General features: G+C 46.2%; 1 protein-coding gene across 7 annotated transcripts; it reads right to left on the bottom strand.

The window, feature by feature from the left end:
• Positions 1-4,722: 4,722 nt before the first annotated feature.
• Positions 4,723-93,102, bottom strand: MARK3 (microtubule affinity regulating kinase 3). Of its 7 annotated transcripts, XM_044272209.1 has the most exons (19): positions 92,633-93,102; positions 83,231-83,422; positions 77,698-77,751; positions 57,744-57,792; positions 54,661-54,726; positions 43,767-43,837; positions 42,019-42,075; positions 41,066-41,302; positions 40,002-40,121; positions 38,569-38,668; positions 36,958-37,070; positions 36,318-36,471; positions 35,291-35,502; positions 34,758-34,861; positions 33,286-33,447; positions 31,030-31,287; positions 15,942-15,968; positions 12,606-12,650; positions 10,380-11,394 (listed from the first exon to the last, which is right to left on the bottom strand). In XM_044272209.1, the coding sequence occupies exons 1-19, from the start codon at positions 92,681-92,683 to the stop codon at positions 11,049-11,051; spliced, it is 2,418 nt and encodes an 805-aa protein (XP_044128144.1). In that variant the 5' UTR covers positions 92,684-93,102; the 3' UTR covers positions 10,380-11,048. The 7 variants fall into 7 exon arrangements, with proteins under 7 accessions (XP_044128142.1, XP_044128144.1, XP_044128145.1 ...); XM_044272210.1 differs by lacking the exon at positions 15,942-15,968; XM_044272203.1 differs by lacking the exon at positions 33,286-33,447 and having other exon boundaries at positions 92,633-93,100.
• Positions 93,103-107,707: the final 14,605 nt, after the last annotated feature.

Genomic DNA, 107,707 nt, shown 5'->3' with positions numbered 1-107,707 from the left:
CCCCACAGCTAGGGTACTGGAGGTCGCTGACTCCCTGGTGTAGAGGGGTAAGTGCACAATGGAAGGCGCTGTGGAGTTCTGGCTTCAGAGCTACTTTGAAACAGCCGGTTGGTGAGGGTGTTGGACCCCTGCCGATCAGATAGTAACAGCCTGAAGATAGACCATCTAGATTACCCCTTTAAGGATAGATCATCAATATGAAAGTCCCAGACAACCCCTTTAAATCGTAGTCCTTATATGAATACACGCTGCTGTGCTTCATAGGATAACCCAGGGCAGCAGCTTTAGAGGGTGCAGAGGACATGCTGCTGTAGTAGGTCCCCTTTTACAGAGAAAGAGGAGTGGATTATGTCTTAATCTTTTTGTATGTATGCAAAAGGGGCAAGCACCCCAAAACAGTCGTCTACGGATAGATATCTGACTTGGTTATTTTCCCTGGTCAAATCCCAAGGCTTGTTGGAAAGTCGGATATTGACTCCTAGGGAGCCATTTCCAGGAGGTGGCACTGGTATCTCCTTGGGAGATACCTCTTTGCATGGATCCTCCACATGGGGCTATGCAGGGGGTCTCAACCATATATTGGGCCACGTCTCCGGCACAGTACATCATCCTGTCACCGGCTGACGTCCAATGTACATTCCTCATAGACAACGCTCACGGGGCGAGCGTCACTCCCGTCCAGTACACGTCTCCCCGCTGGTGCGGAACAGTTTTTAGATACGCTGCTAGGAGACCAGGAGCAATTAGAAATCAAACAGAGACCGCTTGAGCAAACACTCACAGGTTGATTTAACATGAAATATTGAGCACCGCCTGTCAAGGACATTGTCAAGGTTGCGAGTGACAACCAGCAATCTCGGCTGCTTAAAGGAGACCCGTCCTGTATCCCGACATGTCCGTTTTAGCAACTACGAGTATTTCTCATGAAATAACAATTCTGGAGCATCCACTTCTTGGGCAGTTCCTCTGTTATTCCTTCGGGAAATGCATGAATAAATTGACAGTTTTTTACCATGCCCCTTGTCCATAGGGTGAGCAAACCCTACCAACCAGGGGAAGGGTAACACCTGCTTGTGAACATATTCATGCATTTCCAGAAGGATTAACAGAGCAACCACATTTTTGTAACGGGACTTTGCTGCTATTGGTGCCGTGGTCTATTTTGTGCTGCCAAATTGGGAGACTGCATGAGTGGACATCCTAATGTGTGCAACCTGTCCATCTGCACAAGGGCGAGGAGATAAGGGGGCCCACTACTCCCTTAAGGGGTTGTCTGGGTTCAGAGCTGAAACCTAACATATCCCCTTTTTCACCCAGGCAGCCCCTCTGAGATGAGCATCGGAGTATTTCATGCTCCAAAGCTCTCCCCTGCCCTGCGTTAAATCGCGCAGGGAAAGGGCTTTTTCATTAGATTCGGTGACATATGAGGCTCTCCATGGGGACACCTAGTAGTGTTCTCGGTGATGTCCGCCCATTAGTGCCGGTGACGTCACCATCAACACTGCTAGGCGGGAGCCTCCGCCTAGCAGAGTCATAAATAGGAACAAACAGCCCTTGCCCTGCGCAATGCAGAGCATTGGAGCATGAAATGTCAGAGGGGCCAGAGGGGTAAAGATGGGGGATATGTCCAGGTTCAGCTTTTAGCTACCCACTACCAACTGCATTGCAACTAGGGGACTAGGCTTATGATTTCTACAGGTCACAATTACAGATGGATCGTTAATGGGGCACTGAGTGGAATGAGAAAAAGGGGTCCATCCTACATGGGGGCCCTCTGCTATCTAGGTCTACCTGCATCTCTGTTCATTTTCTACATTTCTTATCTTCAATTTGTCTTCTCGTGTAATGTGACCAATGCAAATAAGCATATTATAAAATGTAGAGCCTATACAGAGCAGAATTGCCATACAAGGTCTTAGTATTCAGGGTGTGAAGGGCTTAGCGGCAGAATATATTGACCTGTCTTTCTTCTTGGGTGTTATTCTCAATCATACTGTATAATTCTATGCACTTTGTTCTAGTGCCCTCTGGTGGACATTGTATGCAATTGCTATAAATGTGAATTGTGCATAAAGGAATATAGCTGATAGGCAGAAAGACAAAAAAAAAAAAATTAAAAATAAATAAAAGACAACAACTCAGCTCTGCTACATCTGGATATTGTGCTACTCCAGGTATTAGAATTGCTTTTGGTCACATTGGAGATTATTTTCAGGATTAACAATTAAAGGGGTTCTACATAATTTACACATCATATTTGGCCCATAACATTTTAGGCTACTTTCACACTGGGGTTTTGGCTTTCCGTTTGTGAGATCCGTTCAGGGCTCTGACAAGCGGTCCAAAACGGATCAGTTTTGCCCTAATGCAGGATCCGCTCAGAATGCATCAGTTTGCCTCCGTTCCGCTTTGGAGGCGGACACCAAAACGTTGCTTGCAGCGGTTTGGTGTCCGTCTGACGAAAGTGAGCCAAACGGATCCGTTCTGACACACAATGCAAGTCAATGGGGACGGATCCGTTTTCTATGACACAATAGAAAACGGATCCGTCCTCCATTGACTTTCAATGGTGTTCAAGACGGATCCGTCTTGGCTATGTTAAAGATAATACAAACGGATCCGTTCTGAACGGATGCAGACAGTTGTATTATCTAAACTGATCCGTCTGTGCAGATCCATGATGGATCCGCACCAAACGCGAGTGTGAAAGTAGCCTTACCTGCAATGATACATTGTAGCAAACCCTCAGGTCATGAGAGAGATTTCTGCTGCTGATGCATTTAGGTGACAGAGCATCCTAACTAATCCTCCATGTGTACCCATTTATTCACAGTCAGCAGAGATTTTGAAAACAGCTATGAATACTATATCTATATAATTTCTGTGTATGCCTTTGCAGTCTATGACCAATGTAGTGCACAATAACGCCACTAGATGTCGCCCAAGCTCTACTTAGGAGTGGGTAAAACCAAGTCTGATCAGATCACCAGACCCTCCATTCAGTAAAACTGGCCCTTACAGATTATTCCTTTGGAGATTACGATGCCATCAGTGTCACAGTAGTAGTCTTGTCTGTGGATTATTATGCAATGTTCTGATATATGCTTCGGAGTCCAAATTTCTCCTTATTTTAATATCTCTACTTGCAGCCAGTGAATGGAATGCTTGTGTACATTTTGTACAGACTTCTTTTTACAAGCTGAAGGCTCCTTTCAAAGTTCATGTGATTCACCTGTTATTGCTGGGCAATGCACATTTTAGTAGAAACGGCGCCCCTTGCACACATGGGCTGGGTCTGGTACTGCAACACAGTCCTGTTCAACGCCAGACATAACCCATCCCTGCTTTTATTCTAACCTTGTATAGCTCCTTTAAGACTGTTCACAACTATTAAGGCTACTTTCACACTAGCGTTATTATTTTACGGTATTGAGATCCATCTTAGGGTCTCAATACCGGAAAAAAAAAAAGATTCCGTTTTGTCCCCATTCAGTGTCAATGGGGACAAAACAACAGAACCGAACTGAGTGCAATTCCGTTCCATTTGGTTGCATTCTCATACCGGAGAGCAAACCGCAACATGCTGCAGTTTGCCTTCCGTCCTGGGAAGCGGAGCAAGACGGATCCGTCATGACCCACAATGCAAGTCAATGGGGAGGGATCCGTTTTCTCTGACACAATCGAAAACCGATTCGTCCCCTATTGACTTTCAATGGAGTTCATGACGGATCCGTCTTGGCAATGTTACAGATAATACAACCGGATCCGTTCATACCGGATGCAGATGGTTGCATTATCAGTAACAGAAGCGTTTTTGCTGAACCCTGCCCGATCCAGCAAAAGCGCTAGTGTGAAAGTAGCCTAAAAACAGATACATTTCATATTTTTTTATCCCAACCCCTGCAGTGCTACCCAGTATAGATAATAGCCCCCCATTCACAATAGAGAACACACACACAAAAAAAAAATATATATATTACACTTCATCCACTTGAATCATGCAGACACTCGCTCCTTAATGGATGCTGCAGGACCTGATGTCATCATGCCACAGGTCCTGCTGCATTCAGTGAGGAACGAGGGGGTCAAGGTGCGAGTGTGGTGTCCTCCCATGCGTTGAAGTGGATGAGATTTTAGATGAAATATCCGAAGTCAATTCGCTCATCCTTAGTCCTATAGTTTAACGGCCTCTATTTACCACCAGTAAAAAAAAAAAAAAAAACAGCCATGTGATCGGCCCCCTAGAGTTTAATTGGTTCTAAAACATGCAGCAAAAAAAAAGAACTAGGGGGAAGCCATAGAAGGTAGCAGCTCCTCCTGCCATATAATACGCTGTCCGCAGCTCAGACACAGCCGTCAATGTGACAGGTACAGTCAGGTCCATAAATATTAGGACATCGACACAATTCTAACATTTTGGCTCTATACACCACCACAATGGATTTGAAATGAAACAAACCAGATTCGCTTTACCTGCAGACTGTCAGCTTTAATTTGAGGGCATTTACCTCCAAATCAGGTGAACGGTACAGGAATTACAACAGTTTGTATATGTGCCTCCCACTTGTTAAGGGACCAAAAGTAATGGGACAATTGGCTTCTCAGCTGTTCCATGGCCAGGTGTGTGTTATTCCCGCATTATCCCAATTACAATGAGCAGATAAAAGGTCCAGAGGTCATTTCCAGTCTGCTATTTGCTATTTGCATTTGGAATCTCTTGCTGTCAACTCTCACGATGAGATCCAAAGAGCTGTCACCATCAGTGAAACCATCATTAGGCTGAAAAACACAACAAACCCATCAGAGAGATAGCAAAAACATTAGGCGCGGCCAAAACAACTGTTTGGAACATTCTTAAAAAGAAGGAACGCACCGGTGAGCTCAGCAACACCAAAAGACCCGGAAGACCACGGAAAACAACTGTGGTGGATGAGCGAAGAATTCTTTCCCTGGTGAAGAAAACACCCTTCACAACAGGTGGCCAGATCAAGAACTCTCTCCAGGAGGTAGGTGTATGTGTGTCAAAGTCAACAATCAGGAGAAGACTTCACCAGAGTGAATACAGAGGGGTCACCACAAGATGTAAACCATTGGTGAGCCTCAAAAACAGGAAGGCCAGATTAGAGTTTGCCAAACGACATCTAAAAAAGCCTTCACAGTTCTGGAACAACATCCTATGGACTAGGGCTGCAGTAAACGATTATTTTAGAAATAGAGTATTCTATCGATTATTTTTTACGATTAATCGAGTATTCTAATAAGAAAAAATGAATTAATAGACTGTTTTCCTTTATAAAAACTCACCAGACCCCCTGCCATCAGTCCCCAACGCCCTTCGTTCTCCCCTTGTGCCATCAGCTCAGCAGGGATAGTGCGCACAGTGATGTCACAGTGCAGGGATAGTGCGCACAGTGATGTCACAGTGCAGGGATAGTGCGCACAGTGATGTCACAGTGCAGGGATAGTGCGCACAGTGATGTCACAGTGCAGGGATAGTGCGCACAGTGATGTCACAGTGCAGGGATAGTGCGCACGGTGATGTCACAGTGCAGGGATAGTGCGCACGGTGATGTCACAGTGCAGGGATAGTGCGCACGGTGATGTCACAGTGCAGGGATAGTGCGCACGGTGATGTCACAGTGCAGGGATAGTGCGCACGGTGATGTCACAGTGCAGGGATAGTGCGCACGGTGATGTCACAGTGCAGGGATAGTGCGCACGGTGATGTCACAGTGCAGGGATAGTGCGCACGGTGATGTCACAGTGCAGGGATAGTGCGCACGGTGATGTCACAGTGCAGGGATAGTGCGCACGGTGATGTCACAGTGCAGGGATAGTGCGCACGGTGATGTCACAGTGCAGGGATAGTGCGCTCGGTGATGTCACAGTGCAGGGATAGTGCGCACAGTGATGTCACAGTGCAGGGATAGTGCGCACGGTGATGTCACAGTGCAGGGATAGTGCGCTCGGTGATGTCACAGTGCAGGGATAGTGCGCTCGGTGATGTCACAGTGCAGGGATAGTGCGCTCGGTGATGTCACAGTGCAGGGATAGTGCGCTCGGTGATGTAACAGTGCAGGGATAGTGCGCTCAGTGATGTCACAGTGCAGGGATAGTGCGCACAGTGATGTCACAGTGCAGGGATAGTGCGCTCAGTGATGTCACAGTGCAGGGATAGTGCGCACAGTGATGTCACAGTGCAGGGATAGTGCGCACAGTGATGTCACAGTGCAGGGATAGTGCGCACAGTGATGTCACAGTGCAGGGATAGTGTGCACAGTGATGTCATGGTGAAGGGATATACCCACATCAGAGACTAAAAGGAAACAAAACCCAAACCACCCTGAACCAGCCACTAACGACAGGGGGTGCTCTAACACCCTATGCTGCCAATCATCAGCCCCTCTAAACAAGGCCAGTGAGCACTACTACCCCTATCATCCTCTGGCCATTCCGGCACAGGTGACACAGCTCTAACTAGAAGTCCATGCTCCACCACTGGGTGGTAAACGTGTTATCATAGGGGTTCTCCCTGCTGGGACACACATGGCGAGCACTAATCACACAGTGCCCCTCCACACATGCAGCCACTTACCAGCCTTCCGCTGATAACCAGCAGCCAGCAGTTCTGATCTGTACCGCCACTCGCGCCCCGTCTCCTCCGCTGCCAGCCACTCAGCACCGGGTCATAGTGCGCGCTTACGTGCACTATGACCTGACGATGTGTCAGGATACAGTGCGGCGGGTGACCACGGAGCGGTGAGTAATAGCAAGCGCTTCACTCCCGCTCCATGGTCACATGACACAAACGAATCCTCGATGCAAAAAATTTGCGTTGAGGATTATTTTGTGTCGAATTACTCGATTAAATCGAGTAATCGTTTCAGCCCTACTATGGACAGATGAGACCGAGATCAACTTGTACCAGAGTGATGGGGAGAGAAGAGTATGGAGAAGGAAAGGAACTGCTCATGGTCCTAAGCATACCACCTCATCAGTGAAGCATGGTGGTGGTAGTGTCATGGCGTGGGCATGTATGGCTGCCAACGGAACTGCTTCTCTTGTATTTATTGATGATAATTTAGTGACTGCTGACAAAAGCAGCAGGATGAATTCTGAAGTGTTTCGGGCAATATTATCTGCTCATCTTCAGCCAAATGCTTCAGAACTCACTGGACGGCGCTTCACAGTGCAGATGGACAATGACCCAAAGCATACTGCAAAAGCAACCAAAGAGTTTTTTAAGGGAAAGAAGTGGAATGTTATGCAATGGCCGAGTCAATCCCCTGACCCGAATCCGATTGAGCATTTCACTTGCTGAAGACAAAACTGAAGGGAAAATGCCCCAAGAACGAGCAGGAACTGAAGACAGCTGCAGTAGAGGCCGGGCAGAGCATCACCAGGGATGAAACCCAGCGTCTGGTGATATCTATGCGTTCCAGACTTCAGGCTGTAATTGACTGCAAAGGATTTGCAACCAAGTATTAAAAAGTGAACGTTTGAATTATGATTATTATGTCCCCAAAAATTTTTGAATTGTGTAGATGTCCCAATATTTATGGACCTGACTGTATATCTGTTTGTAAATCTTATATAAACATCTTCATAAAGTATAACTGTAAATTTTTATTTTATTTGCTAGTTTATTAGAGCTAGACATGAATACCTGAGTTAGTCTGTCAATAATTGTCAAAAGATCTGTAATTACCTTATAATAACAGCTTTCATTAATGTCCCCTGTCCCTTTCCACTGCTCCCCTAAAAGACAGTTGCTATGACTTGTCTGTCTCTGGCTAAGAAGAGAGGAAGACAGAGGGGCGGTCCTTCACACTGCATGCCTGCATTAGGCTTCAGAGTGAGGAGGCGTGTCTCAGTAATCCAATCTGATTGGCTGGCAGAGAGCTGCTGGCTACAGCAAGTGTGTATGGGAAGGAAGGGATGGTAGTTTTGGCCTCAGAGAACTGGCAGAGGAGCCATCTTGAGAAGATCCTCATATTGTAGGATTCAAGACAGCTGTAACTAAGGGGAAAACAGTGGTATGTGAAGAAACTAAAGATTGCTTTATGCATAATCCTGCTGCAGCAGTAACATATGCTAAATTTTATTTATTTTTTTATGAAAACATGACAGTTATCCTTTAGAGGCATTTTCTGGTAGTTCGATATTGATAGGCTGTCCTTAGGATAGGTTATCCATATCAGATTGGTTTGGGTCTGACAGCCGGAACCTTCACCGATGGTCAGAGTACTTCAGCTCCGTTCCTATTCACTTGAATGGGAGCTGCAGTACCCGGCGCGACCACTACACAATGGACAGAACCTTCTGCTGTATGTGTACAGCTTCCAGTGCTGGTGGCTGCCTGAAATAGCCGATTAGTGGATGATGCCAGACCCCAAACAACCCGATATGGATGCTTTATTCCGAGAACATCCCATCAACATCTAAAGGCTGTATTACACTGGCCGATAATAGCTAATGAGCGTTGCAGACAAGAATAGACACTCTATATAGAGCCGGCCATGTGCGGTCCGCAAAATGAGGAAAGCACACGGCCGGTATCTGTGTTTTGCAGATACGCAATTTGCAATGTGTGTATTCAGACATCAGTCTCTTAGCACGGTCCGTGGTTTTAGCCCGGAAGCACGCTCTATTTTGTCCGTGTTCACAGATCCATCACGCCCATTATAGTCCATGGGTCCGTGAAAACCACGGATGCTATCCGTGTTTCACTGATCATTAGAAAGAAATGCTTTAAAAATAAAATAAAAATTCAGCTGTGCAGTGTCCGTGAAACGCAGATGACACACGGAACCAACACTGACGTCTTAATGGAGGCATCACTAACCACCTTTTTACGGATTTAAGCACGGACGTGTGAATGAGGCTTAAGGCATAACCTATCTGGTTTTTCTTCCCTGACCTCATTGCCTTAAAATGTGGAAGCTGCAACATAGAGTCTAAACAAGACGTCATTTTAGAAGATTACAAATGACCTCCACCAATCCAAAATTACGGTAGCAGCAGGTTACCTGCTACCAAGTCACGTGGATCTAACCAGTGTATATTGTGGTGTCCACCACAGGGTCTTCTGGGCATCTACCGCCTTTGACAAGTGTATTGCAGGATCTCACAGTATGTATAAAACATCAGGCAATGGTATCAGGACCGCTTTCCTTCTTGTGATCAAGATACCATCACTCCCAGTACCCAAATCCCCTTCCGCCACCTTGGGTGCTGGGCTGCCCAACCAGAGAACAGTTTCCACTCTTTACTTTTCATCTGCTGATATTAGAATTTTTACCTGACCACACGCCATTTTCTCGGCAAGTGACCAATATAATGGATTATGACGATACGGCTCCTCTTCCAAAAACTGCTCCAAACCTGACCACTAGTTTATATTGCACCTCAGTCCCGTTCACTTCAATGGTGCTGAGCGGCAATACCAGGCAACCCTTTGGACAGGTGTGGTGCTGTTTGTCACATTTATATAAAAAATTAAAAAATAAATGTTCACACTAGCATCAAGGCTTCTGCTCATATCAGAGACCACTTTTGGAACTGATGGCAACAAATCCTGACCACACCATTGACTTTATAAAAGGAGTCTGCGTTCACATCTGCGAAGGCTCTCAAAACCGCAGCACTTTCATTCATTGTCAATGAGGACAAGACTGCACAAACCAGAAAGGAGTGCGCCAGAATGCATTCTGTTCTGGTTTGTTGCGTTCCCATGCCGGACACAAAAAAAAAAATGCTGCAAGCAGCATAGGAAACTGAAGCCATCGGATCTGGCACCAAAAGACCATGTAAGTAAATGGTGCCAGATCCGTTTTTTTTTTTTTTCAGACATGGTTTCTTCATTTTCAATATAATACAACTGGATACGTTCTGAACGGATGCTGCCAGTTGTGTAATTAGAACGGAACCTCAAAACCAGACAGCAATGGTGTTCAAGACGGACCCATATCCCTATGTTAAAGATAATACAAACGGATCCGTTATGAACGGATGCATGCGGTTGTATTATCGGTGCAGATCCGTCTGTACAGATGCGTGACAGATCCGCACCAAACGCGAATGTGAAAGTAGCCTTAGTCATGCAGAAGACCATAGAAGTCAGTCGCTGAGTGGCACTGCCCACAAAACTCCTGAACATAAACTGTATAAAACACACGTTTTACTGAACCTTCACCCATAAAACTATCCATCAGTCTTCTCTGCTCCTCCTGCTCCAAAACATGCCGCCTGCAGATTGCACTGCAAGTTTTCCCTCTAAAAAAATAAACCAAAAAATAACAATAATATAAAAGAATTAGAATAAGAGCCGTTATTTTCTATGGAAAGACTCGAGTGTCTAGAAAGGAACACAGACTTCATTTTCGGTTTCTTTAGCAGGAACACTGTTTAATCGCTGCCCATATCATCACGCTCATAAATTACAATTCTCACACTTTATCACTGAATTTTTTGTATTCTTTTTTTAACCTTCCCGAACAGGACAATGAAAATACTGTCAAGAGAAAATGTGCCGTTAACACTCATGCAATCTAAGGAGTGTTAAAAAAATTAAATAAAAAAAGTAAAACAAAACCATCGCTGTTACAGGAGGTCTGGGTTTAGCAACTGCCATTTTTTTTGTGTGTGCTCTCTCTACGCAAACGCAACATCCATACTTGCACAGGCATACATGATGGATATCAATAAGGAAATATAATAGTTGATAGGAATCCCCAGGAACAGAAAAAAAGCCAAAAAATAAATTACATGGTAGGCAACTTTAATGCTGTAGTGCACTTATATATATATTTATATATATAAAAAAAAAATAAAAAAAATTAAAACAAAAAAGTCCAACTCTCCCCCTCGTTCCAGCAGCTTGTTCCGTTTGTGATATCATAATTCAGGAGATGCAGGAATTATTGCCTAAATAATTCTATACATTAAACCAGTGTTCTCAGGGGGGAAAAAAAACACTTTGAATTGCTACGTAATTTACAACATGATTGTTCGCCCTCCCCACCCACCCCCCCCCCCACCTCCTCATTTTACAGTTTTAACTCATTGGCAATTTTGGAAGCAATGTTTTTGAAAGCTATGGATGTCCCAGATATCCGCTTGAAGCGCACCCCGTTCAGAGAGAGCCTTGGCAGTTTGCACACTTCCATTTCCCATTGGACGAGATTCTCGGCGTGGCCGTCCCCGTGGACGCAGAAGAGTAAGAAGCGCTCTCTCTGCTCATAGTCACAATTGTTGGCGTCTAGGACCTTGCGAATCTCGCGCATCATGTCGCTGGGGTCCATGGAACTGGTTGTTTTCATGCTCCAGGTGAAACGCAGCGACCTTGGCTTTGACTCTTTGTTCTCGTCTTTCTGGTCCCCTGACACATTACGACTAGAAGAGAAGAGAAGTTACTCTTTTGTAGGAATTCAAGTCCAGGGGTGCGGTGGGAAGGGGGGGGGGGGGTGGTGGAGGGTCAAGATTGGAAAACATACAATTTCTAACTGGGGCTAGCCTTACGTTACAGACCAAAGGCCATAAGTACATGGACAGTCAGTCTGCACTAAGGGGCATTTACTATCCTCTCCTCAAAATAATGTGACCACTAAACCAAGCCCTTCAATCGGCCTCTTCTGCCAAGGTCAATGGGAAAATTGTGAAAATATGGCCGCCATCATGGCCTGTCACATAGCCCTCCGAGACTTCTTAAACAGTAAGGACAGTGATATATCCCACCACAAAGACGGGTCACTTGTCTACTCAAAAATATCTATATTTAAAAAAATTTAAACTAGACAAATTTTATTGGTGATTTTTTTTTTAAAGGGGGAGGGGGGTGCGCTTTCACTGTATAGATATGGGGTATGATAACTGGCATAAGCCTCAAGGAGCACATTCCATTACAAGGGTATGTACACTTGTGCAACCAACTGTTACAGCTCCAATGTATCTAAAAGGAGGTGAAAATGGTCATTAAAAAAAAAAATATAAACCTGACCATGTTGTGCATAAAGCTTTTTACACATTCTTGCGTCTCCATGGCTACAGACTACAAATAAAGCCTGTGTGTAGTCTGATCCAGTAGACGCGTTTCTTCCTTCCCTCAGTCTGTGAGAAGGATAAGGGACGGAGTGATGAGTACAGGACTTTAAAGTCTGCAACCATGGTGATACATAGGTTTGCATAAGAGCTGTATACACAAAACGGTTACATTTGAAAAGTTATTAAATTTTTTAAAGCTTTGGAGAAAGAAAATAGGGCTGCAAAAGCATACATCCCCTTTAAGGAGAGAATATTACAAATCTACTATGGGCTTCAGAGATGGCTACAAACCACAGACCTTCCCAAAAATGTTCTAAGCCGATGGAGAATGTGGCCTTTGAATAGTGAAAAGATATGGGATGTAGTTCCCCCCCCCCCCCCGAGAACCATGGTCTATATTCTGCCCCCTCCGAGAGACGACTACCCCCAGCATACAATGAGACAGACCCACATGCAGACATTCACAAACTCAATGTAACGGATGCAGGAACGACATGCACATTCTCATGGAAGGGTTAAAGGAATGCTTATGGGTGATGTTAAAATAAGAATATTCCCCTCACCTGGAGCCCTCATATCTCCCGTTTCGCTCAGGTTCGGTCGGGAGCCTCAATGAAAACAATACAAGAAAAAAAAAAAAAAAAAGCAAAGACAAGCAAAAGAGAAGAGAAATCTTACACTGGTGTTCAAAAGCTGATCAGATTTACAAGAGGAAAATTCACAGCGTCCCTGTCATCGGTACATAATAGAGGCACAGAGGCAGGTGCGGCTATATTATATATATCCTCTGGTATAATCAGCCCATCCTATATCAGAAAAGAAGGTGCACCTTTAAGGGGACCTCCTGACACGTCCGTTTTAGAAAATAATTGCATTCCACGTGTAACGATTAGTGATCAGCGAAGATGACAAAACTTTGATTTGGCTGCTTCACCGAATTTCACAAAAATTCACTTTGTGACGATTTACTTCGTCAGGAACTGCGTTTGTTTGTAAGCAGCGGGTGCAATGATGGGGAACAGCAATTGTGCCGCTCTCCGTCACTGAACCGCTCAGATTCGCGTTCATCTTAAAAGATAAAAAAATAATAATGTTATAGAGCAGGAGCTGAGCAGATTGATATATAGCTTGTATTTTATTCATTTATATCTCTGCTCATACTGGTCTTTGACGTCCAGGAGCCGGTCCTATCAGTGATTGACAAAAAGAGAAAAAAGGTCCAGTTCTGTTAAAATGTTACCTTTATTTTTCAGTGCAGATAAAAGCCAGTTACAGTCCAGTCTACATGTCTCATGAGTAAGGATCGCTATCGTCTCTGATCCGAAATATGTAGACTGGACTGTAACTGGCTTTTATCTGCACTGAAAAATAAATGTAACATTTTAACCGAGCTGGACCTTATTCACTTTTTACTCAAGCAACGCTGTGGTTCTTGGCGTGGTCCGACAGGGTTTGAGCACGCCTATACTGTCTCTTTGCCCTATCAGTGATTGACAGCCTTCCCTCTATGACTGAGAATACAGAGAGAGCTGTCAATCACTGATAGGACCGCCTCCTGGACTTCAAAGACCAGAAAGAGCAGGAATTTAAATGAATGAAATTCAAATTCTACTGAATCTTTTCCTATAAAACTATACATCAATCTGCTCAGCTCCTCCTGCTCTATAACATACTGTCTGCAGATCAGACACCATGTTCAACGTAACAGGTTCCCTTTAAGTTTGACAAGTTTTTCAAAAAAAGACCCCTATAGAAACTGTGCACCTCATCTGTACAATCTTATGGTTCTGGGAGGATATGGATGATTCAGCATACGATTCCTTGGTCCTAGTGTCATGGTAAGCTGAGCCTACAGGATATTATAAGCTGTGCACCACAGGCTCTTTTCCGACGGTGTGCGATTACAGCATCTATCACGGGAAAGTTCCTGGCACATCCTTTAAATGGACGCATAGGCTCCCATTACACTAATGGGCACATAAAGAGCGTCTTCTGTCTCCGTTCAACGGCACCGGCAGGGTTTCATTTTTTTTACTGCATGGAACAGGGCTGAAGACCGCACTACTCCATGCAGGGGTATCGGGTAAAATATACCGCATTGTTTTATGGGCCCATTTAGAGGATGAGCCGGGTGTTTTTCTGGCATGACATATGGACACTCAAGACAGTCTGAAAACAGCCCGAGTGTTCACAAGTGACTGAAAATCCAGCAGAAAGATCTATAGCGGATTTTGCTGCAATTCCATGTAAAAAAAAAAATCACAATATAATTGCATGTATTACATGTGTTTTTTAATAGCAGAAAAGCCATTGTATCCCACCCTCTCCATTGAAAAGGGTGAAATCCGCAGAAGAAATCTGATGTATAAATGGACATGTACACTGACTTTTTTTTTGTACAAAGCATGTGGATGAGAATTCAGAAATTCTCATCCACTTTGCCGGTACTGTACAACACTGCAGATTTGCCGATTTGCCGAAACAAAATTCCACGATAGCAGATCTGCAGGTAGTCAGTCACGTGTGACCCAAGCCTTAAAGGGGTTGTCTCATCTCAGACAATGGGGTAATATCGCTGGGATATGTCCCCATTGTCTGATGGGTGCGGGTCCCACTGCTGAGACCCGCATCTACATCAAGAACTGAGCGGGCCAACGTGGTGGTTGAAGGATTTCGGCCCGGCCACCAAGTGCTCTCCCCATAGAAGTGAATGGGAGTGCACCGCGCATGACCGGCCATTTTTGGCAGCCCCATAGAAATGAATGGAGGGCGGCTGCGCATGCGCAGTGCATCCTCCACCACTTTTGGGGCTCCGTCCCTGCTGGAACCCGCACCTATCAGACAAAGGGGGCATATCCTAACAATATGCCCCCATGGTCTCAGATTAGACAACCCCTTTAAGGCAGCCATACAAATTCAATAGCTGTTGGCCGATAACACACTAGTTTGTATGGGGGCTTTAAGATTCTTGTGCGCATGAACCCCAACAGTGTAATGCATTTTAGTCATGTCACCTCTACTCAAGATCCGTATCAGATCAGTAGGGGTTTCGACACCCTGCACCTCTCCATCGGCTGTTCTGAAGCATCTCTGGAACTACACAGCATTGTCCATTGGGCAATGAGAGCAGCGCTGCAGTAACCAGCTCCATCTACTGCACAACGGAGGAAGCTGTGGAGTTCCGACACGCATCAGCTGGGGTGCAGGGCGTCAGACCACCTCCCATCAGATATTGACTGCCTTGTCCTGAGGATAGGCCACCAGTATAAAAATCCTAGACAATCCTTTTAATGCTACTACGGCAACCCAAGAGCAAGCAGAGTGCAGCAGCAGCAGGCAAGACACCAGGATAGGAGAAGATAAGGCATAGTAGTCGGCATCATGATATTCAACAGGAAACCCACTGAACTGCAAAGTATGGAACCCCAGTTTCTATGTAAAGGGCATATTGTAGTACTTGTGCTAACGCTACACTCCCTGTAATAGTGTAGTGTGTAGATGCGGACGTGTATGCTGAGCTAGGCTAGAAAGAAGGGAAACAATTTGTAGTCTTATATAAGCCCCCCCCCCCCCTTCTGCCCCACAAACTTACCGTACAATACATAACTTTGATTTTAACTTTAACACCACAAACCTTCTGCTGCTCGCATGCCAAGTGTGTATTAGTAAAAATGAAACATGAAATTTTATGACACTCATGACTATGGTTGCAAAGTGTGCAGGACATGCTCAGCGGATTAAAAGTCATATCAACCAGTGAAAAGTAGATAAAGACGCCGTCTCGATCAAATTTAGTTTTCAGCAGAAAGTTTAGTATTCAGGAAAAAAATCAGATCCAGGAAGGCAAGTTATACAGGGAAAATAAACTAAATAAAAGTACATAGCAACTTAAATCCTACCTTTTTATAAATCTGAATGACATGTTTCTAAAAATACAAAAAAAAAAAAAAGAAAAGTCAAAGTAAAAAAAATTAAAGATAAGCAAAAAAAAAAAAAGCAAACCAGTTCTTGTGCATTATGTCACAATCAACATCATTGGCCCTGATGGGAACATACACTGGAGGAAAGGTAAGTTAGGCTACTTTCACACTGGCGTTTCTGGGTCCGCTTGTGAGATCCGTTTCAGGGCTCTCACAAGCGGCCCAAAACTGATCAGTTCAGCCCCAATGCATTCTGAATGGATCCGTTCAGAATGCATCAGTTTGGCTGCGTTGTGCCTAAATTCCACTCTGGAGGCGGACACCAAAACGCTGCTTGCAGCGTTTTGGTGACCGCCTTACGATACGAAGCCAAACGGATCTGTCCTGACTTAGGCCTCCTGCACACGACAGTTTTTTTTCACGGTCCGCAAAAACGGGGTCCGTGATCCGTTACCGTTTTTTCGTCCGTGGGTCTTCCTTGATTTTTGGAGGATCCACGGACATGAAAAAAAAGTCGTTTTGGTGTCCGCCTGGCCGTGCGGAGCCAAACGGATCCGTCCTGAATTACAATGCAAGTCAATGGGGACGGATCCGTTTGATGTTGACACAATATGGTGCCATTTCAAACAGATCCGTCCCCATTGACTTTCAATGTAAAGTCTGGAGTTCTTTTATACCATCGGATTGGAGTTTTCTCCAATCCGATGGTATATTTTAACTTGAAGCGTCCCCATCACCATGGGAACGCCTCTATGTTAGAATATACTGTCGGATATGAGCTACTTCGTGAACCTCAGATCCGACAGTATATTCTAACACAGAGGCGTTCCCATGGTGATGGGGACGCTTCAGGTTAGAATACACTACAAACTTTGTACAAGACTGCCCCCTGCTGCCTGGCAGCACCCGATCTCTTACAGGGGGATATGATAGCACAATTAACCCCTTCAGGTGCGGCACCTAAAGGGGTTAATTGTACTATCATATTCCCCTGTAAGAGATCAGGGCTGCCAGGCAGCAGGGGGCAGACCCCCCCCCCCCCCCTCCCCAGTTTGAATATCGTTGGTGGCACAGTGTGCGCCCACCATCGCCCCCCCCCCTCCCTCCCTCTATTGTATTAAATCGTTGGTGGCACAGTGTGCCAACCACCATCGCCCCCCCCCTCCCTCTATAGCAGTTACAACATTGGTGGCAGTGTGCGGCCTCCCATTCCACCCCCCCCCCATCATTGGTGGCAGCGGAGTTCCGATCGGAGTCCCAGTTTAATCGCTGGGGCTCCGATCGGTAACCATGGCAACCAGGACGCTACTGCAGTCCTGGTTGCCATGGTTACTTAGCAATAGTACAATTGTAGAAGATTCATACTTACCTGCATGCTGCTGCGATGTCTGTGTCCGGCCGGGAGCTCCTCCTACTGGTAAGTGACAGGTCTGTGCGGCGCATTGCTAAAGAACTGTCACTTACCAGTAGGAGGAGCTCCCGGCCGTTCACAGACATCGCAGCAGCAAGCAGGCAAGTATGAATCTTCTACTGTTGTACTATTGCTAAGTAACCATGGCAACCAGGGCTGCAGTAGCTTCCTGGTTGCCATGGTTACCGATCGGAGCCCCAGCGATTAAACTGGGACTCCGATCGGGACTCCGCTGCCACCAATGATGGGGGGGGGGGGGGGGGGGGGGGGGAATGGGAGGCCGCACACTGCCACCAATGTTGTTACTGCTATAGAGGGAGGGGGGGCCGATGGTGGTTGGCACACTGTGCCACCAACGATTTATTACAATAGAGGGAGGGAGGGGGGGACGATGGTGGTTGTCACACTGTGCCACCAACGATTTATTACAATAGAGGGAGGGAGGGGGGGGGGGCGATGGTGGGCGCACACTGTGCCACCAACAATATTCAAACTTGGGAGGGGGGGGTCTGCCCCCTGCTGCCTGGCAGCCCTGATCTCTTACAGGGGAATATGATAGTACAATTAACCCCTTTAGGTGCCGCACCTGAAGGGGTTAATTGTGCTATCATATCCCCCTGTAAGAGATCGGGTGCTGCCAGGCAGCAGGGGGCAGTCTTGTACAAAGTTTGCAGTGTATTCTAACTAGAAGCTTCCCCATCACCATGGGAACGCTTCTGTGTTAGAATATACTGTCGGAAATAAGTTTTCACGAAGTGAAAACTTAGATCAGAAAAAGCTTTTATGCAGACGGATCTTCGGATCCGTCTGTATGAAAGCAACCTACGGCCACGGATCACGGACACGGATGCCAATCTTGTGTGCATCTGTGTTCTTTCACGGACCCATTGACTTGAATGGGTCCGTGAACCGTTGTCCGTCAAAAAAATAGGACAGGTCATATTTTTTTGACGGACAGGATACACGGATCACGGCCTCGGCTGCAAAACTGTGCATTTTCCGATTTTTCCACGGACCAATTGAAAGTCAATGGGTCCGCGAAAAAAAAAGGAAAACGGCACAACGGCCACGGGTGCACACAACGGTCGTGTGCAGGAGGCCTTACAATGTAAGTCAATGGGGACAGATCAGTTTTCACTGACACAATATGGTGCAATTGAAAACGGATCCGACCCCCATTGACTTTCAATGTAAGTCAGGACAGATCAGTTTTGACTTTTTTTTGTTTATGTTTTTTTTTAAGAATAATGCAAACGGATCCGTTCTAAATGGATACAAGCGTTTGCATTATCGGTGCGGATCCGTCTGTGCAGATAAAAGACTGATCCACACCGAACGCAGGTGTGAAAGTAGCCTTACATAAGGCATGCATATTTAACAAAAAAATTGGGAAAATTAGACATAATACGTGTCCATAAAATTATTTTCTCCAAATCATACTTTCAAGTACCAGGACTAGAATTTCTGAGATTCTCCACCAAAATGTACACAAATCTGATTAATAAGGCAGGAGGAGAGGGGAAATCACCACATGTCTATGCTTTACTCAATGACTGTGTGCATCCGTAGTCACTCTCATGAATTAGCTGTTCAGATCATACAAGACACATTGGCACGACAAAGTCGAGAAAAAAGGAATCCGGTAGCAGTCACAGCCTGCTTCTTTCAACTGGGACCTTCTTTATTAATCAGATTTTTCCAAAAGCAAGATTAGGTGAGCTCTAAGGCTACCTGCACACGTTGATGATTATGCACATTTTTTCCACATGGATTCTCATGCAGAAAAACCTCATGCACACGAACGTTGTTTTGGTCCTCATCCGAGCCGCATTTTTTACGGCTCGGATGCGGAACCATTCACTTTAATAGGGCCGCAAAAGATGCGGACACCACTCTGTGGCCCAGCAAAAAATAAAAAATATAGAAAATGTCCTATTTTTGTCCATTTTGCAGACAAGAACAGGCATTTCTATTATGGGCATGCGCTCCGCAAATTGCAGAACGTACATGGGCGGCCATCCGTGTTTTGCAGATCGCAAAATACAGCACGGTCGTGTGCATGAGGCCTAATACAGTACCAGCAAAGTATGAATTTAGACAAGTCTCATGTAAACTTTTTCTTTAATGCAGAAATTTACCTGTCATGTGGATTTTGAACTCTGCAGCACGTCAATTGTTTGTGCGATTTCACGCTTTTCAATGGAAGAGTGAGATCTGTGGCAAAATTGCATCAAATCCACGACTAAGGCTACTTTCACACTGGCGTTTTGGCTTTGTTTGCGAGATCCAAAACGGATCAGTTTTGTCCTAATGCGTTCTGAATGGAAAAGGATCCGCTCAGAATGCATTAGTTTGCCTCTGTTCCGTCTCCATTCCGCTCTGGAGGCGGACACCAATTCGCTGCTTGCAGCGTTTTGGTGTCCGTCTGACGAAACAGAGCCAAACTGATCCGTCCTGACACACAATGTAAGTCAATGGGACGGAACAATTTTCTATGACACAATCTGGCACAATAGAAAACTGATCCGTCCTCTATTGACTTTCAATAGTGTTCAAGACAGATCCGTCCTGGCTATGTTACAGATAATACAATCTGATTTGTTCTGAACGGATGCAGACGTTTGTATTATCTGAACGGATCCATCTATGCAGGTCTATGACCGATCCGCAAACACGAGTGCAAAAGTAGCCTTAGATGTGGATTTGGTGTGTAAATGTACAGAAATTAACTTAGTCCTCCCACAACCATGCAAATGAGGATTGGGCACGGATTTCTGTGCGTTTCTGCCCTAAAATCTACATGTTGCTTGTGGTTTTTGTTGCGGATTTGACTCCACACATACTGCGGGTTTCTAAACGTGCTTTGAAGGTCATTTTCTGCACGGACCGAAAAAGCAGAGCGTACAAGAGATTTGTCAAATTTCATTACTTTGCTGGTTCTGTATTACACAGCGGTTTTTAAGCATGAAAATCCACAATGTGGGCAGGGCAGGCTAATAGATCATGGAATACAACTCCACACACCTGTAAAACAGAAGACAACTTTATGGAATGAATACAAATATACAGACATCTAGATACAGATAAGATATATTCACAACAATAATGGGTGTTGTAGTAGAAGGTAAGTACCTCCCAGTTTAGAAGGCAAGGGGTGAGGAAAGTTGTAGAAATGACCCGTACAATTTTTTTCTGGGATCATTTAAATGAATTGGCTAATTTTTTTTAATTTTTTTTATAAAAGGTGCCCTCCCAGAAACAGCACCCCTCTCGTGTATGGGCCGTGCCCGTTACTGCAGCCCTGCCTCATTCACTTGTGTAGCTTCTAACTTCTGTAATTCAGCAGTAATGGAGAGGATTACAGATTTCATATAAATTGTATGGTTGTACGTTTGTTTTTTGTTACATTATCCAATATTTTTTATTTTATTGATCAAGGCCTCATGCTTTGAGGATATAAATTCCTCCACTAAATTGAATGCGATAACATTTGGAATTGGAGATTAGAGGATTTAAATGTGGCAGAATGACCTGAAAATATTGTAGCAGATTCAACAATATAGAAGGGCTGTAACTTCCACAAAAACAGATTTTTTTTTTTTGCCCCATAGTCCTATAAATGACAAATAATTGATGAACAAAACTGAAGTTCAATTAAAGATGATCGATCAGCTGCAGTGCTTCCGGTGAGCGCCACATCACATTCATCGGTCACATGGCCTAGCTGCCGCTCAGTCCCATTCAAGCACGGCCACTATACGTCCCTTTTCAAACGGATGAACGAACAGAACATACCAAGCACAGCGCCATGCAATGTATAGTGGCTGGACTTGGTACTGCAGCCTACCTACATTCACTTAAATTGGACTGAGCTGCACCTAGGCCATGTGACATCACTGGCCTAGGAAGAGACTGCAGCATTTACTGGAGCAGCCCCTTCAAACTGCTTATCATGGGGGAAGGGTGTTGGACCCCCACCAATAAGATATTGATTACCTATCCTGAGGATAAGCTATCAATATTAAACTCCCTTTAAAAGGGACTTTTCCTCCACTTCCAACTCTGGAAAGAGCATTGCCCACCTTTTCTCCTGCACAACTACAACCTTTTGTAAATCTATAGGAACCCCCTGACCAAAACATATACTCCATTATACAATATGTCCAGTGCATGGACTGAAGGGGAAGAGAGCATGCATGACAAAGGCACTCTCTCATTGGTCCTTTCTGAATCTCTTTGTCATGCTCCACCCCCCTCAGGGGCTGTATTAGGCATAACATAGTATGCAATCTGCATTGAGGGCTATACAATATCCAGTGCTCTAGCCTAATATAGCCATGATGTAAGGATCACAGGGCCATTGCTTTCTATCAGGGATGCCCAACCTGCGGCCCTCCAGCTGTTGTAAAACAACTCCCACCATGCCCTTCTGTAGGCTGTCCGAGCATGCTGGAGGACCACAGGTTGGGCACCCCCATTATATATGCCACGACTTCAAGAATTAAGGGGGTTTCCACTTATTGATGACCTATCCTCCAGAAAGGACATCAATATCACAGCGGCGGGGGGACTGACGACCCGCATTCAGTGGCAGCTGAGCTGCTGCACCCCGGGCACGCTCACTACACAGTGGAAGGAGCCTTCTGCCTCTTGCATAGTTTCTGCCTGAAACAACTGATGGGTGTAGACGCCCGGTTATGGACCCCCACCAATCTGACATTGATGACCTATCCGGAGCATAGGAAGTCAATACTGAAATGGTGAAAACTCTTTAAAGTCTAATATTTTTCCTTTTACTCACTTTTATAGCGCCAACGTTATCATACCAACTAGTACGCTTTTAGAGCAAGTCCTAATAGGCGGGGCATGATCGATTCTAGTGTCACGCCCTGCCCCCTCAGGCACTGCACCAAGCATAACCGTACCCATTTAGCCATTGTATTCACTAGCGACAGGTTACACTTGGTGTAGGGCACATAAATTTGCATGGCAGACACTTTCCTGTGTTTCCAGACTTAACAGGGCGCCATACAAAAAAACATTTTGACATAAGAAGCCGCTAATAACATTCACAGAACTTTATGTAATGTTGGTCACAGACAGATCTTACAGTTTGGGGAATAATTCCAGTACATGAGCTGACTGAATGCTCCCAACGCGGTCTCGTTCGGCAGTCAGCCCACCATCATTATTGATCTGTCGCCATCTTGCAGGTACATTTTGTTTTTTTCAAGATACGATCTTTCAATTTTTTGAGAGGATGAGATGTCGGGGGTTGATAGCCTTCTGTCTTGTCCATGGCGAGTCCGCCATGATGGTATACAGTCGTGTTCAGCATAAATCAGACATTCCAGGAGGGGCACAAGATATGCCCTTGGCAAGCAGTATGCCAACGGATGAAGAAAAATATTCTTCCACGTGTGTATTAAATATCTGCAGCTCCGATAACCCATTACACATACGTGAATGTTATTAGAAGCTTTTACATAGACTTCACATATAAAGGTTGGGGGAGTGAGGATAAGAGACAGCAAAAGGAAAATTTCCTTCTGAAATACACTAAGTGCGGCTGAAGAACATGCAAATATGTGCTGTAAAAAAATTCTTCTAAGGCTACTTTCACACTCGCGTCTAGTGTGGATCCGTCATGGACGGATCCGTTCAGATAATACAACCGTCTGCATCCGTTTAGAACGGATCCATTTGTATTATCTTTAACATAGCCAAGACGGATCAGTCTTGAACACCATTGAAAGTCAATGGAGGACGAATCAGTTTTCTATTGCTGCCAGATCGTGTCATATAAAACGGATCCATCCCCATTGACTTACATTGTGTGTCAGGACGGATCCATTTGGCTCAGTTTCGTCAGACGGACACAAGCAAGCAGCGTTTTGGTGTCCGCCTCCAAAGTGGAATGGAGACTGTAACTGGAGGCAAACTGATGCCTTCTGAGCGGATCCTTTTCCATTCAGAATGCATTAAGGGCAAAACTGATCCGTTTTGGACCGCGTGTGAGAGCCCTGAACAGATCTCACGAAACGGAAAGCCAAAACGCCAGTAGTGAAAGTAGCCTTATCCGGCAGGATTGAAGGACAATAATACAGTATCCTGGACTATCAGGTGTACATGGGGGTGCATGGGTGTGGGTGAACGCGCAGAAGATCCGCACCAATTGCACCGCAGCCTTGTGCTTTTTATTTATAAAATGTGAAATCTGGACCTAAAACCGGAAACATAATTGTAATGCTATGGATTTCTAAATCCGCACAGCAGTTCAGTTTCTGCACAGAAAAAAAAGCTGTGTAAATGAGATTTGCTTAAAAGGGTTATTCCACGATTAATGTAAAAAACTGACATCATATAGTACATGACAATCTTTTTAAAAGGGGTTGTCCGAGTTCAGAGCTGAACCGGACATACCTTTGTTTTCGTACAGGCAGCCCCCCTGACATGAGCATCAGAGCAGTTCAGTCATTTTCAAGAGTTGCGGTGACGAAATCAGTCCCTCCATGGGGCTGCCAGGAAGCCCGGTGACGTCACCGGCACTGATGGGCAGGCCTTTAGCGTTGCCCTAGCCAGTAAAACGGCTAGGGCAGCACTAAAGCACACCCATCCGAGTCGGTGACGTCACAGAACACACTGCCGGGCAGAAGCTTCTGCCCGGCAGTGGGTTATTGTAAACAAGAGCATCGGAGCATGAACTGCTCCGATGCTCAAGTCAGGGGGGATGCCTGGGTGAAAATGGAGGGATGTCCGGGTTAAGCTCTGAACCCGGACAACCCCTTTAACTAAGCCAGAACCAGCCCTGTCCCTCACATGGATCCAGAGACCCCACCACCCCCAGTCATTGCTCTGCTTGACTTATTTCAAGGATGGAACGGAGCACGTGTCCACCTCAGTAAGGTGGACAGAAAAATGAATAAGGGAACAAACAGCAGGTGGTGCTATAGATACATTTTATTGAATAACTCAGGCAATTACAAAAGTATTCAGATCCAGGTGCTGGTTTGAAAGCTGTAGAATATTTATCGTGGGACAACCCCTTTAAATCTCATACACTTTGCTGGTACTGTATTACGCATGCAGTTTTCTGCACGTAACCCACAACATGTGCAGTTGGCCTTAAAAGGGGTATTCCTATCTCAGTCAATGGGGGCATATCGCTAGAATGTGCCCCCATTGACCGATAGGTGCGGGTCCCAGCCTCTGACACCCACACCGAGAATGGAGCCCTGAAACTTTGTGGAGGGTGTACTGCGCATGCGCAGCTGCACACCATTCATTTCTATGGGGCAGCGGAAATAGCCGATTGCTGGCTCAGCCATTTCCGTTGGCCCCATAGAAATGAATGGGACCGGTGACCGTGCAAGCACGGTGCGCTCCCATTCACTACTATAGGATAGAGCGCTTGGTGGTGGCCGGACCTGGATCCTCTGGCCACCGCTTTCCCAGCTCTGTTCTTGGTGCAGGTCCCAGAAGTGGGACCCGCACCTATCAGACAATGGGAACATATCCTAGCGATATGCCCCCATTGTCTCAGATGGGAATACCCCTTTAAATAAATTATTCCTACTTTATAAAGGTGATTGCTTATCACTAGGAGGTCCCAGGGGTCAGACCCCACACCAATCCGGAGAATGATGCATTGCTGCATCCCCTCCTTAGTTTTCACTGCACAGGCTGTGCATGGGACTGCAGCTCGCCTCATTCTCTACACCTAAATGGGGCTGGTTGCTGCTTGGCTGGTGGTCGGGGACACTTCTGTGCAGTGGAAAACAAAAAGTACATTAGTACTAAAGATTCCTTATTTTCAGGACCAGAGGTCAGCATACCCTAGAGAGGTCATCACTTTATGACATGGCAATACCCCCTTTAAATGTGTTCTCCAAGATAAGAAAAACTAAGAAATGGTTGTGAGGGCTGCGTCTAGTATTCACTTGAATCAGGCTGAGCTGCAATACCAGACACGGCCCATATACATGAATGGTGCCTTTCCCTCCCCCAATTTCAGACAACCCCTTTAAACGGACCATCCCATCAGGTCTCTGGTCTTTGATCTGCCAGAATACAGGGACTTTCCGATTATTCTAATGTATAGGTGTGGATCAATATAACATGCATCTTAATTCACTATGAAACTAAGTGTCACACAGACAGGGTATTTCTGAAAGTTTTATTAAACTTTGTTACAAGCAAGTTCGGTTGGAAACTATGTAAAAAAAATATTTTACAGACATTTTAATTTGAGATAGTTAACGCCGCAGCAGCAGGAGGATTAGATTCTTCAATGTTAGAGCCTCTGGATCTGCCAGATGTCGGGCTGCTCTTTGACGAAAGGGTCTTAAAGTTGGATTTGGAAGGTATCTTAGACTTGATTATTTTGGCCCTGAGAATTTTTTTTTTTTTTTTTTTTAGAGTTCATGTAAATCGCTGAGAACACGCATACCATAAACATTAATGTATTGCTGTTAACAGATAGGTGTAAACTACTGCTGATCGAGATATACAGCACAGGCAAATGAACAGCCCCTCAAACGGTCTCAGACCAGGGTAAATGCTTAGACTTATGTTTTTGTTTTTCCCCCAAACGACTGCAGAGAACATAATTAAAGCACAAAAAGAACATTAAGGAAACAATAATACTTTCATAATGAAAGGTACAGAAAGAAAAAATACAATACAGCTTAGGCTTTGTTCAAGGACTGGACATTGAAAAATAAAACTTTTCGGAATAAATACTCTGATAGTTTTTTTCCCACTAAATCACACAAAGGCCATGTTACGGTAAACTGGACAGAACCCGGAGGAGTTAAAGAGGAACATTCGTGAAACTTACTGGATGGCAATATGCAGAGGAGACGGCCAATTTCATGCCTCTGTAGTGTCGCTGCATGACCGAGCGGAGGCGGAAGCAGAATTTCAGATTCCACTGGCAAGGTTGTGACTATACCCAACAACCAACCTGAGCAGTGCTGAAGTGTAAAGCAGAAGGAAGGGACAAAGCGAGCGACAGCCTGAGCTTCTGGGTTGGGATAACGGTGTAGTCAAATGTGGCAGATTAGTTGCCGAAGTTTCTGCAGCTGTCCCAGTCATCTGAATGGCTTGCTTTCAGATGAATGGAACGGATTTTCGGTTGCACGACCGTACCTGTTATGTGGTCTGCAAATTGAGACTCAACATACGGATGCGGTCTGTGTGCCTTTCGCTTTTTTTTCTTTTTTGCAGACCCAATGACTGAGTCTACGGTTTGCATTTTGCTAACATATTCTATCTTTTCGCGTAATGGACAGACGGATGCGGAAAGCGCTAGGATGATCCGTGAGCTTTACGCATCTGTATGTCCGTTCCGCAAAAAGATAGAGCATGTGCTATACTTGGCCACAAAATGTGGCTAAAAAAATGCAACATGGATAGCATAGGTATCCTAAAAGGAGAGAGAGTATTGAAGACAGATACGGCTTCCTTTTTTAATTTAAAGGGAACCTGTCACCTGGATTTTGCATATGTATCAAATCGTTTTTTTACACAATAAAAGCACACAGAGCTACGGGGACTGGACATTGCGGATGTGCTAGCAGCCATCTAGCAACCTATGTCCTCAGCTCTGTACACAAAATCACGTTGACAGGTTCCCTTTAACTCTGAGTTTTGATGAGACGTGTGGCCGCACCATTTACTTTGAATCTCTTCATCTTGTATTAAACTTGAGCCACGTCATGTCTTATGACGCTTGGAATCTGCCTGCATCGTACTGACAAACCACTATGCAACTTGGCTGAGCTAGTACATTTGGAGAGGATTTCAACATCAGGCTGTTACGCTGCCCGATGTCAACACTACATCTCCCAGAATGTATCTGCACAGACACTGAACAAGAAGAGAGCGCTGCTGGGAGAAATGCCATATTGGATAGCCATCAACCCTGAAGGAGCTCTAGGAATAGGGCTGTAACCCAAGTTGGGTAGAAGAAACTTAGAACATATTAATTCCATGTATAGTATGTGGGTGCACTGAAGACAATGACAAATTTAAAAAGCAAAAAAAAAAAAGAAAAGAAAAGACCTCCTGACCCTTAAAAGGTTTTCTAAAATATTTTTACTGATGACCTATCTTCTGGATAGGTCCTCCGTATCTGATCATTGGGGGTGTGAGACACCCAGGACCCTCGCCGTACAGCTGTTTGAGAAAGCACCGGCACTCGCAGCAATGCCGTGGCCTTCTTGCAGCTTTACCAAGACCACATGACGTCACATTCACCGGTCACATGACCTAAGCGCCATCAAAGTGAATGGGGCCGAGCATAGCTAATAAAAAAAGGACAGTGCTGGTGAGCAGAAAGAAAGCTGCAGCGCTACTGCAAGTGCCAGTGCCTCTTCTAAAACAGCTGACCAGCAGGGGTCTCCGATGTCAAACACGACCAGTGTAAGAAATGAGCCACATATGTGTAAGTAGGGCTGCAACGAGTACTCGATTAAATTGAGAAATTCGACCCAAAAATGCTTGATGCAAATTTTTTGCATCAAGGATTTGTTTGTGTCACGTGAGACCAAGCGCTTCACTCCCGCTCCGTGGTCTCCCGCTGGCCCGCAATGCGCTTGTAATACTCACCTTTCTAGCAAGGGGGGCTCCGGACACTCCACAGCATGTCCATGGTCCTGCGCTGCACTGACCTCCTGACATACGCACGTCATAACCTGATGAGCTGTGTGACGTCAGGCCCAGAGCAGCACGGAACGATGGAGTGTCGGCAGCGCCCCTGCTTGAAACGTAAATTGGTGACACCGAAGGGGTGGGAGCGCGACTAAGGCCGGGCGCCCGGAGTGAACAGAGTCATAGCAACCAATGACGCTGTGCATTCCGGATGTCAGGAGGCGGGCAGGCTGGGCTTTCACGGACTGTGTGTCCGTGGTTTAAATGAAGTGTGGCCCGGCACAAGGGGAGCAAAGACGATGGCGCGGGGGAGTGGTGCTGAAGGCACCGGGGCGGGGGAGTGGTGCTGAAGGCACCGGGGGGAACAAAGGGTGTTGGGGACTGATGGCAGGGAGTGTGATGAGTTTTTATAAAGGAAAACAGTCTATTAATGAAGTCATTTTTTCTTATTAGAGTACTCAATCATAAAAATAATCGGTAGAATACTCGATTGCTAAAATAATCGTTAGCTGCAGCCCTACGTGTAAGCTTCAAAAATGTTCCTCTTCAAACTCGAAATTTTCCCCAATCCCCTCCCCTTTTTACAAATCAGAACTTTATATGAACAAATTTCTGTGCAATACCAGATTACACCAGCAGGTAAAACTTGGAGGTAGATTTAGTGTTAAGGTTACAATGTACATTAATGTCACATCACCCAAGTTCTAGACGTTGCATATTCAAGAGACTACTACAAAATGTCGGCACACACAAGTGAGGGGTTCACTGGGACTGAACGAGACCATACTGTAGTATTAAAAGCTCGGGCAGCATTCACCGCCCGAGATATTGCAAGTGTTTAATGCATTGATATAGGTTCTAAAAAATAATACTTTACGCTAGCAAAAAGCTCTACTCTACGAAACAGAAAGCAACCATACAGCGATACTTTACAGTGTCTCACTAGGCTCAGCAGGCTGCGCTTTCATCCCTGGTCCAGATTGAAAGGAAATAGAAGGCATCTGGTTTATTATTGCACTGCGATACACACCTAGGGCACAATACTGAACAAGCAGTAAATAAGTGATATGTATCATTCGTAAGAAGGGAGGAATTTTCACTCGCGCTGCTGTCAAACGTTCTGGGAAGATGCTTCTACTCAACTTCTGATGAACAGAGATGAGTCACGATGGAGTTGACTCAGCACTGTGCTAGCCGCAGGAACGAAAGAATTCAGGGGGTAGGATCATCGTCCTCTGCCAGATCGCTGAAATACACTGCACAAATGTATTCAAGATGGCAGATGTGGAGACAGCTATAAGTACGAGAATTAAAGGGATGCAGTCACAGCATTTTAGTCTGGGGCCCTACACTGAAATGGTGTGACTGCATCCCTTTAATTCATAGCACATAGGTTACAACTACACTGCAACATGTGTCGCACAACAATTTTTATAATTATAGACTATGGTGTCGCACAAAAATCCATCTTGGATGTATTTTTTAAGACTTTCATTTCGCAGTATGTTGCATTTCGCAGTGCGACACCATAGACTAGCCTTATAAAATTTGTCACACAACACAGCGTGGAGCCCTAGCCTTACAGATGATGTAAGGCCTTATGCACACGACTATGCAAACCACGGATCCACGAAATACAGATCCCTTCCGTGTGTTACCCTCACTAGAAATGACTAGTCTCCCCCGCAATAAGGACAATAATAACAGGTCGTATAATTTGTGTACGGATGCGGACAGAACACAGATGACACTTTTTTTTGCGGACCTCTAAAAACGAATAGGTTTGTGTGCTATGCCAAAAAAACGCAGATGGGAGACAAGATACGGCTGTGTGCATGAGCCCTCAGAACGTTGAACTAGAGGGCACAATTGCACCCACTAAAATGCCTTGTAAATTACCCACTGGGGTGCCAGAAAAAATATAAAAATAAAAAAAGTCAATGGCCTTCAGTTTTGAACTTTGTGGGTGCAATTATTTTCTGGATTTCAACTTTGAGAGGGCCTGATACATATCAGAAAAGCCAAAGGGAGTGTGTCCCTATGTGCCTCTACTTAAATGGGCTGGCGTGTGAAAAATGTAAGCAATGTGAACAGCAGTGTAGATCATTTTTATTCCTGGTGCCTTTATTTTTGAGTTACCTGTTCAAAAATGTACTAAAGATACAGCTGTGTGCCTGGGGACCGGAAGTCACTTTCTCTATTCATCCCTAGGGAGGCGCTCAATGCAAGTCTCCCAGAAATGTATAGAGACAGTGACTATATATACATATACATACATATATACATACACACACACACAATGCTGGCAGTTTCAGCAGACGGAGTGCCGGTCAAGCGGTGAGGCCAGGGATTAGATAATTAAAAAATAAAAGCGCCAGCGGTAAAATTATCTTTATCTACATTACCAAGGTGACAGATGATAATTTTTGTGGGGGTGCCTCTGAGAAAAATCTAAATTCAGACATATTTACTGCTTGTTAAGCATAGGCCTTACATCTAACTGCCCAACAGACAATGACCTGAATAGAAGACTGCACATCCTACTCAATGTAAACCTTTGATGCCCCACGAACACTACCATAATGATCACAACTGGAGTAAACGGATGCCATCCTCCGTTCACAATTACATGTATATAAAAAAAAAAAAAAAAAAAAAGCTGCTGGTTGGGAGCACCATGCATGGAATGGATCACAGGCTGGCGACATGTTACACTCCAATTGTTCTGCCAGTTAGCAATGCTCCGTGGCACAAATATGTGTGAGGGGCCGGCGCTTACACAATGACTGTAAACTGGTCCAATGAAGCTAACATATCAAAATAGGTCTAAGGTTTACAGTACGCAAAGGGGGGGGGGGGGAACATAAAAGGACAAAAACGCTATAAATATGGCACAAAATATACAGATACAATACATACACCAGAAAGTCAAATTCTGTGACATAGGGATCTTTTGGGAGTGACGGGTGAAAGAATTGCCACACCACCAAAAAGACAACTTACCTTCTAGTTAATTTTGAAGTTAATTTACTAAAAAGATTGGTGGAGCCTCTACTTCGAGTCTGTGACAGAGGTGTGGCTTCATGAGATAAACTGGGCGAGGCGGGTGGTCCGTTGTAGGTTGCAGTGCGTCGCTCGCGGAGCTGGCCATGGAAAGTGCTTCGGCTGGCGGTTCCTCGGGGGAAGCGCATGCGATCTGGAGTAGTGGTGCTTGTTATGCTGTGCGTGGAGGCCACTGATGTTCTCTGATCAGGGATTGTGCTGCGATAAGAAGAGACAGATGAACATAAGGTCGTTAATGAGACAGAGGAATCGAAACAAAAAAAAACATTGCTCACCTCACAGATACTGTCTTGTCGCTGCTCTCCACTTCTGATCCTTGCTTGACACACACAAGAAACGGCAGCTCAGCCAATCACTGGGTGAGGTGGGCCACCTCTACGTCCAGGGATTGGCTGAGTGGGAATTTCAAGTGATTTCCTGTGTCAGGCAGGAATCAGAACAGAGAGGACCAAAGTAGCCCCAGAACAGCAAAAATTTGTGAGCTGAGCATTGCAAATTTTATTTTTAACCCTTTAAAAAAAAAAAATCAAACCTACTAAACCTTAAAGGGGTTGTCCAGGATTTTAATATTGATGACCAATCCTCAGGATAGGGCATCAATATCAGATCTGTGGGGGTCCAACACTGGGCACCCCCGCCGATCAGCTGTATGAGGAGACAGTGCACGTTGTGCAGGTGTAACTACAAACCATTCCATTCACTTCACTGGGACGGCTTATTCCTATTCATGTGTATAGGAAGGAGCCGTCCCATAGAAGGTAATGTGACGGCTTGTAGTTGCACCTGTTCACCACTGCGTTGTCGATGGCGAGTAAGTAAACAAAGCGGGGCACTGAGCGGGGCCCTCCCTTCAACCAGCTGATCGGCTGGGGGTGCCGAGTGCAGGACCCTGCTGATCTGATATTGATTACGTATCCTGAGGATTGGTCATCAATATTAAAATCCCGGAAAACCCCTTTAAAGGCTTTTAAAGGGGTTGTCCAATATTCAGATTTTTTTTTTTTAAAGCCACAAAGTCTAAAATAACACACAGTTTCCTTGCATCATATGCCATACCTGGGCTCCAGTTACAGGGCATTCAGGCGATACGTTACAGTGACATATACCAGTGTAGCGCCATGTGGTGACATATGATGGCCGTTGACCACAAAGTAAACACATCATATGCTGCACGGTATATCACGTCAAAGCCCGCAGCCTGTAAACAAACCCCAATGGAGGTCCGCTGTGACATCTGCGCAGGATCGGTGGCGGATTGAGGTAGTGAGTAGTGGTGTTTTTTCTTGCTGTATTGGAACATTACTTTTAGACTTTTCCCCCCCCCAAATTATTTAACAACCGCTTTAAAATAATGGATCAATGCAAACAAATTCATAACTGGAACCAGTCTTAAAGCACACCTTGACCAAGAACATAAATCTGCCCGGCGGAAGACGCAGTATCCCAAATCACCACATCCTAAATCGGGATCCAGGAGGTAGATATAGGCTACCGTAGGCAGGGTCTTTGCACTGTAATTTTTTGACGACTACCTTCCCCCAAGGCACAAGGATAGCTAAAGTAGCTCTCCGATGTGCAGAGGCTCCATACAGGATTAAAAACCTCTGCTCCCTGGAACGCCATAATGATGGGGAGTGGTGGAAAATGGGACCGCGCGATCCGTCCACAGGAATTTTCCCCCCGGAGGTGCGCTTTAAGTAAATACATTGTAATGAAGATAAACGGCTGACGCTTTGGAATTAAAACAAGGGGGGGGGGGGGGGGGGGATAATGGAAAACATCTGAATGTAGTCCGAAAGCACGCGGACGTTATGAACAAATGTTATACACATCACTAGTCATGTGTCACGGATTTACAGGCATTCTTAGTATTCGACATGACCACGTTGCGCTTTATCGTCAATGTTAAAAGTGCAACATGAAAAACAAAAAACGATCAGGGATCTTAGCAAGAAATATATTTTAGATGGGTTTCCACAGACGACATTATTACCATGAGGGACATATATTTCAACAGCTTTAGCTACGAGAAAGGGAAAAAATGATAATGGACCCAAATGGGAAATGTAACACAGGCCTTATAGCACAACTGGGGGAGGGGATGGGACAGTATGACACTTAAGGGCAACAGGTAATATGTTAGTTTGACAGATACTTTTTGAAAGATTTTTGTGTGTTCTTTTTAAATATTCTTACGCAGGCCCGAAGTTATCGGCTTCACTGGCATTTGGTGGTAACATCTCGGAGTGCCTGGAGGCTGACATGGACATCGATTTCGGATGCCGCAGCCGAGCAAAGATGGAAGATAGGGCACCTACTGAGGCAGGACTAGTTGCATAAGCGAAAATTCCTGTCAGGCTGTGATGGGAAGGGGGGTAGAATAGGTTTGGGCAGACAGAAAAGTATAATGGACCAGGAACACAGGTGCAAATTATTGCAAAAAGCACAAAACAAAAAATAGAAAACATTGTATATTTCCGTGCATACAGTCCTACATGTGAAAATGCCTTTGCACTACAAATTCCCCATACATTTGAAGCAAGCCCAGGGCATCACCTCCAAAGTTCATTCTCATGCACGTGCTACAAATCCAGGGCTTCTAGGCATAATTGAAAATAAATGCTAGATTTTAAGGATGGAAATTTCACTGGTAAAATGTTCAATTTTTTAAGCTGGAAACTAGTGTTTGTTCGCAGATTGGCATGCGGCACACCACGGGCAGCCGGTCTGAATTCACCGAAATCGCTGACATGTTAAGCGCCATTATGTAAATTTCTACACATCTTATGTGACAATTCTATGGAAAGGACTCCTTCACGAACAGCTGATCAGCAGGGTCCTGGGTGTCTGGTCCCCACCGATCAGATAGTCATTAGTATAAAAGTCCTGGAAAGCTCTTTTAAGAAGTTGTCCCACCATGAGAACTTATCGCCTATCCACACAATAGGGAATAAGTGATCGTTTGGGGTCCGACTACTGGTACCCTCACAAATAAACAAGAATGAGGGGCCTGGGCTCCCTGGAGCGGCGTTCACACTTGCCTACTGCTACTCCATTCAACACTATGGGGCTGCTGGAGGTAGCTGAGCACTGTACTCCACTTCTCTTGACAGAGTTGAATGGCATGGCAGCTCAAATGCGTGACAGCCTCTCCATCCATTCTGGGGACTCTAGGCGCCTCATTCTTGTAATCCGAGGGGGTCCCAGCATTCTGCTCCCAACAATCGGATGGTGGGAAAACACCATTGAAGGGGTTTGCCCAGATACAAGTTATCTTCTATCCATAGGATAGCGGAAGAGTGTCTGACTGGTGAAGAGAGCCAACCGCTGGTACCCCCGCTGATCCCAACAACTCGACTGTACACTGATATCTTAGGCAGTCCTATAGAATTGCATGGTGTGGCAGCACACATGAGTGACCAACACTTAATTCAAACACATTACCCCCATTCTTCTGATCGGTGGAGGTCCCAGTGGTTGGACCCCGACCAATCTGACACTTATTCCCTATGCACAAAATAGGGGTTAAGTGTTGTCACTGGAACTACAACTTATGGCACATTATAAAAGGTTTGCATACATCATACCTTACACACAACCTGGGATGATCAGCATTATTAATGTAGGACTTCTTAAAGGCCCCCTTCCCCCACAAAAAGAAAACTTACCTGTTTTCTTTGCCATTTTGAATGACCGAATGTCGATCGGTGGAGGCGCGCTCGCTGCACACGTACGTATTTCGACGTGTCATTCCACTGGACGTCGAATTACTCTGCAGGGGAGATAACACCGTGGGTTACTGTGGTGGTCGTACTAAAAGGCACAACATAAGGGAACTCCGCTCCCACTGACCTCGACTTCAACCCTTCACATTTACAACTTGCCAGGAGGGTTTGGGGCATTTTGTGGCAGCAAAAACAATCTGATCCTGTTTCATCCCCAACCCAACAAGTTATTTTCCCACAGCAAGAAGGGTGAAGCTTGAGTCCAGGCTTTTTTTTTGGGGCAGGCTAAATACAATGTAAGTGAAGGAAGGGGGGGGGAGAACATCCACCGGGAAAGGTTAGAATACACAAACAGTCAAAATCAGTATGGCATTTAAACACAAAAAAAACAAAATTTTTTGCAACTGCAATTTTAGGAGATGTAAAGTGCATATAGAAGAGGAGTGTTTGTTTCACAGTTACTTTAACACACTTACACTGGGGACGACAGAACTCTTCTTCCTCTCGGGGATATCTGCTTTATTGGGGTTGTTTGCATTACCAAGCATCGGGCTAGGAGGAGTGACTCCTCGCCCACTAACCGCGCTACTGGATTTCCGAGACTGCACCTCTTCCTTCAGATCGTTATCTGTGGTGCTTGTCTGGCTTCTTTTTGGGTAAACTGTAACAGAAGGGATGGCAGGGCCAGCTGGGAAACAGGAAGAGAAAGGCTTGTTAATAACAGAGAAAATAAGACACAAGCCCATCATGGGTTCTATTGCCTAAACCAGAGTGGCTCATTCTGGAGACATTGTGAGGTCCTACAAATCCATATGAGTGGGGAAGACGTCAGATTTCTGATTATGCAAGAATTCTGTATACAGTGGGTGCAATTTATCACAAGGAGAACTTTTACAGTTGGTTTTGCATGAGTCTCTGCTGCTGCGATTTATGCCATATTTATCACATGTTTGATAAAGTTAGTGCATCTTTTAGGCTGGGTTCACATCCCATTTTTACCATCTGTATACAAAAATAATAAAATAAAAAAATTACACACTATACATTAAAATGTATTGGCTCCGCAGAGCCAAACTGCGCATCACCCGGAGTCGCGTGAGACTTCGGTGAATTAATTTGGTATTCATTTCTGCATCTTTAAAAACGTTTAAAGTTCGGAATCCGAAGTTGTGTTTCGTCGCGGCTGGTACCTCACTACTAAACCAGACTTCGGATTCCTAATTTTGAATGTTTTTAAAGATGCATAAATGAATACTGATATCATTTGCCGAAGTCTCAAGCGACATTAGGTGAAATGCAGTCTGGCTCCGCGGAGCCAATACATTTTAATGCTGTGTGGAGACAGGTCTCCGACTGCATTAAAACGAAGTGTTTGAACGAACCGACTCATTTGATAAATTCCCACCACATATTTAGTTTCACATCTCCTACAGAACGTATATGAACAAACGCACACACATTACGCATATACTATGTATACGGACATACAAGAGGCCTGCTCACCGTGATCACTGTACCGTCTCTGTTTCTGGCTGGAGGAGATGCTTCGCTGCACCTTATGGAGCGGGGACTGTCCAGTGCTATTGTTCAGATCACTGCTTGGCCTGACTTTAGCAAGTGACAAATTGCTGCTAGAGCTGGAGTCACTGGCATCCAACTGCAGATAAAACACATGTTCTGGTGATGAAACGTAAAGCAAGGAAACGTCGAGACAGTGAGATATATACAAGTTCCTTTTTTAGTACATACAAAACAGCATTTACCACAGCGCTGTGATGAGCACATGCTATGTAGTCCTCTGCATACGTGAGCGCTGGGCTTGGGCTCCTACCACCAGTGACTGGCAGCTTTCCGCTTAGTACAGGGTTAAGCCATCAGTCAGCAGCAGGGGGACAGCATGGCGCTCATATACACAGAACTACGCAACCAGCTCTCATCACTGAACAGTCCGCAGCACGGCAGTAGTTTTGTGAAAACTAGAGCAAGAAGCACAAGTCATACATCCAGGGAATTAGGATCTCGGTTTCTTTGCCCTCAGATCTGGCGGCAGATTCTTCAGACAATTAAAAAAAATATATATAATTGAAGACAATTAAAAAGAATAAAGTAAAATCACTAAGCTGTATAAGAGTAAAATTAATACCTCTGATGATTTTCTTCCAAGTAACAGATAGGTAGCAGTGATTTCATCATATTTCATTTTGCTAAGAGATTCCTGAATCTCTTCCCTTGAATAACCCATTCCAACCATTATATCTGAAAAAGAACAGAAAAAAGGGGGTCATTAGCTAGACTTTTCAAGCACCTTACTAGGAATCCAATATTCACATATTCCATCCTGGTGGTCCCCGGCGGCCTTAATTTGCCTGTCCTGCAGTGATGACTTGCCATACATCCACATGACCACTGTAGCCAATCTCTGGCCCCAGCAGTCCTGTGCCATACATGCTAGCATCACCAAGGAGGCCAGAGATTTGCTGTGGAGATCATGTCATCACTGCAGGGAGGTAAACACACTGACTGGGACCACCAGAGCAGTTATGCTGGAGCAGCGGGGTCTGAACAGGCGAGTGGTTATTTTTATAATCTTTCCTGCTATTCGATCAACTTCAGCCCTTTTAAAAGGGTCGTCTCATCTCAGACATTGGCGGCATATTTCTAGGATATGCCACCAAAGTCAGACAGACAGAGGCAGGTCCCAGACGTGGGACCCATGGCACTCCTCTCTGAAACTGGCCCCCAAAGAGAAGGAGAATGCATGGCAGAAGAAAATGGGTTCTGGTCCGCGCTTCTCCCCGCAAACACGTAGCCACTTGTGCAAACAGGAAAAAATTTGTTTATCACAGGCAGACGCCCTGTTCCTCGCTCCACGCTGCCCAGCGAAATCTCATACACTCCAGCACCTTCAAAGAAACGCCAACATAGTGCAGCATCCACGGTACTTTTAAATGAAAACCTATTTATTGTACTCACAAACAAGCACTTGATATCAGCATAAAATATTAGTCAGTCCGCTGTCCGCCCCTCCGAGAATGCATGGCGCAAGAGCGGCCACCCCTCCATTTACTTTGACGGGAGACTGTGCTGAAAATAGCCGTGCGCTGGCAGGAGTATTTTCGGCAGTCTCATAGAAGTGAATGGAGAGGCAGCAGTGCAGACGAAGTGCACTTTTCAAACGTTGCTATGGGACTTCCAAAACTTCGGAACTCCCATACAATTTATTGGAGAACGTGGTGCAATCTTCTTCACTTTGGTGGCCCCGTTCTGGAGATAGGAGTGGGACCTGCAGCTACCTGACATTGGTGGCATATCCTAGCAATATGCCACCAAGGTCTGAGATGAGACAACCCCTTTAAGTAAGTTCTTCTGAGCAGTAAATCAAAAAATTATATATCTGACTTTTAAGGATGAGTGTTGTGGGCATGCTCTGTGACCCCTGGAGGTCATTATGCAGGAAGGGCGAGGTGAGCTATGACAATCATTTATTGCGAATTGTGGCTCCTACATAAGTGTAATCCTGCCTGGGATGATAATAAGATGACTGCTGAGAAGTGATCCCTACAGAACAGAACCCTTTTATAAGGCTTAGCGTTAAGAAGCAAAACTGCAAAAGTGAAGGGCATTTTTTAAGATCATGACTTAAAAAAATAATAATTAAAATTTTCTTTTTTTAAACAGGTCATTTTCTGACACACTCCCTCTAAGCTGCCAGTGGTCAAGAGATTCTGCCCTCATGTAATTAACCATTGATTACCTATTCGTTTCTGGTCTGCTATATCAAGCTCTGGCTCGACAAATGGCTTGAGCTCGTCCTCTTCATGTCCCGCATTGATCCATCTGTCCTTCATTATTTGCTTAATAGGAAAAGTTAAATGAGGATGTTATATAACAAGAGGTTCTCATTGGACAGGCAAGGGTTAAAATAAAAAAAATAAAACCATTAGAACACCTTTGCTCTCTTCAAGACTGCACCCAAAGGAAATAATTTAGCCGTATGATCTTCAAAGTGGGCTTTCAGGGACTTCCATGTTACGGTTTGCATTAGTTTTTTTTTTTATGTGTGGTGCTCATTAAGCACTTTTTGGGGGGATAAATTTGCTCATTCCAAGAAACACCCTGCCGAGTGCCGTCCTCAGCCCTCGCCGGCTTCCGGGGAAGCCACTGACCGGCTTAACAAGGAGAACCCCACTGTTCTTATTTACCAAACAGACTCTTTAGATCCATCTAGCCAAATTTTGTAAATCCACACCGACCTTTAATAGTACGATGGATAAGTGAGCAAAGGACCACCTCTGACACCTGTGAGCAAGTCTACGGCAAGAAATCCGCATTAACCCTTTAGAAGGGTTGTCCACACAGTAAATGGCAAAATGATTTTAAGGAAGCACTCAACAAAAGATTGTACTCTCTGAACGGTTAGAAAGGTACATTATGTAAACTGTAGTGAAGGTGATCTTCTTACCAGTGACTGAGTTATAACCTCCCTTCTGATCCTCAGCTGTGTCATGTGAACAGTACTCTGACTCTCCAAATAACAGTATCTTATGTGTGGACAGGAAGCCAGTTTCTCCATGTATTCCTATGGGGGCCTCAATGTCAGTCTCATAGGAATGAACAGAGAAGTAACTGACTTCCTGTTTTGTCTCAGTTAGAGATCAGAGTGTTGGTCACATGACACAGCTGAGGATCAGAAGGGAGGTTATAACTCACGTATACATTCACTGGTAAGAAGATTATCTTCACTACAGTTCACATCATGTACCTAACAGGTCAGAGAAAAATAAAAAAGAAAGTGAAAATGGAGAGGTGGTGCTCATACATGCCCACTGCTCTATTTACTTCTAAGGAACTAACAAGAACAGCGCTTCCATCAGTCCCATATAAGTAAATGGAGCAGTGGGCATGCATGAGCACCACCTCTCCATTTTCACTGTTTCTTTTTTATTTTTCTCTGACCACCACCAGGCAGTTCAGCGGCACTTGCAGACCCCCGTTCTCCTGATCGGTGGGAGTCCCAGCAATAAGACCACTAGCGGTCCAACACTTATTCCCTGTCCTGTCGTTAAGGGATAAGTGCCATTAGTGGCATAACCCCTTTAAAGATCTAGAATACAACAAAGTAATCACAAAAATGACAACCTAGATTTAAAAAAAAAACAAAGGGCTGCAAAGTTTTGGAACCCTTACCTCTAGAGTGCCTCTTTTGGTAGGGTTTAGCACCAGGAAACGCTTGAGAAGGTTTTCACAGTCTGTTGACATGTAGAAGGGAATTCTGTATTTCCCCCTCAGCACTCTTTCCCTTAATTCCTAAGAAAAGAATAAAATTAAAAAATAAAAAACAAAAAAAAAACCTTCTATGAAAAAAAGATCCAATGTACATCAATAGAGTCCGAGACTACAAAGATGAACAAAATCAGCTCATGTGCGATGCTATTTCAGGGGCTAGAATCAGACATGCAATTTGAGCCATTCTTCTTCTGCTACATTTTCTTCAGACTGTCAGGGTGTGTGTCCTTTCTGCTGCAGGTCTCTACCCATCTAAGTTCCGGGATCAGTTCTCTGCATGTCACAGCGCAGAGGAGAGTGCCCTTCCTACTGAAGCTCTCCCTGTCAAAGCTCCGAGGGAATGTCCTGCCTGCTGCAGCTTTCCCCCTGTCACAGCTCCAGTGCGTGTCCCTTCTGCTGAAGTTCTCTCCCTGTCACAGCACCAGTGGTGTGCCCTTTCTGCTGCAGCTCTCCCCCTGTCCAAGCTCCAGTGGTGTGCCCTTTCGGCTGCAGCGCTCTCCCTGTCACCGCTCCAGTGGGGTGCCCTTTCTTCTGAAGCTCTTTCCCTGTCACCGCTCCAGTGGTCAGTGGTGTGCCATTTCTGCTGCAGCTCTCTCCCTGTCACAGCTCCAGTGGTGTGCCCTTTCTGCTGCAGCTCTTTCCCTGTCACAGCTCCAGTGGTGTGCCCTTTCTGCTGGAGCTCTCTCTCCCTAACACAGTTTGGGGTTATACTCATCAGGGGTAAACATTTCAACCAAAAGCATGCTTGGAAAAATCCAAAGGATTCATCTTTAGACTCCCGTTTTACATGCTTTTCATGTATTTCCCTCTTTTTTTTACCTGGACAGAACACAGTGGTAGACCATGCTATTCTGTCCAGCAAAAGAAAATATTAAAGGGAATAATAAATTATATACTGGAAAGAAGCATCATCTGTCTAAGACATTGAACACCGGTCTACCGTATGTAGACCACCAGTAACACACCTTTAAATTCTGTCCATCGAAGGGTAAGGATCCGCTGACGAGAGTGTACAGAATGACCCCCAGGCTCCAGACGTCTACCTCAGGTCCATCGTACTTTTTGCCCTGAAAGAGCTCTGGGGCAGCGTATGGCGGGCTCCCACAAAACGTGTCCAGTTTGTTGCCAACCGTAAACTCGTTGCTAAATCCAAAGTCCGCTATTTTAATGTTCATGTCCGCATCTAGTAACAGGTTTTCTGCCTGGAGGAGCGACAAAAAACAAGACTGCTCAGCAGCAGTACAATCAGGTGATACAAACGTACCGACTAAATAAAAGTCATTGCGCACTTGGCGTATTTAAAGTGGTTCTCCGCTTTGGACAATATAGCGAGCGCCCCAACCCCTGGTTAAACAGACATAGCTTCGTACTGGTGTCCGTACCTGGTATTAGAGTTTACTACATCTTCGTCTCAAACAAGTAAAGTGAATTGGACTGAGCGACAATACCAAATACAACCGCTACTCTAAGTACAGCAGCTGTGCCTGGTAAACAATCAGGGGGCGCCACACAGCTACAGGGCGGGGGTTGTCAAAAGTCAGACCCCCAATAACATAATATCCATGTCCTCACCCCATCTCAATTGTGTATAACTGAGGAGTAAAGCAAGGCCACATTTTGTGGTCCCCAAAACAACTGCAAAAAAATACATGAAGTTCGTGTCGCATCATCTTTTTTTTGCGAACCTACTGACTTCAATGGATCCGTGGTCTGCATTTTGCAGAATGGACATTGGGATGAGGAAAACACATATGGTCCGTGTGCTTTCCGCATCCGTATGTCCGTTCCGCAAAAGACAAAACAAGTCCTGTTCTTGGCTGCAAAACGCGGACCATGGACCCATTGAAGTCAACAGGTCCGCGATAGTCGTGTGCATGAGGCCTTAGGCGCAGACGTTCTGAGAAGTCGGTACACTTACCTTCAGGTCTCTGTGAACAATGTGTTTTTGATGACAGTACTGCACCGCAGAAACGATCTAAAAGATACAAAATCACGATTTACATCACCATTCCATATATTTCAAAGGCTTGTTGTAATCTTCCAAATGATACACCGTGTTCGACCTCTGGACATGGTTAATTTCCTCTGTGTAGGCTGCTGTACGGCAGCTGCTACAGTCACAGATCATTGGAGAGCTCTGATTTCCAACTTTAATACGGACTTATAGGTTTCCGTGGTAACAGACTACAAACTCTGTAGTCTGATCCTGCACTTCCATATCTCTGAGAATTTATACCAACTTACACTCGCTGGGTTACCAAGAAGTAGGGGACAGACTGATGGCGCTCACTGCAGTACCCGGCTACTACAGCATGTGCTTGTTATCTGTTACCATGGAAACATAGGAGTCATTATAGGACCAGCAAATACAAAACAACAGAATTGTTCATTAAGATCTACACAATTTGCTTCATTTTCCAGCTTCGATGCAATCTGAAAACAAAATTGGTAGAGAAGGACCTTCCCTCCCCAAAAAAATGTCAGTGATTCGGTATGAAACATATTTGTGACGCATATTCAATAAACACTTCACAGAAGCATAGCCAAGGTCATAGTCAGCCGGGTTTTAATTTATTAACAGGAACCCACCCTCCAGATGTTTCTTCACAAAATCCATCATGTAGGAGAAAAGTCCAGGCCCAAATTAGACTTGGGCAGACAGCAAGGCAAGATAACGAAGCCTATTATTAACAAGGGCAAATTATATCTCAGGAATAGGGCATAAGTTTGAGACCATCCACAGACCTGTACATACCACCTCTGGGTATCTTTCCTGCAGACCCCCAGGCGTGGCAGGGCCCACGGTGGGAATCATACTTACCTGATCGCCGGGTTCTGGCTCAGTCGCTCCCAGGCACCACGGGTCTCAGGTCTCCCCACGTCAAAATCCGGTTTGACGCTGGTCAAATTGCTGCAGTGGTGAAGTGTTACACGACCCAGTGACCATGCATGGGTGACCCGTCATCGCTTCTGGTGAGTCATCAACAGGAGGGTGACGTGGGGATACCCGTGGCCACACTGTGGGGGTCTGCAGAAAAGGTCCCCAGGGGTGAATAATCCCTTGAAAGGTGTTGTACAAGATTAGAATAGCATGGCTGCATTTGTAAAAAAAAATTATAAAAAAATGGCATGAAATTAAAGCATTATTTGTGGCTTTTTTTAAATAAAATTTCTAACATGCATTTTTTTCACGTATATAAAATATATATATATATATATATATATATATATATATATAAATATATACACACACACACAGAGCATACATTATATATATATATATATATATATATATATATATATATATATATATATATATATATATATATATATATATATATATATATGAAAATGAAGATGCAGCACACTTTCTTGATCAGGTGCAAAGCCAGGCCAGTGTGGACCAGCACCGCGGTCCAATTAAATACTAACTATATATATATATATATAATTTTGTGACCAAATATATAAATTTGGTGACAAAAATTGCCATTGCTCTAAGCCGAACCAATGTGTAAGCCGTCATAAGAAGAAAAAAAAACATTTTGGAAATTGAAATGTCTGCCCCCAAACCAGACACTTTGAGGGGAAAAAAAAGAAAAAAAAAAGAAAAAAAAAAAAAAAAAAAAAAAAAAAAGAAGAGGAAATGTATAACTTCACACACACCTGCCGGAATTTGGCCCTGGCTTCCTTTTCCTTCATTCTTCCATGTGCAACCAGATAGTCAAACACTTCCCCTACAGAGGAAACGATGAGGAAAGAGATGAGGCGGAGATCATATACCATTAGTGTATCACATTGGAGGCTCGGGGAGGGATTCCACTTCTCACCCTAAACCCTAGTGGTTCGTTAGACATGTAACAAAGAGGATGCTGGATAAAAATACAATATTCGCTCAATTACATATTTTTGGTGACAAATGTGATTAAAAAAAAAAAAGCCCCCAATCTCATTATAGATACGTCTCCCAAATCTGGAACCTACACCTTTTAGACACTTATGGCATATCATATGGAAATGGGGATACAAGATTAGAAAAACGTGCACGTTCCACCTGTAGACAGGCAAGTAGCCATATTTTTGTAGTCCTGCCTAACCAGAGTCAGACTGATCCACTAAAGGAGTCTGTCATCTGTGCTGACCCCAAGCCGTCAACAGCAATAGGCAGGGGCTGGGAAGATCAGTACAACATATCTATTCTATATACAATTCTTATCAGGAGTAGAGTTAATATGAAGTTTTATTTTGTTTCTGCAAGTGTTCTGGAAACAGCTTTATTATGAAGCGCTCCCTGCATTGAGCTGCTTCCCAGCCCTTATGCTCTTAGGTAGAATAAAACTTCCTATTCAAGCTACACAAAATGTATGCTATTAGTGCTCTCCCAGGCCACTACCTAGTGCCGTCAGCAGTTGAGCATGGTCAAACCTGCTGACAGACTCCATTTAGTGCAGTATGTCAGCTGTGACTTACAGTTGACTTCCATGGGTGATTATGTGGGAACAGCTCTTGGGCCTGAGCCATTACCGTGCCATGAAAGTAATGTAAAATGTACCTGCTAAATAAATAAGAAATTACCACATTTTGTCAAATTTCAAAAATGTACAGTCTTCTGGCAACTTAAAGGGCTTTTCTGTGAGTAAAATATTAAAGACCTATCCTCAAGATAGGTCAATATCAGATCGGTGGAGGTCCAAGTCATGTCACCCCTGCCGATCAGCGGTTTGAAGGGAACACGGTGCTCTTTTTAGCACTATGGCCTTTTCCTAGGCCAGCGATGTCACGTTCACCAGTCACGTGGCCTGTGTGCAGCTCAGTCCCATTCAAGTGAACAGGCGCAGCCATTCTACTTTTATGCTTTGAGAAGGCCAAAGTGCTCCAAGAGTCTGTTCAAACAGCTCATCGGTGGAGGTGCCGGCTGTCTGACCCCCCACTGATCGGATACTGAGGAGCTGTCCTGAGGATAGATCATTATTTTACTCCCAGACACCCCTTGAAGTGTGTGTAGTTTGCACTAGGGCCTAAACGTGAAAATGACCATAGGCGAAGCTGCGTGCAATGTAAAGAACACGATGCCACAGACCGTGTTCAGATCACAGGAAGATGAGATTGCTAAAGAGTCTAAACCAGAAAGTTGTTAAATGCACATGTGAAAACAAGTCTGCCACATAACATCCCCCAGAAATGTTCCCAGCCCCAAGACGTCTTTGCAGAAAGAATAATTGGGTTTGCACAGCTGAGATCAATCCACGGCAAACTCAACTTAATAAACAAGTCCTTAATAAGAACATCTGAGGTTACGCCTAAAAAGCTCGCCTTTCAGAACGTGAACTCTTGGTCTGGCGCTCTCCTCTGTAGAGTAAACTTCCCTTCCCTGTACTCCATTAACACCGCTGACCACACTCGTACAGAGCAGCTGCCAAGAGGGCGGCAGCAAACCTCAGGTGCTACAAAGACGGGCTGTCTGTTCAAGGGCAAATACGCCACGGATAGAGGCAGGACGAGCCCTGCTCAAATGCCTCATCTGGGAATCTATCAAGAGGGGGGGAGATCCCTCTCCAGTAGCCGGTGCAGAGTGTTGCAGCAAAAAGCCGCTCTTGATCTGGCGACCACATAATGCTGCAGGGGAAACATATGGCGAGTCAGAGCTCCCCTCACCAGTGAGGTCTGACTGCATGGTCATAGAAAGGGGGTGGATATGCTGAGACAATCCCCTTTACAGTTGGGATTGAAGCAAAATGTGCTGGGAAGATCTAGTGGGCAAAAAAATAGTGGCTGCTAGATTACAAAAAAAATTATAACCTCGATTCAACTCAAATTAAAAGGATTGTCCCATTTAGACAACGTATCACCAGTGTTTGATTGCTGGATGGGAGGGGGGGGGGGGGCAGAATCCGACGGCTCCTCACACCTGCCTGCTACCATTCCATACAGCTGAATAGCACTGCCAAACATGGCAGAGCGATTGTACTCCGGCATCTGTATAATGACCCCTTGTATACATTATACTTACTTGCTCCTCAGATACCCACATTGCTCCAGATCCCTGCAGGGCCGCCGCCGCATCTCCCCATTGTCCGGATCAAAATGTCTGGCGACAGGGGGAGCAGCCAATAGCAGGCTGCGACAGGGATGAGCCTCCCCATCATCGCGGGTAATGCAGCGTGGGCCGTGCAGCCATCTGGAGCGACGCGAATGCCAGGGAGCAGGTAAGTACAATATATATGAGAAGAGCCCTGGCATTGGGGGAGGGAGGGTATCATTATAGGGGTTGGACAACCCCTTTAAAAGGCCTCATGCACACGGCTGAGTCGGTCCACAAAATGCAGATACTTTCCATGTGCATTTTTCACACTCTCAAAAAAATATAAAGGACTATTCTATTCTGCAATATGTACAATAGGACATGCTCTATAATTTGCGGCCCCGCAAAAAAAAAAAAAAGAGATATGTGAAAGGCCCCATAAAAATGAATTGGTCAGTGGGCTATCCGCAAAAAATGCTAAGAGCACACAGATGAAAGATACGGTCATGTGCAAGAGGCTTAAACTGAGCAGTGTGCAATTAATAACCAGCAGAATTTACCAGGCCTTGACAGGTTAGAGACCTGACAACCTACAGACACAATGCATGTATTGATCACTCTGCCTAGTACAAGGAGGATGTTGAGAGTTGTTCACCCTCACGAGAACAGGAAATGGCTTATTAATCACTATCAGATCCGCTATCACCCAAACACATCTGCTCGGTGTACTGCTGCACATGCATTTTCCAGTGCTGAATTAAAGTACAATCATGATAATGGTTGATAAAGAGTGGGACCAAGTTCAGGCAAAGCAACCTTTAAGGCCCCTTTCACACGGGCATTGCGGGTGACGTGCAGGAAAAAACGAGATTTTTGTGAACTCACCTGTAAAATCTCTTTCTCGCGTAGTTCATTGGGGGACACAGACCGTGGGTATAGCTGCCCACTAGGAGGCGACACTAGGCTAAGAAGTGATAACTCCTCCCCCGCAGGCTATACCCCCTCCAGCCTGGAGAGAGCATATCAGTTTGTGCCCAAGCAATAGGAGTAGGAGAAAAAAATCAATAATGAAAATACAGTACACAACCCACAACTGACAAACATCAGTCGGAATGCACCAGAACTGAGGACCATACTGGCCCACAAACCGCCAATATGTGCGGCAAACCGAAACTGGGTGGGAGCTGTGTCCCCCAATGAACTACGCGAGAAAGAGATTTTACAGGTGAGTTCACAAAAATCTCGTTTTCTCGCTAGTATCATTGGGGGACACAGACCGTGGGACGTCCTAAAGCAGTCCACGGGGAGGGAAAAAAATCACACGCCCCTGGAGAAAAAACGCCCTCGAGGATGCGGCATCCGCTGCCGCCTGCAAGATCTTGCTGCCTGGAGCAGCAACAGATGATGGCTAGGAAAGACCCCCGAAAAACTCGGTGAACTTGCCGGAAGACCAAGACGCTGCCCTCTAGAAGCGATGTCTGGAGTAGATGAACCCGAGAAATGACGACCGCTGGACGGCCAGGCCATCACTCCGCTAGGAAGCAACCGACAGGCAGACATCCCAGGAAAAAAAGCATCCCGTTGGAAGACGCCAGCTATGACAAGGACCTCCAAGAAAATCAGGCAGAAAACCCATACAGCGGAACGCGCCAACGCGCCAGATATGGACCAGCAAATCTCCGAGGCCAAAATAGATGGCTGATGGAGAGCCCGCCCTTAAAATACGAGGGAGAAAGAAGAGAAAAACCATGTCCGAGAAGACCCGAAAAGCGGTGACCTTCCGCCAGAAAGAAAATTCTGGCGGAGCACTGCCTGATGCCAATGACAAAGGACAAATGGACGTACAAAAAGAAGAAGAAGAAGTCCCAGAGGGGGGGCTTGTTTGTTCCTGAAACGCCCCCAGCGATATACCGATCGCCGGGGCGAAGTCGGTTGTAGACCACAACTGTGGGAGCGGAACCAAAATCCAGGTTCGCAGGATCCTCCTCTGGTTAAAAGAAACCGGTAATGGAAAAAAAACCCATAATTGACATATATTGACTTCCGGGCAGAGACCAAGATAAGAGAATACTCTCCGTGGAAAAAAATAGATCCCGGATTCCATAGCTATACAACCCATTGCCACCGGTCGAGGAGACCGAAGGGAAAAGGTGGTCAGCAGTCCAGCTAGAGGAAGGACAGGAAGAAAAATAGGGGTGTTCCGTTCAAGGAACGAAATCCCTACCAGTGGTGACAAGGTGAGACAGTCACCCGCCCAGCCTGGCTTGGGGGGACCGTAGTCCACCCCCGGAAGGAGCAGTGAAAGGAATGACCACCATCGCTTGATGTGACACAGAAGTAACCATAACTGAAGGAAGGAATCACTGTAGTGGTAGACGAGTGCCACAGGGACCAAGTAAACATATCTGACGGACAGTATCACCGTAGAGGTAGACGAGTGCCACAGGGACTAAGCTACCCAGTCGAGCGCGCCCAAGTAAGGTGCTGATAGCTATGGCACTGACGCCAATGCAAAACCCGAGTTGACGACACAAGAACAATAGTCGTCAGAGCAACGGACAGTTAACAGTAATGAAGACCAATGAGAGGTCAGGGCAAGCCCATTGCCATCAGGGACTGACACTGTACAGATCTCTTGGTAATGAAATACACCCTTGAGGAGGAGCCCATACAAAGGAAGCTGCCAGAGTAACGCAAAGGCCACACTCCAGTTGAGGAGGATGCCACACCGTACAGGATACCAATCCCAGAGTCGGAAGAAACCGCCGTCTGACGAAGGAACTGTGCAATAGGAATGTTCAGTAGGAACCCTAGCATGTAGTGGAGATGCAAATACCCTTTGTACAGTAATAGCTACCGCCTGCTCCTCCCAGCGTAAAACTGAGGGAGAGGCCTAAGGACACCCAGAAGTAGCATGGAACCAAGCTAACTCAGTCAACCAGAGCCATTCTGAGGCATTCCATCTAAAAAGGGGGCAAAACCAGAGCAACCGCCGAAGCAGTGTCAGGGTAGAACCCCTATCTGAGGGGGATGACCCTCTGCCATGAGTTCGATCTCCGGCCCTTGTGAGAACTACCCTTGCTTTTTTTTTTTTTTTTTTTTTTTTTTTTTTGTTTTTGTTAGAAGTGGGATCTGAACCCACACCTCCATTTGGAGACCCGAACACCCATACACGGAAGAGATTAACTCTTGAGTCTGGCACATTAGACCACTCGGCCATCCTGACTTAGAGAACACGCTGTAGTAGTCAATGCAGAATGCCAGCAAAACACCCTCACCTAATGAGGAAGAGTGGTGGCCCAGAATACAGAGTCAGTGCAACCTTGGGCTCGCTGGGTCGTAATCCCAACATTTGTATAATGGCGTGCACCCACACGCTGTAGAGGACCAAGTTCTGACCGACCTGAACGGTGGAGGCCCATAGGGATGGGAATCTAGGGCACCTGAAGAGCTGCTGAGCGACTCCCTTAAGAGAACAAGGAACGACCTATCTGCGCCAACCACCAGTACCAGAAGAGACGGGAGGATACAGTATGGGAGCAGCCCCAGTATCCATATACCTCTAGATGAAGAGTACCAGGCACCAATGGCAACGACTGCTGCTGCGGCCCACCCGTGAAGGAAGCCACGGCATCTAGTGCGGAGGCTTAGTTGAATTAAAGCATGCATAGATGCTCAGAGATTTCCCGTAAGATGTAGAAGGGGGTAATGCCACGACTGTTGACTAGTATTCAGTGGTAGCGCAACCCTCCGTCAAGGAAGGAAGGTAGGGAGATAAACAGAACCGCATCCAACGGTAGTGTAACAACCCCCTCCCTGGAGGGGGTAACGCGTACTGTAAGCACTACCCTCAATGGAAGTGCAACCACTCCACCTATGAAGGGGAGAAAAATATATAGGGAGTACTGTATCCTGAGGTTAGCGCCAGTACCTAACCTATGGCAGGGGGTAATGCACCCAGTAGGAATTGACCCCTATGGCAGAGAATTACACCCCTATCGAAGAGGATAATGCATACGAATAGTCCCATTCCCGGTGGGTAAAGAATTCCTCCACCTAAGCAAGGTGGTAATACTTACAGCAAACATTGCCACCCGCGATAAAGCCATAACGCCTCCTATAAGAGAGGCTAATGCATAACGCCAGTACTGTACCCAGTGGAACAGCAATCCGTCAACAACCGAAAGGGGAGACGCAAATGGCTGGCACTGACCAGTGCAAGTGCCGTCAGTCCACCTGTGGAAGGAGGGAATACAAAGGGTAAGTACTGTATCCAGTAGCAAAGCAAATGCCGCCTAAGGAAGGGGCAATGCAGACAATCAGTACTGCCGGTAGCATGGATGCAGTCTAGAAGGTTCATATCAGAGTCCGCAGAACTGTTCCCTGTTCCCTCAGAACCAACCCCTGTCAGAAGGGAGGGTTCTGAATATCACCCTAATGAGGAAGGATGGAGGTGCGGAGGAGACCGAGGAGGAATGTCCTGCTCGTGCGCAGCTCTACCTCTTAGCATCCAGCCATGGCAGTTGCAGGCTGTGACAGCGGTGATTATAACCATCAAAACACCCAGGAGGTGGAATCGGCATCCCTACCTGACCGCTCACAGGATTGTGTGGGCGGTACTCAATCGACCCACAATCCAGGAGGGTGGATTGGGAACTGCCAGAGGTCCTCCATTGGATTGCGCATGTGGATTAACAACCAAATGACCCAAGAGGGTGGATTGGGAATCCAGCAGCTGTGTTCCCCTGGCTTGTGCAGGTGGAGCATTATCAACCAAACGGCCCCGTAGGGCGGATTGGGAATCCTGCATCTGTGTTCCCCCCGGATCCGTGCAGGTGGAGCATTATCAACCAAACGGCCCCGTAGGGCGGATTGGGAATCCTTCAGATGTGCTCCCCCGGATCCGTGCATGTGGAGTATTATCAACCAACGGCCTCAGCGGGCGGATTGGGAATCCTCAGATGTGCTCCCCTGGATTTGTGCAGGTGGAGCATTAATCAACCAAACGACCCCGTAGGGCGGATTGGGAATCCTTCAGATGCGCTCCCCTGTATTTTTGTAGGTGGAGTATTATCAACCAAACGGCCCCAGCGGGCGGTTTGGGAATCCTCCAGATGTGCTCCCCTGTATGTGTGCAGGTGGAGTAATATCAACCAAACAGCCCACGGGCGGATTGGGAATCCTGCAGATGTGCTCCCCTGCATTTGTGCAGGTGGAGCATTATCAACCAAACGGCCTCAGCGGGCGGATTGGGAATCCTTCAGATGTGCTCCCCTGTATTTGTGCAGGTGGAGCATTATCAACCAAACGGCCCGTATGGCGGATTGGGAATCCCTCAGATGTGCTCCCCTGGATTTCACCTGTGGTGGCCTATACACCAGACGACCCAGAAGGTGGTCTGGGAATTCTTCATGTGTGCATTCTCAACTAAACAGCCCCGGAGGGCGGAATGGGAAACTGTGAGCAATCCTGCCCTGTCCAGATAGGACATGGGCCCAGCCCCATACCCCACCACCAGGGTGGACATGCCGGCAGGAAGGGGTTAGGGTTAACTTCCTAATCTAAGGTAATTGGCATGCAGAAAGGGGACACTCAGATAATGCAGTGCCGGCTGCAAACAAACGACTTGCCACAAAGGGTTAACCCAGCTCAGAGGACCAGATGCGGAGCTCAGCGGGGCACCTGGGGGAGGAGCGACAGCTAGTCGGGGAGAATCCGCGCCAAAAGGACGAACCCGCCCCCTCCATAACTGGAATGAAAGTTGCGGCCTAGTAGGCCGCAAAAGCCGGGACATAAAGTTCGGCGCACAGCCGACCGGGCGGTACTGCCGGCCGGTTACCACAGCGGGGCCTGAAGAGCAACCGCCGATGTCTGCCCACTGATTTGGAGGGGGAGTGTCCACTCTCGCTGCGGGAACCCATCCCGTGCCGCTAAAACAACTGCACGGGCTGAATCCCGGTAGGCCCGAAGTGGAGCCAGGGGCTAAATTTTTGGCGCCGGCCAAACGAATAGCCGGCCGGGAGTGGAGTGACCGGAGCGGCGCTCTGTAAGTGCCCTGGCTGAACATCAGCCGCGGGAGCTCACCCCGCAGGCCGTACTGAGGAGAACCCAGGCCCCCCGTATGGACAGAAGCCCAAACCTACATTGGGCCTGAGGTAATGTGGGGCCCTCACCATGAATGGCCCACCTGAGGAAAAAGGTCCTCCATCTTATGATGAGGTGACCGGGGGGGAAGGGAGAAGGGGGAGGGGAAGGGCCGAGGTACTTACCCAATACGGACTACTCACCCCATCTTCATCCTCTTCTCTTCACCCTTTCTCAGAGTACCAGCAGGGTCACCTCTTCAGCCGCTGGCACACGAAGTGGCAGGAGACTGGAATGGCGGAGGGTCTCGCCGGATTCAGGTGACCCCCTTGGCTGGCGGGAAGCAGGGGAGCTGGGCTGCCCTGGTCCACTTTCGTTTCTTGGGGAGGGCGAGCGGTGAGGGATTCCGACACCGGCCTTGCTCCCGGGGTAGACAGAGTGGCTAGGCGACTCTGTTTCCCCAACCTAAAAGAGGAAAAAAATAAAATAATAAAGGTAAGCCGCCCTGCAAAAGCAGGGAGGTCTGCCTCCTACGACACTAAGCTAAAAACTGATATGCTCTCTCCAGGCTGGAGGGGGTATAGCCTGCGGGGGAGGAGTTATCACTTCTTAGCCTAGTGTCGCCTCCTAGTGGGCAGCTATACCCACGGTCTGTGTCCCCCAATGATACTAGCGAGAAAGCAAAATTTTTCCCCGCGAGTGCAAAGCTTTTTAATACGTTTTAGACACACACGTGAGAAAAATTGGCATGTTTGGTACCCAGATCTGAACTTCTTCACAGAAGTTTGGGTTAGGTGTAGTGTAGATTTGATTATTTTCCCTTATAAAAACATGGTTATAAGGGAAAATAGCAGCATTCTTAATACAGACTGCTTAGTAAAATGGGATGGAGGAGTTAAAAAAATAAAAATTTAATTAAATTTAACTCACCTCATCCACTTGTTTGCGCAGCCTCGCTCGTCTTCTGTCTTCTTTGATGACCTCGGAGGAAAAGGACCTTTGGTGACATCACTGCGCTCATCACATGATACAACAGCATGGTGATGGATCATGTGATGAGCGCAGTGACGTCACCAAAGGTCCATTTCCTCCCAGGTTATCAAAAGAAGACAGAAGACGAGCGAGGCTGTGCGAACAAGTGGATGAGGCGAGTTAAATTATTAAGAATGCTATTATTTTCCCTTATAACCATGTTATAAGGGAAAATAATAATGATTGTGTCCCCATCATCTCCTAGCAACCATGCGTGAAAAATCGCACCGCATCAACACTTTCTTGCGGATGCTTGCGACTTTCATGCAGCCCCATTCACTTCTATGGGGCCTGCGTTGCGTGAAAAACGTACAATATAGAGCATTCTGCGATTTTCACGCAACGCACAAGTGATGCGTGAAAATCACCGCTCATGTGCACAGCCCCATAGAAATTAAATAGTTCTGGATTCAGTGTGGATGCAATGCGTTCACCTCACGCATTGCACCCGCGTGGAAAACTCACCCGTGTGAAAGAGGCCTAAGGCTAAAGTGAACGGGAAAAGTAGCTATGGTGCCTAAGAAATATTTTAAGGGCATCTGCAATTTTGTACCTCTCACACTTGCTGACCTGTTACATGTGCGCTTGGCAGCTTAAGACATCTGTGTTGGTCCCATGTTCCTATGTGCCCGCATTGCTGAGAAAAATTATGTTTTATTATATGCAAATGAGCCTCTAGGAGCAAAGGGGGCGTTACCGTTACACCTAGAGGCTCTGCTCTTTCTGCAGCTGCTGCACCCTCTGCACTTTACGAGGTCAGGGCCTGGGTTGATTAGGTTTTTACTGTCTGGCCCTGTCCAAGTGCAGAGGGCGTAGCTGTTGTAGAGAGAGCAGAGCCTCTAGGTGTAACGGCAACGCCCCCGTTGCTGCTAGAGGCTCATTTGCATTTATTAAAGCATTATGTTTCTCAGCAATGCGGGCACATATGAACATGGGACCAACACAGATGCCTTCAGCGGCCAAGTGCACATGTAACAGGTCAGCAAGTGTCATAGGTACAAAGCTGCTGACAGACGCCATTAAGAAGAAATTTTTTATATATATATATATATATATATATATATATATATATATATATATATATATATATATATATATATATATATATTTATTAGATATAGATATCTATATATCTCTATATAGATATAGATATGATTGCTGGAGATCTCACTGCTGGGATCCCTACCAATCAGGACTCACGTCCCTTGCGGTCACCACTCCGTTCAGTCTCTACAGGACAGATGGAGAGTACAGCGCTGATCAACAATCCCATAGAATTTGTGCATGTGTAACCACTATTTCAATCAGACGGGGGTCACATTCTCTCAATTAGTGGGGGACCCAAAAAGTGAGACCCACAGCGATTAGACCTATAGAGATGCCAAATGTCTCAATACACCAAGTGCCGTTGGAATCACTTACCTCCACTTGCATATTCCATTATTAAGTAGAGAGTTTTTTCCGTTTCAATTACTTCAAATAATTTAACTGGAGGGAAATTAGAAACAGTCGAAGTTAATTTTCCTTCTCGTTACTTAAAGTTAATTAACAACCAATGAAAAAAAAGAAAAGATCTGTGTGTTGGCAGACGGCAAATTAGAAACGTGTGTGCTCATTCTCAACTCGGTGCGGCGTCCATGCATACGACAAAACCAGAACATGTTTGTCTACAGTAAGAAAGAACACAAAGCAAAATCCTGCAGCATCCGGGGGCTTAGCAATCAGTAAGGGAAATTATGAGTAAGGGTTTTAATTAATCCCCCGTGCTGCGAGAGTGGGATTTCCAGGAAATGCTGCACAGACACATGTAAGGTCAGGAACACCAAAAAAGCCAGCGCTAGCGGGCCGGAGAGAGAAGGATTAGGCCGCAGTAACATTTATTTTTTTTGCTGTTTTTGAAGCGTTTTAGAAACTTGAAAAGAAAAAAAAAAAACTTGCTAAATGACATTTTTGCATAGGGGCTTTCGTGAGGCCTGTTCTGGAGACGGGAGCTGGTCTCAGATGTGGGTACCTTTGATGGCATATCCTAGTGATACAACCCCTTTAAAGGGGTTATCCCATCATAGACAATGGGGGCCTATCGCTAGGATATGCCCCCATTGTCTGATAGGTGCGGGTCCCACCGCTGGGACCCGCACCTACAAGGAGATCGGAGCCAGGGAGAGTTGTGGCTGGAGGACCCCGGGTTTCCCGGGGTCCGTCCACCACCAGGCGCAGCTCCCCACCTCTCCCATTGAAGTGAATGGGAGCGCACCGCGCATGCGCGGCAACCGCTCCCATTCATTTCTATGGGGCCGACGGAAATAGCCGAGCCAGCGCATGGCTATTTTCAGCGGCTCCATAGAAATGAATGGAGGGCGGCTCCGCACCTATCAGACAATGGGAGCATATCCTAGCGATAGGCCCCCATTGTCTATGATGGGATAACCCCTTTAAGGAAAAATATTGATTTCTCTCCATTTTCTCCATTTTTGTCAGGCCATAACTATCTTTCTGCTGATGTAGCTGTATGCGGCTGAATTGCAGTTTTTAGCCACCTCATCATGGGGTACGTGCAACTTATAGATGAATTTATTATATTTTGGCATGTGGTAACTGTGACTACTCGTTTTTTGCAGTTTAAATTAGGATATTGCCCATTTGGCCTAATTAGCATAGCACTTTTATTCTATGGGTCAGTACAATTACAGTGATGCCAAATATGCATAGAGTGTGTTTTGTACTAATTTTGCACAGTACTAGCATGTCTAATGCAAAAACAATAGTTTTTATCGCCGCATTCCAGGAGCCAGGACTTAGGGCTCTTTCACACCTGCGTTCTTGTCTTCCGGCATAGAGTTTCCGTCGTCGGGGCTCTATGCCGGAAGAATCCGGATCAGGATTATCCCCATGCATTCTGAATAGAGAGAAATCCGTGCAGGATGCATCAGGATGTCTTCAGTTCCGGACCGGAACGTTTTTTGGCCGGAGAAAATACCGCAGCATGCTGCGCTTTTTGCTCCGGCCAAAAATCCTGAACACTTGCCGCAAGGCAGGATCCGGAATTAATGCCCATTGAAAGGCATTGATCCGGATCCGGCCTTAAGCTAAACGTCGCTTCGGCGCATTACTGGATCCGACGTTTAGCTTTTTCTGAATGGTTACCATGGCTGCCAGGACGCTAAAGTCCTGTTTGCCATGGTAAAGTGTAGTGGGGAGCGGGGGAGCAGTATACTTACCGTCCGTGTGGCTCCCTGGGCGCTTCAGAGTGACGTCAGGGCTCCCCACTCGCATGGATGACGTGATTGCATGGACGCGTCATTCATGCGCATGGGGGGCTCTGACATAATTCTGGAGCGCCCCGGGAGCCGCACGGACGGTAAGTATACTGCTCCCCCGCTCCCCACTACTACTATGGCAACCAGGACTTTAATAGCATCCTGGCTGCCATAGTAACCCTGAACGCATTTTGAAGACTGATCCGTCTTCAAATGCTTTCAGTTCACTTGCGTTTTTCCGGATCCGGCGTGTAATTCCGGCAAATGGAGTACACGACGGATCCGGACAACGCAAGTGTGAAAGAGCCCTTAAGCATTTTTCCAGTCATCTATAGGCTTGATTTTTGAAGGGAGAGATTTTTTTTTTTATTTTTTATTATTAGTAACATTTTGTGGTACATGGGACTTTCTTGAGTACCATTTATTTTTTGGGAGGCGATTTTTATTTTATTTTATGTTGTTCATGGAGCAGTTTACCATGTACGGAGATCTGTCTCTGTACGGTATTAAAATGTATGGGCTCCGATGAGCCAAAGTCAGTTATTCGCAAAGTCGCACAGTTGCAAGTTTTAAAGTGTTTTTTTCCACTACCAAAGTTATTCAACGAAGTCTCGTGCAACTTCGTTGAATAACTGACTTCGGCTCATCAGAGCCCATACATTTTAATACTGTACGGAGACAGATCTCCATACACTAATAGTCCGAAGTTTTGAACGAAGCGACTTTGGATGTTATTGCCTTTACAAAGGACCAATGGTAGGGAGCTTCTGGGTAATTGCTTAGATGCTGCGGTCGCTATAATTGTGGAATCTAGGGAGTTAAACAGTCAGGATCGGAGCTAACTCTGATCCAGCCATCATAGTGGAAGCCCAGCTATGGTCAACGCTGGATTTATTATTCCTTCTAGAAGTTTTGGAATTATTAGCAGTTTGCAGCGAAGGTCCAGATGAGTCCCTGCACAGTCTGACACTGGCGGCACTGATTGGATAGTGTCAGACTGTGCAGGGACACATCTCCCAACTGGCAACACCCATCTGGACCATCACAGCAAACTGCTGGCAATTCATTCATAACTTCTAGCAGGAATAATAAAGGAATGGTACAACATAGTATCATAAGAATGGATGTTCCATAATTATTACATGTGGAAGTACTTAGTAAAACAGACATGTCAGGAGAGGGGACAGCTCCTCTCCAAAAACTAAGATGCATCACCGAGGGGTACAGAGCCTTCGCTGTAAACCTTACCTATATTAGGGTGATTCAAAATCTTCATTATCCGTACTTCCCTGAAGAGCTGAGGAGACAAGAAAAAGACAACTCGTTACTGAAAACTGCAACCACAGACAACTGGAATCACTTAAAAGCGGTCAGATCAATATGGGCAATATTACAGCTACAGGGCCATACTACTAGTGGCCATTTTTACACTACAGCAGAGATCAGCAACCTTTGGCACTCCAGCTGCTGTGAAACTACAACTCCCAGCAGGCAAACATGCTTGACTGTTCTACTAACTACCACAGACGTGAATGGAGCATTCTGGGAGTTGTAGTTTCTGAACAGCTGAGTGCCGGAGGATGCGGATCCCTGCACTACAGCATATGAAGCAGTGCCCGGCTGATAGACACAGCTAGACTGGAGACCAGTGTACTCTCAGTGCTGCTAGGAGCACAGATCTGTGGCAATTACATTCTGCTCTGGCTGCTTTAAAGGGAAGACGTCACCTATTTGTTTTTCAACCAGATACTGCTACATATTCTTTTATTTCTAATCTGTTTTTTGTTTTCCGATATTTTTATTTATTTTCTGTAATTGACTATGGTGTGGCCGTCATGTCTCAGCTGTTATTATCATTCACAAATAGGCCACGTGGACCATAGAAAACCACAGACTGGTGATGACTCACTGACTTCATCTAAATAGGTCATTTTTTTGATGACACATTTCCCCTATTTAGGTACTTTCACACTAGCGTTATTCTTTTCCGGCATTGAGTTCCGTCCTAGCGGCTCAATACCGGAAAATAACTGATCAGTTTTATCCTAATGTATTCTGAATGGAGAGTATTCCGTTCAGGATGCATCAGGATGTCTTCAGTTAGTTCAGTCTTTTTGCCTTTTCAGGACGGAGATAATATCGCAGCATGCTGCGGTTTTATCTCAGTCCAAAATTCCAGAACACTTGCCAGAATGCCATTTTTTCCCATTGAAATGCATTAATGCCGGATCCGGTCCCGAGTGTTCCGGCAAAACGGATACGGCATTGCAGTCTGCGCATGCTCAGACCGCAAAAAATGTGGAAAAAAATATAAATGCCAGATCCGTTTTTCTGGATGACACCCGAGAGACTGATCCGGCATTTCAATGCATTTGTCATACAGGTCAGGATCCTCATCCATCTGACAAATGCCATCAGTTTGCATACGTTTTGACGGATCTGGCAGGCGGTTCCGGTGACAGAACTGACTGCCGAAATCCTCTGCCGCAAGTGTGAAAGTACCTTAAAGCGAACTGCGTAAAAGACAACAGAAGGGAGTATGGCCACGACTGCACCTGATAGGAAGTGTAGAGGAAATCTCTAGACCAATGATGGCTAACTACGACCCCCAGCATGCTCCATTCATTTCTATGGAGGTTCTGAGAACAGCCAAGCAAGTTTACATCTTGGGAGTTGTAGTTTTACCACAGCCGGAGGTTAGCTATCACAGCTCTATACCATCATTGAATAACCTGAGAACGCAGGGCGCCATACACATTAGATCCTACATAAGCAGGATCAGGCCTACAAGGCAGTATGCCTGGATTAATAGGGTTAAACCTGCTCTTTCAACATATGGCCTTATAATATTCAAGGGGTTTCATCAATAAAGGCGCTGATGATCACAAAAATGTGGACACACTAGCAATCGCTAGAACTTGTCCATTCCCTTTCAGAAGCCGCATGGTCAGTCGTTCATTATAATAAACGCATGGCCTCCGCAAAAAAAAAAGTAGGCACGAAACGAAGGGGCAGAACTGCTGCTCAGAGCGATCTGCCCCGTCGGCTTTGCTAGGCTTTTTGAGCACGGATCGAATTTTTTACGAAAGCCGCTCCGAGCAGCAGTTCTGCCCCTTTGTTTTTTTTTTTAGCTACTCTCTAACCACTCACCAGCCATTGCATAAATTCAGTACAAGAGCGATGGCGCTCGGCTAGAGAAAGCTAAATCCAGGGCGCCAGGTATAGGGGCACCCTACAGACCTTCCTACCACCCGGCGGAGTAAACTGGATGGGGCCTGAATCTCTGGCGATCATCGCGGCTAACAGGCGGCGCATTATCCGAGGCTGGAAGGAAACGAGTCTTACAAGAAGTGACATGAGGCTGGCATTCTTCTCAGTAATTATAAGGGGACAAACAACGTTCACATTGTGAAAGAACTGGATAACCAGATGGAATCAGCTCCTAAATTTAGAACGAAAATTATTGTCCCCATTAACCCTCATATGACTGACGCAAGACTTCAAATTATAAATGGGATTCCAGAGCTTCCCACTCCACCCAGGCCGTCTGAGAGCAGACGGGCAGGCCAATCCTGATACGCCGGTGGAGGCGAGCGGCGAGGCATTTGCTTTTCTTCCGCAGGGGGGAGCAGACACCGGGAGGCTTCATCTCAGCGAGGACTCATTAATATATGAAGAAGAAATCAGGTCAATTAAAGCTTTGTCCTGGGTGGAGATCTCGGAGGCACCGGATTAACCCCAAATGGGGCCGTGCCTTGTGGAATACATTTTTGGGAATTTGTTCGCAACGCGCACTCTCCTAAACGGATTTGCACTCTCTGAAAACCACAGATGGCATTCTCTTTAATATAATGTGAATTATATTCAGCACCTTATGCCCGCTGTACAGAGGAAGGCAGCAGCGTGCCAGCTGTCTGGGGAGGACACATTCAAGATGAAAGTCACATTTAACATACTCAAAATCCAATATTTTCCTCCGTCCGTATGTCGGGGGGGGGAAAAAAAAAAAAAAAAAAAAAAAAAAAAAAAAAAAAAAGAAGAAGGGGGGGAATGTTTATTCAAAAAAATAGAAATACTATGCATACGTCATACAGAGAACACACACAGTGCAACTAGTCCGCTCCACAATGTAGGTTACACTTTCCATCTCGTCTGGGTGCTGCTTGGTTGCAGCTCTTCTATGTGAGCAATGGTGTTGCTGGGCATTATGGTACTCCTCGGAGATCCATGTCTGGCTGTTTTTAAAGATAACCTGTCACCTCTCCTGACATGCCTGTTTTAGGAACTACTTGCATCCACCATGCGACAACAATTCCATATAAATCCATGCTGTGCCATTCCTCTATTATTCCTATTAGAAGTTTATGAATGAATTGACAACTGGGTGTTGGGTGTGTGTCCTTGCACTGATTGGATCGTGTCAGGCTGTGCAGGGGAACCGGTAATACCACTTGGTAATTCATTCAGGAAGAAATAATAGATGAATGACATCAGTCATAAGCACAGATGCTCCATAAAGGTGTATACTGCACACAGTACAAGCTGTGCCACAGTAAACACATGGGAACCCAAGCGGTTTCTTAGAAGATGGCTCATCCACAGGTTATGGAAACAGCGCACCACCATGGGTGCCCAGTCTGCTGGATTATTTTTTATTTTTGAAGCCTCGGAGAACCCCTTAAACCTAAGTCAGCCATTGACTGGAGAACTGTATGATAAGGCCTCATGCACACGACGGTGTCCATATTTCAGTCTGCAAATCAGAGATCTAAAAAATACGGACACCGTGTCCATGTGCCCTCCGCATTTTTCCCACGTCCATTACTGGAATTTACTATTTTTGTCCGCAATACGGACACGGAAAGGACACACAGATGCGGACAGCACACGGGTGACATCCTTGTGCTTTGTTTTTCTTTTTGCAAACTCATAGAAATGGATTTGCAAAAAATGTGTATTGGATACGGATGCAAAGTAGGGTTGTGTGCATGAGGCCTAAGCCAGTGTCCTTACATTGAAAAGATGGGTTCACATGGACATACTGGGTCGTAAATACTTATTGCCACTGACCCCAAAAACCTCAAAATGAAAAATTCCCTTCTGGCAATGTGACAAAATCAAGCCTTTTTGGGAATCAATTCATGAGGCCCTAGCATCCTTCTTCTCCTTTCCTATTCCTAACACACCAGAGTTCTTTTTACTTTTTTTTTCAGATCTACCGCTGAACCTATTTCGGCGCTCCTGCTTGCACCACCTGGTTATAGCGGACAGGTCTTGTATCCCTGCGAAGTGGAAGTCTGCTTCTCCACCCTCTGCGGGGATGTGGATTCAGAAGGTTGAAGAGATACGGAGAATGGAGGAACTCACAGCTTCTCTGAAAGGCAGTAACAGAGCTTTTGTCGCTACTTGGTCCCCTTGGTTTACTTTTCAAGACTCCTCGGAGTATCAGAACTTGCTGGCTTGATGGTGTCGTCTGATGCCCTCCCATATGCTTCACTCACCCCCTCTGCTCTCTTACCCCCTTGTATCCCACCTTTCCCCTCGAGGTGCTCTACTGTCACCGCAGGCTGTGTGTCATACATGGACATAAGTGATTGCGATTGCTAGAGAGATGTTGGACTGTGTTCCATGTTTATCTGTCGGCATGGTTCCGACTTTACCTTTCTACTGTATGTGAATCAACATGCTGTAATTTTAATACTTTTTGCAAAGTATAAATAAAGAATTTAAATTAAAAAAAAAAAAAAAAAAAGGAAAATTTCCCAACATTTTGCTATATAGATTGAATGCCATGAAAAGCGCGGCAGAACGCCATGCGCAGTTTTAACCACAGAAGTCTGCGTTTGCCCAGCCCTGGCTCTGTGCCCAACAACACGGAAAGTCTGAGTCTTTCTACCTTCCAGGTGATGAACACAACATTTTGCCGGTCTTAGCCGTAACTTGCACGACACTTATGTATCATATGCTAAATCTTCAAGTATAATGTGAGCTAAGGTTGGAGGATTTATCAAAAGGAATAATTCCGAGGAGTCATTTTCCTGTAAAACAATGATCCAGTGTCTTTGTGAAGGAATGGTTTCTGCCTGCCCAGACCCTTACCAGTGAATCACCCCGTCCTGCCCACACTGGTAGTCACCGATACAGCACCTACTGTCTCCTTACTTCACAGTACAAGCTGAACCAAGAGTATACGGCGCTGTTCACATCTGCAACAGGACTTCCGTCCATGGACGAGAAACCAGATTCATCATACAACTGATACCAATGGCACCAGAGTGTCCCACTGACTTATAATCAGGACTGTCAGTTTCTGCTCAGGAGTATAAGGGCATGCCTTTAAAGCAGTTATCCGAGAACCAATAGTGATGACCTATCTTCAGGATATGCCATCAATATCTGATCGGCAAAGGTCCGACACCTGGGACCCCCGCCGGTCAGCTGTTAGAAGAGGCCAGGTGCTCCATGAGCGTCGCTTCCTCTTCCTAGGCCAACGTGATGTCGCCACGCATCAGTCATATGGCCTAGTCCAAGCCAATAGGGCCAAGCTGCAATACCAAGCACAGCTGCTATATGATGTATGGCGCTGTGCTTGGTAAGTCCCCAGGAGGCCGCTATGCTCATTATAGCTCTGGTGAGCACTGCAGCTCCCCGAAACAGCTGATTGTTGAGGGTGCCGGGAAGCAGACCCCCTCTAATGTGATTTTTAATGACCTATCCTGTGGATAGGTCATTAATATTATTTTCCAGATAACCCCTTTAAGGGGTTCGCTGGTCCTGAAATTAAAGCTGACCAGGGTAACCCAGACACTACTTATTTTTGCCATTTGCCTGTTTTTCATGTCAGGGCTTTCCTTCCTCTGTTCTCAGCATCACTGCATCCTGGCCAGATGTTTACATGCAGAACTTCCTGTTTTCATCAGCTTCCTGCTGGGTGTTCTAACCAATCCCAGCATGCTTTGCTCCAATGTTTCACAGGGCTTAAACGCCTAACTAAAATGAAGAGGGGAGGTGTAGGGGGCATGACTAATAAAGAAGGAACAGCGTGGCAGGAGGAGCAAGATTGGTGAAACACTGCAGAGCATGGTGGGATTGGTTAGAACACTCAGCAGGAAGCTGATGCAAACAGGAAGTTCTGCATGTAAACATCCTGCCAGGATGCAGTGATGCTGACAACTGGGGGAAGAAAGCACTGACATGAAAAACAGGTATATGGGGCAAAATATGCAGTGTCTAGGGTACTCTGGGCAGATAAAATAATTTAATTATGAGAGTGAAGAACCCCTTTAACCCCTTAAGGACTCAGCCCTATTTCACCTTAAGGACTTGGCCATTTTTTGCAAATCTGACCAGTGTCACTTTAAGTGCTGATAACTTTAAAACGCTTTGACTTATCCAGGCCGTTCTGAGATTGTTTTTTCGTCACATATTGTACTTCATGACACTGCAAAAATTGGGTCAAAAAAGTTAATTTTTTTGGATAAAAAAATACCATATTTACCAAAAATTTTGAAAAATTTGCAAATTTCAAAGTTTCAGTTTCTCTACTTCTGTAATACATAGCAATACCCCCAAAAATGTTGATGACTTTACATTCCCCATATGTCTACTTCATGTTTGCAGCATTTTGGGAATGATATTTTATTTTTTGGGGATGTTACAAGGCTTAGAAGTTTAGAAGCAAATCTTGAAATTTTTCAGAAATTTACAAAAACCCAATTTTTAGGGACCACTACAGGTCTGAAGTCACTTTGCGAGGCTTACATAATAGAAACTGCCCAAAAATGACCCCATTCTATAAACTACACCCCTCAAGGTATTCAAAACTGATTTTACAAACTTCGTTAACCCTTTAGGTGTTGCACAAGAGTTATTGGCAAATGGGGATGAAATTTGAGAATTTCATTTTTTTGCCTAATTTTCAATTTTAACCCATTTTTTCTACTAACAAAGCAAGGGTTAACAGTCAAACAAGACTTTATCTTTATTGCCCTGACTCTGCCGTTTACAGAAACACCCCATATGTGGCCGTAAACTACTGTACGGGCACACAGTAGGGCGTAGAGGGAAAGGTGCGCCGTATGGTTTTTGGAAGGCAGATTTTGCTGGACTGGTTTTTTGACACCATGTCCCATTTGAAGCCCCCTGATGCACCCCTAGAGTAGAAACTCCATAAAAGTGACCCCATCTAAGAAACTACACCCCTCAAGGTATTCAAAACTGATTTTACAAACTTTGTTAACCCTTTAAGGTGTTGCACAAGATTTAATGGAAAATAGAGATACAATTTCAAAATTTCACTTTTTGGGCAGATTTTCCATTTTAATATTTTTTTTCCAGTTACAAAGCAAGGGTTAACAGCCAAAAAAACCTCATTATTTATGGCCCTGATTCTGTAGTTTACAGAAACACCCCATATGTGGTCGTAAACCGCTGTACGGGCACACGGCAGGGCGCAGAAGGAAAGGAATGCCATACGGTTTTTGGAAGGCAGATTTTGCTGGACTGGTTTTTTGACACCATGTCCCATTTGAAGCCCCCCTGATGCACCCCTAGAGTAGAAACTCCATAAAAGTGACCCCATTTTAGAAACTACGGGATAGGGTGGCAGTTTTGTTGGTACTAGTTTAGGGTACATATGATTTTTGGTTGCTCTATATTACACTTTTTTGTGCGGCAAGGTAACAAGAAATAGATTTTTTGGCACCTTTTTATTTTTTGTTATTTACAAAATTCATCTGACAGGTTAGATCATGTGGTATTTTTATAGAGCAGGTTGTCACGGACGTGGCGATACCTAATATGTATACAATTTTTTTTATTTATGTAAGTTTTACACAATGATTTCATTTTTAAAACAAAAAAAATGTTTTAGTGTCTCCATAGTCTAAGAGCCATAGTTTTTTCAGTTTTTGGGCAATTATCTTAAGTAGGGTCTCATTTTTTGCGGGATGAGATGACGGTTTGATTGACACTATTTTGGGGTGCATATGACTTTTTGATCGCTTGCTATTACACTTTTTGTGATGTAAGATGGCAAAAAATGGCTTTTTTTACACCGTTTTTATTTTTATTTTTTTACGGTGGTCATCTGAGGGGTTAGGTCATGTGATATTTTTATAGAGCTGGTCGATACGGACGCGTCGATACCTAATATGTATACTTTTTTTTTTTTTTTTAAGTTTTACACAATGATCTCATTTTTGAAACAAAAAAAATCATGTTTTAGTGTTTCCATAGTCTAAGAGCCATAGTTTTTTCAGTTTTTGGGCGATTATCTTGGGTAGGGTATGATTTTTGCGGGATGAGATGACGGTTTGATTGGTACTATTTTGGCGTAAATGCGACTTTTTTGATCACTTTTATTACCTTTTTTGGGAAGTAAGGTGGGCAAAATTTCAATTTTCTCATAGTTTTTTTTTTTTTTTTTTTATGGCGTTCACCGTGCGGGGAAAGTAACATGACCGTTTTATAGATCAGGTCGTTACGGACGCGGCGATACCTAATATGTGTAGTGTATTTTATTTTTTTTATTTTTATTCAGTGATAAATGTTTTTTTTTTATCTTAACTTTTTTCACTTTTTTTTTACATTTTTTTTGACCCAGACCCACTTGGTTCTTGAAGATCCAGTGGGTCTGATGTCTGTATAATACAGTACTGTACAATATATATTGTACTGTACTGTATTTTACTTACCACTTTGTCTGAACAGATCTCTGCTTTCAGCACAGATCTGTTCAGCACCATGGACAGCAGGATGCCTGAGAAGGCGTCCTGTTGCCATGGGAACCTTCCCCGTCTGCTCAGTAGTGTTCAGAACTTCGCAGACGGGGAAGGGTAAGGACGGGGCTTGGGGGGCTGCCTGGGAGCTCTCTCCCTCTCCCATCGGGGGGCTGCAAAGGCACAGCAGCCCCCGATGGGAGAGGGAGGGAGCTCCCTGACCTGTTAACCTTTTCCATACAGCGGTCCGTACGGACCGCTGTATGGAAAGGGTTAAACGGCTGACATCGCATCACCGATGTCAGCCGTTTATACCAGGGTGCCAGCAATGTGCTGGCACCCTGGTATACCCACTAGAAGCCAACGATTATTCAAGGGGAGGCGGGCGGGGGATCGTGATCCCGCCTCCCGCACCGCCCGCCTCCCGCACCTCCCGCACCGCCTGCGACACCCCCCCTGCACCACCCGCCCACATAATATCATTCAGGGGTGCAGGGGGGGTTAATAAAAACTTAATTTCTGGCATTTTAACGTTTGATCCCCGCGGTCAGAGACCGCGGGGATCAGAATCGGCTAAAAGCGCAGCAAACCGCAGGTCTGAATTGACCTGCGGTTTGCTGCGATCGCCGATACGGGGGGGTCACATGACCCCCCTCGGCGTTGTGACAGGATGCCGGCTGAATGATTTCAGCCGAAATCCCGTTCGGATTAACCCCCGGGGCGCCGCAATCTTATTTTAAACTCATGACGTACCGGTACGTCATGGGTCCTTAAGGACTCGGGAACCATGCCGTACCGATACGTCCTAAGTCCTTAAGGGGTTAAAGTGCACTTCCAATTACAAGCAAGACTTCTCTTGTTGCTTTACACTTCTTGAGATAATGAATCAGCCCCACTCTCCTCTCTCATTGTATGGCAGCAACTGGCAGGAGACTGTCTCTGTCCCTACTGGAAGCCTCATTTCTCTGCTAGGAGCTGAGCAGTCGCAGAATAAAAAGGTGCCAAAGCTTACATCTGACTTGGCTAGCACAGTGTGTACGATGACTTGAACAGTGATTTCTATCTACACAATGTTCCCTTAATGCAAGAAATTTTACAGGAATCAAAAGGAGGTATTGTCACCTAAGATCACAGCGCTCCAAGGGATTTTATACATTACATCCATTAGTTCCCCCTAAAGGGCTTGTCCAGGACAAGCAAACTCTTACTAATTCCACAGTCCCTTTAAGTGACTGACCAGGCATTAAAAAACAACAAAGTGGCCTAAAATAATACAAACCTTTATCCGTACAAGTGAAACATAAAGCAACCACCTCAGATCAAAATGTTCTGCAATGTCTGACTATCGATCTACGCCGTGATTTTCCACATTAGTTCACTTCCTGCAAATCAGGCAATGTTACATCAGCATCTAATAAAATATTAAAGGCCATCAAGACGGCGAGCTGCAAATGACCACCTGCAATATTATTCCCAAAAGGGATCTGGAAAAGCTTCAAGTGCAATGAGATTTCTGCGGCCAGTACGTCCCCCATATGAGGGTTGGACAAAATCCTATAAATGTTAGGAGCAAGTCAGGCCATTTTGCGGTTTTTAGGGGCCCAGCTATAGAAACTCCTGGACCTCCTGTGGTTCATCAGAACTGTAATTAGTGTCCTTAAAGCCATAGTGCACAGGATCTGATGAACTGCAGGCGGTTCGGATGTGTTGGAAGGGAACCATAGAGGGTTGGGAAAAAAAAAAAATTCAAATAAAATCACCCATATTTCATGGCTGCCTTAAGGCCATCTAAGGTCCGTTCACACAGCGGATTTTACCATCAGAAATGGGTGCGAAATCTGAAAAGAAACAGCGGGGTCCGGGTACTGTTTTCATTGGGAGGCCACGCCACAGTTCACTAGGCCGCGGTCACGCCCAGAAAGAACATGTCCTTTCTCGGCACGGTGTCATGATGTTGCTGGGTGTTCGATACATTCAAAGTGGCTAAAAAAGCAAGTGGGTCCACGGCCTTCACAATGAAAAACCGCAGCAGATATCGTAGGAGTTTATGCCGCGGATTATGCGCCAGACTTTGCAAAATCCAGTTTTATAATAATGAATCATATTCCCTGTATATGTTCTGCACCTTTCTAATACATAGTGTTTCCATCCCTTGCCATTTTTACAACCTCCGCTTGCTGCAATGCAAATAAAACGCGGAGGGCAGAAAGCCTTTCCGGAAGGCGACCAGCTGACACTAGCAGGTCACGAAGTGACAGTGCGGTCCATTGCAAGTAAGATAAGAGCGGGACAGGTCTTAAGGCTAAATATTTATATTTGAAAGCAAGCAGAGATCTTGGAACTGGTGAGGAATTATGACAAAAAGCTGTATCGCCATTCTAAAGTAAGAAAGCTTTAACTTTCGTAAAACTTCAGACTCCCAAAATGAACCTAAAAAAAGAGTAAAGTAATCCCGTCTGCTGCATATGAACTGAGCAAATGACCTGTCTGCAATCTAGATGGCGGGTTTTCCAGGACCACAGATTGTCCTCGTTAAAAGGAGCCTCCAAAATTCCCATGACCGGGGTATGCAGCGCCCATAGAAGCTTTTGTTCACAAGCACAACCCATCAATGGACGGTCTATCGCAGTGAAGTGAGCAGATAAAGGGTTGAGAACAATACCGTCATAGCACAAGCATGTGTCTGCCCAGAAGCCTTTGACTACAATGCTGCACACAATAGACTTAAAAGTGCCGCAAGGAACCGCCCTTATGTCACCCTCACCAGACCGTCAGTGAAAGGCACATGTGGGATCAAACTTGTAACTTCAGGAAGCAGTAGCGCCCATTACCAAACACTGGAGAAACATGAGCTTAATCCAGGGCGCTGCTGACTGGGCACAATGCTGCAGCATTAATTAACTGCAATCGTTCTGCGGCGAGTCATATTTGCAGATTTGATCAGAAGCCACATGGTGCTCAAGGCAGCACGCACAAACCTATCATACGTGACTTTGGCTGACGGCAGAGCTGTACCGCAGCCAGTTGTCAGGTGGCATAACAGATGGTTCCCTGGCAAGCCACAGGTTAATATGCCCCCACGTCTGCTTCCGACAAGCCAAGCCGTTTGCACTGCAAGCTTGGTTTATTTTCACTTGACATATCTAGGATTGCTTTATGTTCTCCGCTTCCGCATCTCCTGCCGTGCCAAGATTAAATATTATCTGAGCCCTAATGAAGCAGCATCCTGAAAGGGGTATTCCAAGTTTACGCTCACCTTGTAAACTTCCCAGCCACTGCTGTTCCAATATGACCCAGGTCGCCGTTGCACTCTACTTCTTAATCCTCTCAACATGGCAGGAAACTGTTGTGAATGCCCCTCAACCAATTCTGGCTGCTCTGCGATCTTCCGGACGGTTGGAGTCACATGGCCGCTGCAGCCAATGAATGGCCTCAGCGATGACGTCTCCCCAAGTGGAACACGTCACCCAGGAGTCACCACTCAGGCAAGTCCATGGCTGGAGCGGTGAATCTGACTTCTTCTGTTCAGGAGTTTACAGGCCGGGGACTGGAACACTGCTGAACAGAAGCCAAGGGCCGGAAGGGGGTGCAAGAGAGCATGACTTTATTTTTATATTTTTTCAAAAGGCACAGTACGCTGCTCATGACCATTAAAGCCCCAAAGGCTGGACAAACCCTTTAAAGGGGTTGTCCGGGTTCAGAGCTGAACCCGGACATACCCTTATTTTCACCCCGGCAGCCCTCCTGAGCCTGGCATCGGAGCATCTCATGCTCCGATGCGCTCCCGTGCCCTGCGCTAGATCGCGCAGGGCACAGGCTCTTGTGTTTACAATAACACACTGCCGGGCGGTAACTTCCGCCCAGCAGTGTGTTCGGTGACGTCACCGGCTCTGAGGGGCGGGCTTTAGCTCTGCCCTAGCCGTTTTACTGGCTAGGGCAGAGCCAAATCCCGCCCATCAGTGCCGGTGACGTCACCGGGGTTCCTGTCAGCCCCATAGAGAGCCCCGGCACGTCACCGGAACTCAGAAAAATGCCTTTGCCCTGCGCGATTTAGCGCAGGGCAAAGGAGAGCATCGGAGCATGAACTGCTCCGATGCTCATGTCAGGGGGGCTGCCGGGGTGAAAATGGAGGGATGTCCAGGTTCAGCTCTGAACCTGGACAACCCCTTTAAGGGCTCTTTCACACCTGCGTTCTTTTCTTCCGGCATAGAGTTCCGTCGTCGGGGCTCTATGCCGGAAGAATCCTGATCAGTTTTATCCTAATGCATTCTGAATGGAATGAAATCCGTTCAGGATGCATCAGGATGTCTTCAGTTCCGTAACGGAAAGTTTTTTGGCCGGAGAAAATACTGCAGCATGCTGCGCTTTTTGCTCCGGCCAAAAATCCTGAAGACTTGCCGCAAGGCCGGATCCGGAATTAATGCCCATTGAAAGGCATTTATCCGGATCCAGCCTTAAGCTAAACGTCGTTTCGGCGCATTGCCGGATCCGACGTTTAGCTTTTTCTGTATGGTTACCATGGCTGCCGGGACGCTAAAGTCCTGGCAGCCATGGTAAAGTGTAGTGGGGAGCAGCATACTTACCGTCCGTGCGGCTCCCGGGGCGCTCCAGTGTGACGTCAGGGCGCCCCACGCGCATGGATGACGTGATCACATGGCACGTCATCCATGCGCATGGGGCGCTCTGACGTCATTCTTGAGAGCCCCGGGAGCCGCGCAGACTGTAAGTATACCGCTCCCCACTACTACTATGGCAACCAGGACTTTAATAGCGTCCTGGCTGCCATAGTAACACTGAAAGCATTTTGAAGACGGATCCGTCTTCAAATGCTTTCAGTACACTTGCGTTTTTCCGGATCCGGCGTGTACCTCCGGCAAGTGGAGTACACGCCGGATCCGGACAACACAAGTGTGAAAGAGGCCTAAAAGGGGTTCTCGGAGGCTTTGACTAAACATGTGAAGGAAGATCGTTTCACCACTACTTACCATTTCATTGCGCCGCCGATTCTGCAATCTGGACTGTGGCCACGTAACCGCCTGACTTCTGCTGACATGTTGACCACTTCTGCTCCTGTCTCCCCCTGTATAACGTACAGGCAACTGAACAGAAAGCCACAGGAGCAGATCCAGTCAAGACTTCAGCAGGAGAGTCCGCCGCCAGAGTCAGGCGGTCACGTCACCACAGCCCAAACTGCCGAATCGGCAATGGAATGGAAAGTAGTGGTGAAACAATTTTCCTTCACAGATTGTCTGCAAGCTAGAATTTAGTCAAAGCCTCAGAGAACCCCATAAATTGCTATGGGACTGCACTCGGGTACTTTCAGATCTGCTCTTCAGGGGTCCCGTTCTGGAGAAAGGAGCAGATCGCCATTTGACATTCATGGCATATCCTAGCAACATGCCATCAATGTCTCAGATGGGAACACCCCTTTAAAGAGGTTCTCCGGGCTTTTACTATTGATGACCTATCATCAGGACAGGTCATCAAAATCAGATTGGTGGGGGTCTGACCCCCGACACACTGCCAATCAGCTGTATGAATCGTTTTTTTAACACAATAAAAGCACACAGAGCTATTGGGACTGGGTATTACGAATGTGCTAGTGGCGATCTAGCAACCCATGTCCTTAGCTCTATACCCAAAATCCTGGTGACAGGTTCCCTTTAACGGAAAAAATAATTATAAAAAAAAAAAAAAAAAAAAAAGAACACAAACCGGGAATACACAGTTTATAGAAAGGTAGAAGAAAAAAGAAAAAAAACTCGTCTGGAACTACAAAATATGGGAGACCACATGGCGATTCTGGTAGAGGGGTTTTTCTGGACTTTCCGGCAGTATAAATAATGGAGAAGGTCGGTGCACGCCTCCGTCTGGCCTGAACTGGCTACTAATAGAGCAATGCCTTTTTAAGAGGTAGAAAGGATGTACATCACCAGCAGGAAAAGGGTTAAACTTCCGTAATATTAACAAGTGAGGAAAAAGCTCAGACTCAGCAGTCTGGATGGAAGAGAAATGTCTCGGGGTCGGTGGCACTATAGGCATGAACAGTACTTTTGTCTGAGAATGGCATTCCTGCACCCCTCCCCCGTCCCATTCTTACAGATTTCTCTGGTTGATGTGACAGGCTCGGGGAGGAAACCGCCGCTTGTGGGAACCATTCTTCTGACCTTCGGTTATAGGGGGTGGGAAAGACAGCTGACCTCTCACCGCACATGTGACTACCGTAATGTGTGCCGCCGCATGTCTAGGCAACCGCTGCAAGAGTCAAAAAATGCTTTTCTTGTAGGAGGTGAGGTTTACAGGGCCGAAACATGGCCGTAAACAAGTCCCTGCATATTCCGTTACTCTGCGGACCCCGAAAACATGGAGAAACGCTTGGAATGAAGCGCCACAGGCATGGTGCTGTACTAGAGGAAGAATAACTGAGCCGAGCTGCAAAATCAATAGTTTGTGACAGACATTGCCTGGTAAAGCATAGACGTCTGCTCAGTAGGTCATGGGTCGCTTTAAATCAGGGCACTAGAGGGTCCAGCAGATGTGAACCGGAGGGACAGGCTGTAACCATTTAAAGTCCACTGTAACGTTAATTGTGGGAGGTGTGTAAAGACACAGGACCTAGCGAGACTGGGGCCATCTGCCTTTAACCCCTTAGTGCTATTTGACACGTATACTCGTCATGGAGCACTGCTACTTGGCACTCCATGACGAGTATACACGTCATGGCATTAAACTGTCACCATGTCTGCAGACATGGTGACAGAGCTGAGACCCCAGCTTTTATTCATTGTGCCCCCCTAATTTCAGGTGCTTGAAACGGCCGACATCAGTGCTGGCACCAATGTCAGCCGTTTAACCCCTTCCATGCGACGGCCCACAGGGACTGCTGTATGGAAAGGGTTAACAGGGAGGGAGCTCCCTCACTCTGCCATCGGACCGCTGCTGTGCTGTTGCAGCGACCCGATGCTTGACGAGTTCACAGAGGGAGGGAGCTCCCGCCCCCATCGGGCCGCTGCTCTGTTGTGGTAGCGTCCTGATGGTTACCATGGCAACCGGATGCCTTCACGGGTTTCCGGCTTGCCATGGTATTGCCAAGCCTGATCAGGCTGTGTAAAGTTACAATACACTGCAGTATATAGTGTACTGTAGTGTATTATAGAGGCATCAGACCCACTGGATCTTCAAGAACCAAGTGGGTCTAAGTAAAAAAAAAAAAAAAAAAAAGCCTTTGGAGACACTAAAACCTAAGTAGACATATTAGGTATTTCCGTGTCCGTAACAACCAGCTCTATAAAAATATCACATGACCTAACCCCTCAGGTCACTTTACATCACAAAAAGCGTAATACCAAACGATCAAAAAAAGTCATATGCACCCTAAAATAGTACCAATCAAACCGTCCTCGTATACCGAAATAAATGAGCCCAAAAAATATAAAAAAATAATATGCCTTGTAGAATATGGAGACACAAAATTACTACTTTTTTTTTAAATGCTTTATTATGTAAAACTGAAACAAACAACCAAAAAAAGTCATATTTGGCATTGTCACGTCCGTAACAACCGGCTCTATAAAAATACCACATGATCTAACCTGTCAGATGAACATTGTAAATAACAAAAAATAAAAACGCTGCCAAAACCTATTTTTTTGTTACCTTGCCTCACAAAGTGTAATAAAGAGCAACCAAAAATCATATGTACCCTAAAATAGTACCAACAAAACTGCCACCTTATCCCGTAGTTTCCAAAATGGTCTTTTTTTTTTAAGTTTCTACTCTAGGGGTGCATCAGGGGGTCTTCAAATGTGACATGGCAACTTAAAATTATCCCAGTGAAATCTGCCCTCCAAAAACCATAAGGCTTTCCTTCTGCGCCCTTCTGCATTCAGACGGCCGTATGCTGTCCGGAAAAATGCAGATTCGTTTTTTTGCGGATTAGATGCTGTCCCATTCACTTCTATGGGGCTTTTTCTTCCATTGCACGGCTCAGCAAAACAAATGAAAACATATCCTATACTTGTCAGTGAAAATCAGGACATGGCCCTATTGAAGTTTATGGGTCAGCAAAAAAAAAAAAACGGAATGCAATCTTTTTTTGCAGACATGCTGAACTGTCCGCAAAAAAACGGATCCGCATTTTTGCGGACAGCATACGGCCATCTGAATGAGCCCTTTGTCAATGAGTGTCAAAAGATCTGTAATTACCTTATAATAACAGCTTTCATTAATGTCCTCTGTCCCTTTCCACTGCTCCCTTAAAAGACCGCTGCTATGGCTCATCTGTCTCTGGCTAAGAAGAGAGGAAGACAGAGGGGCGGTCCTTCACACTGCATGCCTGCATTAGGCTTCAGAGTGAGGAGGCGTGTCTCTCTGTAATCCAATCTGATTGGCTGGCAGGAAGCTGCTGGCTACAGCAAGTTTGTATGTGACCTGAGGGAAAGCAGTTTTGGCCTCAGAGAACTGGCAGAGGAGCCATCTTGAGAAGATCCTAATAATGTAGGATTCAAAACAGCTGTAACTAAGGGTAAAACTCAAGGAAAACAGTGGTAAGTGAAGAAACTAAAGCTGATAATGCTGCTGTAGCAGTAACATATGCCAATTTTATCCTTTAATTCAGGCATCCTCAAACTGCGGCCCTGCAGCTGCTGTAAAACTACAACTACCCTGCTGTAGGCTGATACCTGTAGGCTGTTCGGGCATGCTGGGAGTTGTAGTTTTGCAACAGCTGGAGGTCCACAATTTGAGGACGCCTGCTTTAATTCCTGTGGAACACCTAAAGGGTTTCAATACCTTGACGGGTGTAGTTTCTAAAATGGGGCCATTTATGGGTGGTTTCTATTATGCAAGCCCCACAAAGTGACTTCAGACCTGAACTGGTCCTTAAAAATTGGGTTTTGGAAATTTTCGGAAAAATGTAAAGATTTGCTTCTAAACTTCTAAGCCTTCTAACGTCTCAAAAAAATAAACATGAAGTAGACATATGGGGAACATAAAATAACTATTTAGGAGGTATCACTATCTGTTTTCAAAGCAGAGAAATTGAACTTTCAAAAAATGAAAATTTTTCAAATTTTTGGGTAACATTTTTTATTTTTATTTTTAATTAAAATTGAAATATTTTGACTCAAATTTACCAGTGTCATGAAGTACAATATGTGACAAGAAAATCTCATAATGGCCTGGATAAGTAAAAGCATTTTTAAGTTATCACCACAAAGTGACACTGGTCAGATTTGCAAAAAAATGCCCTGGTCCTTAAGGTGAAAAATGTCATGAAAGGGTTAAAGGTATTGTCTATGATTAGAACATGGCTTCTTTCTATCATAAATGGTGCCACACATGTGCATGGGTTGTGCCTGGTATTGCAGCTCAGCTCTATTGAAGTCTGAGATACAATATACACATGCAACTTGGAGGACTGTTGTTGGAAGAAAGCAGCCATGTTCCTTTCTGGACAACCCCCCACCAGCTGTAAAAGCAGATATCTACACTTACCTGCTCCCCACCACTCCATCCCAGCTCCCGTCACCTGACTGAATCTCCACCTGTTAACTTCCGCCCTAACGGGACCACGTGTGCCGCTGCAACCAATAACTGGCCTCAGCAGTGACACGTGACCCAGCAGTGATGTGCCTCTTGGTGACGTATCACTGCTCAGGTCAGTCATTGCGCCTGTGACCCCATACATGGCAAAGAAAAGGAAGTCCAGTGAAAACACCCCAAAAGAATAGAAAACCTGGACATCCCTTTAAGACCTCCAGGCTTTAAAGGGGGTTATCCGGGAAACCATAATGATGACCTATCCACCGGATGGGTGCATCAGATGCGCTATAGTACGAGTCACCTAGGGATTGCATCAGGTATGAGCGAGACGTGCTGACCAGGAGGAGTACAGCAGGAACACCACATGGGCCAATCAGCAAAGATCCACAGACTCCATCCCATTGTCAAGTCATATGGCAATTAGCAGGCACAATCAGCACCCACTAATTAATTTAAAGGGCGGATGAAATATGTTGAGAACTAGTTTTGTTTTTTAGCCAAACGTCACTGAGATATAAAAAATAATAATAATCCAAAAAATAATGTAGGTGACACCAGCAAATTTCTAGTTGCGGTGGCTATATGGTTCCTGGCATTTGTCCAGTTCCGACGTACGAAATGTTTAGCACAAGCCAATTTCGAAACCATTCAGGCCACTATATGTACCCAGAGATGTATGTGGTGTAAGCCTGTCAATTTCATTGACTCTAAAGTCATTATGGCATTAAAGGGGTTGTATTGATGACCTCGTCTCAGAATAGGTGATCAATATCTGATCTGCGGCGGTCTGAAACTCTTCTCCCCCCCCCCCAATCAGCTGTTTCTCCACTTCTTCCTGTTAATTAGACTGCTAGTCGCTGAGGAACTGGAGTGTAATTTTAGGTACTCGAATGGGGCCAGTACTTGTAATGACACTGCGCCACCGCTACAGGGGAGACAACGTGTTGTTTAAAGACCGGGAAGTGGCGCTCGCATGGATTGCTGCCTCCTCTTTAAACAGCTGATCAGTGGGGGTGCCAGGTGTAAAAACCCCAGCCGATCATATATTGATAGCCCCTCCTGACGATAGGTCATCAATATATACTGCCTGCATAACCCCTTTAAGTTTCATTAAATGCTGCAGATTTTCCATCTGGACAATACCTGTGGCATGGAAAATAGGATTCGTGCACTGATGGAAAAAACTAATCTGCAGTACGGATTTTGCATCCTCGCTATTTTCACTTCTTTCCATGTAGTGGGGAGAAATTGATGGTAAAGCCGCAGCAAAATCTGCATGTGTTATATGTGGGTCGTGTACGGAAACCCACCTTGTGGTACGTCCAAGCATGAAGCCAAGCAGACGAACTATTGTAGATGTCGGGGCCATCAAACTCTTTAACAACAGATTTTTAGGGAAAGTAGTATCAGACATGTCACCGAAGAAAAGCTTACTCTTCTCTCCCTATAAGAGATATACATGAAGGCTCGGCCCAGCATGCATGTCCACGTGGGGAGTCAGGAGAATTAACTGCTGGGTAGCCACGCTATTCAGCAGACTTATTGGCTGTCTATGGCCACCATTTTGGAGAGGACTTGTTGGTGCTGACTACAGGCCAAACACTGCTGCATAACACCATTATAAAAGGACGAATCTTGCAAAGTGACATCTTTGATGCCTTCTGGGTAAATTTTGTCCCCCTGGGTGACAAACAGTACGGTCATAATGCATTCTGCCATAACAGGAACCTGCCAACATCTCCATACCCGCATCTGCCCCCTCAAGCATTTACACTGTGGATTTCTCTTGGCGTATGACAAGTGTTCGGTGTCCTTCACCGGGCGGCAGGAAGTCGCTGTGCAAAAGTCACCTTGTTCTGGATTACTAGACAATGCAGCTAAAGAACACATGTGCCAACTTGTAAGCCGATACTCGGATATGCAACGAGCCCGGACCTTACCTTTTGCAGACTAGTTGGATTTAGCTGAGTTTTGTCGATGATTTTTATTGCGACCTAAAAGAGAGAGAGAGAAAGGGGGGGGGGGGGGGGGGGGATTAATAAAAAAAAATTTACCAAATTGCATGACAAAACAGATGGCAAATCTGTGCGGGCAATGCTGGAGATGGGGATGGCACTCCTGTGCAATGGAACACCTGAACACTGGCACATTTCATGGGAATGTAACCCGACTCCAGATCAATTAGCAGGGCGCGCAATGTCACTTCCCAGAACACACTGTTACTTGGATGCTATTCAAAGCAGAAAATATAGAAGCTGAACTCTAGCAGGGGTGCCTCACAGCCGACTAGAAACACATGAGAGCACAGCGAGGGGGGGGCTGTCCGAATGTCAGGTAATTCGCCAAGTCTATTGGGGACCCTGTGATTTGAGGTCCCCATAGCAATAGCATGCAAACAAGGCAGAATGATGAGGAAAGGTATTTAAGCAAAGCAAAAATAGATTAAAAAAAAAAAAAAAAAGATATAATGAGAGAAAACTAATATTGTCCAGCATTTATTTTTTTCAGTCTGCGGATGCGCAGACCGGAAGGACGGATCTGGCACTAATACATTCCTATGTAAACTTCTGGCAAGTGTTCCGGATTTTTGGGCCGGAGATAAAACCGTAGCATGCTGCGGTATCATCTCAGTCCTGATCAGTTAAAAAGACTGAACTGACGACATTCGTAACGGATTGCTCTCCGTTCAGAATGCATGGGGATAAAACTGATCAGTTCTTTTCCGGTAAAGAGCCCCTAGGACGGAACTCAGCGCCGGAAAAGAAAAAGGCTAGTGTAAAAGTACCCTAACAAAAAAAAATACACAAAAGCATGCATTTAAGGCTACTTTCACACCAGCGTTAGGTGCGGATCCGTCTGGTAACGGATACAATAATGCAAACGATTGTATCCGTTCAGAACAGATCCGTTTGCATTACCAAAGAATGCATTATTCTTTGTTCACGATAATGCAAACTGATCCGTCCTGACTTACATTGAAAGTCAATGGGGGACGGATCCGTTTTCAATTGCACCATATTGTGTCAGTGAAAACTGACCTATCCCCATTGACTTACATTGTAAGTCAGGACGGATCCGTTTGGCTCCGCATAGTCAGGCGGACATCAAAACGCTGCCAGCAGTGTTTTGGTGTCCGCCTCCAGAGCGGAATGGAGGCTAAACTGAGGCAAACTGATGCATTCTGAACGGATCCTTATCTATTCAGAATGCATTGGGACTAAACTGATCCGTTTTGGGCCGCTTGTGAGAGCCCTGAAACGGATCTCACAGGCGGACCCAGTAACGCCAGTGTGAAAGTAGCCTAAACAAACTGTTAGTAAAATAATCTGATCAAAGCAGTTCCTCATGTGTAGCTGCAGTCATATAAAATACAGCTATAATAAATCTCGCCTGCCCACGGACCACTATTGATTTGTACCCTGCTCCTCCATTACTCTATTCTGGGACAAGGGGACAGATACTTAGGCTAAAAGCCTAGCTCTCTATGAATAATCAAGTAGCCAAGAAAACAGTCACCGAAGACTCGGAGACCATCCAACGCTGGCATCTTCTGGGCATTCCCACATGCTAAATCTGTCGCTCTGTTCCCAAATGCCTCATGAGGAAGCACTATGGGCAGCTTCTGTACCTATCCAATGTGCCGGATGGCAGTATCTAAATTTGGGCTCTAAGGAACCATCATGCTGAATATATTGACCTCTAGGTTCAATGGACAGCGCTGTCACACCTCCTTAGCAGTGGGTGGCCACACGGGAACACCCACTGCTGCGCCCAGCCGATTACCCACTGTACCTAGAGAAAGTGACATTTGCAACCAAACAGGAATTATTCCATCCAGGCTTGGCACAACACAAATCCATGGTTTTGCAAACTGACAGACTTGGTGCAAGAAGGGGACATCTCCTTCTCCCTGGCTGTGACGCGCTCCACTGTGATTGGCCAGCTCACAGCCAGGGAAAGGAGATGCACCTTGAGAAACATGGCGGTCTCCTCCTCCCTGTACCGATGGTATGGATTAGCATACATGGCAGAAAACCAGAAATGGGGGGGGGGGGGGGGGGCACAGCAGGGGAAAGGAGAGGCCCATCAGAAAGAAAAAAAAAAGGGATATCACATCTCCTCAATAGGCTCTACAGTGCCAGGTACTTATATTGTAATGTCAAGACCAGTGAAAGGTCCTCTCTAAAGGGCATCTGTCAGCAGTTTTGTACCTATGACACTGTCTGACCTGTTACATGTGCGCTTGGCAGGTGAAGGCATCTTCGTGTTGGTCCCATGTTCATATGTGCCCGCATTGCTGAGAAAAATGAAGTTATAATGTATCACTTTGACAGGGCCAGACAGTGAAGACGACATAACGCTTGGACCTGTCAAAGTGGAGTGGACGTAGAAGTTGCAGGCTCCGTTCTCTGTGACGCCCCCGTTGCTCCTAGAGGCTCATTTGCATTTAATAAAACATCATGTTTCTCAGCAATGCGGGCACATATGAACATGGGACCAACACAGATGCCTTCAGCTGCCGAGCGCACATGTAACAGGTCAGCCAGTGTCATAGGTACAAAACTGCTGATGTCCTTTAATATATTAATATGTGTAGCAGAGGCTCAGTTGTCACATGGCGTTCAGGGACAAGTTACCACTGAGGACAGCAAATGGATGCAGTGGTGCAAGTGATGTCAGATGGGATGTTTCCAATCCAGAGGGGGCCGGAAGCGTGTGGATGGAATCCTCGGGGGCTGGAACTGAGCACCAGCAAATTAGTAATTTAGGTAGAGCAGATTTGCAGCTATAATTATAGTACAATTGTGGATGGGATCAGACTAGGGACATTTATCTAGTGGGTAAAAATATTTAAAAAAACTTAAAGGGAACCTATCACCTGGATTTTGGGTATAGAGCTGAAGACATGGGCTGCTAGATCACCGCCCACTGTGAAGGAGCCCAGCACCGCCCACTGTGAAGGAGCCCAGCACCGCCCACTGTGAAGGAGCCCAGCACCGCCCACTGTGAAGGAGCCCAGCACCGCCCACTGTGAAGGAGCCCAGCACCGCCCACTGTGAAGGAGCCCAGCACCGCCCACTGTGAAGGAGCCCAGCACCGCCCACTGTGAAGGAGCCCAGCACCGCCCACTGTGAAGGAGCCCAGCACCGCCCACTGTGAAGGAGCCCAGCAGCGCCCACTGTGAAGGAGCCCAGCAGCGCCCACTGTGAAGGAGCCCAGCAGCGCCCACTGTGAAGGAGCCCAGCAGCGCCCACTGTGAAGGAGCCCAGCAGCGCCCACTGTGAAGGAGCCCAGCAGCGCCCACTGTGAAGGAGCCCAGCAGCGCCCACTGTGAAGGAGCCCAGCAGCGCCCACTGTGAAGGAGCCCAGCAGCGCCCACTGTGAAGGAGCCCAGCAGCGCCCACTGTGAAGGAGCCCAGCAGCGCCCACTGTGAAGGAGCCCAGCAGCGCCCACTGTGAAGGAGCCCAGCAGCGCCCACTGTGAAGGAGCCCAGCAGCGCCCACTGTGAAGGAGCCCAGCAGCGCCCACTGTGAAGGAGCCCAGCAGCGCCCACTGTGAAGGAGCCCAGCAGCGCCCACTGTGAAGGAGCCCAGCAGCGCCCACTGTGAAGGAGCCCAGCAGCGCCCACTGTGAAGGAGCCCAGCAGCGCCCACTGTGAAGGAGCCCAGCAGCGCCCACTGTGAAGGAGCCCAGCAGCGCCCACTGTGAAGGAGCCCAGCAGCGCCCACTGTGAAGGAGCCCAGCAGCGCCCACTGTGAAGGAGCCCAGCAGCGCCCACTGTGAAGGAGCCCAGCAGCGCCCACTGTGAAGGAGCCCAGCAGCGCCCACTGTGAAGGAGCCCAGCAGCGCCCACTGTGAAGGAGCCCAGCAGCGCCCACTGTGAAGGAGCCCAGCAGCGCCCACTGTGAAGGAGCCCAGCAGCGCCCACTGTGAAGGAGCCCAGCAGCGCCCACTGTGAAGGAGCCCAGCAGCGCCCACTGTGAAGGAGCCCAGCAGCGCCCACTGTGAAGGAGCCCAGCAGCGCCCACTGTGAAGGAGCCCAGCAGCGCCCACTGTGAAGGAGCCCAGCAGCGCCCACTGTGAAGGAGCCCAGCACCGCCCACTGTGAAGGAGCCCAGCACCGCCCACTGTGAAGGAGCCCAGCACCGCCCACTGTGAAGGAGCCCAGCACCGCCCACTGTGAAGGAGCCCAGCACCGCCCACTGTGAAGGAGCCCAGCACCGCCCACTGTGAAGGAGCCCAGCACCGCCCACTGTGAAGGAGCCCAGCACCGCCCACTGTGAAGGAGCCCAGCACCGCCCACTGTGAAGGAGCCCAGCACCGCCCACTGTGAAGGAGCCCAGCACCGCCCACTGTGAAGGAGCCCAGCACCGCCCACTGTGAAGGAGCCCAGCACCGCCCACTGTGAAGGAGCCCAGCACCGCCCACCATCCTCCGAATCTTCTCCTTGCTCCCAAAGGTCGAGCGCTGTAATCACGCGATGAGCGAGCTAGCGCATGCGCAGTTCGTTCCCTGAGGCTGATACCAGGACAGGGAAGGAACACTATGCCGACACTGCGCATGTGCTAGCTGGCGCATCGCGAGATTGCGGCGCTCTAGCTTTGTGACGTCGGGGAGCAAGGAGGAGATTCGGAGAATGAGGGGGAGTGCTGGGCTCCTTCACAGTGGGCGTGGCTGGGCTCCAGAAACACAGCACACAGAGCTATGGGGACTGGGCATTGCGGATGTGCTAGCGGCGATCTAGCAGCCCATCTCCTCAGCTCTATACCTAAAATCCAGGCGACAGGTTGCCTTTAAGCATGCGTTTTCATGATTTCTGTCATAAACGGAAAGAACAATGAACACTGCTTGGATGGGAAAAATAGAGCGGCCTCCGAGGCACAAGTAAATGTAGCATTAGAGTTTCCCTGTTACTCCAGTGGGAGATCCTGACAGCGTTCATACATTAGATAAAATCAGCAATGTGACTTTCAAAAGGTTTTCCTTGTCTCCACTCTGGATCTAACCCACTTTTGGAGAGGGAGAGAGAAAAAAAAAAAAAAAAAAAAAAGACCACTGGGAACACAGAACATAAATGTGAATGATCTGCAAGAAAGTGAGCAACCAGACGTGAAACCCCTCTCCAAACATACCCTGCCAGATGCGTATATTCATAGAGTCACAGAAAAGCATCAATTGCCTCTTTTTCTTTATAATATTCTAATAAGTGTATCCAGCGTAAAGCAAATGCAAAGTTCTAAGATATCTCTGCATAAAGAGTCTTCCAGTGACCTTTTACTGCAAACAAGCTCATTGTGTACTGGAGCGCACAAAGCCAGATTTACAGCGGAGCGCTGCAGTGAATACACAATGAGGTCTCCGAACGATAGGCAGGCTCTCATAGCATTCCAGTGCGCGCCAACGTTGAAATATGCATGCACTCCGCTTACGTAACACCCCGCATCGGGGGAGAACGGCAAACGGGCGCTTACCTCTCTGCCAGTCAGGATGTGCCGAGCGAGTTTGACTTTTGCAAAGTTTCCTTTGCCGATTGTTTTTAGAAGCCTGTAGTTTCCAATGTGCGGCTGCTCGTCGGCACAGGACGCTATCGAGTTCCTGTTTCGGGCTCCAGAGCGGGCAGAGCGGGGTGGCACATCTTGCCGGGTGTCTCCATGGGACGTGTGCTGTAACGAGAAGGAAAAAAATAAAAAATTAGTTTGGGTGCTCCAACTCCAGCGTCTACACACATAGGCCAGGTAGGTCTTCCTACCAAAGGGGCATTTCCATCTGATAAAGTCATAGCACATCAATAGGAAATGCCATTACATATGATCGGTGGGGGGGGGTCCAACTTCTGCGGAAGGTCCGTTGCGGAGAATGAAGGGGCTGCAGCGCTGATCCAGGTTGATTCACACACGTTGCACTACTATTAGTTGTGGTGCAGCCCGATATGTTGCGTGAATGGAGCCAGCGCTGCGGCCCCTGCATCCCAGAGACAGGTAAACGGAATCCAAGCTGCCAACAGACCCCAGTGACTATAATGAGGACCACTGGATTTCAGTCATGGTGTTCATTTTACTGCAAAAATAAAAAAAACACTGATATACATTTTTGACAGAACCTGCACTTATAGGTCTGCATTGGTTTTTCAGCTTATGAGGGTAAAGAAGAATGTTTTCATTCACTGACAGCAAAGAGAGGAGCTAAAAATGCTCAATTTAAACAAATGATGAATGTAAGGGGTTTCCTGCTTTTACTGATTGATGAACTATCCTCAGGATAGGCCATCTCTGGTTGATTGGCGGAGTTCTCCACCCCGCACCCACGTCGATCAGCTGGCACTGCAGCATTCCTGCAGTGTGGTTCTGCCGCTAACTTCTGGTGATAGACATACACCCAAACAGTTGATTGCAACGAGTGTCGGACCCCCTGCTGATCACCTAGTGGGGGCCTATCCTGAAGAGAGGTCATCAATACTGGAAACCGGACAACCCCTTTATTATTTCGGGAGCATCTATGCTGGTCTATGCTCTCCAATCGGAAGGGTACGGCAGCTGGACAGGCTTCAAGCATTACCTGTACCAGGAGGCTGGCGTAAGCAACGGCAAACTGGTTGGCCAGCTTAGGCCCTCTCAGACTTAACGAGTGGCGAGAAGGGTCAAAAAGTCGCATCATTTTGAGCCAAATGGTGCTTGTGCAAAACTTTTGGAACTTTTTGGTGTCACGGGGTTATGAAAACCTCCCTCATTATTTCTTCCAATAAGGCCTCATGCACACGACTGTTGTGTTTTGTGTTCTACACAAAACACGGATGGCGGCCGTGTCCGTTCCGCTATTTGCAGAACGGCACGGACAGCCATTGATATAACTGCTTATTCTTGTCCGCAAAACGGACAAGAATAGGACAGGTTATAGTTTTTTTTACAGACCACGGAACGGAGCAACGGATGCGGACAGCACACGGAGTGCTGTCAGCATCTTTTGCGGCCCCATTGAAGCGAATGGGTCCGCACCCGAGCTGCAAAAACTGCGGCTCGGATGCGAACCAAAACAACGGTCGTGTGCATGAGGCCTTAAGGAGACATCTGTAACTACTTAGCACGTTTACTTAAGACCTTTAACAATCAAACTTTCTTCTTCTGCTTCTCTGGAATAAAAGTATAGATCTGCGCTGAAGGAAACGACGCCCGTATTTACGACTGATCAACAGGAAGAGCTGGGACACATCAGGAGTCGTATACGGCGCTGCAGGGAGTGACGCCAGAGGCAGATTTCCTGTGTCATCCATCTAAATGTGTTATCACATCCTGTGGATGAGTGGGATACTCTACACAGACGTCCGCAGAAATGCCGTGAGAAGTGGAAACACCAGACAGGGGTCTGTACACCTGAGGGGCTGTAAAGTATACTGTAAGGCCACATTCACACTGCTGCAGGGCGCACTGAAAAGCCATACATAGAGAGAACAAATATATATAATGAACTTTTTCTTTCCGTATTTTGCCATGGATTGCGCCTAACTTAATGAAAAATAGAATGTGTAGCAAAACCCACATGTAAGGGCCCTATTAGACAGCCTGATGCTCCGGTAGGAGAAGCGTCGACCTGCGCTCGTTGGCATCGGCCTATTACACCAGCCGATGCAAAGGGAGCGCCCATTCAGCTATAATGACCGTCTGTGGCACAGGGCGACGTGCTGCCAATAGCCATGCATCTTTCATCCGGATAACAAAGGCAAATAAGCCGAGCGTTTGCTCATTTATCGACTGATCAGTGGAATAATTATACAGGCCAATTATGGGGAACGAGAGTACCTAGGAATGCTTGTTCCTGATAATTGACCCAAAAATCATCCAGTCTAACATGCCCTTAAAGGGGTTGGCAGAGTGGCTACTTTCACACTTGCGCTTGATCGGATCCGTTCTGAACGTTCTGAGCATTAATAACTTAGAAAAATTTCTAAGTGCGAAAGTAGCCTGAGCGGATCCGTTCAGACTTTCAATGTAAAGTCAATGGGGGACGGATCCGCTTGAAGATTGAGCCATATGGTGTCCTCTTCAAACGGATCCGTCCCCATTGACTTACATTGTAAGTCTGGACGGATCCGCACGCCTCCGCACGGCCAGGCGGACAGCTGAACGCTGCAAGCAGCGTTCAGCTGTCCGCCTGGCCGTGCGGAGCGGAGGCTGAACGCCGCCAGACTGATGCAGTCTGAGCGGATCCGCATCCATTCAGACTGCATCAGGGCTGGACGGAAGCGTTCTGCTCCGCTCGTGAGCCCCTTCAAACGGAGCTCACGAGCGGACAGCAGAACGCTAGTGTGAAAGTAGCCTAAACTGGAGAACAGAGGGGATCCACCTGCAAAACAAATAAATAAAAAAATACTGACTAGTAGACCCTGTGCCACCGGCTTTGGTTCTCCCAGAGGGCTGCAGTGGTGACGTCACATTGAAAACGAGTTACTGTTGCAATTACTGGTCTCAGCGGTGCACAGAAGAGGCCAGTAATTGACTGCAACAGCCACCTGTTGATGATGTGACGTAATCGCTGCTGCAGCTAGGTAAGCAGATCCCAGAAGAACCAGAACTGAAGCCCGGGATTTTCCAGGTAAGTGCTGAACAGTACTTTAAGCGGTCCATTTCCACCTAAAACTGGAAAAAAACTGCAGAATGGGACAAGGCGCCCGTCCTAGATGGTTGGGCTTACAGAAACTGGCGAGTTGGCCGGCGCGCCACTGTGTTCACAACTCCCATTGGTGCTTCCGGGAGTTACGTTCAATACAAAGTGAGTTAACGGAAACTGCATAGCGCCGGCCCGCGTGCCTGGCCACATAGGACAACTCCTTTAACGGCAAGTTCCCAAGAGACACACAAAGCCAATGATTTACAGACACGGAAAAGTTGAGGAGATTTTACCAAATCGCATCTATAGATCTGGAGAGTTCTGTGGTTCAGATTTTAAAAGACACAGCGTGACGATTTATGCAGCGAATTCTGCGACAGATTCTGCCGCAGATCATTCATCTTACTGCACAAATCCGGGACGCTGTCACATGGCACTTAAGTATCTTTTATGCTAGGGCTACAAGCCGCCAGACACAAAGCTGCGTCTCCAAAAATGTGTGACTTTTGTCTTTTTTTCATTGTGCAATATGGAGGCGAGTCATATGTAATAAAGCTTTTGCAACACTCAAAAATAACCCCGCTAAGATGTCACAAGGGAGTCTCAGTGGTAAACATGTTCGTGATGACATCCATGACAAGAGGGTCAGTAGTTTTATGAAGATTCCCGTGAAGGATCCATGCGTGGTCACGTGCGTCAGTATTTTGCTTTCCGTGTGTGCGTCATCCGTATTCCATGTTTGCTGCTAAGCTAAAAGTTTCCATAATTTACAGAGCATATTCTACCAGGGGTCAGTGAAAACCGCAGACCAAACACGGATATCATCCGTGTTGCATCCGTGGATTTAGTTGGCCCATCGACTGTGTGAGGGATCCGTAATCACGGACAAAAGCAGAGTATGCTTCGGCAGTGTCACCATGGACTGTGAAAAGCGACTGGTGTGTGAAATAAGGCCTCATGCACACAACCATAGTTTACATCCGAATCAATCCCGCATTTTTTGCGGCTCGGATGCGGACCCATTTATTTTAAGGAGCCGCAAAAGATGCAGGCAGCACACCATGTGCAGTCTGCATCTGTAAGTCCGTCTGCGGCCCTGCCAGAAAAAAATAGAACATGTCCCGTTCTTCTCCGTTTTGCGGACAAGGATAGGCATTTCAGACAGACTGTGGGACCTGCGGAAGGGAAAAACTCACGGCCGGTATCCTTGATTTACGGATCGCAAAAATGGATACGGCCAGGTGCATGAGGCCTAAAGGCAATGGATACATGGGGATCACAGACAGCAGACGTATGCGATTCACTGACGTGTGAAAGTGGCCTTATGCTGATCTCTATGCTGGAACGTTTACTCCTGGGATAAAAAATCCAGCAGCTTTGGATCCCCCCCATATGTCACGGTCGTACCACGTCATGTAGTTCTGTGACCACATTCACTGCTAGTGACACTGTGATCCTGGTTACAAGTGACCATGTTGCCCTACCTATACTGCTCAAAACTCTGAAAAACACTCCCTTTGCAACCCCCCCCCCCCCCCCCCCAAAATAAAAACCTGTATGCAAACAGGTGCCTGATCTCCACCCCTTTGTGAAAAGCAAGCCGTCTGGACAGCAAGGGCAGCCCGTCCAGCCCTTGCTATCTGCAGAGCGACTGCCTGTGTATAGCATACGGTTCGGAAACAAAGCAGAGCCTCCAGTCTGTGGGCTGCATAACTGACATCGTCATCTGCCGGGCTCTCCCCACAAAGCACTGACGCATTTCCTGACAGCCAGCTCAGAGGACAGGGGCTTTGTAACCAGAGATCCTACAGCAGATCCACTCCTCGCCATGCAAAGTCACAGGGTCTTTTCCTTTTCTCTCTTCTGCTAATTATCATACAGGAAAAAAACTGCCATCCCCATAACGAGCTCTGCAGACATCAGCGGAGTCGTCTGACAGATTCAACATGCAGAGACCGTTTTTACAGGACTCTTCAACAGTTAACAGGAGACGCAGCCATAACCATTGCATTTTGTACATAGGTGGACGACAAACTGCTCGTCCCCACAGCATCCTATTATAGTCATTTGGTCCGGTGGGCACGTGGTCCTATCTGGCTATGTCTGATCCGGAGAACCACGGCAGGCTGGTCTCTGACGGCTTTCTTTGACACACATGGAAGAAGCCTTAGGCCGCATTCACACATACGTGGATTTACGCTGACCATGGTCCGTAAAAAACCCGGCCTGCCTAGTGCATGGCGTCATTGGTTGCTATGACGCCATGTGCCTTATCCCGCCGCCGCTGTACAGTAATACGCTCATATAGATCAGACGAGTGTATTACTGCACAGTGGCACAAAGCGCACAGCGTCATAACAACAAATGGCGCCGTGTACTCGGCAGGCCTGGTTTTCACGGACTGGGGGTGGATTTAAAAAAAGAAGCGAGATAGTAACGGTCCTTTATAATTACCCCTCCTTTCTGACTCTACACCCAGTTTTGGCTTAATGGGTTTGACCAGCATTGGAGTTGACAACCCCTGGGGTCCTCTTCTGTCGCCCCTCCCCCTCCCGAAACAGGTGAAGCGCAGAGAGGGAGGGAAATTATATAGGAAGGTTACTCTCTACTTTATAATCCACTCCAGGTTTAGAAACTCAACCTAACGTGGTTGTTCTTCTTAGCCAAATCAGTAAAGCCAAGGGGATCAGGGGGAGAGCCCTGGCTCCTCAGAAAGTGCGTGTGTGTGTGGGGGGGGGGGATCCTAATCAGTCTTAAAAATGCCTGATCAGTCAGAAAAATTCCAGAAGGACGGATCTGGCATTGCGGTATTTTGAATGCCGGATCCGGCAATAATACATTCCTATGGGGAAAAAAATGCTGAATCCGGCATTCAGGCAAGTCTTCCGTTTTTTGGGCCGGAGATAAAACCGTAGCAGGTTGCAGTTTTATCTCCGTCCTGATCAGTCAAAATGACTGAACTGATGCATCCTGAACGGATTACACTCCATTCAGAATGCATTAGGATAAAACTGATCAGTTCTTTTCCGGCATGGAGCCCTTTTGACGGAACTCAGTGCCGAAAAAGAAAAACGCTGGTGTGAAAGTACCCTAAGTGTAAGCCACTTCTGAAACTTATGCCATTCAGTGAACACTTTTGAAGCCAATCTAGATGCACTCATCTGAAGGAGACTGGTCCAGCTGACAGGTTAAATGGTCTAGTAAATACGCAATCGTCCAAAGGAAGCGGCCAAGGAACGTACTTTATTTGTGTACAGATGTAGGAATAGAAGGATCATCAATTAAAAGACCAGAAAACACACTGGCAGCTGAGCAGATGCCAAACAGTTCCAGGAAGAGATCCATATAAATTGTAATTTAGACATTTTAAGGAGACGCCACAAAATGAGTCGGCGGCGCTGCCTGGACATGGGTCCAATAAGTTAGCGAGACAATGTCCGAACGGCCCATAATCCTGAGCACACCACGAATGATAACTTGGAAAATAAGATTGTCTGTGGTAAACTGTAATTACAGGAACACAAATCCGAAATAAATCACAATTATTATTACAGATCAGACGGTGGCCATCTACATAAAACTGAGGTTTCGACAACCGTACATCAACCAGACGTAGCGGCCTTAATAATATACCACAAAATTAGACCGACTAGCCACGCACTTAAAGGCTTAAAGGGGTGTTCCAGTTTGTTTTTAATTTAATTTAATTGCTTATATAATAAGAAATCATATTAGGAAACATCCATGTGATACATAAATAGGACAAGTGATGGAATCGTTCTTTTTATTGTGGTCATTACAGCGACTACATCACTGCATGTATTTACATGGCTGCCTGTCTCTAGGCAATGTTGGGAAATGGCCTCCTGTCTCTAGGTGATGTTGTCATGTTGTTCATAGAGTTTGGTATAAAATAAAAAATAAATAAAGAAGAAAACACACAGATCTGCATCTACACCGACACATAATGATGAGATGCTGCTGCAGCTAGTGGTTCTGTATATACTGTAAATGTGCTGCTCCTCAATACACTATTCACCTGATAGATACCTGGGCAGTTAACGGAAAGCCAGGTCACATGACTTGGCCCCATGTGGTAGGCGGATCCGAATTGGCAGAAGGTGGGTCATCACAAGTAGATGGGGTCAGCACAATATACTGCCCCAGCAGCTGTCCTTCTGCGGTGGGCATTAATAGTGGTAGAAAGGAAGAATGACAGGACCTTTTCCCGGCGCTGATGCAGAAGACGCGGGACCAGATTAGTATCGGTAAAACAGTAACAATTTTTTATTCCAGGTCTACGCGTTTCGGGGACAAACAGCTCCTTCATCAGGCATTAATAACGGCCACGTTCTGTCCTCCTCCAATTGTCTCCAAGTATGATATGGAGCAGGGGGCTTAGGAGGCAAGATGCGGGCCACAGCACCATGTTGCATTGACTTCCCCTAGTAATGACTTCTATAGCTCCCCCAGCTGCATGTTCCCCAAGTGGCCGAGGAAAGAAGAAAATAAAACACCTGAGTGCCGTTCCAAGTCACCATCTCAGACCACAGTCCTTTTTCCTGCCCGCATCCCTATGCCATTGGTACAGTGCCTCATATTGTGGCCTGGGGCTCATGAGGGTGATCATCGGGGCAGGGAGCTATGGACTTCCCATGCCCTGCAGCCATATTAAGTTGGATCACCGCCTCGAGCACAGCCATGCAATTGAATTCAGAAAAGCATCTGCGCCACCGGCCAGATACAAGAGAACCTGATGTTCCCGGAATTAATTACTGCCGGGAGCATCGGATCATTATGTACCTGTACGACGCCAGTGAGGAGACCACGGGCGGGCCCCCCTGGGCATCAGCTCACCAGAAAACTTCCCTGTAGGGTCTACGGCCAGCCCGCCTCCAGCAACTCATAGCAGACCTCCTTTGGGAACATCGCTGATTGTCTGAGATTACCTGATAAAGAAGCCTCCAAGAAGCGAAGAATGATTGGGCAAGGTCAAGTTTTTAATGCCCAATTCTGGCTGGAGATAAGCGGCTGCCAGAGCTTTCCTCTCTTGCCCCCGAGCATGCATGTATTTGGGGCGGGGGCAATAGCTGTCAGCTTTGGAAGATCTATGTTCACATCTGTCCGAGGCCCCATCATATTCAGTCACATTCACCTGAATAGGGCTTATGCCATGTTCACATTTGGCGGTTCTGTCAGTTTCAGTACTTGCAGCTCTATTCTTGCCGTCAACGTAACACTTGACCTCCAGCACATGAGCCTTTTAATCAAAAATGTCAGTGCCGCAAGTGAAACCCCCCACCTAGTACAATACAGAAATCTTCTTATCTGATGGGGTCGTGTCAGTGCACAGAATACGGCCCCAAATCTCTGTCCTCATGGAATACAGCACAAGCATCCGCTGACATTTCCAGCAGGACTATAGCAAATACCTCTGAATGTAAAAGAGTCTTTACAACCGAAAGCGAGACATTGTTACATATACTGTGCGCAAGATTAGGAACATTGTGACTGATCCTAGAAAACAAATCACTACAGACAATGAGACTCGGGGAAGCAGGCCCGCCGACGACGAGGCAACCACCTTCAACCGCCTCCGCCGAGGAAGGCAACCGCCGCCAGCGAGACAGCCTCCGCCGAGGAAGGCAACCGCCGCCAGCGAGACAGCCTCCGCCGAGGAAGGCAACCGCCGCCAGCGAGACAGCCTCCGCCGAGGAAGGCAACCGCCGCCAGCGAGACAGCCTCCGCCGAGGAAGGCAACCGCCGCCAGCGAGACAGCCTCCGCCGAGGAAGGCAACCGCCGCCAGCGAGACAACCGCCACCAGCGAGACAACCGCCGCTGAGGAAGACAACCACCGCCAGCGAGACAGCCTCCGCCGAGGAAGACAAACGCCGCCGAGGAAGACAACCGCCACGGAGACCACTGCCTTCATTGTAATGGAAAATAGGGTATTTAAGTGCAATTTAATTATATTACAGTGTATATGAGCAAAGAGAGGGAGGGAGCAAGGAAGAGAAAAAGAGCTAGCAAGAAAAAGAAGATAGACAGACGTGACATTAGACAGACGTGACATTAGACAGACGATCTGATGCCCAGGCCTCCTCAGACATACAGTGGAGGAGCAGGGTCTCCATGTAGCAGAGCCCTTCCTGTACACACTATGTATCGCCCGATGTCCACATGTCTCCACACTGCTATATTATAGGGTAATGGGCTGAACCATCAGGACATTGGGAGGGGGGGGGGCAGTCTGGATGATGAAGTCACTTACGTTCTCGGTGTCCCGTTCATTCACCGTGGGCAGGGGGGTTCGGGTGGACATGGCGGGGTCCCTTCTGATCACCCTGTGACGTGAGGAGGCCGGGGGGACGGTGCGGGGGTCTAGTGGTTACAGTCCGCTCTTCTCCGCAGGCTCCCGGGGGTACATGCTATCACACTGCGGTCTCCTCCATTCTCCTCTGTGCACACAGACTCCGCACCCTCCGGTCCCACAGGCCCCGAGTGAGATGTACTGTCACCGGGGCGAGGCTCACGGGCTCTCCGCGCCGCACACGGGGGGCGGGCTCACGGGCGCTGTCCTGGTATACGGCCCCCTCCTCGCTCCCCGGGCTCCTATGGACATTTGGAGGGGGGCAATGTGTGCTATCTTCTCCGCCCCAAGCTACAGCGCTCTGCCCCCTCCGTGCCGCTACTACTATACCATCCAAGATGGCCGCCCCGCTTCCTCCGGACGGATCCTCACAGCCTAGCCCTGCTACAGCCGCCGGAAGTGACGTCGACTCCGTCTGCGGCACTGATTGGAGGACGGGGCTGGCTGTTGTTGCTAGGGGCGACTCGGGGTCCGTGAGGGTAATGGAGGGCAGGCGGCGCTGTCATGGGAACATGGGGGAAAGTATAGCTGTTATGGTATGTGACGGTAGGGGGAGCTGTTTAGGTGACTCTTAAAGGGGTTGTGTCACTTCAGCAAATGGCACTTATCATATAGAGAAAGTTACCACAAGGCACGCACTAATGTATTGTGATTGTCCATATTGCTCCCCTGGCAGGCCGGATTCATTTTACCATCGCATTATACATAGCTTGTTTCCATGGCTGCGACCACCCTGTAATCCAGCAGCGGTGGTCGTGCTTGCACACTATAAGGCTTCTTTCACCCGACCGTATGGCTTTTTCAGTGTTTTGCGGGCCGTTTTTTCCGGATCCGTCGTTCAATTTTTTTGTGTTCGTTGTGTTTCCGTTTCGGTTCCATTTTTCCGTATTCCATGTACAGTATACAGTAATTACATAGAAAAAATTGGGCTGGGCATAACATTTTCAATAGATGGTTCCGTAAAAACGGAACGGATACGGAAGACATACGGATGCATTTCCGTATGTGTTCTGTTTTTTTTGCGGACCCATAGAAATAAATGGTTCCGTATACGGACTGTATATGGAACGCAATAAACAGCCCGTATACGGAAAGCAAAAAACGTTAGTGTGAACGAGCGCTAAGGGTCTATTCACACGTCAGCAACGTGTTTTGTGGATCCACAGATCCGCAAAACACGGACAGCGGCAATTGGCGTTCTGCATTTTGCGGACCGCACATTGCTGGCACTAATAGAATATGCCTGTTCTTGTCCGCAATTGAATGTTCTATTTTTTTCGGGAACGGAATTGCGGACCCGGAGGTGCGAGTCCGCAATTCCGTGTCCGGGCAGCACATCGTGCTGCCCCATAGAAACGAATGGGTCCGCAATTCGGTTCCGCAAAATGCGGAACGAAATTGTGGACGTGTGAATGGACCCTAAGAAAAAGCGTCGGCCTATGCGCGCTCCTAAGGTCCCGGCCACCAGAGAGGCTGAGCTTTTATTTCTATAGTGTGCAAGCACAACCACCGCCGTTTGTTTTTTTTTAGCGTCCAGGCTGCCATGGCAACCGATTACTGCGGGGGCTCCAATCGGAAGGCAGAGCGAGCCGCATCCCTCTGCCTTCAGTCACAGGATCAGCGTTGATCCCGGCACCTGAGGGGTTAAATGACGCTCCATACATCCCTTCACACGTTATGACGTACAGTTATGTCAATGCGTGAAGGGGTTAAACTGTGCACTGCAGGTTACCTTATGTGTTCTGCTGCAGAAAAGTGCGCAGTGTACGCACCCTGTGGGGCCCTACTTTAAAAGGAACGTGAGTAGTCCTGCATATAAGGAGTCCAGACCACCGGTCACCCTCATGCAGAGGATTCGTACGCATGCACAGCAAATCTATTTCCGTGCAGCTTTGGGCACTGATGGTGGTGGAATAAAAACTAGCGATCTGGACTCCTTGGGGGTCATTTGGTTTCCCTGTGCGCTACCGGAGGATGCTCCTAATTTATGATGACGTGCACTCCTCGTCATAACCTAGGCCCCCCCCCCCCCACAGTTAATGCGCTCGAAGTGGAGTCGTTTTTCACTGACATGTACAGTGGATATAAAAAGTCTACACGCCCCTGTTCAAATGTCGGGTTTCTGTGATGTAAAAAAAAAAAAGATAAATCCTTTCAGAACTTTTTCCACCTTTAATGTGACCCATAAACTGTACAACGCAATTGAAAAACAAGTTTATCAGCATGGAACATTTTGACTTGGCAAGACTTGCCCACTCTTCTTTGCAAAAAGACTCCAAATCTGTCAGATTGCGAGGGCATCTCCTGGGCACAGCCCTCTTCAGATCACCCCACAGATTTTTAATCGGAATCAGGTCGGGCTCTGGCTGGACCATTCCAAAACTTGAATCTTCTTCTGGTGAAGCCATTCCTTGGTTGATTTGGATGTATGCTTTGGGTCGTTGTCATGCTGATAGATGGAGTTCCTCTTCATGTTCAGCTTTCTAGCAGAAGCCTGAAGGTTTTGTGCCAATATTGACTGGTATTTGGAACTGTTCATAATTCCCTCTCGCTTAACTAAGGCCCCAGTTCCAGCTGAAGAAAACCAGCCCCTTGGCATGATGCTGCCACCACCATGCTTCACTGTGGGGATGGGGTTCTTCTGGTGATGCGCAGTGTTGTTTTCACGCCAAACAATCTTGGCCAAAAATGAGACTTCAGATGTTTTTTTGCAAAATGTAGCCTGGCTTGGATGTTTTCTTCGTAAGAAAAGGCTTTCGTTTTGCCACTCTACCCCCTAGCCCAGACATATGAAGAATACGGGAGATTGTGGTCACATGGACCACACAGCCGGTACTTGCCAGATATTCCTGCAGCTCCTGTAATGTTGCTGTAGGCCTCTTGGTAGCCAGTTATCTTCTCGTCTTTTCATCAATTTTGGAGGGACGTCCAGTTCTTGGTAATGTCACTGTTGTGCCATATTTTCTCCACTTGATGATGACGGTCTCCACTGTGTTCCATGGTATATCTAATGCCTTGGAGATTCTTTTGTACCCTTCTCCTGACTGATACCTTCTAACAATGAGATCCCTCTGATGCTTTGGAAGCTCTCTGTGGACCGTGGCTTTTGCTGTCGGATGCGACTAAGAAAATTTCAGGAAAGACCAACTAGAGCAGCAGAACTTTATTTGGGGTTAATCAGAGGCACTTTAAATGATGGCAGGTGTATGCTGACTCCTATTTAACAGGATTTTAAATGTGATTGCTTAATTCTGAACACAGCTACATCCCCAGTTATAAGAGGGTGTGCACACTTATGCAAACACACTATTTTAGTTTTTTTTTGTTTTCTTCCCTCCACCTATAAGATTTCAGTTTGTTTTTCAATTGAGTGGTACAGTTTATAGGTCACATTAAAGGTGGAAAAAGTTCTGACACGATTTATCTTTGTCTCATTTTTTTTTACAGCACAAAAACCTGACATTTTAACAGGGGTGTGTAGACTTTTTATATCCACTCTACACCTGGCATAATTGTGAATTTGCCAGGGCTGTTGGCCCCCGCCACTCCCCAAGTGTGAGAAGAATGTAAAAACACAACGTGCAACAAAAAAATTGTCACACAGGCATTAAAAAAAAAATGCAAAAATGGGGCTTGCGACTTTTTAGTACTGCGAACTGGAGTTTGTAAATAACCCCCCTTATCTGCACTACTACTAATGTATTACTGTAGATAGTCCAACATCGCGGTGACAGATTCCCTTTGAAGCATGCCTGAGTTTTCCCAAAAAGTTTATATAATGGCTATGCATCTTTATACAGTCATAAATGTGAAGGAACAACTGTTTTTGTTGGGCCTCCCTAATGTTTCAGCTGCATAGCTAGATGCATTTCTCTCACAAGCAGGGGGCATCTCTTTTCGGCCAGCACTGTACTGCTGTGACATCCTTTCCCTAACTTCCCACTATGTTTGTTTTCAGCTCCAGAGCTCACAGAACAGATAAGGACACTAAGGCCTCATGCACACGAATATATTTTCTTTCCGTGTCCATTACGTTTTTCTTTTGCGTACCGTATACGGAACCATTCATTTCAATTGGTCCGCAAAAAAAATAAAGTTACTCCGTGTGCATTCTGTTTCCGTATGTCCATATTTCCATTCCGCCAAAAAATAGAACATGTCCTATTATTGTCCACATTACGGGCAAGGATAGTACTGTTCTATTAGGAGCAAGCTGGTCCGTTCCGCAAAATACGGAATGCACACGGACATCATCCGTATTTTTTGCGGATACGTTTTTTAAATGAAGTGATTTAGAAATTTGCTAGTTCCACCATTTTAGGTGTAAATTTGGCACTCAAATCTGTATCAAATCCGCTAAAATTCTGCATCCAATGCAGAGAAATAGGAAATTTTATGTATGCTCTGAAAAAAATCTATGCAGAAAAAAATCACCTGCGAGAAGAATGAGCATCTCTTGGGGTTCCACATGGACAAGCTGCAGTATGTATTCGGCAGGTGTGAACGTACACCAAGTGTGACACCCCGGGCTACAGCAAGGTAATCTCTAAATATATATCAGTAATGATTGTCATGTTAGTCGCTCCTCTGGCCGCAGCCTCCCCTGGAAATATAATGAGAGGTCAATTTTCTATGTATTGACTATCTGTCTAATGAACTACTCCAACCCCCATGTGACGCATGATATTTAAAGGTGACATCACACACACACAGGTAGCTAAGTTTTATTAAAGGGGTTGTCTCACTTCAGCAAGTGACATTTATCATGTAGAGAAAGCTATTACAAGGCACTTACTAATGTATTGTCATTATGCATATTGCTTCCTTTGCTGGCTGGATTCATTTTTCCATCACGTTATACACTGCTCGTTTCCATGGTTATGACCACCCTGCAATCCAGCAGCGGTGGCCATGCTCGCACACTATAGGAAAAATTGCTGGCCTCTCTGGTGGACGGAACTGGGGGAGCGCACCTAGGCTGGTGCTTTTTTTTTCTATAGTGTACAAGCACGACCACCACTGCTGGTGGTCATAACCATGGAAACGAGCAGTGTATAACGTGAGGGAAAAATGAATCCAGCCAGCAAAGGAAGCAATATGGAGAATGACAATACATTAGTAAGTGCCTTGAGTCAACTTTCTCTACATGATAAATGCCATTTGCTTAAGTGAGACGACCCCTACAAGTACGCATTGTTTTAGAATACGCATTTCAGGGTAGTTTCGCCTTAATTAAGCTGGATCCTTCTCTTACCAATAGCTGAATTTTCTGATTTCACGGTGAAACCAGTTTTATTCGTATCTATGGACAATGGATGTGTGTAGGATATTGTTTCCAGTGTAATGGGATCACCTCCGTGTCACTGCAGGTGGGTTCCCCTATTGCTTTCCTATGAGACGGGTGCAATTTGAGACGTCTACAGCGTAAAGAGGTATAAGAGTCAATCAGCTTTGCAAAGACCCAGGATATAACCATAGGTGTTGCATTCACAGCTGAGCCCTGGAGCCTTAACGAAGGGGCCACTGTGTTATATTACCAGTATGATAAATGGTACTTTATAGGGACTGGTTACAAATTGAATTTTGTATTTCACTCTTCAGCTAGCTGATCGCTCGGGTTCCTCTGCCAGGGCCTACCTATGATGAGCTCTTCGGTCATGTTCCCTCCAGCTTCTCAGTGTGAGGTGCAGTGTTAGATGGAGCCCATTGAAATCAACCGGCATCCGTGAAAAGGACGGATGTCAATGGCTCACCAGTGTGGAAGGGGCTATTTACAGTAGTGTAATGTGAAGAGCAATCGTCTTAAAAGGACAGTCCCTTTAAATGGATATGTCAGGACTTTAATATTGATGACCTATCCTTAGATCAAGGTGAGTCCAACTCCTGGAAATACCATAATCAGATGTTCAAAGGAGTTGCAATACAACGGGACTAGTACAGTGAATTGGACTGAGCTTGCAGTACATTTCTCAGGCCGTTGCACAGTGTACAGAGCTGTGCTTGTTCTATCATATAGTGTACAGAGCTGTGCTTGTTCCACCACACAGTGTACAGAGCTGTGCTTGTTCCGCCACACAGTGTACAGAGCTGTGCTTGTTCCGTCACACAGTGTACAGAGCTGTGCTTGTTCCGTCACACAGTGTACAGAGCTGTGCTTGTTCCGTCACACAGTGTACAGAGCTGTGCTTGTCCTGTAACACAGTGTACAGAGCTGTGCTTGTTCCGTCACACAGTGTACAGAGCTGTGCTTGTTCCGTCACACAGTGTACAGAGCTGTGCTTGTTCCGTCACACAGTGTACAGAGCTGAGCTTGTTCCATCATATAGTGTACAGAGCTGTGCTTGTTCCATCACACAGTGTACAGAGCTGTGCTTGTTCCATCATATAGTGTACAGAGCTGTGCTTGTTCCGTCACACAGTGTACAGAGCTGTGCTTGTTCCATCATATAGTGTACAGAGCTGTGCTTGTTCCATCACACAGTGTACAGAGCTGTGCTTGTTCCATCATATAGTGTACAGAGCTGTGCTTGTTCCGTCACACAGTGTACAGAGCTGTGCTTGTTCCGTCACACAGTGTACAGAGCTGTGCTTGTTCCATCACACAGTGTACAGAGCTGTGCTTGTTCCATCATATAGTGTACAGAGCTGTGCTTGTTCCGTCACACAGTGTACAGAGCTGTGCTTGTTCCATCATATAGTGTACAGAGCTGTGCTTGTTCCTCCACACAGTGTACAGAGCTGTGCTTGTTCCATCATATAGTGTACAGAGCTGTGCTTGTTCCATCATATAGTGTACAGAGCTGTGCTTGTTCCATCACACAGTGTACAGAGCTGTGCTTGTTCCATCATATAGTGTACAGAGCTGTGCTTGTTCCATCACACAGTGTACAGAGCTGTGCTTGTTCCATCACACAGTGTACAGAGCTGTGCATGTTTCAGCACACAGTGTACAGAGCTGTGCTTGTTCCTCCACACAGTGTACAGAGCTGTGCTTGTTCCATCACACAGTGTACAGAGCTGTGCTTGTTCCATCACACAGTGTACAGAGCTGCGCTTGTTCTGTCACACAGTGTACAGAGCTGTGCTTGTTCCATCACACAGTGTACAGAGCTGTGCTTGTCCTGTAACACAGTGTATAGAGCTGTGCTTGTTCCATCACACAGTGTACAGAACTGTGCTTGTTCTGCCACACAGTGTATAGAGCTGTGCTTGTTCTGCCACACAGTGTACAGAGCTGTGCTTGTTCCTCCACACAGTGTACAGAGCTGTGCTTTTTCCATCACACAAAGTGCAGAGCTGCGCTTGTTCTGTCACACAGTGTACAGAGCTGTGCTTGTTCCATCACACAGTGTACAGAGCTGCGCTTGTTCTGTCACACAGTGTACAGAGCTGTGCTTGTTCCATCACACAGTGTACAGAGCTATGCTTGTCCTGTAACACAGTGTATAGAGCTGTGCTTGTTCCATCACACAGTGTACAGAGCTGTACTTGTTCTGCCACACAGTGTACAGAGCTGTGCTTGTTCTGCCACACAGTGTACAGAGCTGTGCTTGTTCCTCCACACAGTGTACAGAGCTGTGCTTTTTCCATCACACAAAGTACAGAGCTGCTCTTGTTCTGTGACACAGTGTACAGAGGTGTGCTTGTTCCTCCACACAGTGTACAGAGCTGCGCTTGTTCTGTCACACAGTGTACAGAGCTGTGCTTGTCCTGTAACACAGTGTATAGAGCTGTACTTGTTCCATCACACAGTGTACAGAGCTGTGCTTGTTCCACCACACAGTGTACAGAGCTGTGCTTGTTCCACCACACAGTGTACAGAGCTGTGCTTGTTCCGCCACACAGTGTACAGAGCTGTGCTTGTTCCGTCACACAGTGTACAGAGCTGTGCTTGTTCCGTCACACAGTGTACAGAGCTGTGCTTGTTCCGCCACACAGTGTACAGAGCTGTGCTTGTTCCGTCACACAGTGTACAGAGCTGTGCTTGTTCCGTCACACAGTGTACAGAGCTGTGCTTGTTCCGTCACACAGTGTACAGAGCTGTGCTTGTTCCGTCACACAGTGTACAGAGCTGTGCTTGTTCCGTCACACAGTGTACAGAGCTGTGCTTGTTTCGTTGCACAGTGTACAGAGCTGTGCTTGTTCCGTCGCACAGTGTACAGAGCTGTGCTTGTTCTGCCGCACAGTGTACAGAGCTGTGCTTGTTCCAGCATATAGTGTACAGAGCTGTGCTTGTTCCATCATATAGTGTACAGAGCTGTGCTTGTTCCATCATATAGTGTACAGAGCTGTGCTTGTTCCATCATATAGTGTACAGAGCTGTGCTTGTTCCATCACACAGTGTACAGAGCTGTGCTTGTTCCATCATATAGTGTACAGAGCTGTGCTTGTTCCGTCGCACAGTGTACAGAGCTGTGCTTGTTCCGTCGCACAGTGTACAGAGCTGTGCTTGTTCCGTCGCACAGTGTACAGAGCTGTGCTTGTTCCGCCACACAGTGTACAGAGCTGTGCTTGTTCCGTCACACAGTGTACAGAGCTGTGCTTGTTCCGTCACACAGTGTACAGAGCTGCGCTTGTTCTGTCACACAGTGTACAGAGCTGTGCTTGTCCTGTAACACAGTGTATAGAGCTGTACTTGTTCCATCACACAGTGTACAGAGCTGTGCTTGTTCCACCACACAGTGTACAGAGCTGTGCTTGTTCCACCACACAGTGTACAGAGCTGTGCTTGTTCCGCCACACAGTGTACAGAGCTGTGCTTGTTCCGTCACACAGTGTACAGAGCTGTGCTTGTTCCGTCACACAGTGTACAGAGCTGTGCTTGTTCCGCCACACAGTGTACAGAGCTGTGCTTGTTCCGTCACACAGTGTACAGAGCTGTGCTTGTTCCGTCACACAGTGTACAGAGCTGTGCTTGTTCCGTCACACAGTGTACAGAGCTGTGCTTGTTCCGTCACACAGTGTACAGAGCTGTGCTTGTTCCGTCACACAGTGTACAGAGCTGTGCTTGTTCCGTCACACAGTGTACAGAGCTGTGCTTGTTTCGTTGCACAGTGTACAGAGCTGTGCTTGTTCCGTCGCACAGTGTACAGAGCTGTGCTTGTTCTGCCACACAGTGTACAGAGCTGTGCTTGTTCCAGCATATAGTGTACAGAGCTGTGCTTGTTCCATCATATAGTGTACAGAGCTGTGCTTGTTCCATCATATAGTGTACAGAGCTGTGCTTGTTCCATCACACAGTGTACAGAGCTGTGCTTGTTCCATCATATAGTGTACAGAGCTGTGCTTGTTCCGTCGCACAGTGTACAGAGCTGTGCTTGTTCCGTCGCACAGTGTAAAGAGCTGTGCTTGTTCCGTCGCACAGTGTACAGAGCTGTGCTTGTTCTGCCACACAGTGTACAGAGCTGTGCTTGTTCCGTCACACAGTGTACAGAGCTGTGCTTGTTCCGTCACACAGTGTACAGAGCTGTGCTTGTCCTGTAACTGTCACCACCAGACATTTGAGAAGCTCTGACAGATGCCTTTCAGAACCTCCTCCTTGAGCTTCCTTTGTTTTGCTTTCAGTTCCTCATCTCGTTAGCCTCTCTCAGCTGTCATGTAGTTGTACTGATTGCATCCCTTTAAATTCCTCCCCATAGTGCATCAGTTTGCGGTTTATATTACTTCCTGGAGTGTGTGTGCATGCTGATCCTACTTCCCAGTCTTCTACAAGATAAGTGTTGTGCATTCATTTGTGTTTTTCTGTTTGCTGGATCCCAGGTGACCCTGACTCCCTCCGTATCTAGTGTAGGGAGCCAGTGGTCGTGTCCCCTCACTATTATAGGGTGTTCAGGTGTTATACAGTCGAGGTACGAGGATATGCGATCATCTACCATTGGGATTTTCGCATAGGCTGAGCAGTCAGGGAGAGTGCCAGGTCTGATGCAGGGGTCTCCCTTTTTGTTCCTTAGTTTTGGACCCAGTGAGTCGTATATTCATTTTGTGTTGTCTTGTTTCCTGTACACCTTCTGTGACAGTAGATTGCACATAGCTGGTGCACGGGCACTGAGCACTACGCTGGTGTGCATGAATCCTAAGTAAGACACGGTACAACTAGACCAGACAAGCAGAAACTGCACCAAAATTAGCACAATAATGAATGCTATGTGGAGTGAAGTGTAAAGATTGTCTACAGCACCTAAAAAAGTTAGGGCACACTATGCTATTGCATTTTGCTAAATTTTGAAATGCCAAAAAGAAAAATCTCAAGGAGACTGGACCTACACTTCAAGAAGATCATATACTAACAATGTGAACATGGCCCCTTGTTCTCATGAGGATGTGTCATGTTTCGTCCTTAGCGGATTGCCTACTCCTCTAGTGTTGGGGCTACCTTGGCTCACTAAACATAACCCCACCATTGATTGGCAAGCGAGGCAAATAAATGGTTGGAGTGACTTTTGCAGAGAGAATTGCCTCACGACATCTGTTTCTGAGGTTTCTACTAAGACTGTACCATCTTTTCTCTCTGAATTTTCGGATGTCTTCTCTGAGAGTGGAGTTCAGGATTTGCCCCCGCACAGGGAGTACGATTACATAGAATGTGTCGGCAGATAAGAACCATTTGGCCCATCTAGTCTGCCCAATATATCTGAATCCTATGAATAGTCCCTGGCCCTATCTTATATGAAGGATAGCCTTATGCCTATCCCATGCATGCTTAAACTCCTCCACTGTATTTGCCGCTACCACTTCTGCAGGAAGGCTATTCCATGCATCCACTACTCTCTCAGTAAAGTAATACTTCCTTATATTACTTTTAAACCTTTGCCCCTCTAATTTAAAACTGTGTCCTCTTGTGGTAGTTTTTCTTCTTTTAAATATGCTCTCCTCCTTTACCGAGTTGATTCCCTTTATGTATTTAAAAGTTTCTATCATATCCCCTCGGTCTCTTCTTTCTTCCAAGCTATACATATTAAGGTCTTTTAACCTTTCCTGGTAAGTTTTATCCTGCAATCCATGGACCAGTTTAGTAGCTCTTCTCTGAACTCTCTCTAGAGTATCTATATCCTTCTGGAGATATGGCCTCCAGTACTGCGCACAATACTCCAAGTGAGGTCTCACCAGTGTTCTGTACAGCGGCATAAGCACTTCACTCTTTCTACTGCTTATACCTCTCCCTATACATCCAAGCATTCTGCTGGCATTTCGTGCTGCTTTATTACATTGTCTTCCCACCTTTAAGTCTTCTGAAATAATTACTCCTAAATCCCTTTCCTCAGATACTGAGGTCAGGACTGTGTCAAATATTCTATATTCTGCCCTTGGGTTTTTACGCCCCAGGTGCATTATCTTGCACTTATCCACATTAAATTTCAGTTGCCAGAGTTCTGACCATTCTTCTAGTTTTCCTAAATCCTTTTCCATTTGGCGTTTCCCTCCAGGAACATCAACCCTGTTACATATCTTTGTGTCATCAGCAAAAAGACAAACCTTACCATCGAGGCCTTTTGCAATATCACTTATGAAGATATTAAACAAAATTGGTCCCAGTACAGATCCCTGTGGAATCCCACTGGTAACATGACCTTGTTTTGAATGTTCTCCATTGACTACAACCCTCTGTTGTCTGTCACTCAGCCACTGCCTAATCCACTCAACAATATGGGAGTCCATGCTCAATGACTGCAGTTTATTGATAAGTCTTCTATGTGGGACAGTGTCAAAAGCCTTACTAAAATCTAGATATGCGATGTCTACTGCACCTCCACCGTCTATTATTTTAGTCACCCAGTCAAAAAAATCTATAAGATTTGTTTGACATGATCTCCCTGAAGTAAACCCATGCTGTTTTTCATCTTGCAATCCATGGGATTTTAGATGTTCCACAATCCTATCCTTTAATAGGGTTTCCATTAATTTGCCTACTATTGATGTCAGACTCACTGGTCTATAGTTGCTCGATTCCTCCTTACTACCTTTCTTGTGAATGGGCACGACATTTGCCAATTTCCAATCTTCCGGGACGACTCCTGTTACTAATGATTGGTTAAATAAATCTGTTAACGGTTTTGCCAGCTCACCACTAAGCTCTTTTAATAATTTTGGGTGTATCTCATCAGGCCCCTGTGACTTATTTGTCTTCACTTTAGACAGCAAACTTAGAACATCTTCCTCTGTAAAGACACATGCATCAAACGATTTAATAGTCATCCTTTCTAGTGGAGGTCCTTCTCCTTCTTTTTCTTTTGTAAAAACTGAACAGAAGTATTCATTAAGGCAGTCGGCTAGCCCTTTATTCTCTTCTACATACCTTCCGTCCTTTATTTTTAATTTAGTTATTCCTTGTTTTAATTTCCTTTTTTCATTTATATATCTGAAGAATGTCTTATCCCCTTTTTTCATAGACTGAGCTAGTTTTTCTTCTGCCTGAGCTTTAGAAGTTCTTATAACTTGCTTGGCCTCTTTCTGCCTAATCTTGTAGATTTCCTTATCTTCATTGCTCTGGGTTTTTTTATAATTACAAAATGCTAGCTTTTTATTTTTAATGATTTGGGCCACTTCTGCTGAGTACCACAGTGGTCTCTTCCTTTTTTTGCTTTTACTGACAAGTCTAATGCAATTTTCTGTTGCCTTCAATAATGCACCTTTTAAGTAGTCCCATTTCTCCTGGACTCCATGTAATCCGTTCCAGTCTGATAAGGACTCATTTATGACTAATTTCATTTTTGAAAAGTCTGTTTTTCTAAAATCTAAAACTTTTGTTTTTGTGTGGTGGGACTCTTTCACAGTTCTTATATTAAACCACACTGACTGGTGATCACTAGATCCCAAGGTTTCGCCTACAATGACATCATATACCGAATCCCCATTTGTGAATATCAAATCCAAAATGGCCTCCCTCCGGGTTGGCTCCTCAACCATTTGTTGTAGGGATAACCCCAGTAGGGAATTTAGAATATCTGTACTCCTGGTAGAACTTGCTATTTTGGTTTTCCAGTTTATATCTGGAAGATTGAAATCTCCCATAATGATAACTTCTCCTTTCATTGTCATTTTAGCTATTTCTTCAACTAGTAGATCATCTAGTTCTTTAACTTGATCAGGTGGTCTATATATCACACCTACACGAGTTACTGCATGATTAGCAAACTGCAACGTAACCCAAACTGACTCTATGTTGGCCTCACCAACTTGTATTAGGTTAGATTTAATGCTATCTTTCACATACAGGGCCACTCCTCCTCCTTTCTTGCCTTCTCTGTCTCTTCTGTATAAAGAGTACCCTGGTATGGTTATGTCCCAGTCATTTCTTTCATTAAACCATGTCTCCGTAACAGCCACTAAATCTACATTCTCAGATGCCATTATTGACCCAAGTTCATTGATTTTTTTACCTAAACTGCGAGCATTTGTAGAGAGGACTCGGAGCTTATCATTTCTTACCCTCTGTGCTTCTGACCTGTTCTGGCATTGTTTCGGGGGGCAATTGGACTCTTTTATTTTCACTCTTTTGCCCCCCCTTCCTAGTTTAAATACTCTTTCGCAAATTCTTGGAGTTGTTCACTAAGTACATTTGTTCCTTTGAGAGAAAGATGCAAACCATCTTTTTTGTACAGTTCCTTTCTATTCCAAGTAGAGCTATTATGAGAAACAAAGCCAAATCCTTGCTCTTGACACCATTTACCAAGCCATATGTTGAACTCCTTTATGCGCCTCTGCCTATCATTCTGAACATTATGCACAGGCAGAACTTCAGAAAATGAAATGGTGGATGCAAAATCCTGTACGTCATTACCAAGTGTGATAAAAGATTTTTTCACCTCTGACACTTCATTGCAAGCCAGGTCATTTGTCCCTAGATGGACAAGAACATCCACGTCCCCTTCCTGCTTTGCTTGCTTAACAATATTAATAATACGTCTTCTATCTCTTCTAGCAGTAGCCCCAGGGAGACATCTCACAAAACCATTTTCTTTAAGCTCCACACTTCTTATGATTGAATCACCCAGCAACAGCTGCTTCCTTTGAGACTTCACTTTATCTTTTTTGTCCTTGGCTGCAGTCTTGCATACATTAGACATAGGAGTCGATGGTTTCTCACCCTCTGTGCTTGAGTCCATATCCATGTTGTCCTTACATTCTGAGAGTGCTGCAAATGAATTTTGGAGAATCACCGACTGTGGGACATGTCTTCTATCCACCACTCTAAGTCTTCCAGAACCTACAGTAACCCATCTGCCATTTCTGGGGGTCCTCTGTGGCAGTGGCATTGCATCAGTCCTAGCTGGAGTTTGTTTAACAGATAATGTAAATATCTTAGATTTCAAAAATGCTATTTCCTGCTGCAGTAAGGAGAACTGTCTACAGATCTGACAGCATCCGAATCTCCAAAGAGTGGAACATGAAATAAATGCACAACAATTCCTGCACTGAACCAAGTCTGCCATTTTAAAGAGGAGAAAAAAATAATAAAAAAAAGAAATAAAATTGGTAAATTTAAATCAAACAAATCTTACCTTCTTTTTTGTATTGTTTCCACCTTCCAGCCTACCTCCTGACTATCTCCTGCAATATCTCTTCACTGTACTTAATGTAGTACTTGAAGGTAGAACTTGCAGCTAATGAATTAGGCCAGCTAATGAGTCTGTCTCTATATATACACACACTCCTTCACAAGCTCCTCCCCCAGCAACAAATGTAACACCTCAATGAGCTAGGCTCATTAGCAAACGCACAATAGCAAACACCTGAATAAATTCCTTACCTCTTCTCAAGCAATGGTTAGCAAAAGAACACACAGATGAGCCAGTTGCAAACTCCAAGCCAATCTCTTGCAGTATCTCTTCAGTCTCCTGCAATATCTCTTCACTGTACTTAATGTAGTACTTGAAGGTAGAACTTGCAGCTAATGAATTAGGCCAGCTAATGAGTCTGTCTCTATATATACACACACTCCTTCACAAGCTCCTCCCCCAGCAACAAATGTAACACCTC

The sequence above is a fragment of the Bufo gargarizans genome, chromosome 11 (genome assembly GCF_014858855.1).
Source record: "Bufo gargarizans isolate SCDJY-AF-19 chromosome 11, ASM1485885v1, whole genome shotgun sequence".
In the NCBI taxonomy this organism is placed as follows: Eukaryota; Metazoa; Chordata; class Amphibia; order Anura; family Bufonidae; genus Bufo; species Bufo gargarizans.
Note: the sequence above shows the minus strand (reverse complement) of the source record. Positions and strands in the feature narration are given on the sequence as shown.

Excerpts from the sequence above, each read along its gene's own strand:
- MARK3 (XM_044272209.1), bottom strand. The coding sequence starts at position 92,683 with ATGTCCACCCGAACCCCCCTGCCCACGGTGAATGAACGGGACACCGAG. Across the intron at positions 41,303-42,018 it reads TTGTTCACAGAGACCTGAAG|GCAGAAAACCTGTTACTAGA; the intron begins GTAAGTGTACCG and ends TCGCTCCTCCAG. Across the intron at positions 33,448-34,757 it reads CAAAATGGCAAAGAAAACAG|CCTGACAGGAATTTTCGCTT; the intron begins GTAAGTTTTCTT and ends TTCCCATCACAG.